The following is a 144,179-nucleotide window of genomic DNA, read 5'->3' on the forward strand; positions in this document are numbered from 1 at the left end:
ATGTCCTGGTGACTTTCAACTTTAAGTACAGCCAGCTTATCTAATATCTCCTCTTTATCGATTTTTAGCCCATTCAGTATCTCAGCTACCTCCTCTTTCACCATGACTTGGGCAGCATCTTCTTTCTTTGTAAAGACAGATGCAAAGTTCTCATTTAGTACCTCAGCCATGTACTCTGGCTCAATGCGTAAATCCCCTTTTAGGTCCCTTATTCGCCTCACTTCTCCTTTCACCACCCTTTTACTATTTATGTGCCTATAGAAGACTTTTAGATTCCCTTTTACGTTATTAGAATTAGAATTAGAATATTACAGCGCAGTACAGGCCCTTCGGCCCTCGATGTTGCGCCGATCATCTGACCTACACTATTCCATTTACATCCATATGTCTATCCAATGACCACTTAAATGCCCTTAAAGTTGGCGAGTCTACTACTGTTGCAGGCAGGGCGTTCCACGCCCCTACTACTCTCTGCGTAAAGAAACTACCTCTGACATCTGTCCTATATCTTTCACCCCTCAACTTAAAGCTATGTCCCCTCGTGTTTGCCATCCTCATCCGAGGAAAAAGACTCTCACTATCCACCCTATCTAACCCTCTGATTATCTTGTATGTCTCTATTAAGTCACCTCTCCTCCTCCTTCTCTCTAACGAAAACAACCCCAAGTCCCTCAGCCTTTCCTCGTAAGACCTTCCTTCCATACCAGGCAACATCCTAGTAAATCTCCTCTGCACCCTTTCCAAAGCTTCGACATCCTTCCTATAATGCGGTGACCAGAACTGCACGCAATACTCCAGGTGCGGCCTCACCAGAGTTTTGTACAGCTGCATCATGACCCCGTGGCTCTGAAACTCGATCCCCCTACTAATAAAGGCTAACACACCATATGCCTTCTTAACAGCCCTATTAACCTGGGTAGCAACTTTCAGGGATTTATGTACCTGGATACCAAGATCTCTCTGCTCATCTACACTACCAAGAATCTTCCCATTAGCCCAGTACTCTGCATTGCTGTTACTCCTTCCAAAGTGAATCACCTCACACTTCTCCGCATTAAACTCCATTTGCCATCTCTCAGCCCAGCTCTGCAGCCTATCTATGTCCCTCTGTACCCTACAACACCCTTCGACACTATCCACAACTCCACCGACCTTCGTGTCATCCGCAAATTTACTAACCCACCCTTCTACACCCTCATCCAGGTCGTTTATAAAAATGACAAACAGCAGTGGCCCCAAAACAGAACCTTGCGGTACACCACTAGTAACTAAACTCCAGGATGAACATTTGCCATCAACCACCACCTGCGAGTCTCTTCTCATACTCTCTCTTTGCTTCTCTTATTTGTATTTTTCGCCTCCGAACCTTCTATATTCAGCCTGATTCTCAATTGTATTATCTACCTGACATCTGTCATATGCACCCTTTTCTGCTTCAACTTCTTCTCTATCTCTTTCATCATCTACAGAACCCTACCTTTCCTCCTCGTGGGAATGTACCTTGACTGTACCCGAACTATCTCCTCTTTAAAAGCAGCGCATTGTTCAGTAACAGTATTCCCTTTCAATCTTTGATGTTGAATATAAACATGGCTCTACCTGTGTTTAAATGGGATTATGATTTATCTCTTTTTACGAATTCATATCCAAATATGAAGGGGGGGGGGAATCTTTTCTACTCTTACTGGTGGAGGAGATTGACAATGGTGTCATGAACAAAATCAAATTAACAAGGGTAGCCCCTTTTTTGAAAGTATACCAACAATAAACACCAAATGATAATTTTGAAGAAAGGAAACTTAATCAAATTGAATCATCATAATTTCTGTGCTGATAATGCACTCCAGTCCCTGCAGAAACTTTCCTTCCGGGCAATGGTTGCTGCCCGGTCAGTTCCGGCTGAGACACAGACAATCGCGTAAAACAGCCAGGGTCTGAGGGGAGCGTTTTAAATGTAGGACCTGGGGGGCAAGATGGCTGGTAGGGCAGAGCTGGCTGTTCATTTATTTATTTATTTAACTGCAGCAATTATTTCCACAAACTTGCACTTTGAACGCGCTCGTCTTAGTTTTTGTTTCCAGAGCTATTTGCGTAAATATATAATTGTAAATATGAAAAAGTTAAAAGCTTTTTTTTTCAAAAAAAAAGTTCGTTTCGTCCAAACGCTGACATTTTTCGGTAGTTTGCGTGCGGTTTTTGTTCTAAAATTTTCAGTTGTTTCAGGTTCGGTTTTTTTTTTATTGTTTTTTTCACCTCATTTTTCTTTTGCTGCAGATTTGTCGCTGGTGCAAGAGGAGCTGCAGGAGGATCTGGACGGATGTGAGTGGGGTGGGGGGGCCTCCGGCTGACTTCCCTCTTCTCAATCCCCTCACTCACTCGGGCTTTTCTCTGTCCCTTTTCCAGTTGGATTTTGTGGCGGAGCCCGGGTGGGTCCAGGCCAGAGCGGAAATTAACCCCCCCCCGAGAATTAGTAGTGGGGGCTCCTTCCCTCGGCCTCAGAGGGAGTGGTGGGAACAATGCAGTCCTTTAAAATATATTCCTAGTGTTTCATTGTACTGCTTTGAGGGGGTGTTGTTGACAGAAGAAACGGAGGGGAGTCCGAGTTAGACTTGTGGTTGGAGCGGAAATGAAGCTGAGAAATTGGAAGGGAAAAAAGGCATTTTTTAAATGGAAATGTGAAGAGCGGTTGTTTTTATTTTTGGGTGGGAGGGGGGTCTTAAAAGTAGAGGGAAACGTTTTATTAAGGAGAGGTGAGGATATCAAGGGCGTTTTGCGTCCCGATCGGGAACATCTTTCATGAAATTACGTGCTGTCAGTTTGTCTGCCAAAGCGCCAGTTGAAAATGTTTGGCGAGTATTATCGTTTCACAAGCTTTGGACAGCAGTTCAGTTGGAGTCGAGTGACGTTGTGATATGTGATGAAAGCATCCAAGTATTTGCCAAACCAATGCAGTCCAGTTGATTTTTTTTTTCTCCCATTTTTTCGAAGGTGTTTTCTCCACGCTGGGTTATGATTTGTGCGTACGGGCGCCCTCCAGTACCTAGTCCAAGTGGCCATTTTTCATGTGTAACTTGGATGGTGAGTGGCAGTAGGCTGTTCAACTGTATCACAGCTGAGTCTGATAGTATCTTCATCTGATATCCAAATGTTAGTATTTCCAATATCAATCGGGCACAGGCATCCTGTCTGAATTGTTGCCACCCAGGGAAGACCAATTGTAGCAGCTCTCCTGCTGCTTGTGTGACTTAACAGTAAAGATCTAGAATGTCAAGGACTGTTATGATTGGGATTTTAACAAGTTTTACAGAAACAATGCAGGGGAAAAGGCAGTTTGAGCTCTTTTAAGTATAGACTGTCAAAAATATTTGTCAATTGTGGCAGCAAAGTTTGTAGCCCTCTTAAAACTGCAAATAATATTTCAAATGGAAACAGAATATTTTAAAGTGAATATTAAATATTTTCATTTTTAATTTGAATGAGATGGTACAGTTGAACATGACATCTGAAGCATAAAGTGCACTACTTGTGTGCATTAGCCACTTAATTCTGTGTTCCTTTCCAATTGTGCAGTTGGCATCTGGTTTTGACTGCCTTTTAGAGCTTTTTTGTTTAGGCTTAATGTCTGAATGAGTAAGATGTGTGTTTATACTTGTGTTAAATTTTTTATGCACTTGTTCTAGGTATTAGGTAGACTTCTTCCAAAACATGCATTTTGTATTTATTTTCATTGGTGTTGTGATCTCTGCATCTGTGGTGGCTGATGCAATATGTGCACAAGCTTTGTGTGTATGCATACCCAATGGCGTCGCTTAATGCTGTCCATAGAGCAGCGGAACACAGATTTGCATCTGATTTCCTGATGTCCTCTAGGCCGCTTGAGAGAAGCACTGAGTAAATTGAGGTACTTCCTCGGTGGCTTGGAAAACGAGGGTGCAGTTAACTCAGTCCTGTTTTACACACCATACGATGAAGTGGCATTGACAGAAGCCTAAAATAGCTGACCTATCGATCCTTGTTGAGAAATATGGGGAAGGGAGGGAGAAGCGCTCAGATAACAGAATTTCTAAGAATTGTTTTCTATCTTTTAATTTGAAATACTTGCAGAAATAATAAATGACTTTTCAAGATTATTGACTTTGGAAGTTTGCTATAACTTGCGATTCAATGGTATAATTGTTAGGGAAGTCGTAACCCCTTTAGGTGGATGAGGGAAGAAGCAAGGAAAATTGGCTCTTGTTTTATCGCATGTATGCCTTGCAGAACTATTTCAGGGAATCGTTCTGTTACCTTATCTGTAGCTCCTGGTGTGGCAACTGACCCCTATGTGTTCCGTTGTAGTTTCTATGTCACCAGATCCAGATGCAAGCAGTTTTTCACATGAGCACTAGAAAGTGCAAGTGTTAGCAGCTTTTGGCAGATTGCTTGGAAGGGTAACTTACCAGTCAGCAAGAGCAAAAGCACTTTGCCACTTTTATGGCTATCTCTGACAGATGGTCTACCTTGTCAGTTGTGTAGACCAGTGCCATCTTTCTCAGTTGTACTCTTTCTCCATCTATGCGAGTGCCATTTTGTTGCTGACTGCAAAGCAGCAAAGTAAACAGGGTATTTAATAGAGTATCATAGATACTTCATAGACTTCAGCATTTGGAGGTTTTTCATCACAAGGACCAATACTTGGGTTTCCTATTATAAATTCAAACATCCTTGCTATGGGAGCTGTTTGTATCAGTTCAAGTTGAGATATATAAATAATAACTGATGCAAGCTGTGCAGAGTGTATAAATGTTTTTGAACATTGGTGGGAGAAGAAGGACTTTAAATCACTTGTGGTAGTATAATTGGAAATCGCTATTCCAAACCACACATGGTCCTGGTCAAGTAACTTGAAATATTTTTGGCTGATTTAGTTAGCAACTCTGTAGCAAAACTGTATATAGTTTTAAAAAAATCTTTTGTATTTTACAATACAGTTGAAAAGAGTTAGCGCTTTGGATTATATCGGCTTCCTTTATTCATTTTTGATTGCATTTTATTTGCCGTACAATCCTACAGTTAGCTGGGTGGTAATAAGGATACATTTCAAGTAACAAAAGATAATTGAAAAAGTTGTAACACCTATCATGTGGATTTCTGTAGTCTGGTTTTCTTTGCTCACTTGGATGTGTCAATCCTATTCATCTTTGCATCAGTATTTACTAAGGAGGAAGGTGCTGTGCAGGTCATGGTGAAAGAGGAGGTAATTCAGGCACTTGAAGGGTTTACAGTTGATGAGGAGACATTAGATAGGCTAGCTGTACTTAAAGTTGATAAGGCACCGGGACCGGATGAGATGCATCCATGGATACTGAGGGAAGTGAGCATGAAACTTGCGGAGGCACTGGCCTTAAGTTTCCAATCTTGCTTAGTTTTAGGGGTGGTGCCAGAGGACTGGAGAATTGTAAATGTTACACTCTTGTTCAAAAAAACAGGTGTCAAGATAAGTCCAACAACTTCAGGTCAGTTTAACCTTGGTGGTGAGGAAGCTTCTCGAAACGATAATTCTGGACAAAACTAATCATCACTTGGGCAAATGCTGATCAATTGGGGAAAGCCGGGAACGATTTGTGAAGGAAAAATTGTGTTTAATTTGCTGGAGTTTTTTGGTGAGGTAACAGAGGAGGTTGATGGGTCAGGGTAATGTTGTGGTGGTGTATGTGGACTTAAAGCATTTGATAAAGTACCATACAACAGACTTATGAGCAAAGTTATAGCTCGTGTAATAAAAGGAACAGTAACAACATGGATGCGAAATCAGCTGACAGGAAACAGAGTAGTGGTTAATGGATGTTTTTTGGATTGGAGGAAGGTTTGTAGTGGAGTTCCCTAGGGGTCAGTGTTGGGACCCTTGCAGTTCCTGATATATATTAATGACATAGACATTGGTGTGCAGGGCACAATTTCAAAATTTGGAGATGATAAACTTGGAAACATTTGAACTGTGAGGAGGGTAGAGTAGAACTTCAGAAGGATGTGAACAGTTGGTGGAATGGGCGGACAAGTGGCAGATGAATTTTAATGCAGAGAAGTGTGAAGTGATTTCATTTTGGTCGGAAAACGCGGAGAGACAATATAAAATAAAGGGTGCAATTCTAAAATGGGTGCAGGAGCAGAGGGACCTGGGTGTATATGTGCATCGATCATTGAAGGTGGCATGACAGGTTGAGCGAATGGTTAATGGAGCATACAGCATCCTAGGCTTTATTAATAGAGGTATAGAGTCCTGAAGCAAGGGAGTTATGTTAAACTTGTATAGAACACTGGTTCAGCCTCAACTGAAGTTATGTCCAGTTCTGGTTGTCATGCTTTAGGAAAGATATGAAAGAATTAGAGAGAGTGCAGAAAAGATTTACAAGAATGGTTCCAAGGAAGAGGAACTTCAGTTACGTGGATAGATTGGAGAAGTTGGGTCTGTTCTCCTTGGACAAGAGAAGGTTGAGAGGAGATTTGATAGAGGAGTTCAAAATCATGAGGGGTCTGGACAGAATAGAGAGAGAGAAACTGTTCCCATTGATGGAAGGATTGAGACCAAGAGGGCACAAATTTAAAGTAATTGGCAAAAGAAGCAATGGTGACATGAAAATTTTTTTAAAGCAGCGAGTGGTTAGGATCTGGAATGCACTACCTGAGAGTATGGTGGGGACGGGTTCAGTCGAGGGAATTGGGTTGTTATCTGAAAAGGAAGAATTTGCAGGGCTATGGGGAGAAGATAGGGGAGTGACACCCGGTAAATTGCATTTTTGGAGAGCCAGCGCAGACACGCCGGGCTGAATGGCTCTCTTCTGTGCTGTAGCGATTCTGTGCTACATTAATGTCTGTTCTAGTGTAAAGACCCAATCTAATGCAAGTGGACTGTGGCAACTAATGGGGAGAAAAGAAACTGCCAGAAGAGGTGACCTGAAACTGAAAAGTGGAACTGGACAACCTGTAAATCTTCACAAGGCAGGAACTGTAAATAGAAATTTGCAATCTAATAAAAATAAATACATTTTTGTATCTGAAGAAGAGGGGCAAAGAGTCCATAAGAAAAGATTAATGGTGACATAAATGGGAACGCTAAAGTCTACTCTATATAAATAGAGTAAAAGGGTAGTCACTGAAAGGATGGGACTGGTCAGGTACCAAAAAGGCAATTATTCTTATTGCAGAGGGCATGGCTGAAGTACTAAATGCATATGTTGTATAAGTCTTCACAAAGATGATGGTGCTGCCAATTTCATATTCAAGGAGGAATGGTAGAGAAATTGGATAGGATCAAAACAAAGAGGAGGTACTTTAAAATGTTGGCAGTGCTTAAAGTGGAAACGTCACCTCGTCAGGTTGGAATGTATCCTGGGTTTCTGAGGGCAGTAGGATTGCAGATAGTGGAGGCTTTTTCAGTAGTCTTTCAATATGGGAGTGATGCTAGAGTACTGGAGGGTGGCAAATGTTATACCCCTGTTCAAAAAAAAAAAGGAGCGAGGGATAAACCCAGTAACTGCAGGCCAGTCATCCCATGCCTATATTGCTGGTGGAGCAAGTTCTGGAGACAATATCTGGGACAAAATTTGCTTTTACTTGCAAGAAAATTGATAAATAAATAACAGCCACCATGGATTGCTTGTGACAAATTATGTCTGGCAAATGTGATTGAAGTCTTCGATGAGTTAGTGGAGAGAATTGCTGAAAGTAGTGCAGTTCATGTTGTGTATGTGGATTTTCAAAAGGTATTTGATGAAGTGCCATAAAGTACACTTGTTAGCAAAATTGAAGTCTATGTGATTTAAAGAGGCAGTGGCAACATGGATACAAAATAGTGTACTTTGTCCCCAAGGAGTTGTGATTAGGACCACTGCTCTTAGATATTTTTATTTCTGCTCTGCACTTGGGTGTAGGGTGCATAATTTTTAAAGATTGCAGATGACCTAAAACTTGAGGAGTATAGTCGCAGACCTCAGAATGACAGATTGGTGAAATGGGCAGACACATGGCAGATTAAAGTTAATGCAGGGAAGTGTGAAGTGATGCATTTTGGATTGAAAAATGAGGCGAGGCAATAGGAAATACATGGCACAGTTTTGAAAGAGTTGCAGGAACAGACACACCTGAGGGTTTTGCATTTCACTATTGTTCTAACTTCCGTGTTGTTTCAGTCGCTGTGAGGCAACTATGGAGTGACCTCTCCATGGCGCATGCCTGGGCAAATTTATGGAGGTTGAGAGTTGCCCAGTCGTCAAAACCCCCCTCTCGGCCTTTCTGGTGGGGTCCAAAGGAGTGCAGGGCACGACGTTTGGCACCAGTATGGCTGCAGGAACTGCCGGAAACATGCCAAAGGTGACACATGACCGCCTACGGGGTTCCGCTCCGGATTTTCTGTTAGGGTTTACTCCCTTAGCCTTGGTCTCTCCCGAGACGCCCACAAGGCAGTGGGGTTGTTGGGGCCCCTACACAGGTGTAGGATGGTGCCGGTGGGAGGAGGGGATGCAAGGGGGAGGGGTAGAGGGAGGGGGTGGGGGGGGGTGCAGGGGAAGGGGGTGCGGGGTGAAGATGGTGCGGGGGGGGGCGGGCTGGGACGGGGTTGTGAGGGGGTGAGCTGAGAGGGTGGAGCAGGGAAGGGGACGGGGGTGGGGGGGGGGGTGGAAGGGGGGTAAAGGGGGGGGGGAGGGGGGGTGGAATCTGGTGCAGGTAATAAGCCATTTCCTCAGTGCCCACCATCGACGTCCGGAAAGCTCATCTACGTCCTTCGGGAGGTGAAGCATCATTTGGCAGACTTAGAGGTGGTTACATTTGCTAAGGGTTTTTTTTTTTTGCAGTGGTTTAAATAAAGGCATGCAGCATTGCCGACAGTGCGCTGCAGATGCTCTCCGAGCCATCTCCCGCGGGCGCTTTGAAGTTGCGGCCGGGGGGGCCGCTCGTGGATGTTTTGGGTGTTCGGGGCACCTTTTCACAGGACTTCTCTCGGGTCCCGCAGCTCCTTCTTCACCTCAATGGACTTACCGCATGCCGTGGCTGCAGACACTCTGGACTGTGAAGACAGCAGGATCGGAGATTAAAGTATCGGCAGCTGTTCTCGTCAGTTTCATCCGGATCAATTTCATTGAGAAAACAAAGAGCAGGTGTGGCTGGGGGAGGGCAGTGGGCCCAGGTAACATACACTAAACTAAATGTTAACTTTTAGATAGGGCTAAAATGAACTGATTTAAAGAGCCAGGGGAATTTAAACAGTTTAAGAGGGCAGATTGGGGGAGAAAACGTTAGGGATGGGAGCAGATGGCCATGGTGTGAAACAGGGCTGTGTTCTCGCACCCACACTTTTTGGGATTTTCTTCTCCCTGCTGCTTTCACATGCGTTCAAATCCTCTGAAGAAGGAATTTTCCTCCACACAAGATCAGGGGGCAGGTTGTTCAACCTTGCCCGTCTAAGAGCGAAGTCCAAAGTACGGAAAGTCCTCATCAGAGAACTCCTCTTTGCTGACGATGCTGCTTTAACATCTCACACTGAAGAATGCCTGCAGAGTCTCATCGACAGGTTTGCGTCTGCCTGCAATGAATTTGGCCTAACCATCAGCCTCAAGAAAATGAACATCATGGGGCAGGATGTCAGAAATGCTCCATCCATCAATATTGGCGACCACGCTCTGGAAGTGGTTCAAGAGTTCACCTACCTAGGCTCAACTATCACCAGTAACCTGTCTCTAGATGCAGAAATCAACAAGCGCATGGGTAAGGCTTCCACTGCTATGTTCAGACTGGCCAAGAGAGTGTGGGAAAATGGCGCACTGACACGGAACACAAAAGTCCGAGTGTATCAGGCCTGTGTCCTCAGTACCTTGCTCTACGGCAGCGAGGCCTGGACAACGTATGCCAGCCAAGAGCGACGTCTCAATTCATTCCATCTTCGCTGCCTTCGGAGAATACTTGGCATCAGGTGGCAGGACTATATCTCCAACACAGAAGTCCTTGAAGCGGCCAACATCCCCAGCTTATACACACTACTGAGTCAGCGGCGCTTGAGATGGCTTGGCCATGTGAGCCGCATGGAAGATGGCAGGATCCCCAAAGACACATTGTACAGCGAGCTCGCCACTGGTATCAGACCCACCGGCCGTCCATGTCTCCGTTATAAAGACGTCTGCAAACGCGACATGAAATCGTGTGACATTGATCACAAGTCGTGGGAGTCAGTTGCCAGCATTCGCCAGAGCTGGCGGGCAGCCATAAAGACAGGGCTAAATTGTGGCGAGTCGAAGAGACTTAGTAGTTGGCAGGAAAAAAGACAGAGGCGCAAGGGGAGAGCCAACTGTGCAACAGCCCCAACAAACAAATTTCTCTGCAGCACCTGTGGAAGAGCCTGTCACTCCAGAATTGGCCTTTATAGCCACTCCAGGCGCTGCTTCACAAACCACTGACCACCTCCAGGCGCGTATCCATTGTCTCTCGAGATAAGGAGGCCCAAAAGAAAGAAAGAAAGAATTGTTCTAAATGTTTTGGATGAAGATATAGAGCCCTGTATCTTGAGTTGGCTGACAATACCATGTTGGGTGGCACAGTAAATAGTGTTATTAAACAGAAAGTTGCAAAGGAATAGATTAAGGGATAGATTGAGTGAGTGGGCAAATCTGTAGCAGATAGCATTCGATGTGGGAAGGTGTGAGATCATGTACATTGAATCCAAGAAAGACTGTTTAGAGTATCTTTATAAATGATTAGCTAAAAACTGGATGAGCTGAGAGTTTTAGGGGCCTGAATACAGGAATCGCTAAAAAGTGAATGGGCAGGTACAAACAATAACTTATAAGGCTAATGGAATGTTTGCCTTTATCTGAAGTGGCTGGGACACAAAGGATGTGGAAGTTATGTTTCAGTTATAGGGAGCGCTAGTTAGATCCCATCTGGAGAACTGTATTCAGCACTGGGCACAGTGCTGCAGGAAAGATATATTGACCTTGGGAGGTGGTGCAGTGCAAATTTATTTTGCATGAGGGCAGGTTGCATAGACTAGGTATTGACATGAGTGTAGAAGATTAAGGATGGTATAATTGTGTTTCAGATAATTGAAGGATTAGATAGAGAGAAACCATTTCTTCTGGTGGGTGAGTCCAGAACGAGGGGCTTAATTTTAAAATTCAAGGGTGATGTTAGAAAGCACTTCTTTACACAAATGGTGGTGAAATCTGGAACTCTTTCCCCTCAAAAAGACTAGGTTAATTGAAAATTTCAAGAATGAGCTTGATAGATTTTTGTTAGGCAAGTGTATTAAGCCAAGTTATGGCAGGTAGATGGAGTTAAGATACTGATCAGCCGTGATATAAGTGAATGGCGAACAGGCTCAAGTTGCAAAATGCCATACTTGTTTCTATGTTCCTTTTGAAGGTGACAGAACAAGTTGATAAAGTTCTTTTTAAAAAAAAAAAATCTTGCAATCATTATTAGAGGCATACAGTGCAAAAGCAAAGAATTTATGCTAAACCTTTATAAATCAAAGCTTAATACTCAGCAGGAGTATTGTATCCAATTCTGGGCACTGCACTTCAGGGTGCAGAGGAGATTTTCTGCAATGTTGCCACAGCTTAGAGTTTGCAAGGAGAGAGGGAATGGGTGACTGCCAGGCAGTCAAAAAGAATCAGGCAGGTAGTGCACAAGACTCCTGAGTGCATTCCACTCTCCAACAGGTATTCAGTTCTGAATACTGAGGTAAGTAATGCTTTACCTGGGGAGTGCAGCCAGAGCCAAGTACATGGCACCACGGGTGGCTCAGCAACACAGGGCGGAGTACAGGGAAGACTGGAAGAGCCATAGTGATAGGCATTTCATTAGTTAGGGGAACAGACAGGCATTTCTGTGGCCGCAGACATGAATCCAGGATGGTGTGTTGCCTCCCTGGTGCCAGGGTCAAGGATGTCACTGAGCGGCTGCAGAGAATCCTGAAGGGTTCGGGTGAACAGCCAGCAGTCGTGGTCCACATCGGAACCAACGACATAGGTAGAAAGATGGATGTGGTCCTGCAGTCAGAATTTAGGGAGCTAGGTAAGAAATTAGCAAGCAGGACCTCAAAAGTAGTCATCTTCAGATTACTCCCAGAGCCACGCGCAAGTGAGTATAGAAATAGAGGGATAAGACAGATAAATGCATGGCTGGAAAGATGGTGCAGGAGGGAGAACTTTAGATTCCTGTGACATTGGGACTAACTGGAGGAGATGGGACCTGTACAGGCCGCACTGGTTGCACCTTAACAGAGCCGGGACTGAGTTCCTTGTGGGACGTTTTGCAAGTGCTGTTGAGGAGGCTTTAAACTAGTTTGGCAGGGGGGGTGGGGGGGACCTGAGGGTAGACTCGGTTGGGACAAAATCAGAAATGAAAATGGAAGGCAGAAAATTAATGGATGAGTCTGGAAGACAGGAAACTAAGGTTAGAAAAAGAGAGTTTGGCAGTGCTCAAGGGTATCTATTTAAATGCAAGGAGTATAGCAAATAAAGCAGATGAGCTGAGGGCACAGATAGACACGTGGCAGTATGATATCATAGCTATTCCAGAAACATGGCTGAAGGAGGGACAAGAAAGGCAGCTCAACCAACGTTCTTGGTTACAGGATTTTCAGACGCGATAGGGAGAGGGGTAAGAAAGGAGGGGGAGTGGCAATTTTGGTCAAAGAAACAATTACAGCTGTGTAGAGGGATGATGTGTTGGAAGGTTCATCAAATGAGGACATTTGGATCGAACTAAGGAACAAAAAAAGGGCAATCACACTGCTGGGAGTGTACTGTAGACCCCCAAACAGTCAAAGGGAGATAGAAGAGCAGATATGTAGGCAAATCTCAGAAGTGCAAGAACAATAGGGCAGTAATAGAGGATTTTAACTACCCCAATATTAACTGGGATAGTTGTAGTGTGAAAGGAATTGAGGGAGCAGAATTCTTGAGGTGCATTCAGGAGAACCTTTTTGGCCAGTATGTCACAAGTCCAACAAGAGAGGGCGCAGTTTTAGACTTCGCTTTAGGAAATGAAGCTGGGCAAGCATTCTGGTGTTAGTGATCATAATTCAGTCAGTTTTAACATAATTATGGAAAAGGACAGAGATACAGGAGTTAGAGTTCTCAATTGGGGCAAGGCCAATTTTACTAAACTGAGGAGTGATTTAGCAAAAGTGGACTGGAAACGGCTACTTGAATGTAAATCAGTGTCAGAGCAGTGGGAGACATTCAAAGGGGAGTTTCAGGGGGTTTAGAGTAAACATGTTCCCACAAAGAAAAAGGGTGAAACAGCCATATCTAGAGCCCCATAGATGTCAAGGAGCTTACAGGGTAAGAGAAGGCAGAAAAGGAAAGCTTCTGTCTGACACCGAGAACTCAGTACTACAGAAAGCTGAGAGGAATCAAAAAGGAAATTAGGAAAGCAAAGAGAGGGCATGAAAGAATATTGGCAAGCAAAATCAAGGTGAACCCAAAGATGTTTTATCAATACATTTAAGAGCAAGAGGATAACTGAAGAGAGTAGGGCCCATAAAAGACGAAAAAGGTAACCCATTCATAGGGGCGGAAGATGTTGGTTTTGTTAATGAATACTTTGCGTGTCTTCACAAAAGATGGGGATGACGCAGATATTGCAGTTAAGGAAGAGGGATGTGAAGTATTGGATGTGATAAACATGGAGAGAGGACGTATTAACGGGATTGGCATCCTTGAAGGTTGATAAATCACCAGGGCCGGATGAAATATTTCCTTGGCTGTTAAAAGAAACAAGAGAGGAAATAGCGGAAGGTCTGACCATCACTTACCAGTCCTTGCTGGATACAGGTGTGGTGCCAGAGGGTTGGAGAACTGCTAACGTTGTACCTCTGTTTAAAAAGTGAGCGAGGGATAGACTGAATAATTACGGGCCAGTCAATCTAACCTTAGTGGGCAAATTATTGGAATCTATTCTGAGACAGGATGAATGGAACAAGTGGCCTCTTTTTGTGCCTTAAACTTTCTATGATTCTTTTGAATAAGGGACTTCAGTTGTGTGGAGAGACTCGAGAAGCTGTGCTTGTTGCCCTTATAGTGGAGAAAGTTAAAGGGTGATGTATTCAAGATGTAGGGGTTTTAATAATGTTACAGCCAGGTGAGGAGGGGGTCTCGGGTTCCCCTTTCGCGCCTTCTCTTGTTTGACAGCAACATGTAGTGGTAATGTTACTGGACTAGTAACCCAGATACCCAGGCTACTGCTCTGGGGACATGAGTTCGAATCCCATCGAGGCAGATGGTGAAATTTGAAATCAATTGATCAGGGAATTAAAAAGCTAGTCTAATGGTGACCATGGAACCATTGTTGATTGTTGTAAAAACTCATCTGGTTCACCAATGTCCGTTGGGGAGGAAATCTGCCGTCCTTACCTGGTCTGGCCTGCAGATGACTCCAGACCCGTGGCAATGTGGTTGACTCTTAAAAATGCCCTCTGAAATGGTCTAGCAAGCCACTTAGTTCAAGGGCAATTCAGGTTGGGTAACAAATGCTGGCCTGGCCAGCGACGCGCACATCCCACAAAACGAATTTTTTTAAAAACACAGTTTATCCTTTTTTGACACGATGGCTGAGCTTACTACCTTTGAGCATTTGCTGCTGTTCCTCCAACGTGATTGCAAAAGAACCAATCAAGTTTTCTTGAGTTTAAACAAGAAAGGGGTAAGTTTATTACACTTAACACTCTATTTAAAATAGTAAAAATACGCTACACATTCACGCCCACGTTCACACGAGAGTCTCTCCCTCTCTCGCACACACATATACACACACGCACACACAAATAGATGAGAGGAAAATAGATTTGGTGGTTGAATTAAAGTCTGAATAAATGGAATTTAAATACGGTACGTGAGTCCAGTAGTCCTTAGCTGAAATTGTAGTCTTGAAGTTCTTGCCAGGCCATGTGCTTTGCTCAGGGCTCCTGAAGGCAGAAGATGGGGGGGGGGGGTTGAATCTCCTCCCCTGGTTGCTGGCTGTAGCAGTTTTTAGCCTTGCTGGGGTGGGAGTGCAGTTTCCCAGTTGCAGCCGGATCTTTTCTTGATATTTGTTGCTGGAGTTTCAGTTGCTGCCTGTCTGCTGTCTGTGTTACAAAGCTTACAGTTTCTTCAGAATGCGTAGGCAGTCACATGGCTCCAGTTTAATCTGGTGTTTCAAATTGAAATGGCCAATTTGGCTGCCAGTTCTATAAAAGTTAACTTGTAGGATTTTTCCATTGAAAGCCTAATGTAAGGTTCCAACTGATGAAATTAATATTTCCCATTTGGCATAAAGGGTTTTCATGACAATAGAGAAACTGTTTCTATTGTCAAGCTGGTCAGTAACCAGCAAACACAAATTTAAGATCAATGGCAAAAGAACCAGAGGGGAGATTAATTTTTTTTAATGCTGCGAGTTATGATCTGGAATGCACTGCTTGAGGGCTGCAGAAGCAGATTCAATGGTAACTTTTAAAAGAGAATTGGGTTTATACTTGATATGGGAAATTGTTCATGATTATGGGGGGGAAATGGGGAGTGAGACTACTTTGGGATAGCTCTTTCAAGGAACCAGCACAGGCATAATGGGCTGAATGGTCTGTGCTGTTATGACTCGAAGTGTCTCAAGTAGCTATGTCTTGAAACAAATTCTCTGATTTATTCAGTAACACCCTACAAGGTTCCTGTTTAAATGATCAGAACGTTTAACTCCTCCCTCTTGTGTACTTCCAACATGGTATGATATTTTGAGAGTTGTAGGAAAGCATCTACCTTGGCTTGTTAGCTTGGCTGTGCAGTGGTAAGCCTGCTATTTTATGTAAGTTTCAAGTCAGTTTGCCACTTATTTTTTTGCTAGCTTTATTCTTCATTTGGGCTACCAGTTGAATTAAGTATTCTTTCTCAGAAGGATAGAGGCAACAATATGTAGATCTAACTAGTAATATAAACAACATGTGGAAAGGAAGATCAAATTGAGTAAAATATTTCCAAGTAATCTGCTTGGCACTTAGGCCTTGGTGATTGTATCTTTCAATGACGCAGCTGTGCATGCCAGGAAGGTCTCAAGTTCAGTCTTTGGCATAGGCAGACTTTGGTCATCTTATCTGGGTCTGCAGTTGGTCTCAATGCCTCTGGATTAAAGAGAAAAGCAGTAAGCCAGGGTTCCTACTCCTGACTGCCATCCAGAAATTCTTTTTGCAGGTGCTTTGTTAAATGCAGAGTCAGGCCAAGCTTTAATATCCACTCTTCTCTCAGCCACAGTTAAACAGTGTGCTAATATGGCCACTTGAATGAGAAACTAGAGATATCATGCTCTTAGAACTGTACCCATGCAACTTAAATTTTGTAGCGCTGTTTATGAAAAAGGTGATATCTGAACACCTCAGAGGAATGGGAGGCTAGAAAATACACAGCTTGGGGAAAAGCTGCATTTGCAGCCAAACTTCAAGCTGCAAAGAAACAATGGGACAGAGCTCACTTTGTTAATTTAAACATCTTTCAGTGATAGGCAAGGTTTCTGATATTAAATTTAATGTTTAGTTGACTCATTATGGAGTAAATTCAAGAGGATTTTCTCAAGCAGCATTAGTCAGCCAAGAAGATGAAGAGTGATATTTAATTTAGCTGAGTAAAGAACAGAAATAGTGATCTGGTAATAAGCATATATCTTGGGACTAGTGACTTGTGTTTAAATTATTGTGCTAGTAAATCAAGAATGGTACAGAAGGTGCCCTTTTATAAATGCATTGTGTGAGGGTAGTAGGCAACAAGGATATGATGGAAAAAGATTGCAATGCTGGAGTTTTTGGAAGACTAGAGAAGGGAAGGTGCTTACATATGTTAGTATAAGAACGTTGTTAAAAGGAATAAACTTGTATTGGGAATGGTAGTGTAGTAATGCTAGTAATCCAGAGGCCTGGGCTAATAATCTGGAGACATGAATTCAGATCCCACCATGGCAATTAAATAAATCCTGGCTTAAAAAGCTAGTCTTAGTAATGGAGACCATGCAACTCGCAGATTGTTGAAAAACCCATCTGGTTCACTAATGTCCTTTAGAGAAGGAAATCTGGTGTCTTTACCTGATTTTGGCCTGCATGTGATTGACTGACTCCTAACTGCTCTCTGAAATGGCCTAGCAAGCTACTTAATTGCCAAGAAGGTGGCTCACCACCATGTTTTCAAGGGCAATATCCCATGAATGGGGGAAAAAAAGGTATTGAAGGAAATGGACGAGAAAATTGAAAATCTTTAGTTCCTTGGCTCTTGTCAATTTTTGTCTGATTTTGCTCCTGTGAAGCATTTAGTCATTTTCCTACATTTAAAGGCCCTAAATAAATGCAAGCTGTGGCAACATCCCAACTTGCTGGATAATGCCAAGGGATTGGGAGATAGTAAATGCACAGTATTCCAAAAACGCAGCAAAGGACAAATCAAGAAACTACAGGTCAATGAATTTAATGTAGTTTAAGAATTGCTAGAATCCATAATCGAGGATAAAGTTAGCATTTTTTATGATGGGTCACAATTGTCTAACCGATTGAAGTTCTTAAAGGAATTTTAAGTGGCATTGATTTTCCCTACATTCTGACAGATGAGGTTCCACTTCAGAATCTTGAAATTACAAAATTAGCCCTTAAATCTGTTTGTTCCAGTGTTAATCCTGTAATGCCTTTGTGACTTGCCATTTAGACTATCTAATTGGAACAGTTTCAAGGTATTCCAAATTCAGACTCAAACAATTTCAGTGCTGTAGTATTTGGTACAACATCAAAGTATGGAGACAGGAGTAGTGCTGCATTTGTCTTTTTTTGTTCATTTCAAAGGGTTTCTTTTAAGATTTCACCCTTGATAATTTTTCTCCTTCCTCCCTGAAGGCTCCGTGCATTCCATGGCTGAGAGCTTTGCTTCTAGGCCTATTACTGTGCTGTTCTCACTCTGGTCATGGCATTTAACAAGTATCTGAATGAAGAGAGGTAGCAGCAGTTGAATTCTGTTATGTATCCAGCTGATACTGATTATAGTCCCTCTGGATCAATATTGAGACTGGTCCCAAGTGCTCATTGCTCTGTGGAGCTCGTTACAGATGCACATGTAAACTGTCAAGAGCAGCTCCCTGGTTCAAGGGTACATATGATTGTAGGCATGGAATAATTTGAACTATATGGCCAACAGTGTGTTCAGATAGTCTATGTATGTACTTCATACATGGGGCATTTGTGGTGAGTGACTTTGTTATTGCTCAAATCTGCCCAGAAACTGATAGTTTTGCTGCCAGTTGGATTTTTATGCCAACTTGTAGTTGGAGAGCTATATGTGATAAGTGTGATTCTGGGAAGTGTAGAAATTTGTAATGTCTGTCATGGGTTGTTATATTATACGAAATGGCTTGATATAAATATATATCAATATTCTGTGTGCGCCATCCTCCACACACTCTCTTATTTCCATTTTTTTTTTCTTCTACTCGTGTCTCCTAAATTTCTTGGACCAGATTTCCAACCAGCTTGCTCTGGTGGCAGAGTGGGTCTGAAGCCTGCGAAGATGAAGACCCTATCTCAAATTGTGAGGACAGAGTTATTGGCATAGCCAGAGTGGCCATTAGGTGGAAGGGTGCTTCAGTTGCATCTGCCCTCTAAAGCTCGAGTGCCTATGATCTGCTGTGCCCGTGGTGACCCAAGGCCCTTTCTCGGCCAAAGACAAAAGGCAGTTTAGAATTTCTTCAGCTGTTAAAGGAACCAGTTCCTTGAGTAACATAGATAATACCTTCCGAGAATCGATTATCTTTGAGAGACAGCTGGTGGCTTTCCTTGTGCTTCATCAGAACTCTCATCAGCTCTTCAGATGTAATGGATGGAATTCCTATTGCAGCCTGACTACTTGCCAGATGTGCCCATCAATGTCTGGGGGAGTGGATTGGAAGATTTGCTCCTACCTCCAACTGCAATTTCGTGTAAGGGTGAAAACAGACCAAAATACTGGCAGAACCAACTTCCTATTTTCTGGTCCCTCTAGCCACTGTGAGGGAGACTAGCCCAGCTATCATTATTGGGTAGTAATCAGGCGAAGGAACCATGGCTGATTTTACTCTGGGCACGGGTCAATTTAGCACTCCAAACCAGGCCAGCCGAGAGCTGATTTTTTTCCCAGACCAGGGATTAATTCTAATATCTTCCTTCTAAATGGTTCGGCAGGTTACTGGATAAACCTGCCGAACCTTTGGGCCTACAATATTCTGTGTCACCCAAACAGATATGGAGGAGGAGTGTTCCCTTTTAAATTACCTGTCTAATTCTGATACTTGGGAAATGATTTTTAAAAAATGAAGTGATTTACTGCGTTCAAGTATAGTCCTGTTGTTGTCTCTTTCCACCCAAGGTCGCTTAGAGACTATTAAATGAACATAATAGCAATGTGGCTCCACTTTACTGTGAGTTGTGATTTTGCAGTGGAATGTTTGGAAGAAAGTCTGTTGAATATTAGTGTGCAGTTGGCTTAATGAAGTCTTCAGTACATGAAACATATATTTCAACCAGCTCAGTTACAATGTTTATCAAAGCTACTTTGTGATGGAAGCAAATACTATTTTGCACCCTATAGTGCCTTCAGTTCCTGTATCAGCCCTGAACAAGGAGGATATTTGTGATTTTATAATACAGTGCATCAATTTTCCTGTTGTGTCAGCGCTATATATAAGGAGTCATTCAGATTTATAGTTCAATCAGGTTGCAATTACAATTAACATTTCTAATGTCTCTGCCAGTTGGTGTGGATGACTACAGCTCAGAGTCTGATGTCCTTATTATACCTTCAGCCTTGGATTTTGTCTCTCAAGACGAGATGCTAACACCGTTGGGCCGACTGGATAAGTACATTGCTAGTGAGAACACGTTTAACAGGTATGATGTGGAGAAGTACACTTATGCAGATAATCCCTGTGAAATAAATATTTATCTCTTCTATCTTAAACTTCTAAAGATTAAAGTTTCTGTTTGAATAGTAAGCGTATTTCATAACCAGAATTTGATATACATTGGATGGAATATAGAATCAACTTATAAAATCAAACTGGACAATATTAGATTTATCTTTTTTTTTTGTTTTTAGGAAGTACAGCCACAAACGTAATGTGACTTGATCAGTTCACGGTTAATAAAATTATAAAACAGTATATTCGCAAGTCACCTGTAAACTACACTGTCTTGTACCATATCAATGAAATTTATGATATACTCTTTGTTGCGAACTGGAAACTAAACTTTTTTTCTTCATTGTTAACATGTTTATCATGTATGTAACTGGGGTGGTACTGAGTCATAAACCAGGCAAGTTTAGGTTTGATTTTTCATCTGTGCTGCGTTAGCTGAACTTGATTAACACAGTAGTCGAACACTGCAAATGGCCTTGTCTTGAGATTAGGGAAGAGCAATCGCTAACTCCTGATCCCTGATGAATAGTGTAAATTTGCAGGCATAGAGCCCCGATTTTGATGCCTACCTTTGTCCAGTAACCTAAATCTCACTGTGGTGGCTGTCATTGCCAGTTGAACCTTACTCCAACATGAATTACTGCATTTGGGAGGGGGGACAGAGAAAAGATAAAATTGATGGAGAAAAGTTGATCGTGGCTAATTTCTGTAAATTTATTTTGACTGAAATTTTCTAGCACCTCGTAATATGCAAAACAAGAATTGTAAATGGTTTTTTTTCTTGCATTTACTCCTCAAAGTGTCCCATGTCACAACACTTTTCTGGCCAAGAGGTTGGATTAGGAACTAGCTCATAAGTCTGTACAAGCGCTACTCTCAATAGCTGTGGGAGATGTGTGAGAATACAGACGGAGTTTACCTTACTCCCTGGCCTAATTCTGAGTTGCTAACATGCTATTTGGTGAATCTGTCATTGAGGCTGTTTTCTTTCCACTCAACTCCAGATAACTTTGCATGCCAATGCTTTATAATGGGTAGGAAGAGCTAGCTGAATAAATAAAAGTTTACTATTGGTAAGCTGAGCAGTTTTGGCTAGCTAAACAGAGTAACTCTAAACATATTGAGCTAGTTGTAAGTGAAGGGGAGGGAACAGAGACAGTGTGTGGGCCTTCACACTTGCCAACCTGCACCTGACTTCTCTGGGTTTGGGTCATGTGCCTCTGGGGAGGTGTGTGTGCGCATTACCATCAGGAGAATAGAAACTTGATTTGCATAATCTTTTGGTAGATTAGTTGGGCAAGTCTTGAATGTGGCAATGGGTAACTTCCCATATAAGGGTCAGCTGACCTGGATCAAAAATATGGGGAATCAGTGTTATAAACCCATGCTCGACTGGCATAGAATACTAGTCTCATTGCTGCATGAATATCCAGTTTTTTTTTTAAGGTTCCTGTGCATTTCTGAAATGATACTTGAAATGTTCAAATGCATTATCGTGTGTTTAAAAAAAGATAAGAAGTCTTGACAGTCGTATGGGGCGGTGCAGTGGTTAGCACCGCAGCCTCACAGCTCCAGCGACCCGGGTTTGGTTCTGGGTACTGCCTGTGCGGAGTTTGCAAGTTCTCCCTGTGACTGCATGGGTTTCCGCCGGGTGCTCCGGTTTCCTCCCACAGCCAAAGACTTGCAGGTTGATAGGTAAATTGGCCATTGTAAATTGCCCCTAGTGTAGGTAGGTGGTAGGTAGGTGTAGGTAGGCAGGTGGGGATGTGGTAGGGAATATGTGATTAATGTAGGATTAGTATAAATGGGTGGTTGTTGGTCAGCACAGACACGGTGGGTCGAAGGGCCTGTTTCAGTGCTGTATCTCTCTGACACTCTAATATTACAGAAACCAATACAAAAACTGGTAAGGAATATGTAATGACTATCCTTTGTGACTATCCTGGCATGGGATTTGTTGTACAGAAACAATTCTGGGTGTGTCAGTTCCTGCTACTCTAGAATCTGCAGTGTTTACATTGAGAAGCAAATTCTGAGACAAAAACAAATAGCCGTTTATCCTTGTTTAAATGTCAGAACTGCAACTGTTAATTTTCTGCCTGTGAACTTTCCACAGTATTGGAAGATCCAGACAGATTTGCAAGGGGGTAAGCACTTATTCTGTCCATGCCAAAAATAGAAGTGCTATGTGGTATCCAGCACCTCAGCCAGCTGGTGAGGAAATACACTTTGAGGTGCTCCTTCATGCTACCAAATTGCAATGCACAATCTGATTAGAGTAGCAGTGTTGTCACATAAATGCAGCAGAAGCAGCACATATGGGTGCAGATTGTGTGCTACTCTTTCCCAAATGTGGCTATGTAAAATAAATTCTGTGCTTGTGAGGAAGGAAACAGCAATGATTGTTTCATTCATGATCAGTTGAGTCTGTAATTGTCCAAATTGGCAATGGTGTATATGGGCGTAGTACTAAGTAAGATTAAGGGAAGGTATTGTCTATGAAGTATACTTCAAACTAAAGACTTTTAGATCTGAGTATGAAGTGGCTGACAAGTTATTTTGTGAAATCTTACTAGATTAGAGGAGGAGGTGGTGGTGTCGTGGTAATGTCACTGGACTAGTAATCCAGAGGCCCTCAGTAATGGTCTGGGGACATGGGTTTGAATCCCACCATGGCAAATGGTGAAATTTTAATTCAATTAATAAAAAAACTCAAATTAAAAGCTAATCTAATGGTGACCATGAAACCATTGTCAATTGTTGTTAAAACCCATCTGGTTCACTAACGTCCTTTAGAGAAGGAAATCTGCCACCCTTACCTTGTCTGGCCTACATGTGATTCCAGACCCACAGCAATGTGGTTGACTGTTCACCTTCTGAAATGGCCTAGCAAGCCACTCAGTTCAAGGGCACTTCGGAATGGGCAATAAATGCTGGCCTTGCCAGCGACGCCCACATCCCACAAATGCTTTCCTTCATCGGACGGGGTATTGAGTACAAGAGTTGGCAGGTCATGTTACAGTTGTATTGGACTTTGGTTCGGCCACATTTGGAATACTGCGTGCAGTTCTGGTCGCCGCATTACCAAAAGGATGTGGATGCTTTGGAGAGGGTGCATAGGAGGTTCACCAGGATGTTGCCTGGTATGGAGGGCGCTAGCTATGAAGAGAGGTTGAGTAGATTAGGATTATTTTCATTAGAAAGACGGAGGTTGAGGGGGGACCTGATTGAGGTGTACAAAATCATGAGGGGCATCGACAGGGTGGATAGCAAGAAGCTTTTTCCCAGAGTGGGGGATTCAATTACTAGGGGTCACGAGTTCAAAGTGAAAGGGGAAAAGTTTAGGGGGGATATGCGTGCAAAGTTCTTTACGCAGAGGGTGGTGGGTGCCTGGAACGCGTTGCCTGCGGAGGTGGTAGACGCGGGCACGATAGCATCTTTTAAGATGTATCTAGACAGATACATGAATGGGCAGGAAGCAAAGAGATACAGACCTTTAGAAAATAGGCGTCATGTTTAGATAGAGGATCTGGATCGGCGCAGGCTTGGAGGGTCGAAGGGCCTGTTCCTGTGCTGTAATTTTCTTTGTTCTTATTTGAGTTTTAAAAAATTGGTTACATTTTGAAATGTAATACATTTCTGTAATTAAACTGGACTTTTATTTTGAGTACAAATAGGGAAATGGGGCTATGTGCGTTTTGTACATCTTTTCAGTTGGATTTCAAGTTCGAAAAATACTATGCTGAAGATGGAGTTTGAATTTTGTGGAACACAGATTTAGTAAGCGGTTTTGTTGATTTCTGTAAAGGCATTCCAGTTAATTCCACATTCAGTTACAGTGTGAGGAATAAGTAGTGTATAGAGAAGAAAGAGTTTGGTATTGGTTTCTAATTTTTTTCACGAGTGCTTGATAAATTTATATTCTCAAGGATTTACAATGTCTTATTTGTCAACTTAGCTGAAAAATAAGTGTTGCACACTTAATGTTTTAATGAGGCCAACTTTTCATAAGCTATGGGTTTTGGGATCTCCTTGTTATCTTTTGGATGGTAATTGTGTACCAAGGTCTAATAAGACAAGACGAAACAAATGCAATCCTCAGTTGACTAAACGAGACAGTACAAAGTGAAATAAGTAAGGATAGCAAATTCTCAACTGGATCTTTACTTCTCTGTTTTCTATATTTTTTAAATAAAGGAAGTTATAAAAAGAAAGCATAGCTGCAGAAGCCAGACAGCAGAATTTGAGCACATAATCAAGGCTGACTCTCTTTTGCATCCTTATTGGCAGTACGGTATTTTGATTAACCAAGGCCCTGTGTGCCTGTTCAGGTGGACAAAAAATATCCCATGAGCCTCTAATGAAGAGCAGGGAATTCTGGTGTTCTGAACAACATTCCCAATTGTCATGATCAAAATTGGTCTTTCATCTTAAAGGTATGTGAGCTTGGTTTATGTCTTGAATCTGTGATTCAACTGAAGGGTAGATAAACTCTCAAAAATGGTGGAGGCTAGAGAGGACCACTTGCTCAGACACTTTAGTTTTAACCTTCACTTGACAGTAGAACAGCCTACCAGAATGAGTAGTTAACTCTGTGTTGAAACTGTTTTTTAAAATGAACTTGATCAATACCTGTTGGTAAAGTATTAGAGGGATTATTGGATCTAAGAACATAAATTTAATTCACATTGAGCATCAAAAGTCAAGATCTTGATTGGCAAGAGGAGAGATAGGAGGGAGAAAGAGTCCCCAGTTGAACTAGTCCTGCATGGAAAAAGTGGACTTGATGACTTCAATGAAATTTTCTCATTCCAAGGTTTATCAGGCTTTCTCGTTGCAGTCCACTTTGCGTACAGCCATAATCTTGCTTGGCTTAAATTAAGGTAATTTCTGACTACTGTCTTGCAGCCTTTGGTTTGACTGCTGTCGCATTTTATGTTTTAGAAACATGGCTATCCCTGAATATGGGTATTCTTGCTTTTTGTGAATTCTGGCTCTTGGGAAGTGCAATTTCACCAAACTGTCCTGGCACATTTTCCCTGATGAGTCCACATGGCTTGAGTCATCTGAACCAGAATTCACATGAATGATTAATTAAATGTCCAGGCTAACCTTTAATGTAAAGCATTTGTTAGAAAAGTGCTTCCATTTTTTGTTAAATATTTTTTTGAGGATTCCTATTTAAATGTTGGAAATGGATTTGATTTTGGAAGGCTGAAGATTTCATAGATGCTGGACTTTGTTTTGTTGTTGACAGTTCATTGAAAGGACAGTGAGATGTTGTTTGAAAACGACCTTTACTGGATGTCACCTGCATTGTGCTCAATAAACAACAGAAACCTTGATGACCTGGAGAAGATGTTTACAGTGAAGTAACATGTCTGACTTGCTGTTCGGTTTCGTTCAATTAAGGTGTGGACAGTGTTTGAAAAGCAGTTGAATTATCAGCCTGCTGAGGAAAAAACACCCAGTTCATCTTTCTTGCACCTCTGAGACCCTGAAATGTCCAGGATGTCAGCTGCTCTTTTTGCCTGCCTTTGGAAAAAACCCTTCATATTCACAGTGATAACCGAAATCCCTGATGCCACATTTCTTCTCAGAAGCTGGAAAAAATCTGACAGACTAATTCTCAATGCCACCTGAAAAGAACTGCTCCAGAAAAGATCCCAGTGACCCGCCTACCTTTACTCAGATGCTAGACCAAAAGGGACAACTTTGCATATCTTTTTTTTCTGCAAGAATTCACAAGTATTTGGCCAAAGTATTTTTTTTGTTACAGAGCTCTATAGAGAGAATTTTTTTATTTTTTTCAGTTTGTGTGCGAGGGATTTAAAAAAGGAACTTTCATATTTCAATCTGTGTTAATGCTTTGCTTCATTGTTGAATAACTCTTGTTTTATAATAAACTGATGATTTTGTTAATGAAAACTGGTTGGTGTATTTTGTTCTGGGATAAAGCATAGAGTATATGATTGACTGAATCGGTAACTGGGTAAACATTTTTAAAATATATGTTGTGACCTGTGTAGAAGTGGAACTAGAAAAGACAGTGCACTTCTCCCACCTCGATTGTAACACGTACCAATTCAGATACTGTCTGAATCGTAAGCTCTTTCAAAACTTTCATCTTTGAAATTTAACCCATTGAGAGCTCAATTTAAATTATTAGTAACATTTTGAATATATATTAGACGAAGATCCCCGTGTGTCAGCGTAGTTATAAATCCCAGCATGTAACAGTGGCAAGGCCATGGTATCGTTTTAAATTTAATTTGTTGAAGATGGGGGTGCTGATGTAGGTTAGTGAGGACAGGATGATGGACAAATAGGACCTGGTAGGGGATAGGCTATAGGCAGCAAAGTTTTTGACAAGGTGGATGATGGAAAGCCAGTAACAAAAACATTGGAGTAATGAAGTCTGGAGGCAAAAATGTGTAGTGAATGTCGGGGCAAAATTTGGCAATGTTGTAGAAGTAAGAGAATATGGGTGCAACACTGGCCTCGGCCCAACCTAATGCAGTAGTTGTTAACAGTATGGTTTAGTTTGCGATTGTGACCTGGTGAGTGAGTGTAAAATCTGTGGCAGGCACTGTACGCGTTTTGGCTGAATTGGGGCAAGTTGCCAAGAGTCATAGGTAAATATCAAAGAAGGAGGTCAAAGATAGACCTTTTGGATGCTCTGGGGTTAATACCGTGCGGAGGGAAACACAGCCACTCCTGAAGTTGCTCTGGCTATGTTCAGACAGGTAAAAATGAAACCATGCAAGGGCAATCTTAGAGCGAAATGATGAAGGGAAGGTATTGGAGGAGATAGGACATATGCAGGGGTGGGTGGTGGGAGAGGAAAGGGCAGGAAGGGTGAAGACCAAACTTTGGTTGGGGGATGGTGGAGGAGCGAGATTTACAGTAGTGAATCATGGGAGAGATGGAGACAGCTGGGATTTAGTGACTCATTGAATGATAGAATGCAAGGTTGATGATGTGAGGCAGTTGGTGTGGATGGAGGGCAGTTTTAAAGGGAGGTGGATGGTGCCAAGGGAAAGGGCGACAGTTGCACGCATGGTCTTAATTGTTACAACCAGGTGAGGAAGAGGTCTACAGCCTTCACCTGGTCTCAACGTAACTGGGTTTTATTTGAAGTGTTTTTAGCTCCCCCTTGGTGAATCCTTGTTCACTGCTTTCCAATTATAAGGCAAAGAAACCAGCACAAACAGGCTTTCTTGGGTTTAAAGAAGAAAAGTTGAAATTTATTAAACTTAACCTGGAATTCAGTTGATGCAGGATGCGCCCACGCGAGCATGCAAATAGAGACAGAAAAGAACAGAAGAAAAATAAAGTGGGAAAGTTTGAGGCAATATCTGAAGAGTTGTTATGGTTCTTCGAACTCACTGTAGAGTCCTTGATTGTAGGTAGATCTTGCTTTTTGTTGTGGCCCAGAATTATTCTTAAACCTTATTTGCTGTAGGAGACTTTTCTCTCTTGGGGCTCCTGTGTCTTCAGATTCAGAGGCTTGCGAGAAAGAGATGAGAGAGATCTTCTCAGTTCAGGAGCAAAAACAGACTTTCTGCCCAAACTTTGTACAAATTCAAAAAACTCAAGTTCCCCAGCAGGTTAGTCATGTGACTAGCTGGTTTCATCATGTCTGTTTGTGTTCAGCCATCTTAGCAGTCAGCTTGCAATGCGAGCTCTCCCACTTTCAACTTCTGGTGATCAAAAGTCCATTGTGGGTTGAATGTGTCAGGGAATGGTCCTTTGTCCTTTCCAAGCACTGTCTCTTAATTTGCAAATGTCTTTCCAGCCAAGATCTGGCAATTTTTTTAAAAGCAAGTCCTTTCTTCACTTCAACAACAGTTTGAAATTTAATGTCAATGTTGCAAAATTAATATGCCTCATGTTTGGCAGGTGGGGGCCTGCATGACCCAATCTTGGTACCAGAAATATATAGATGAAGCTGCCAAGAAGGAAACCAAAGACATCTTCCTACGGCATGACAGGACCGTGCTGGTTGCTGATCCTTGTCATTGTGAGGCTAAGAAATTTTTGTGACATGTAACTCCAAAAAAGAAATAGTTGTGGTAGTTTTGGCTGAGGAGCGTGGAGTATGGTACTGCTTGACATGGCCAAATCCGATCTGGTGTTGGCAGGCTAGACCAGTTATACAAGTCTGCTCATGTTAACATGCCCTCCGGTTTGAAGGGTTAAGATTGGTGGATAGATGGTTGTGAAGCAGTGATAGTTTTACTGTCAACAAAGGGATGAAAGATAGCAGTGAGGGACAAGTCTCTAATCTGTCTGTGTCCTGGAGAGTAGCAAACCAGAGTTGAGTGGTTGTGGAGTGCAATTGTAAATTGCTTGAGGGAAGGTCACTGATGAAAGTAGTGGGTTAGTGTATAGGAAATGAAGGGGGTTAAAAGGACAAGGATGTGGCCTTGTGCATAACTGTAGGCTTTGTACAATTTTGATATTGACTTGCTTTCACTTCAAATGAATAGTATTTTGGGGCAGTATTTTAGGAATTTGTTAGTGGGGTCCACTTGCTATTACTTCACGCAAGTGTGAGTTACTAATATCGACACACTTCTAGCAACCTATATAACATCTGAAAGACGGTGTCAGCTCCCTTTGCCTTTGAGTTGCTATGTTTGCAGAATTTTTTTAATGTGAGAAGTGAAGTATGTCAACAAATGCAGGAGCAGTATAGAATAGATATCTCGATCATGGTATGAAAGTATGCTAAGCTGCAAAAATCTGATGGTTTTTGCAGACCCTCTAAGATCTTCTAATCTCAATTTGAAAACTGTTAGTCACAGCTGTACATCTACAACACCAATTAATAAGTACAAAATATTGCTATAATTCTATAAGATACACCGAATAAAAGAGTTGTTTTATATAGTGTCTTTGACTTCAGGGCGTCCCAAAGCTTTTCACAGCCATTGAAGTACTTTTGAAGTGTAGTCACTGTTGTAATGTTGGAAACGTGGCAGTCACTTTTCACACTGCAAAGCCCCAAAACAGCAGTGTGACCAAGACCAGATGATCTGTTTGTGATGCTGGTCGTTGGATAAATATTGGCCAGGACACCAGGGAAAACTCCACTGCTCCTCTTGAAAATAGTGTCTTGGGATATTTTACGTCCTGCATTCAAGTGGCAGCCTAGATTTTTGAGCTCCAGTTTCTGGAGTGGGTCTTGAACCCACAACTTTTTGACTCAGCAAGTGTGCTACCACTGAGTCACAGCTGACACACTCATTTATTTATTTCTGAAACAGATTCTCTGCAGCTTTGCTTGCTGCTCCCTTTTTTTTTGAAACATTAAAAATATTGCTGCTACTGCAGGCTATTTTGGGTTTTCTAATTAGTTCTGGCATATATTGGCACTGCAATGGATTCAGCAGATCTAATGTAATGTCTTACATGGTTCGCTGAACCAGCACTGCACCGTACTTAAATTTTCTATAACAAATTTTGCAACTTTACTTGTTCTGGCAAGTAAATTTCCCCAGTGAGTAGTAATTAAACAATTTGAGTTTTTATTAAATGGAAATTCTTTATGAATATTGCTGATAAAGGTAGGCATTCGGGGGCTCAAATTGCTGATCTGTAGGTTTCCTCATATAAACAATATCGGGTACACGTTCCTGTACTTATTTGAGAAACTTTAACTCCAGTTTTGGGGAGCGCAGCATGCCTGACTTAAGTGACAGCTACTTTGTGTCCTGGGTCCCAAAGAGTAGCTCATTCACACATCAAGAAAGTCCATAGTTCAAATCTTATCTGTGCCAAGTTAGATGATTTCAACCAGAACTGTGATTGGATGTCCGAATCCTGTTGGAAGTGGGCAACTCATGAGCAGTATTGGGCTCAGCTGTAATGTCCAGTACAGTTGCCTGTGTAATAGCTATTTGGGTGAGGTGCGGAGAGTAACTGACTTTGGAACTATACCCTAGCAAGGAGTCATAACACCTGAAGGTGGAAAACTTGTAATGGGGAGAAAAATAAGTAGAAAATAGAGTTTTCCATAGTTTAATGTTGAGCAGTCATTCAATAAAGCACAAGTCGTTTTACTTTTTTTTTCTTCATCTGGTGCGAAAGTAAAACAGGAAGGGTGGCTCAACCGTGGTTTACATAAGAAATTGGGGATAGTATTAGATCCAAGGAGGAGAAATATAAAATGGCCAGAACAAGCAGCAAACCTGAGGGTTGGGAGCAGTTCAGAATTCAGCAAAAGAGGACAAAGGGATTGATTAAGACGGGGAAAATAAAGTATGAGAGTAAGCTTGCGGAGAACATAAAAACTGACTGTAAAAGCTCCTATAGATATGTGAAGAGAAAAAGATTAGTGAAGACAAATGTGGGTCCCTTACAGACAGAAACGGGGGAATTTATAATGGGGAACAAAGAAATGGCAGACCAATTAAATGCATACTTTGGTTCTGTCTTCACAAAGGAGGACACAAATTACCTCCCAGCAATGTTGGGGAACATAGGGTCCAGTGAGAAGGAGGAACTGTATGAAATCAGTATTAGGGAAATGGTGTTGGGGAAATTGATGGGATTGAAGGCTGACAAATCCCCCGGGCCTGATAATTTACATCCCAGAGTAATTAAGGAAGTGGCCCAAGAAATAGTAGATGCATTGCTGGTCATTTTTCAAAATTCTATAGACTTTGGAGCAGTTCCAACGGATTGGAGGGTAGCTAATGTAACCCCACTAATTTCAAAAAGGAGGTAGAGAGAAAACGGGGAATTATAGACCGGTTAGCCTGACATCAGTAGTGGGGAAAATGCTAGTGTCCATTATAAAAGGTGTAATAGCAGAGCACTTGGAAAACAATGACCGGATCGGACAAAGTCAACATGGATTTACGAAAGGGAAATCATGCTTGACAAATTTACTGGAACTTTTGAGGATGTAACTAGTAGAATAGATAAGGGGGAACCAGTGGATGTGGTGTATCTGGACTTTCAGAATGCTTTCGATAAGGTCCCACATAAGAGATTAGCGTGCAAAATTAAAGCACATGGGATTGGTGGTAAGGTACTGACGTGGATAGAGAACTGGTTGGCAGACAGGAAACAGAGTAGGAATAAACAGATCTTTTTCCGAGTGGCAGGTACTAGTGGGGTACCGCAGGGATCACTGCTTGGACTCCAGCCATTCACAATATATATTAATGATATAGATGAGGGAATTAAATGTAATATATCCAGGTTTGCAGATGATACAAAGCTGGGTGGGAGCTGTGAGGAGGATGCAGAGAAGGTCTAGTGTGATTGGGACAGGTTGAATGAGTGGGCAGATACATGGCAGATGCAGTATAATGTGGATAAATGTGAGGTTATCCACTTTGGTGGCAAAAATAGAAAGGCAGATTATTATCTGAATGGCAATAGATTGGAAAAGGGGGAGGTGCAGCGAGACCTGGGTGTCCTTGTGCACCAGTCGCTGAAAGTAAGCATGTAGGTGCAGCAGACAGTTAAGAAGGCAAATGGTATGTTGGCCTTCATAGCAAGAGGATTCGAGTACAGGAACAAGGATGTCTTGCTGCAATTATACAAGGTCTTGGTGAGACCACAACTGGAGTATTGTGTGCAGTTTAGGTCTCTTTATCTGAGGAAGGATGTTCACACTATGGAGGGAGTGCAGCGAAGGTTCACCAGAGTGATTCCTGGGATGGCAGGACTGACGTATGAAGAGAGATTGGGTCGATTAGGCTTGTATTCGCTGGCGTTTAGAAGAATGTGGGGGATCTCATAGAAACCTACAAAATTCTCACAGCACTGGATAGACTAGATGCAGGAATGATGTTCACAATGGCGGAGGAGTCCAGGACCAGGGGTCACAGTCTAAGGATAAAGGGGTAAGCCATTTAGGACGGAGATGATGAGGGATTTCTTCAGCCAGAGAATGATGAACCTGTGGAATTCTCGACCACAGAAAGTATTTGAGGCCAAGTCATTAAATATATTCAAGAAAGAGTTAGGTATAGTTCTTGGGATCAAGGGGTACAGGGAGAAAGCGGGAACAGGTTACTGAGTTTGGATGATCAGCCATGATCGTATTGAATGGTGGTGCAGGCTCGAAGGGCCAAATGGCCTACTCCTCCTCTTTTTCTATGTTCTGTTTCTATGTTTCAATTCCAATCTCACCGTCCACCTCCTTGGTGTCTGTGTGTGTCATGTAACTTCACTGGCTATGAGGACGTTGCAAATCTGCATTTAGGTTTCTGTTAATGCCATTTTGTTGCCAGCAAAGAAGCGAGAGAGCTTCCTGCGTGTGTTTTTGAAAACTTCATGGAATAGCACCCAATTGTTGCTCTAGTTTTCCCTGCCCAAGTACTCAGTGTGGGGGGTGGGAGGCTGTGAGCCCTTTCCTACCACTCAATGGCACAACATGTTGACTGAGTGCTGTGACTTGCTTGTGATGAAATAATTTTTGCTGTATGCACTTCACCCACCAGCTCAATACAGGTTGGTGTTCTTTAATGTTGCCAGGGTTCTATCTAGAGTTAGTTATGTCACCAGTGAAATATTCCATTTAACTCCAGATTTTTAGACAGCTGAATTAAATTTTCAATTTTAATACAGTATATCACAATATTTGATTCTGTCTTAAGGCATCAAAACTAAATGCTGGTCTGTTGCCATTGTGTGGATTAGTTGGGTATTGCTTTCATTTGCTAAAAGGAGAAAATGAATATTGAAGACAAGTGATGACTTTGGTTAATATGCACAGTGTTGTAGGCCATTTGGCCCATTGTGTTTATGCCAACTCTTTAAAAAGAGTTAGCCAATCTGTCCCACTGCCTTTTGAAAATTGTTTAGATTTTTTAGTTTCAGATTGTAGTGGAGGTTTTTGGAGGTACCAAATCTGATTTTTTTGCTCCAGTAGCTTTGGAAACTAATACCCTGAAGTGATATGGGAAGAAGTCTGTTTGCCCCTAAGCCAGGGATTGTTGCTGGCCACAGACTTTTCTCTTTCTTCCCCTTCCCCCCACTAATTGTGACCTTTTCTCCCCCAAAGTTGATTTGTGCTGGCAACCGTCGTCCTCAATCAAGTGACCATTCTTCCCATGTTAGCAAAGATGGTGAGTGTTGGCAAACCGATCAACCACTGCCTGCAGCCACCACCCTGGATGCAACACGTACAGTGCAAAAAACCAACCTTGGTCCTTTCTAGCTTAATCCTACATGAAGTTAGCTACTGAACTAGTGGGAGAGCTTGGATCTTGCAGACGTAAGAAAGGGGAAGTAAAGATTTTACAAAAGGCAACAAGATTATAATGGGAAAGAATGAAACGCGTGTCATGTCCCCTTTACAGTGCAGCCACTGATGCCAGCTGTTTTGGTAGCAATTCCATAAAGTAAATGAAGATGTGCTGCTGCCTTATGAGGGGTCATAACCCACACAAAGTTGTATCCACCAGTGCCCCTGTCAACCAATAGAAATGCTATTGCATGAGAGAGGAGGGGGTACCATTTTTCTGGAGGTCAGTGAGCTAAATGCTCCGCTTCCCATACAGCCAGACAGTGTGAGTCCTTCTGGAAAAGATGTTACTTGAAAATGAAGTTGCAAAGCACAAATTTTTAAACCAAGTGCTTAGTTTGCTTGTTGCTCCAGTGCAATATAAAAAGGCCAATTTCACACTGGTACCTTTTGTGCAGTGCAAAGAATGCATCAGTGGGGTGCTGAAAGCTTCTGCCAATGCTGCTGTCTGTCTAATCACTAGTAAGTCTGAGTATATGACCTGTGTTGAACCTCAGATTGACCTAATTATTTCGTCCTTCTAAAGGAGAGTGCCACTGCACCTCAAATCAAAGTTTGATACATTCATTAAGTGGTACAAAACTACTACTTTTTCCATCACGCTCTGCTTTTGGTTAATCAAAACTAATTTTTTCCTCTGGGGAAGGGAAGAGAAAATATGCAGTGGTTGAAGTAAGTTCTTTTCAGCATTTAGATGCATTTTGACTTTTGCATTTTTTTTCTTTAACAGACAAATGGTAGCACGAGGTTTGCTAGATACGCTGCGGGCAGTCAGCGACGATGAAAAAGACTGCCTTGCAGTTCTCGAGAGAATAAGTAAACTAGCAGAAGATCCAGGTAACAAAAAAAATTGTCACGGCTCTACATGTTTTGCATTCAGTAATGTTGTGTGAAGTATTTGAAAATACAGGAATGGAGGTATTGATCCTAACCTGATCTGACTGTTTGTTTGTGTCTTCTGACTTGCCCTAATTGTCTCCTGGGCATATTCCACATTTTTTTTGTTACAGTTCTGACATTGCATCTCAACTCCTGCTTGTGCTGTCTAAAATCCCAGTATATGCAGATACTTGCCCCTTTCAATCAAAACATAAAAATCAGAATTGGAGAAAGTGTTGTTGTCTTTAAGTTTTTTTTGCTGGTGGTTTAGTCTACTGCCTAACAATGGAAATTTTTTCCCCTTCCTTTGTGGTTTAAACCAGGGTTTTACTGTTAAGTCAGTTTCCCTTTGCTTAATCTACTTATCCCTGCTTGCTCTTGGTTTGGGTCTCGTAGAGTTCTATAATGGGAAAGAACAATACTGAACTGCTGGAAGAACTTGGAGTGCTCTTAGTGACTTGAATAGAGGTGAATGAGCAAAAGACAAGGAACTGGGATGGTGAGGCTTGTTGCCCCACATCCCCAATAACAAATGAAGGGAAAAGTACGCCTATAGATTGGTGTCCGACAAATTTATCTCGGTCATTTTATTTCCCTTGCTTTATATGTAGCGCTTGTTAAAATTGGGAGAGAAGGTGTAATAGCATTTGTTATTTGAGCCAGTTTATTCTGATTTGACTGCATATTTAACTAAAAGACCTTCCTTTTGGTTTTGCAGCATAACAGTTTGCACTGTTTCTGGGAGAAATAGTTGAGACATTTCGTTTATAAAGGAGCAAAAGATTGCAATTTACTCCATGATATAATTGCAGGATGTTTTTGATTATATTTATTGAGCAGCAATGCAGAATAGTTAATTTGCTGTAGCCGAAATGGTGGGAGAATATCACTCACTTGTGATGCCCAAGGAAGCAGAGGGATGGAGTAAATTCTGTATTAATATCCTTGAAGGTCATATGATCTATAGTCTCTCAATTATAGTGAGCACTGTGTCCTTGGAGAGGAAGACTTCCAAATATTTAATTTGGTAACTGCTTTATTGACGTTTGTTTATCATTTCAATGTGTATTTGCAGTCTTGAAATGGCATGAGAAATTCTGACTAAAATGTAGTTGCTATCCTACATTTATATTTCACAGGAGTGAAAAAAGCATTAAAATTTGTATGCAGGTTGATCTTTGGTCTTAGACAGTGGCAACTAGAGTTAAGGATGTTATTCGGAAATGCAGTTGTCAGTCCAACAAGACATTTTTGACTATCCATTGTAGTGTCCTCCTATTCCATTTAGAGTGCGATAGCATACTGTAAAGATAGTGTCCAGCAACAAATCGCAAGTACTCTTATCAGCCAGAGTTTGCTTTTGGAATTGTATTGTGTGCTTACCACTCCAAGTTACTGCACATGATTGCTGATGGTATTCTTGCCAGGTAACCAGCACTCAACAATTTTCGGTGTCACTACGTGCTTTGTATAAACTTATTTGAAGAGTAGATTTGGATAGTCAAATAACAGAAGGATGTTATCTGGATTTGCTAGGTATGCAAATTTGTTTCAACCTATAGGACTGTAGCTCGGATAACTTTATTACCGTGCCAATACAATAGTTGTGTATAATTGGAAAAAAATCTCCAAGTATGCCAATGAATAAATGTGAGCCAGGAGAGTTATTTTAAAATCTATATGATAAGCAGGAGCACTTTCTCTTAGCAAAATAACTTGAACAGCTTGGAAGTATTAAGAGCAGTAGCTCCAAGAGCTGCTTGATTTATGTGAATGAGTAATTAATATGTTCAGCCTGTTAAATAAACAAGCCTCATTTGGGTTGTGCAACTTGTGCTATGATTCCCTTGTATTGTAGAAATTTGATCAATAAAACTGTAAGCACATTGTAATGGTACCAGTTACATAACTTTTTTAGATTTATTAAATCAGATGACCAGTTAATCCTTCATTTTAGGGTAAAATGAAATTAAACTTGTAACACAGCTAGAGTTGCTTGTCGCTATTTTGGTGTAGTCTCAACTACACTGTCAGAATCAAGACTTTGTTAAAAAGTTAACCAATAATCAAATATAAATTCAAATGTGAAAAAACCCAAAGGTGGTGAATGTGCGGATAATAACTTCCATCATATCAATTTTTTGCAACTTAAATACTTTTATGGAGTGTGTGATGCAATGTAGGCCATGGAAATGACTAAGTGCAGTTAGGTGCTCTTTTCTAGGCAGTTAAAAATCACTAGTTCCTCTGCAGCAGACTATCCAAAATGATGGAAAATGGCTACCATGTACAGCAAAATAAGTTTCAATAGTTTTCTTGTTTGTTGCTAGTTACATAAAGCAGGCAATTTTCCTTACAGAACCAACAGTCCGTGCGGAGTTGATGGAACAGGTGCCTCATATTGCCATATTCTGCCAAGAGAATAGGCCTTCTATTCCTTACGCTTTCTCCAAATACTTGTTGCCCTTTATGGTTAGATGCCTTGCAGACCCCAACAACCAGGTATGTTTCTTTTTTTTCCTTTAAAGGAGGCTGTCCTTTAGATTGGTTTTAGTTGCAAATATTCAATTGGATGTTTTCCATTTGATTTGTAAACTGTGGAGAATGCATATTTTGAGAACTTTTTTGGTTTCTCTGAAATGTAGGCTTGTTGGAACTTAACCCTTTACCTGGTCCTAATGACTTGTTTACAAGTTTCTATAAAGCAGTGTAATAAGCTGAATTAAGTCCCTCAATTAAACAGATGTACATTTTCTCTTTGTACTTCCCCACTGACCCCAACTCTCCTCCAAGGCCCGAACTTGTGCTGAGATACAGTTTTATGACTGCCAGCAGCCAGTCAATATGTCTCACCTGCGACCTATTTTTTCTAAAGTGAGCCTTACAGCCTATTTATTTCTTGAGGGCATCACGACTAAGCCTTGTCCTGTTGTCATTATTTTTCTCTCACTCTCTCCCCCTTGCTCTAAGCAGTTTTCATTCAATATTTTTGTTTTAATATTATATGGCTGTTTGTTGAGGCAGAATTTGCATTGTGGTCCCCATAAGTAAATTGGCACTAAACATATGATTTTTGGTTGTTCTTACAATAATAGTGCACAGTACTTAGAGATGTTGAGTTTCTGGGTAAATGTGAAGTTCTTCCTGCTAACTAGGACTGAAGATCCTGGTTGGAAACTATGTTCAGTAGATTTGATGAGTGAATAGTTGAACTCTGCAGAGCAGGAAAATCTAAGATTTAGGTCCCCATCTCTGAGCTTGCTGATGTTAGCTGAGGCAGCAGGCACTGCTGTCGATAGCAGAGTCTCTGGGTTAGGGAGGGGGAAATGGGGCAGGTTACTTGTTTCATTTTGGTATCCAGTGACTCCTATAAGTTTGACCATGTTGACGCCAGTTGAAGATAAGATCAGGCTTTGTGTGACATCTCCTGCAGACGAATAGTCTTCTGAGCCTTAAATTGTTTTCAGTAATGACCTTGGAGAAGGAGATAAGAACTATATAACTTCAACTCAGCCATAGCTCGTAACAGGAAAAAATAGACAACATACTGGAGGTCTAAATAATGAAATATTTAAAAAATCCACCAACCAAAGTAATCAAAGAAAAATGGTTAAACACTGCTTTAGATTCCTTCATGTGTTCAGTTTTTATTTGAATCTCTAATTTCCACACAATCTGTGAATTCTCTCGATGCATTGATGGATGAATTCATTTTACAATTGACTGTTTGCTATTTAATGTTCTACTAATCTAGTAAATTGGATGAGTATTTCTTAGCTTGATGAAGGAATAGTTGGAGTTGAATTTCCACTGAATGTAGTAATTGTGTTATGGCATTATGAAATCCCTCACGCACAGTTCAAAAATGTTAATGACACAACAGAAATGCAATTTTATTGAAAAGCATTAATTGAAGTTACTTTCCACTGTCAAATCAATCAATTGATAAAATGTTGTAATGCGTATATTCTATATTTTAAGTTGATTGGTTACAGTCTACTTCACGCCTTCAATTACTATTTTTAGGTGCGGAAGACGAGCCAGGCAGCTTTACTGGTGGTGTTAGAACAAGAGATAATAGAAAGATATGATGTGGAAACTAAGGTATGTCCAGTTCTACTGGATCTGACTGCTCCTGAAAGCAATGACGATCTGAAAACAGAAGTTGTAGCAGTAAGTGAAATGCATATTTTCAAGTTTAAATTTAGTCGTGCAATTACTAATGAGAAGATCGGTCACATTGAATAAGATCTGGGCACAGTTCAGGCTAAAGGATGGCAACTGAAATTTTATGTGCAATGTATATTCAGAAATGTGCACATCATGGAATTGTGTTCATTTAGGAAAAGGTGTTAGAGATGAAGTAAATGTGTGTGTACTTATAATTTACACCTCAAATTAATAAGGTTCACAACATTGAATGTCAGATTTTTTAAGCCTACAATAAGTAAACACATGCTGAACAGCAGTACTTAGGAAAAAACCTTGAATTTTAGCCAGAGAGGTCAAGCATATTAACAGTTCTCAGCTCAGTTGATCAGACCATAGTTGATTTTTACGTTATCTGTTCCAATGTCTATTTATACCTTTTTCTCATTCCCTCCTTCGTGACAATATGCATGTTTCTTCTTGAGTATCATTCAACGCTATTTATGTTCTGTCCTTGCAGCCATAAATGTGTGCCACCTTTACTTGCTTGACATTCCCTAACTTTCCAGCTGTGGTTTTTTTCAGGCAGAAAAGTGCAGAATAAGTAAGGCTTCAAGGCCCCCCTTTCTAATAAAGAAAGAAAGCTTTTCTGCCTAGCCTGTAATGTTCTGGACCCTTTCTTAACTATCACCCCTAGTAACGTTTTTCATTTAGCAATTTGAGATGAGCAACAAATGCTGACCTTGCCAACAACGCCTATATCCCATGAATGAATAAAAAAATTTAAACAGGTGTTTACAACCTTAGAATGATTGTATATTTCTCATTATTTTATGATCTTAAAATTTAAGCATCATACATCTCTACTTTATCATATCAGTGGTTTCAGTGTTGGTATTCTACCAAGTGAAACTTCTAATAATGTCATTCTATTCCGAACATCTGCTTCTGGAAAAGGTGATTAGTTCCCTGCTGCTGAACTTGCTACTAACTTATTGAAATTCTTTGCTATATGTACTGGAATGTCTTTTAATAGGTTTATTGTCAAAGCTGACCGTTGCTTCAAGTTAAGTCTTAATTCAACAGTTCTTGAGAGAGGGCCATGAAGGCTCCAGCATTGGTGGGCAGTTTTTGTGGGCCAGGAGGTATGTTAATGCTCCTCTTAATTCCACAAACATAGTTTACAACCTTTTCCCCCTTTTTTCCAGCAGTCTGCAAATGTCCCTTTTTACGGATTGCTGACAGACTGCTAAACACCAAGTACCAATGGGCAAAGCTTGTGCTGTGTAAGCTGCTTCAGAGACCTGTTGATGTTTTGGAACCCCATTTTGAAAAGCTAATGAGGCTCCCGTCCATTTCCGGTGCTGCTTGGGCCGTCTCTTTCAAGACCCACCACCAAAATGATTGAGACGTGGATATCAGCAGGAAAAGTGCAGCAAGTGTTGTGCAGTACTGTTTTTTTTGATTGCATTGCCACTTCATACCTGGCCAGTGGAGGGAATGGAAGTTAACCCCAGTGTGCCTAAACTGGGTTCCCCCACCTGTTAAGATAAGGATGAATTGGAGGTAGTTCAGAAGATCAAAAATATTTTCAAAGGTTTCAAGTTATAAAGTTTTCTAAGGAATCGGGGCAGCACAGTGGCGCAGTGGTTAGCGCCGCGGCCTCAGAGCTCCAGCGACCCGGTTTCAGTTCTGGGTACTGCCTGTGCGGAGTTTGCAAGTTCTCCCTGTGACCGTGTGGGTTTCCGCCAGGTGCACCGGTTTCCTCCCACAGCCAAAGATTTGCAGGTTGATGGGTAAATTGACCATTGTAAATTGCCTCTCGTGTAGGTAGGTGGTGGGGATGTGGTAGGGAATGTGGGATTAATGTAGGATTAGTATAAATGGGTGGTTATTGGTCGGCACAGACTTGGTGGGCCGAAGGGCCTGTTTCAGTGCTGTATCTCTCTGACTCTAATTACAGAATTAAAATTATTGAATTGAGAAGGTTAAGAGGGGATATGCTTTAAATGTAGAAAGACATGAATAGAACAGAGCTGAACAGGTTACTTATATAAAATGGTGACTCGAACTGGAGGATACAAGTGTAATATTGCACCTATCGAGCAAGGATAGAATTTTTGACCATGCACCAGCATCAGGTATGTAGAATAGACAGTGGTTATTTCTGCATTGGTACCTTTTTACAGGGAAAGCTGAAAGGCAGCTTCCTGATTGCCTTACCCACTAGACTAATAACTGATGCAGCATTAAAACATACTGATCAGGTATTCCACTTCCTTTCGTTGAGTTAGCTGTTTGTGAATAAGAAGAATTAGCCCTACATTTCGTCCCTGCCTTTGATTAAAAGGAAAATCAGCCACGTTTTCCGATCCAGTGAGGCTTATGAAAACTATGAATGTATGAACATTGGACGTGAATAGGTTTGAGCTCATCTTAATTCCTACCATGGTAGAATAGGTTGCTGTCACAGTGCTTAGGCACAACATGAAGAATGACCACTGCTTGGATGAGATTCCAGCGAACCACCTGCACCCACTGAATTATACTCCAGTATTAATTTTAAGACGACGAAAAGCTTTCTAGGACATGGAAAGACACTAACTCTCTGATGCCTTGGAATTTTTATATGTTAGATATAAGGTTTTCCTAATGCCAATCAATTTATCTTGGAGTCATAGAGATATACAGCACAGAACCAGCCCATCTTGTCTGTGCCAGCCATACAGCACCCAACTATTCTAATCCCATATTCCTGCACTTGGCCTGTAGTCCTGTATGCTATGCTGTTTCAAGTGCTCATCTAAATATTTCTTAAATGTTGTGAGGGTTCCTGCCTCCACCACCTCTTCAGGCAGTATATTCCAGATTCCAACCACCCTCTGGGTGAACAAATGTTTCATCAAATCTCCCCTAAACCTCCTGCCCCTTATCCTAAATCTATGCCTCCTGGTTCTTGACCCCTCCGCTAAGGGAAAAAGTTTCCTCCTATCAATGCTGCTCATAATCTTGTACAGCTCAATCATGTCCCCCCTTAGCCTTCTCTGTTCCAAGGAAAACACCCCTAGCCTTTTCAGTCTCTCTTCATAGCTGAAATGCTCCAGCCCAGGCAACATCCTGGTGAATCTCCTCTGCACCATCTCCAGTGCAATCGCATTCTTCCTATAGTGTACTCCAGCCGTCGCCTAACTAGCATTTTATATAGCTCCATCGTAACCTCCCTGCTCTTATATTCTATGCCTCAGCTAATAAAGGCATGTATCCCATATGCCTTCCTAACCATCTTATCCACCTGTGCTACTGCCTTCAGTGATCTATGGGCAAGTACACCAAGGTCCTTCTGACTGTCTGTATTTCCAAGGGCCCTACCATCCATTGTGTATTCCCTTGCCTTGTTAGTCCTCCCAAAATGCATTACCTCACGCTTTTCAGGATTAAATTCTCTTTGCCACTGTTCCGCCCATCTTACCAGCCCATCTATATCTCCCTGTAATCTAAGGATTTCATCCTCACTATTTACAACACCACCAATTTTCGTGTCATCTGCGAACTTACTGATCATACCTCCTATATTCACGTCTAAATCATTAATGTACACTACAAATAGCAAGGGTCCCAGCACCGATCCCTGTGGTACACCACTGGTCACAGGCTTCCAGTCGCAAAAACAGCCCTCGACCATTACCCTCTGCCTCCTGCCACTAAGCCAATTTTGCATCCAATTTGCCAAATTGCCCTGGATCCCATGGGCTCTTACCTTCTTAACCATGCAAGACCTTATCAAAAGCCTTATTGAAATCCATGTGTACTACATCTACTGCTTTACCCTCATCGGCCCATCTAGTCACCTCAAAAAATTCAATCAAGTTAGTTAGACATGATCTCCCCCTGACAAAGCCATGCTGACTATCCCCGATTAATCCCTGCCTCTCCAAATGGAGATTAATCCTGTCCCTCAGAATTTTTTCCAATATTTTCCCAACCACTGATGTTAGACTCACCGGCCTGTAATTACCTGGTTTATCCCTTCTTGAATAATGGTACCACATTCGCTGTCTTCCAGTCCTCTGGTACCTCTCCTGTGGCTAGAGAGGATTTAAAAATTTGTGTCAGAACCCCTGCTATCTCCTCTCTTGTCTCACATAACAGCCTGGTATGGTGGATGCATGTTATTTTAAGGATGAAGAGGACCAGATAAATACTTCAAATTAATCTCGGAGATTTTAACTAGTTTTTCTTCAAGCCGGTAAAGGTGTGGGGATAGAGTGCTCATAGATTTTTGATGATATATGTTTCTAAATAGTTTATGAATAGTTTTGTCTGTAAATAGATTATGAATAGTTCTAAGTTTTTATCACAGCAATTGAATGTGTCCCCAAAATGAATGAAATGCCTATTTCACAGAAATTAGGAAAATGTGCTGCAGTAATTGATTTTTGGTTTAGTTTACTTTTTTGCTTTTGCCTCGATTGTAGATCATGTGTAAAATGGCTCCCATGGTGGGAAAGACTATCACAGAAAAATATATACTGCACCGATTCTGTGAGATGTGCTGTGATTGCCGGATGTTCCACGTTCGCAAGGTTAGTTTTTGTAATTATCGCTTATTGGTTTTTCCTCCATCCCTTTTTGGATTTTAATTTGTAGCAAGCATGAATTTTTTCTTTCAGGTGTGTGCTGCCAATATTGGAGATATATCCAGTGTTGTTGGTCGTGAGGCCACTGAAGAATTGCTGGTAAGTATGCATAAAATAGTAATCAGTACTTCATAGCAAATCTTGTCTTTGGCCTTTGAGGACAGCAAAGAGGGAAAAAATCCTTGTTAAAAGTTTTAATTATACATTTGTTATGTTGCCATGACATTGTTCTGAATAAGTAACATGGTTAATAGTGTTGCTAAACTTTTCGAATACTGTACAGCAGGTGATCTTTCCCCATAAATTGAAAAAGCAGGGAAGTTATGCTGAATCTTTATAAAGCTCTGGTTCGGCTCCAACTGGAGTATTGCATCCAGTTCTGGTCACCACACTTCAGGAAACATGTGAGGTTCCTTGGGAGGGTGCTGAGGAGATTTTCCAAATGATTCCTGGTGTGGGGGATTTCAGTCACAAGGGTAGGGTGGAAAAACTGGGGTTGTTCTCCTTAGAACCAAGGAGATTGAGGGGAGATTTAAATGAAGTGTATTATGACAGGCTTCGATAGGTTGGACGGAGAAAAGCTGTTCCCATTAACTAATGGTACAAAGACTAGGGTACACAGATTGAAGGTTTTGGGCAACAGATGCAGGGGGACTAGGAGGAAGAACTTTTTTACGCAGCAAGTCGTAAAGATCTGAAACTCGCTGCCCACAAGGGTGGCAGAAGTGGAGACAATCAATGACTTCAAAAGGAAATTGGATGGCCACTTGAAAGAAATAGACTTGCAGGGCCACGGGGATTGAGCAGGGGAGTGGGGCTGACTGGAAAGCTCTGTGAAGAGCTGGCATGGACTTGATGGGCCAAATGGCTGCCTTCTGTGTTGTATATGACTGAGTGATTACATCAGAACTTGGGTTAATGAAAAAAGTGAACATGTGTATATGTGTGCATTTAATAATTATTTTGTTTTCTGGAATTGGGATATAATCGCAAGACTTCATTGTATGTCAACATTGTGTTGAATTAAAGAAACCACATCAAAACCTAAGACTGTCACACTCCAGGCGGGTGCATGACTATTCTTATTGGTCTGTTGACATTTATTCCTTTTGTAACTCTTGAGGATTTCTTTGCTAGCTGGCAATAAAGCTATATTTTTCAACAAATAGAACTAAGTAGGTCGTAGTGTTTTTTTCCTATTATTTGTTTCCTATTTCCTTCTTTTCCTCTGTTTCCCTAGAAGGCTTATCCTGAGGTAAGGTTCGACAGGTGCGGCAGCTTTCTGGTAATTCACCAAGAATCATTCTTAATGTATGAACCTTGACAGTGAGTGTCAGCAGGCTATTTGACCATGCATGGTGGTGGGGTGGGAGGGAGTTATTCAGTCTGATCCTTTCACAACTTGTTCACTTTCTGGGGGTGGTCACTGGATAGAAATCACTGTAGGGACCCTTCCCACCTCAGTGTAGAGGTACTGAGTCCAATTGTACTCCAGCCACTGCACACACAGATCAGAAAACTCAGGACAGACCAGGGTTTGAGTCATGAATCACTTTAATGTATGAAGCTCAGTAACACAGCAGCTAGTGCATTTACTCACTCAATTGTCAGTGAAATTCATGATTTGCGTTTCACGAATTGCTTTCAGTTCTTCTGGGAAATAGGTGTTAACATAAAGTAATGTTGAATTTTGAAGCAACAAAAAGTGAAATGTAATAAAATGTGGAATTATATTTGAATTATTTTCAATGTACTTCTCAAATGTTCAGTTTTTTTCATTTTATATTTTGGTTACTGAGGATCCCATAATTAAAATATAAATGGAAAAAAAATCACCTGACACTGCATTGAAATGAATTTTCAATCTTGTGACTGTTTTGAGCATCGCAGCTTTTGTTCTGATACCCATTTTGTGAAGTGCAGTGGGACATTTTTGCTACATTAAATGCAAGTTCTTGAAATTTTATTGACCGCTTGGAATAAAATTTTAAAATATAGTAAGTTTATTTTGAATTAGTATGTTCTGTGTCTATATTTGTTTGTTGCAAAGGCCCAAAAATCACTGTTTGAAATGAATGCTTTCATGCAGCTGTAGCTCTACTTGTATTGACATTCTTTGAATATCACTGTTGGTGTATTTTTTTAGAAAAAAAATCTCCAGTCTAAAATGAAGTGTCAAATATAATTGAAAATCCCATTTCCTTGGATTTTCCTGTGTAGTTACCCAGGTTCTTCCAGCTCTGCTCTGATAATGTATGGGGAGTGCGGAAAGCATGTGCCGAATGCTTTATGGGCATTTCTTGTGCAACCTCTCAGGAAATTCGGAGAACAAAACTATCTTCGATCTTCATTAATCTGATCAGCGACCCTTCACGATGGGTGAGGCGCAATGTCTTTTCTGCATGTTCAGAATCTTTAGTTGATAAGCAATGAAATGTGTTTGTATTGTTGCCAGAATTCTCTAGTGATCTTCCCATACATGTGGTTCATGAACTCCATCCATGGCTGTTTCTTTCTGTCTGCAGGGCCATGTCTGAACTTGTAATAGGCACCAAAAAAAAATTATTTTGCTTCCCAACGGGTACCAGACCTTCAGTTTTTATGAACTGTCAAATACCAAGGGCAAAAATTCCAGACATCTTAATAGCTGCATGAAACTTTTACTCCCCTACTCAATCCAAGTATCACCCATCATGGTTGTACTGTTCTCTCGCGTCTGGATTCTGCAACTCTTGCTTTATCACAGTTCCACTTCCTTCCTGGATTTATCTGTCTCCTCAGACCTCCAGCTTTTTGAGGTACTTTGTCCTTTCCAGTTCATTGCTCTGGTCTCTGTCTCCAATATTCCACCTATGCGTAAACAGGTTAAATTTGCTGGGCATAATCCTTCGCCTGTGCAATTGCTATCGGAAATCCAAGTAATCTAGTTCATTTCGTGTGATGTTTCGCAGTGGCTGAAAGAGTGGGACTGTGCAAGAAGATGCCAGTTGTTAGGTAGAATTGGGGTTGGCAGAATTTCAATCACAGGACAAAATGTAATCAAATTTATGTGGAGCAGAGGCAGAGAACAAACCAAGAACGGATGTAATGTTTTTGAAGAATGTGACATGTAAGGATAGTAGGTTCCCAAGATATACTCCAGTGTGTAGTATCATAGCAAATGGATTGCTATCATTAAAAATTTAGGAGCAAATTAATCTTTTAAGATGTACTTTGTTTTTACAGCTGTGTAGAGTCAGTTGACTCAAAAGATTGGTGACGGCAGCTACTTCCATCAGATAAATATACCAATTTGATTTATTAAAAAAAACCTTCAAGTGTCCTCTTGCTCGATTTCTGTTTCAGCAAATCGCTGAATAAATAGCTTATTTGAGCTTGCATAATGTGTGACACCTGGTGTTCTTTTTGATATTTTTCTGCTACAAATTTAATGTGCTACTTAACATTGAATATTTGACAAAATTATGTAGATTTGTATGTTGTCTTATTTTTACGAAGCTTAATTCTGATGTCTCTATGTAGATTTTTATTGCTCTAGCCATAGTCCTAAAGGACCATAGGCATCTCTCCCCATTAGAGAGAGACAGTTGGTGATGTATAACTTGAGGGTTACTACACCTCGAGTGTGGGGCAAGACGAGGAAGCAGGCTTCCATGAACTCACTCTGTCGGCATGGAGAAAATCTCCTCCCATAACATTGAACAGTTATGTACAGAATATGGGGTCACTTAGTCGTCTTTGTTTTTATTTTGCTGTTTCTGTGGGGTTTTTTCTTCTTGGCTTTTTCTCTTGAGTTTCATCTGTAATATTCTTTGCTTTAGTTTGGGTCGGTTGGTGAGGAAAGGAGCCACCAATTGCTGCAGGTTATATGGAAAATGCAGCCCTCGGCTCCCTTTCCACCGCGCCCCCCCCCCCCCTCCAATCACTCATGTTTTCTTGCCCCACTCCCATTATGTTCCCATTTCAAGCCTTTCCTACCATCCCTTGTACCCGTTACAACCCCGGTCTCTTCCCCTTCAAGCTATCTGCTAAGCCCATGTATGTTTCTGCCTCACATGGGTTATCATCCACTTCCACCAAAGGAGGGTGGAGAGGGGCCTGAAGCCGCCTTGCCCTTGATCTTTCTCTGTCTTCTGCTCCTTTCCTATTCTTTTCCTTTACGTTTTGTTTGCTGTTTAAAACCTCCAGTTGAGATTTGGAAGCAATCAAATTAGAATGAACAAAGTCTCTCCCTTGTCTCCATGACTCCTTTTGAAAGAACTATTATTGTGAACAGTCTTCCATGCTCCCAAATCCCACCATCCAAAACTCCACTCCATTACCCAAGGTTCCAAGGATTAATGCTTGAGATTCTACACAAACTGTTTCCACAATGCAAGATCACCAATTCTATTAATCTCTGCCCCAACATTGCGCCCCCCCTCCAGCCTTTCCCACTGTTAGTACATTTGTTTTGCCTATATAGTGATGCATTACTTTGACAAATATTTGGTGAAATTGCATGTACATTATACCTTCAGCTCCCATATGGCTTTCTTTAGTACTCCCTTGCTCCCTATGGTTACACAATCGTTGTAGAATTTGTTTTTAAAGTTTCAACTGAGTAAGTATTAAGAATGATGCAATCAGTATTTAAGATTCTACTAACATTCAGAAACTTTTGAACTTGGCTGTTACTTAGATGAAAACTGCTTTGACGCACATTAACTATTCTACACTTGGTTATGCCAGCATCCACATTCAGCACATCATCATCCACCATTTTCTACAACCTCCAGCATGATATCACCACCAAACGCATCTTTCCTCCCCTTTTCAGTACCGAACAGGCCATTCCTTCCTGGTCCATTCCTCAATCACTCCCTTCCTCTTCCCATGCCTGTGCAAGAGATGCAACCCTGCCCTTTTCCTTCTCCTTCTCCCCTTGTCTCTTTCCAGCCTCCAGGGTTCACCCAAACACTTGTTGCAGATGAAACAACAATTTACTTCTATTTCAATTTATTATACTCTATTCAGTGTTGTACTGTGCTCAGTGCTCACAATATGGTCTCATCAACAATGGGGAGACCGAACTTAGATTGGGTAACTGGAAATGTTCCTTCAAACGTGACCCTTGAGGTCTTGGTCACCTGTCATTTTAATTCTCCACCCACTCACACTGACGTCTCTGTCCTCAGTCAAGTACACTGTTCCATTGAAGCTCAGTGTAAACCTGAATAGCGCTTCATGGTCGGCGCAGACTCGGTGGGCCGAAGGGCCTGTTTCAGTGCTGTATCTCTAAACTAAACTAAACTTCATCTTTTGAGTAGGCACTTTACAGCCTTCTGAGCTCAATATTGAGTTCAGTAATTTCAGATCATAACCACTGCCCCCATTTTTCCAACAACTCCTGTTGGTAATGATTCTATTTCCATTTACACCACCTCTAGACCCATTTGTTTGTTGTCCCATTGCCATCTCCTTTTGCCTTGCACCATCATCCCTTTAGTCATTTAATCTCCCCTGCCTTTCACCCTATCACAGATCTTCCCTTCTGTTGTCCCTCTCCTCCCCTTTCACTGCCTTTATAGTTGATTAAAAGCTGTTACATCTCTAACTTTTTTCCAGTTCTCATGAAAGGTCATTGACCTAAAACATTCACTCTACTTCACTCTTTACAGATGCTGCCTAATCTACTGAGTATTTCTAGCATTTTCTGTCTTTATTCTTGGTTACTTGAGTTAGTTTACTTTCCACTTGGAAGAACTACTGCAGATGGTGGTGGGAAACCTGAGTAGCATTTTAACATTGAAGTGCTCTATTTGCAGGTTCGTCAAGCTGCCTTCCAGTCATTAGGGCCTTTTATCTCAACCTTTGCTAGCTCGTCTGCTGCCGGTCATTACTTCAAAGAGGAAGATGTGCTTTCCTCCAAGAATGTATTCGAGAGCAAAGGGACAGAAAACAACAACAGGTGCGCTCCATAGTCAGTGTTTGATTAGTACTTGTATACTTACATTAGTATGAACACTGAATATATCCTGTGCTGATATTTGGGCTTCGTCATAAAGCAAGAGTATAGTAATCATTACAGCTGCCATGTTGTCTTTATGTATCCCGATGTCCACAAAGTATGTTCAGTGAAGTAACTTTCTCATGCTGATAGTTTTATAATGTCAAAACCATCAGATGTTATGTAATTCTTGACATGCAAATTCCTCTATAATTGCACATGATTTTGTTAAGTTGTCCTATACTGAATATTAATATTGTGTAGTATATGCATATTAATCAGCATTGACACATTTCCCAAGTATTAGAACATACTTCACCACTAATGCCTGAAGAAATCTGGGAAATCATGTCCAAGTGGCAGATCCAATTTTATTGTACAAGAGCTGCATTGGTAAAATTGTGGATATGATTTTACAAGGAATACCCTTGGATAAGACCATTGTGGAGTATTAAAAAATAACTTTGTTGCTTTATGAGTCTTCATGATGTCCCGAACGTTTTTACAATTACTGGATTACTTTTGAAATACAGTCAGTAATATGTAAACTAAACAGCCAGTTTTCTGCACAGCAGGGTCCTACAAAAAGTGAATAACCAAAAGAGTTTGTTTGAACAATGTGCTATACTTTTGAACAGTACATTGAAACTTTTTCATGCATCTGAGCAGACAAATGGTGCTTCAAGTTACCAATGTCTCCTCTAAAAGACAGCATCTCCAACACTGCAGCACTCCCTCAATACTCCACTTAAAAACAACTTGCATGTTTAGGAAGGTGTGATCGTCAAAACTGGACGGTTACCGAAAGAGTTGTTAGGAAGAGTGTCCAAAAGCTTGGTCAAAGGGGGAATTTTGATGAGTTTCAGGGGGAAGAAGATTGAGAGAGGAAATTCAAGTGTCTGGCCTCAGCAACTGAAGGCACAATTGCTAATGGTGGGATGAAAGTAGGAGAATTCACAGAAGCTTTGAAAAAGGGGAGGGAAGTTGTAGGGCTGTGGAAGCTTATGGGGGTGGGAGGGCAGTGTGGCCATGAATGGATTTAAATAAGAGCATGGGACAACTGGGAGCCAGTGATAATCAGTAATGGATGAGTGCAGGAAAGAAGATTGGCAGCTTGCAGAACAATATTAGATGAGCTAAAGTTATAGGGTGGAGGGCGAAAAACCAGCCAGAATAGCTTTGGAATAGTCAAATCTGGAGGTAATGGTCACTGGTGAGGTTATTTGCAGAGGATGGACTGTTTATGAAGCTGAGACCTGAACCTGACGATTGGTGCTATGTGAATGTGGCCTTTATGGTCAGCATGGTACATGGAACAAAGCCAAAACAAGAAAAGCCCACATCACTCCATGATCACTCCCTGTGCTAGTGGATAGTTGTAGAGACTCTAGCGCAGAATTGTGTAGTGTTGTCAAGGTGCGTACAGTGATGTACCCACCCATTTCAAGCTGCAACTTTGTACAAACGGAATATCTCACGATTAAATAAGTCAGTGTGCATTGTCATTGATTAGTTGAATAAAAGTTTACGCTCGTATTTCCTTGCTCGGAGTTCTTGATCTAAACCGTATTGTCTTTGGTGTAGGAGGAAAAACAAATGGATAAAATTTCCTAGTTTTTAGAAATTTGGTCTCTTGAGCAAGAATAGTGCATTGCTTCAAAAACCTAAATGTACTGAAAATGAATATCAACTTAGATAGTTATCTACATTATACATTCTACAAGAAACAAAGTGGTAAACGCATATTTCCTGACTCTATTTCAAATAACATGTTTAAATCCCAGGTTAATTCCAAATTTAATTTTATTTCAAATTTTATACGCTAGCCATTCCTATTAATCTCTGAGCAGCCAGCATTATTGGAAGGTTGACTTGTAAATCCGTAGGTGTATTTTTACAGAGGATAACTTTTGGATTATGTAATGCTTTCAAACTGGCCATAAAGCTAAAATTTCTAGAGTTTGCCGTGTTCAGTTTTTTTTTAAAGGATTTAAGCTATGAACCAACACTATTCTTGGATTTTGGTGGTTGTTCATGAAATAAAGTACCTGTTATCTATCTTAGTGCAAAATGTGTGACAGAAGCCGAAAAACTTGCAGATGGAGCTGTGGAACGTGCTGAAACAGAACAAGAAACTTCAGGCTTTAGCTGTTGTCCTGTGGAATCAGTAAATGCAGCCACTGAATTCTCCCCAAAAGATGAACGAAACTGTGACAACGAATGTAGAAGCGATGTCAGTCATACCCAGGCAACATCATTGCAGCCACAGTCTGATTCTTATGTATGTACTAAATCTGGATCATCTGAAGCAAGCGGAGTTTTCAGTGAAAGTCAGTTGCCAAATTCAGACAGCACAAATTCCATCCCGTCCTCACAAGAATCTGGGCACAGTTCAGAAAAGACTGCCTTTCCAGACAACATGTACAACTCATTCCATTACTGGAGGACTCCTATCCCTACAATAGATCTTGATTTGGAACTGGAGCTGCTACAATGTTCAAAGAAGCAAGAAAGCAAAGATCCAACACAGAAAGAAGCAGTATCAGGCTGTCCAAGCTTTAGCACAGCTACGAGAAAAGAACTGGAAGAGATGCTGGAAAACTTGGAACCGCACATAGATGACCCGGATGTAAAAGGTACAATAGCATGCTAAACATCAGTCCTTTCAAACCTCCCATACTTTACCAATTTATGTGGTGTATGTAAAATTATAGTTGAAGTTATGTTCAAATTAAAATTTATGAGCCAGTTTGCTGCAGTTCAAAATCCAGTTGGCAATTGAAGTTTACAATTGAATATGATAGAAATGTTTGAAAAAAAATTAGCATGCAACTAAAGGAGTTTAACAAAAACAAAACATCTCTCTCTCCCCACCTCAAACAATCCCACCACCGTTAAATATCTGATGTCCCCTTTGTTGGCTGATTTATTTTTTTGAGCCATAGTTACCTAATAGATCTTGACCTAATAGATTTGCTCTTCTTTATAGAAGTGGTGTTTATATTATGAAAATTTGCAGTTCAGCTGTGATCATTTATTAGTATATTAAAGTTTGTTTTTTTTTGTTTAGCTTAACGCTTGGCTTCTCGCCCACCTCCTGCTGTGACCATATTGTCACGAAACAACTGACCACCCAATTTCCATTCCTGGCTCCTTTGTTAGCTAAAATCAACAGTTCTTGCTGCTCGGGTTCTGTCATCCTCTACTTCATAGGAAACGGTAGCATAGTGGTAATGTTACTGGACCCGTAATCCAGAGGCATGGATCAATGCTTTGGTGTCATATTTCACTTTGAGATGAGCTTCTGACTACATATCCGCACCATCACCTAAGGTTACTTATTTGCACTACCTAACATCGCCTGACTGTGTCCCTGCCTCAGCACATCTGCTGAAGCCTTCATCCATGTCTTTATTACCTCTAGACTTGGCTATTCCGGTGCAGCACTGGCCAGCCTTCCTAATTCTGACCTTGGTAAACTAGAAGTCTGCTGCCCATATCCTTACTCTCACCAGGTCCTGTTCACCCATCAGCCTTGTGCTCGCTCGCCTACGTTTGGCTCCTGGTTAAGCGACACCTCAATGTTAAAATTTTCATCCTTGTTGCCACCTCCCCCCCCCCCCCCCCCACCATCACCATGGCTCGACCTTACCTACCTCTCTGATTTCTTCCAGCCCCACAACCCTCTGAAGTTAATTCTAGTTTCTTGAGCATCCTCGATTTTTAGTTGTTTCATCACTAGCGACCATGCCTTCAGCTGCCAGGGCCCAAAGCTTTTATTTCCTCCTGAAACCTCTCCGCCTCGCTACCTTTCTTTTCTTTAAGGCGCTCCTTAAAACCTCTTTGACCAAGCTTTTTATCGTCCCTTATATCTCTTGTGGCTCTGTCAAATTTTGTTTAATAACAGAAGGCAGCAAACTATAGGACAGTTAGTTTAACATCTGTCAGTGGGAACATGCTAGAATCCATTATTAAGGAAGTAGCAGTAGGACTTGTAGAAAATCATAATCTAATCTGGCAGAGTCAACATGGCTTTGTGAAAGGGAAATAGTGTTTGTCAAATTTATTAAGAGTTCTTTGAAGATGTAACAAGCAGGAGGATAAAGAGGAACCAGTAGATGTAGTGTATTTGGATTTCCAAAAGTCATTTGTTAAGGTGCCACATAAAAGGTTACTACAAAAGATAAGAACTCATTGTGTTGGGGCTAATATATCAGCAAGGTTAGAGGATTAGCTAACTAACAGGAAACAGTCAGAATAAGTGGGGCATTTTCAGGTTGGCAAACTGTAACTAGTGGAATGCCACAGGGATCATTACTGGGCCCTCAACTATTTGTAATCTAGAATGACTTGGACGAAGGGACCAAGTGTATTGTAGCCAAATTTGTGGTCAATACCAAGATAGGTAGGAAAGCAAGTTGTGAGGAGGATACAAAAAGTCTGCGAAGGGATATATAGATTAAGAGAGGGCAAAAATTGGGCAGAAGAGTAAAATGTGGGAAAATGTGAGTTTGTCCACTTTGGCAGCAAGAATGGAAAAGCAAAATATTATTTACATGGAGAGAGACTGCAGCATACTGTGGTACAGAGGGATCTTTGTATATGAATCACAAGTTAGTATGCAGGTACAGCAAGTGATTAGGAAGGCAAATAGAATGTTGGCATTTATTGCAAGGGGGATGAAATATAAAAGTAGGGAGGTCTTACTACAACTGTACTGGGCATTGGTGAGACTGCACCTAGAGTACAGTGTACAGTTTTGGTCTCCTTACTTGAGGGATATACTTCCATTGGAAGCAGTTCAGAGAAGGTTCACTCGGCTCATTCCTGAAATCAAGGGGTTGTCTTATGAGTAAAGGTTGAGCAAGCTGGGCCTATACTCATTGGAGTTTAGAAGAATGAGAGGTGATCTTGTTGAAACATACAAGATTTTGAGGGGGCTTGACAAGGTAGATGCTGAGAGGATGGGCTGAATTTTCTGGGACCCCAGAGACGGGCCAGGAGATGGAGGGTGTACATAGAATTGCAGCAGGGGACGGAGGGCCTATTGCACCGCAACTTTGTAGGAGATGGGATTGGCAGAAGACGGCCTTCCTTCCCAGAGGCCTATAGAGGCCTAGTAACAGCCGCTTAAGGGTCTCTTTTCCCCTGCTGCCACTGGCGGGGCGCTGGGGGGACCTGCGCCACACGGGTAGATCATCCAGTAAAAAGAGGCGACCTCCCTGCTGGCTTGAGTTATGGGGGTGGGTGGGGGGCATGTAGGTTCTCTTCCATGGGTAATCTGTGGCCCACAGAGGGCTCCCGCCAGCAAAAACCCACCTCCCTAACACCACTCCTACTGTACTGAAGGCCATTTCCCTGCCTGTCCCCACCCCCCCCCCCCCCCCCCCAAAATCACTGGAGCCTGCCTGACTGGCCCTGGCGACCCTGCCTCACAACTCAAGTCTGGGTCTCCAATGTGCTGAGCTCCTGACCCTTTGATTAGCCAGCAGCTCTTGGAGACAGGGGATGTCTTTGGAATCGCACCAGTCGGGGGGAGTGGGGGGGCACACTCCAAAGGGCCAAGGCAGGATTCCCGGCACTGGGAACCCTGCCGGAGCCACAATGTTCAGTCCAATGCTTCCCTTCGTGGGGAATCTACAACGAGGGGACACGGTTTCAAAATAAGGTGTGTCCCTTTAAGACGGAAGTGAAGAGGAATTTCTTCTTTGAGTGTCGTTAATCTTTGGAATTCTCTTCCCCAGAGAGCAGTGGAGGGTGGGTCATTGAATGTAATCAACGCTGAGTCGACAGATTTTTGATCTACTAAGGAGTAAAGGGTTATGAGGGCAGGTAGGAAAGTGTAGTTAAGATCAGCAGTGATCTTATTAATTGGCAGAGGAGGCTCGAGGGGCCGAATGGCCGATTCCTGATGCAATTTATGATCTTGTGTAATAACGCTCCTGTGAAGAGCTTGAGACATTTTAGTATGTTAATGGTGCTATAGAAATACAAATTATTGTTCTCCACATGATGAAAATGATTTGAAAATTATGTTTAAGCATTTGAAAATTGAGCATGACTGGCCCTCTTTTTTTTTAGTTTTACTCTGTATTTTTTATTTGTATTTCTTTTTACTTTAGTTTGTTTCATCATTACACTTTTTTTTTTAACCCTGTGCCTGCCCACTTTAATTTTGATGTTTTTGCTTGTGGCTAGGGCTTTCATTATTCTGTCATTTAACACCCTCTCTGTACTAATGCTTTGTATTTAACCACACCATTAACACTCTGTCTTTGCCCCATGACCTCCTTGTCAGTTATTCTGTGACCCTCTGTCCTATCAACGCCTTCCCATTTGCTCTCTTGCCCTTCCCCCACTTTATTTGCTTCAAACCTATCACATTTCTAACCTTTGCCTGTTCTGACGAAAGGTCACTGACCTGAAATGTTAACTTTGATTCTCCCTCCACAGATGCTGCCAGACTTGCTGAGTATTTCCAGCACTTTTTTGGTTTTATATTGAAAATTATTTTTGTTGGCTAGAGTACACAAACTGACATTTAATGGAAGTCGAGCACTTTTTAAAAACAAAACTGATTCTGATACTTTTTAAGCTAAATTTTGTATGGAAATCTTTTCAGTCATGAGTGTCTGACTGCAATATTTGCCACTATATAAATCTGTGATAGGTTTAACAGTTAGGTGATCATTGAAATTTGCAGCATGGAAGGAGGCCATTCGGCCCATCCTGTCTGCACTGGCCAACAATCCAACCTAATCCCACTTTCCAGCCCTTGGTCCATAGCCTTGTAGGTTATAGCACTTCAGGTCCATCGCCAAGTATTTTTTTAAATGTTATGAGGGTTTCTGCCTCCACCGCCCTTTCAGTGAGTTCAGAATCCCCACCATTCTCTGGGTGTAAAACTTTACTCTTGAACTCCCTCGAAACCTCTGACCTTTTACCTTAAATCTATGCCTCCTAGTTATGGATCCCTCAAGTAAGGGAGTAGGGCCTTCCTATCCTCTCTATATCTAGACTCTTCATAATTTTGTACACTTCAATTAGGTCTCCGCTCAGCCTCCTCTGTTCCAAAGAAAACAACATAGAACAGTACAGCACAGTACAGGCCCTTCGGCCCACGATGTTGTGCCAACCCTTTAACCTACTCTAAGATCAAACTACCTACATACCCTTCATTCTACTATCATCCATGTACCTATCCAAGAGTCGCTTAAATGTCCCTAATGTATCTGCTTCTACTACCACCGCTGGCAGCGCATTCCACGCACCCACCACTCTCTGTGTAAAGAACCTACCTCTGACATCTCCCCAAAACCTTCCTCCAATCACCTTAAAATTATGCCCCCTGATGATGGCCCTTTCCGCCCTGGGAAAAAGTCTCTGGCTATCCACTCTATCTATGCCTCTCATCATCTTGTACACCTCTGTCAAGTCACCTCTCATCCTTCTTCGCTCCAATGAGAAAAGCCCTAGCTCCCTCAACCTTTCTTCATAAGACATGTCCTCCAGTCCAGGCAGCATCCTGGTAAATCTCCTCTGCACCCTCTCTAAAGCTTCCACATCCTTCCTATAATGAGGCGACCAGAACTGAACACAATATTCCAAGTGTGGTCTAACCAGGGCTTTATGGAGCTGCAGCATAACCTCGCGGCTCTTAAACTCAATCCCCCTGTTAATGAAAGCCAACGCCCCATACGCCTTCTTAACAACCCTATTAACTTGGGTGGCAACTTTGAGGGATCTATGGACGTGGACCCCAAGATCCCTCTGTTTCTCCACACTGCCAAGAATCCTGTCTTGAAGCCTGTATTCCGCATTCAAATTCGACCTTCCAAAATGAATCACTTCACACTTTTCCAGGTTGAACTCCATCTGCCACTTCTCAGCCCAGCTCTGCATCTTGTCAATGTCCAGTTGCAACCTACAACAGCTTTCCACACTATCCACAACTCCAGCAACCTTTGTGGCATCGGCAAACTTACTAACCCAGCCTTCCACTTCCTCATCCAAGTCATTTGTAAAAATCACAAAGAGCAGAGGTCCCAGAACAGATCGCTGCGGAACACCACTGGTCATCGAGCTCCAGGTTGAATACTTTCCATCTACTGCCACCCTCTGTCTTCTATGGGCCAGCCAATTCTGTATCCAGATAGGCAGATTTCCCATGCCTCCTTACTTTCTGAATGAGCCTACCAGGGGGAACCTTATCAAACGCCTTGCTAAAATCCATATACACCACATCCACTGCTGTTCCTTCATCAATGTGATTTGTCACATCATCAAAGAATTCAATAAGTCTTGTGAGGCATGACCTCAACCCTAGCCTATCCAATCTTTCCTCATAACTAAAATTCTCCAGTCTAGGCAACATCCTCGTAAATCTCCTCGGTACTCTGTCTCGTGCAATCACATCTTTCCTATAGCACAGTGAACAGAACTGCATGCAGTACTCCAGCTTGTAGCCTAACTATTGTTTTATGCAATTCGGGCATAACCTCCCAGCGCTTACAAGCACATAGGAAATAGGAGCAGGAGTAGACCAAAAGGCCTGTCGAGCCTGCTTCGCCATTCAGTTTGATCATGGCTGATCATTATGCCTCGGCTAATAAAGGCAAGTGTCTTGACCACCTTACCTACCTGTCCTGCCACCTTCAGGGATCTGTGAGGCTTTTACATTTGTGGCCAGACTGCCATGTGGAACTTTATGAAAAGCCTTGCTAAAACTCATAGTCTACATCAAACGCGCTCCCCTTGTCTATCTCCTCAAACTCAATCATGTTACTCAGATGCGACCTTCCTGTAACCCATCTGTGGTGACTGTCTTTGATTAATCTGTGCATTTCTTAATAAAATTTTAACTCATCCCTCAATTTTTTTCCAATAATTTTCTGACCACCGAGGTTAGGCTGACTGGCCTGCAAGTACTTGGTCTATCCCTTTCTTTCCTTTTAAACAATGGTACAAAATTAGCTGTCCTCCAGTCCTCTGACAGCACACCTGTTGCCAGAGAGGATTGGAAAATGATGGTCAGAGCCTTTGCTATGTTTTCTTTTGCTTCCCTTAACAGCCAAGGATACATTTAGTCTGTGTCTCGGGATTTATCCACCTTCAAAGATGTAAACCCCTTAATACTTCCTCTCTCTCTCTGTTAATTTCATATAATATTTCACACTGCACGTCTGTGATTGCAATGTCTGTTTAATCCCTCTCTTTTGTGAAAACAGATGCAAAGTATTAAGAACCATACCAAAGTCCTCTGCCTCCACACACAGGTTACCCTTATGGTCCCTAATAGGCCCTATTCTTCAGCTGTTCTCTCGCTATTTACATATTTATAAAAAAAATTCTTTGGTTTTCCTTGATTTTATAGTCATATAGTCATTTACGACACAGAAGGAGGCCATTCGGCCTGTCTTGACTTGTCAGTATTTTTTTCATGCCCTTTGCTTGCCTAATTTCATTTTTAATTTCACCCCAACACTTTTTGTACTCCTGCAGGTTTTCTTTTTTTTTATTCGTTTGTGGGATGTGGGCATCGCTGGCTAGACCAGCATTTATTGCCTATCTCTAATTGCTCTTTAGCAGGTGGTGGTGAGCTGCCTTCTTGAACCACTGCAGTCTTTGAGGTGTAGGTACACTGACAGTGCTGTTAGGAAAGGAGTTCCAAGATTTTGCCCCAGCAACATTGCAGGAATGGCGATCTGGTTCCAAGTCAGGATGGTGTGTGGCTTGGAGGGGAAATTGGTGGTGGTCCCATGCATTTGCTGCCCTTGTCCTTCAAGGTGGTAGAGGTTGCAGTTTTGGAAGGTGCTGTCGTAGGAGCCTTGGTGAGTTGCTGCAATGCATCTTGCAGATGGTGTACACTGCTGCCACTGTGCATGGTGGTGAAGGGAGTGAATGTTGAAGGTGGTGGATGGGGTGCTAATCAAGTGGACTGCTTTGTCTTGGATGGTGTCAAGCTTCTTAAATGTTGGAGCTGCACCCATCAGACAAGTGGAGAGTATTCCATCTCAATCCTGACTTGTGCTTTGTAGATGGTGGAACGGCTTTGGGGAGTCAGGAGGTGAGATACTCACCACAGAATTCCCAGCCTCTGACCTGCTCATATAGCCACAGTTTTTATGTGGCTGGTCCAGTTCAGTTTCTGGTCAATGGTAACCCCCCCCAGGATGTTGATAGTGGGGGATTCAGTGATGGTAGTGCCATTGAACGTCAAGGGAGATGGTCAGATTCCCTCTTGTTAAAGATGATTTTTGCCTGGCATCTGTGTAGAATGTAGTATAGAGCCCTCGGTATCTGTCATGTTTCCCTTTTTGTCTTTATCTTTTTTTAAGCGCCTTGACATTCGGAGGGCTTGGATTTGTTAGTCCCACCCTTTTTCTTCAAGGGAACATCACTTCCTTGAATGCCTCCCACTGATCTGGCACTAATTTACCATCAAGTGGCTGTTTCCAGTCCAAGTTGGCTAAATCACAGCTTAGTTAAAATTAGCTTTTTCCCAATTGAAAACTTTCATTCCTGGTCCATCTTTATCCTTTTCCATAACTACCCTAACTCTAAATGAGTTATGATTACCACCACCAAAGTGCTCCCCAACTGATGCCCCTTCCACCTGCCCAGCTTCATTCCCTTCAACTCACTCCAGAACTGGCCTGTCTATTGCTTGGCTTACTACTTATTGGCTAAAAACATTCTCCTAAATGCACTTTAAGAATGCTGCTCCCTCTGTGCCTTTCACATTAATTCGATCCCTGTTAATAGTTTGATTAAAATCCCCCACTATTACTGGCCTATTGTTTTTGCACTTCTGGGAGGCTTGCTTCCATATTTGCTCCTCTTGTTGCCTTTGATTGCTGTGAGTGCATTCTACACCCCCAATGTGATTACTCCTTTTTGCTCTACATTTCAACCCATATGGCCGTATTTGATGGTCCTTCTAACCTATCGTCCCTTCTCAAAGCTCTGTGTCAAAGGGAACTGCTATTGGATTATGAAAGTTCAATTTAAAAGCCTAGCAGAGTTGTATAAATATGCAACCTAATTCCAGCAATCTGGGTGTTTGTTCAAGACAGGTTTGATGAATCTTGTAAATAGTACTAATACAACTCGGTTAAAACCATAAAGCAGTAAATTCTACTATTGTTTCCACCTTAGAATAACATCACTTTATCCACACTGAAATTTCTCCAGTTTGGAAGGAATACGTTTTGCTGTGACTCAAGTTGATTGAAAATACAAGCTTAGGATATGAAACACATGTTATGTGAATCAGATTTTGATTCAGGTTAAGCTCGATCCATCTCATCTAGAGAGTCAGTTCGTCAACTTCAGTCCTAAATTTTGTGGAAAAAGAAACTGATGCAGTCTACCAATGGTCCATAACAGCAGTCACTCACTACACTGCAAGCAAATAAGAGATGAAAAAGTGCATTAAAGATGTAGTCAGATAATCCATTGGTAAACCAAGTAACTGTTAATGGCAAATAGTATTCCGAGGGCTGCAATTACAATTTACATTTCTTGTGTGTGGTTCTGTTCTTGCAGCGAAGGTTTACCAGACTGATTCCTGGGATGGCAGGACTGACGTATGAGAAGAGATTGAGTTGGTTAGGATTATATTTGCTGGAGTTCAGAAGAGTGAGGGGGGAATCTCATAGAAACCTATAAAATTCTAACAGGACTTGACAGGGTAGTTGCAGGAAGGATGTTCCCGATGGTGGGGGAGTCCAGAACCAGGGAATATAGTCTAAGGATACGGGGTAAACCTTTCAGGACTGAGATGAGGAGAAATTACTTCACCCAGAGTGGTGAACCTGTAAAACACGCTACCACAGAAAGTAGTTGAGGCCAAAACATTGTATGTTTTCAGGAAGGAGTTAGATATAGCTCTTGGGTCTAAAGGGATGAAAGGGTATGGGGCAAAAGCGGGAACAGGTTACTGAGTTGGATGATCAGCCATGATCATAATGAATGGCGGAGCAGTCTTGAAGGGCTGAATGGCCTACTCCTGCTTTCTGTGTTTCAAAAGACTGTCGAGGACTATTCAATTTTAAAATGTAGAAAATAGAACTTGCATGGCTTGTATGAACAATAAAGGAGGCTATTAAGAAAAAAGCTTTTGTGTGCTGTCAGACACACTGGAAGTGCGATGATACAACAATCATGGACGAACTCTGAATAGTTATGAAAAAGGGATTTTGTCTTTAAAAAATGAACCTTCTATTTTAAAAAGTGAACAGTGGTCCAAAATGGCTGCCGAAGAAAAATGGATTGACCTTTTGTGTTTTCAACCTGACTTCCAAAGACAAAGGACAAATCCTCAAAGCCAAAATGTGTTAATGAAATCCATCTTACACCTATGCTAAAAACATTCCAGAATTGAATATCATCTTCTGAAACGAAAGTGGGGTGAAGTAGCCACATCCTGGGCCATTGTGCAGTCGCCATGGAGAAGACCGGAGAATGTCTCTCACCAGGAGGTGAGAGGTGAACCTAAGAAATAGGAACAGGAGTAGGCCATTCAGCCTTTTGAGCCCACTCCACCATTCAATGAGATCCTGGCTGATCATCTACTTCAACACCGTTTTCCTGCGCTACCCCCGTAACCCTTGATGATTCTAGTATGCAGAAATCTGTCGACCTCAGTCTTTAGCATAATCAATGACTGAGCCTCCACAGCCCTGTGGGGGCAGAGATTTCCAAAGATCCACCACCCTCAGTGAAGAAGTTGCTCTTCATCTAAGTCCTAAATGGCCTGCACCTTATTCTGAGGTTGTGTCCCTTGGTTCTGGACTCCCCAGCCAAGGTAAACATCCACCCTGTTGAGCCCTGTAAGAATTTTATATGTTAGAATTAGATCACGTCTCATTCTTTTGAACTCCAGAGAAATAAAGGCCCATAGGACAGTCCCTCCAGCCCAGGAATTAGTTTGGTGAACCTTGGTTGCACGTCCTCTGTGGCAAGTATATTTTCCATTGGGTAAGGAGACCAAGACTGCACACAATACTTCAGGTGGCATCTCACCAAGGCTCTATATAATTACAGTAAGACATGTTTACTCCTAAACTCAAATCCTTTTGGAACAACGACCAACATACCATTTACCTTCTTAATTACTTGCTGTACCTGTATGTTAGCTTTCAATGACACCAGGACACCCAAGTCCCTTTGAAGTTCAACACTTGCATTTAAGCAATACTCTCTCTCTCTGTTTTTTCTACCACAGTGGATAACCTCTCATTTCTCCACATTGTATTCCATCTGCCAAATTTTTGCTTCTCGCTTAGGCTCTCCAAATCCCCTTGAAGGGTTTTTGCATCCTCCTCACTACTCACACTTCCACCTAGTTTTGTATCATCTGCAAACTTGGAAAGATTACATTTAAGTCCCACATCCAAATCATTGTGAATAACTGGGGCTCGAGCACTGATCCTTGTGGTACCCCATCAGTCACAGCCCGCCAATCCAAAAATGACACATTTATTCCTACTCCTTTCTTCTGTCCATTAACCAGTTGTCAATCCTGCCAGAATATCTCTTCCCCCACCCCCGCAAAATCCCATTTGCTCTAATTTTATTTACCAACCTCTTGTGTAGGACCTTTATCAGTAACTTTCTGAAAATGTAAATATACCACATCTGCTAGTTCCCCCGATCTGTTCTGCTAGTTACGTCCTCAAAAAAATGCAACAGGTTTGTTAAACATGATTTCCCTTTCATAAATCCATGTTGACCCTGCTCAATCCTACTATTTTCTAAGTGTTCTGTTGTAGATTCTAGCATTTTCCCTGAGACTGATGTGAGGCTAACAGGTCTGTAGTTCCCTATTTTCTCTCTCTCTCCTTTCTTAAATAGTGGGGTTACATTTGCCGCCTTCCAATCTGCAGGGACCATTCCAGAGTCTCTGGAATTTTGAAAGATGATCATCAATGCATCTTCTATCTCAATCCCACCTCTTTAAACACCCTGGGATGCAGATCATCAGGTCCAGGGGCTTTTTTTAAAATTTCGTTCCTGGGATGTGGGTGTTGCTGGCTAGGCTAGCATTTATTGCACATCCCTAATTGCCCTTCAGAAGGTGGTGGTGAGCTGCCACTTTGAACTGCTGCAGTCCATGTGGGGTAGGTGCACCTCCAGTGCTGTTATGAAGGGAGTTCCAGGATTTTGACCTAGTGAAGGAACGGTGATATAGTTCCAAGTCAGAATGGTGTGTGAGTTGGAGGGGAACTTGCAGGTGGTGATGTTCCCATGCATCTGCTGTCCTTGCCCTTCTAAGTAGCAGAAGTCATAGTCATCGTCATAGAGATACAGCACTGAAACAGGCCCTTTGGCCCACTGAAACAGGTCATGGGTTTGGAAGGTGCTGTCTAAGGAGCCTTGGTGCATTGCTGCAGTGCATCTCGTAGATGGTACACAATGTTGCCACTGTGCGTCGGTGGTGGAGGAAGTGAAAGTTTGTGGGTGGGGTGCCGATCAAGCGGGGCTGCTTTGTCCTGTCGAGCTTCATGAGTGTTGGTGCTGCACCCATCCAGGCAAGTGGAGAGTATTCCATCACACTCCTGACTTGTGCCTTGGAGATGGTGGACAGACTTTGTGGAGTCAGGAGGTGAGTTACTCACTGCAAGATCCCTAGCCTCTGACCTGCTCTTGTAGCCACGGTATTTATGTGGCTACTCCAGTTCAGTTTCTGGTCAATGGTAACCTCTAGGATGTTGATAGTGGGGGAATTAGTGATCTTAATGCCATTGAATGTCAAGGGGAGATGTTTAGATTCTTTCTTGTTGGAGATGGTCATTGCCTGCCACTTGTGTGGTGTGAATGTTACTTGCCATTTTTCAGCCCAAGCCTGGATATTGTCCAGGTCTTGTTGTATTTCTACACGGACTGCTTCAGCATCTGAGAAGTCATGAATGATGCTGAACATTGTGCTATGATCAGCGAACATCCCCACCTTATGTTGGAGGGAAGGTCATTGATGAAGCAGCTGAAGGTGGTTGGGCCTAGGACACTACCCTGAGGAACTCCTGCAGTGATGTCCTGGAACTGAGATAATTGACCTCCAACAACCACAGCCATTTTCCTTTGTGCTAGGTACGCCTCCAACCAGCAGAGAGTTTTCCCCTGATTCCCATTGACTGTAGTTTTGCTAGGGCTCCTTGATGCGATACTCGGTCAAATGCTGCCTTGACGTCAAGGGCAGTCACTCTCGCCTCACCTCTTGAGTTCAGCTGTTTTGTCCATGTTTGAACAAAGGCTGTAATGAGGTCAGGAGCTGAGTGGCCCTGGCGGAACCCAAACTGAATGTCAGTGAGCAGGTTATTGCTAAGCAAGTACAGCTCGATCGCACTGTTGACGACACCTTCCATCACTTGACTGATGATTGAGAGTAGATTGATGGGGCGGTAATTCGCTGGGTTGGACTTGAAATGCTTTTTGTGTACAGAACATAGCTGGTCTGTTTTCCACATTGCAGGGTAGATACAAGTGTAGCTGTACTGGAACTGCTTGGCTAGAGGCGCGGCAAGTTCTGGAACACAGGTCTTCAGTACTATTGCCGAAATGTTGTCAGGGCCCGTCGCCTTTGCAGTATCCAGTGCCTTCAGTCATTTCTTGATATCACGTGGAGTGAAATGAATTGGCTGAAGTCTGACATCTGCAATGCTGGAGATTTCAGGAGGACTCCAAGATGGATCATCCACTCGACGCATCTGGCGGAAGATTGTTGCAAATGCTTCAGCCTTATCTTTTGCACTGATGTGCTGCACACCCCCCCCTATCATTGAGGATAGGGATATTTGTGGAGCCACCTCTACCACTTAGTTGTTTAATTGTCCACCACCATTCACAACTGGATGTGGCAGGACTGCAAAGCTTAGATCTGATCCATTGGTTGTGGGATCGCTTACCTCCGTCTATCGCATGCTGCTTACGCTGTTTGGCACGCAAGATCATACTTCATCAGGTTGACATCGCATTTTTAGGTATGCCTGGTGCTGCTCCTGGCATGTCCTCCTGCACTCTTCGTTGAACCGGGGTTGGTCCCCCGGCTTGATGGTAATGGTAGCGTGGGGGATATGCTGGGCCATGAGGTTACAAATTATGGTTGAGTACAATTCTGCTGCATCTGATGGCCCACAGCGCCTCATGGATGCCCAGTTTAGCATGGTGGTAGTGCCACACAACATGGTGGAGAGTGTCCTCAATGTGAAGACGGGACTTGGTCTCCACAATGACTGTGCTTTGGTCCCTCCTACCAATACTGTCATGGGCAGATGCATCTGGCAGGCAGGTTGGTGAGGATGAGGTCAAGTATGTTTTTCCCTCTTGGTTCCCTCACCACCTGCCGCATACCCAGACTAGCAGCTATGTCCTTTAGGACTGGGCCAGCTCTGTCAGTAGTGATGCTACCGAGCCACTCTTGGTGATGGACATCGAAGTCTCCCACCCAGAGTACTTTCTGCGCCCTTGCCACCCTCAATGCTTCCTCCAAGTGCTGTTCAACATGGAGTAGTGATTCATCAGCTGGGGTGGGGGGCAGTCAGTGGTAATCAGCAGGAGGTTTCCTTTGTCATGTTTGATCTGATGCCATGAGATTTCATGGTATCTGGAGTTGATGTTGATGACACCCAGGGCAACTCCCTCCCGACTGTATTTCACTGTGCCGCCACCTCTGCTGGGTCTGTCCTGCTGCTATCGGGTATGATTCGGTGAGTATGACTATGTCAGGTTGTTGCTTGAATTGTCTGTGGGACAACTCTCCCAACTTTGGGACAAGCCCCCAGCTGTTAGTAAGGAGGACTTTGCAGGATCGACAGGGCTGGGTTTGCCTTTGCTGTTTCCGGTGTCTAGGTCAATGCCGGGTGATCCGTCCAGTTTCATTCCTTACTGACTTTGTAGCAGTTAGATGCAACTGCGTGGCTTGCTAGGCCATTTCAGAGGGCATTTAAGAGTCAGCCACATTGCTCTGGGTCTGGAGTCACGTGTAGGCCAGACCAGGTAAGGACAGCAGATTTCCTTCCCGAAAGGGCATTAGTGAACAATCGCCAATGGTTTCTTGGCCATCAGTAGACTAGCTTTTTAATTCCAGACTTATAATTGAATTCCAATTCCACCTTCTGCTTAGGTGGGATTCGAACCATTTCCCCAGAGCAATACCCTGGGTTTCTGGGTTACTAGTCCAGTGACCATGGCCTCCCTTCCTAACAGCACTGTTAGTGTAACCACACCCCAAGGACTGCAGTGATTAAAGAAGGAAGCTCACCACCACCTTCTCAAACGCAATTCGGTATGGACAGTAAATGCTGGCCAAGCCAGCGACTCCTGCATCCCGTGAGCGAATTAAAAAAAGAGGTCCCCAACCCTGGCACTGGCCAGGCAACACAGCTGTCTCTTGCTCTCGGCTGTGGAGAAAAGTGTCTATCCGCCTTGACTATACTGTCCCCTACTACCACAACATTCCTTTTAACTCCACCTCCCCCCCCCCCCCCCCCCCCTCCCCACCCCCCAGTTAAACAGCTTCCTATACCATGGCGCTATGGTCAGTCTGCTCATCCACACTAAAGCCCTCACTCGTGGCTATACAAGCTGCAAGCACCTCGAACTTGTTGCTCAATTGCAAGGGCTGAGGCTGCTTCGTTCCCATCTTTGTGATCCCCTTACCTGCCTGACTCAGTCATACCCTCCCGTCCCTGAACACTGACCAAATCAGACAGCCTTATTCTGAGAGGTGTGACTGACTTATGGAACAAAGTGTCCAGGGAACTTTCCTCCTCCCTGACGCATCGCAATGTCTGCAGCTTGGCCTCCAGCTCATCATCTGAGTCAAAGCTCCTCAAGCTGCAGACACTGCAGATGTGGTTGTCATGGATTGCCGTGGCATCCAGGAGCTCCCACATGCTGCAGCTGTGCCGCATTACGTGTTAATTAACACATCTTTATTTTAATCTAATTTGTTTTTCTTAATTTGTTGTTCTCCTCTTCACCTAACTCCCTTCACGCTCGGTGCACTCGAGCAATATTCTGTGCCGGCAGGCAGCACTCCGAGACCCCTGAATTTATACTCTGGAAAAACAATGATGAGTCAGTTTTGCTGGAGCTCAGAAACCAGTTTAAGCTAACTACCTAATTAACTAGCTGCAGCTACAATGAGCTTGTATATCCCTGTTTAAAACAAGAAGAAACTTAACTTGCCTCATAACTTACAGTAATTTTAGTCAATTGCTAAATATAAGCAAAAAAGTAGACTTGATCGAGATAAGCCTCAAAATCCTGTCACTCACCAAACTCTCCTCTTCACACTCTGAATTCAAGCAGCACTCAGTGCAGACGCAGTTTCTCTTTTTTAAAAGAGAGAGAGAGAGCCTGACCTAGAAGGTGAAGCTACTTGTAACAGCTTGAGTTCCAGCCAAGCCAAGAAGCACAGTGCCCAGCTGAAAAAAAAATCCGACATCTACAGTAGACAGCAGTCAGAGCTAGAAGTAACCCACCACCTTCAACAGAATCTTCAATCAGGAGAGAAATCTTCAATCATATCAGGCTTTCATCCATCTGGAACTTGATTCTCAAGAGAATTCAACAGATTTATCGTAACCATTCCCCCCCCACTAAAAACCACCTTCTTTCCCTTCACTATCTGTTTCTTTTTGTGCGTGTATGTGAATGAGTGAGTGGATGTGGTTGCAACAATTTTGGAATAAGGCATATTGATCAATAAAAAAATTGACTTTTTTAAAACTTGAGAGAAAACCTTTGTCTGGTTATTTGAAAAATAAAGCGCCAAGGGGCTAAACGCTAATACAAATACCCTTGCTGCTGTCAGGTGGGGAGTTAAACTGGGGGAAACACCCATGTCACACCACGTGGCCATAATAGCGCACTTAGTTTATTGGCTTTGCTATGAATTCTGATCTGTATGAAGGCTTACAGTGATGGTAATTAAATGAAATATTAAGTCTTTTGCTTCAGTTGCAAGACTGTAATCCAATATTTAACTCAAAAAGCCATTGGAAAAGATAACTGATGAATATAGCACCTGATAGACTTGATTAACTCGAACACTGTCAGGAATCTGAGACTGGTCGCTTAACATTCCAGTTATGACAGGTTTGCCTGTTCATGATGGATAGAGGATGACAATGAGGGTCATGTTACATGGATTTTAAAAATGCATTTCAACGGTGCTGCACAAGCGACTGTTAGCTAAAAGGTACAGATAGACTTGTGAGTATGCACAACCCTAAATTAGAAGCCAAGAAAGAGAATATGCATCTATATTATGTCTCCTCAAGTCCTCAGGGTAACTGGAGTGCTTCACAACCATTAGAATTTCAGTCACTGTTACATAGTCAACTATGGCTACGAATTGTGCACAGCGTGGTCCCACAAATGGCAAGTGAAATGCATGACTAATTATTTTATTACATTGGTGTTGTCTAAGTTAGGAATGTTGGCCAGGATTCTGGGGTTATCATAGAATGAAACAGCATAAAATGAGGCCATTCTGCCCATTGTGCCTGTGCAGTCTCTCCCTGCTCCTTTTGGTGCTTTTGTGCCCATCTGATGAAGTAAGCAGGGCATCAATTAACATATCTTGCAAACAAACATTCAGTGCCTCAGTACTGCACTGAAGATGTAAAGCATTCTGGTGAAAGAAGAATATTCAAATTCAGATTGAGAGTTGAACCAATTCAGTGGACCATGCAGTTCAAGAAAGCAAAGTGTGTGATAGCATACTTCGAGCATGAGAATTGCATTTCATTGTGCAAGTTAAATGGAAACCTCTGCGGAGATGAATGAGCAGTGATTATGGATCCAGGTGCAGAACTCATGAATATCAAACAGGTACAGAAATCGGTTTTTTAAAAAAAAATGCTAAAAGGCTGTTGCGTTTTAGTATATTTTAGAATAGTATGACCAGAAAGAATATCGCAGTTAATGCAAAGAGCTGGCAAAGCAGCATTTGGAATGTTCAGTTGAGAGTAATTCACGAGACTAATGCCAGGGATGATGGGACTGAGTTATGATAAATTGGGAGCAGTTGAATTATATTCCCTTGAGTTGAGAAGGTTAAGGGGTGATTTGATTCAAGTGGTTAATGAAGCGATATGTGGGGGTAGATTAGGAACAGTAAGGGAATTCAGAACAAGGGGACGTCATCTTTGATTTTGAGCTAATGGCAAATCCAGGGAAAACTTTTGTTCGAAGAGTGGAATTATGTGGAAGGCAGTGCCTTAAAGCCATAGATGCAAAGCCCCCTGAAGTGTTTAAAAGTGAGATAGGTACTCAACTGAGCTCATTTACAAGCAGAGACACAAATGAGAGTATGCTGAACCTTGTGCTTGTATGCGCAGTGTTCAGTTTCATAATTTTATTGGCACGAGGAAAGTTTGCCTTTTTAAGTTGTATAATTTGTTGTATAAAAAGGTGTTTATTGAACTATGTACTAATGATTAGATTGTAAGGCTGTACGTGAGCTTTGACATTTGTCCTATGCTTTCAAAATGTGGTGCCCCTAGCCAAGCAGTTCCAAGTCAGTTACAACACTGGTATGTATCTGAAAATGGGGAAAACAGCCCAGGTATTTCCTGCCCACAAAAGTGGAGCAAATCCAACCCGGCCAGCTACTGCTCTATCAGCCAATTCCTGATCAGCAATGTAATGTTAGAAGTCATCACCAAGTTAAGAGTGTAATGCAGTCCTTGCTTGGATGAGCCAGCTATAACACCCAAGAAGCTGGACCTTCTTTACTTCCCAAACAGTGACCTCCACCACCTAGAAGGACATGGTTAGCATATGTGCGCTCACATCACCACCACCAATTCACACGCCATCCATATACGTACATGTATTGCTATTGCTTCAACATCGCTCTGCCAAAATCCTGCAAACCCCAAACAGTCTTGTTGGAGATTCTTTACCACATGAACTGCAGCAGTTCAAGAAATCAGCCAACCAGCATCTTGGGCAATCCAGAGATGGGCAGCACCTCGGAAATAAAACAAAACAAGCTTGGGCTTTTTGTGGAATGTCACTCAATACTACACAATGTTTGAATTTTTGCAGCTGAGGTTCCTCTTTCAGCAGCTTCCAATTATATAGTGCAGTGCCTTCTGTTTTTTTTTTGAAAGCACAACTCTAGGTGCTTCACTGAAATATGGAAAGAGGATACTAAGCCAGAAAGGAGCGGTGACTAAATGCTTGAATGAAGAATTGGGTTTTGAGACTTCTTGAGAGAATTGTATCTTTTATGGGAGGGAAGGAGGCAGAGAGGTTTAAGGTGGCAGCTACAGAGAGTATGACTCAGCCGTCTGAGGTCTGTGCCATCATTGATGGGCTGATAGGGAGAGGGGTTGCATAAAACGCCTGAGTCAGAGAATTAATGGGTGTGACAAGAACCAAGTGTGATTAAAAGATTTGAAACTAGAGCTCTTGGGGAAAGCTAATGTAAAGCAGCAAGGACTGGGATGATGGATGAGCTGGAAAGTGCAGAGTTGGATGTATGTAGCATAGTTTGGAACAAGTTAGAGTTTATTAAGGGTACAGGATGGGTGCTAGTAAGTTGAACGTTTGAATAGCTGAGCCTTTTGCTGATAAAGCCATGTTTAAGGGTTTTTTGTGGAGGTCAAACTAAGTGTTCTTTGTGGTGCATGTATATAGAGATTCAAGTTCAGCTGAAGATCAGAACTGAATATCAAGCTGGTGAATCTTGTGTTTGAGCTGGAGTGTGTGGCTGAGTTATGAAGGTGGTCGATTGTGGAATCGTGCTTTGTGATTTCAGATTGGATATTAAAAAAATGTTGACACCAGTTTCACTGTTCACCACCTAGCAGCTTGTTACAGAGCCGTGCTTTGGGAGTAAGTTACCTGCTTGCATTTAATATTTCACAGGAGCAGTAATAGGCCGTTCTCCCCTCAAACCTATTCCACCATTCAGTTAGATCATGGCTGATCTGTATCTGAGCTCCATCTTGCCTGGCTTGGTTCCATAACCTTAATACCCCCGCCTAACAAAAATAGATCCATCAACAATATCTTTTAAATTATGGTTCACAAATATTTACCTGTAAATATAATAATTATGAAGTTAACGCAAGAATTGACTTAAATTGCGCATATACATCTTTCTAAAGTTTTTGTAAACATGAATCTTTAAGTCTCAGAATTATTTAGAGTGTGAAAGTGAACTCTATTGTTTGGTCCAACAGCACAAGTGGATGTTCTAACTGCTGCCCTCAGAGCTTCCACTCTTGACTTTGAGGAAGAACCATCTGTGGAACCGCTGTGTAACCGAACAGAGTCGCAAGCAGATCCTATAAAAGTTGACCCTATAAATGTTGACCAAGACGATGTGCCTTTAACTGCTGAAATTTCAGCTGCTGTTGAGGTAGGATTGCCATCATGGACTTCAAGAATTATGTGCTTCCTCAGTGATTTAACAATGCTATTGGCTAAATCTACCAGTTGACCGAAGCTGAATTAGTATTTGTGTGAGACAGTTTTAATCAACATTAAAGTTTAATAATTTGTTTTTAAACTAGCGTTAAATCTGATACTGCTTAGGAACATGTAGCAAACAAATTAACAGGTAATCACAAGAAAGACATTCTATGAACTTTGATACAGAAGCAACCTGCTGTCCCTCCTGAAACCCATTTCACCTGTTTATCAGTCTGAAAAACTTCCTGGTGTTCGTAATAACAGGATGCAAATACACAGCAGATCCCTCAGCATCTGAAAAGAAGGGGGAAAGTTTTGGGTTCCAATCCTTTGCCCGACTGAAAGATGTGTTGTAGGGCTGTTGCTAGGGCTTTAAACTAAATTGTGGGGGTGAGGGTTCATTTGCATGGAAAAACAGGAAGTTAAAGGAGAAGGTAGGAGTACAGGTTAGTGGTGAGGTTGATACCAAACTGCAAGAAGTATACTGGTTAAACCAAAAGAGAGAAATAATAAACAGGCGAATAAAGCATCAGTGCTGAGGGACAGATTAGGGGGTATAGCCCAAATAAGAGTTCTATATACAAATGCACGGAGTGTAAGGAATAAACTAGATGAGCTACAGGCGCAAATTCAAATGGAAGATTATGATGTGGTGGCCATTGCGGAGACGTGGCTGCAGGATGGTCGGGACTGGGAACTAAATATACCTGGTTATAAAGTTTACAGGAGGGACAGGGAAAATGGCCGAGGGGGTGGAGTAGCTTTACTGATTAGAAATAATATCACCTCATTGGTGAGGGAGAATATAATGAGGGGAAAGTATCCAGTGGAGACCTTATGGGTGGAATTGAGGAACAGAAAAGGATCTAAAACTGTAATAGGTGTTGTGTATAGACCCCCTGGTAGCAGTTCTGAGGTGTTAGATTGTATAACTGCACAAATTAGGCAAGTGTGTAACAAAGGCAGAGGAGTATTACTGGGGGATTTCAACTTGCACACAGATTGGGAGAGGCAGACGAGCACCTATCAGAAAGGTAGTGAATTTCTGGGATGTGTCCGGGATAGTTTCCTACAGCAATATGTCCTAGATGTAACAAGGGGACAGGCAATATTAGATTAAGTTATGACTAATGAGCCAAATTTAATTAGTAGCCTAACTGTGCGTGAGCAGTTACCAAATAGTGATCACAACATGATCGAATTCAAGGTAGCATTTGAAAGTGAAAAGCACGAATCGGCAACTAGAATTTTAGACTTGGGTAAGGCTGACTTTACCAGGGTGAGACAGACTGTCCACGGTAAACTGGGTCAAACAACTGAAGAACAGTGGAGAATATTTAAAGAAACATTTAACGAAATACAGAGCAAGTATATACCTCCGAGAGGAAAAAGCTCCACTTCATAGAAAAAACAGCCATGGACAACTGAAGAGATTAGGGATAGCATAATACAAAAATGCGAAACGCAGCACAGATCTGGCCGAATGGGATCGATACAAAGACCAGCAAAGGGTCACAATGCAGCTTATAAGAGCTACTAAAAGAGATTATGAAAGGGAACTTGCAAGGGACATCAAAATCAATAAGACGAAATTTTATAGTTGCATAAAGGGAAAGCGGGTGGTCAAGAGCAATGTAGGCCCACTAAAAGCTGGAAATGGAGATATTGTCATTGATAATGGGGAAATGGCAGACATATTGAACAATTACTTTGCCTCAGTATTTACAGTTGAAAAAGGAGGATAACTTGCCGGAAGTCCCAAAAAAATTAATAGCCAATCGGGACAGGGACTTAATACAAATAACGTAAGTAAAACATCAGTAATAAGGAAATTAATGGAACTCCCCAGGACCTGACGGTTTCCATCCGAGGGTGTTAAAGGAAGTAGGGAGCACGTTGTAGATGCCCTAACTATAGTCTTTCAGCGTTCCCTAGATTCTGGGGTGGTCCCTCTGGATTGGAAAGTTGCACATGTCACTCCACTTTTTAAGAAAGTTGCAAGGGGAACCAAGGAAATTAGACCAATTAGCCTGACATCTGTGGTGGGCATTTTGCTGGAGTCTATAATCAAGGATAGGGTGACCGAACACCTGGAAAAATTTCAGTTAATCAGGGACAGCCAGCATGGATTCATGACAGGAAGGTCATGCCTGACAAATCTCATTGAATTTTTTGGAGGTGACTAAGGTAGTGGACAGGGAAGTATCCATGGATGTTATTTGTATGGACTTGCAGAAGGCATTTGATAAAGTCCCACATAAGAGACTGTTAACTAAGGTAGAAGCCCATGGAGTTGAGGCCAAGTTACTGACATGGTTCGGAAGTTGGTTGAATGATAGGTGACAGAAAGTGGGGATAATGGGTAAGTACTCCGATTGGCAGGATGTGACTAGTGGTGTCCCGCAGGGATCTGTGTTGGGGCCTCAATTATTCACATTATTCATTAACGACTTGGATGATGGCATAGTAAGTTATATATCCAAATTTGCTGATGATACAAAGTTAGGCGGCATTGTAGATCGTCTAGATGATAGCATAAAGTGGCAAAGAGATATTGACAGACTAGGTGAGTGGGCAAAACTGTGGCAGATGGATTTCAATGCCGGCAAGTGTGAGATTAACCATTTTGGGCCAAAAAAGGATAGAGCAGGGTACTTTCTAAATGGGAAGAGGTTAAGTACAGTGGATGTCCAAAGAGACTTGGGGGTTCAGGTGCATAGATCTTTAAAATGCCACGAGCAAGTGCAGAAAATAATCAAATGGAATGCTAGCCTTTATATCGAGAGGATTGTAGTATAAAGACACAGGGGTTTTGCTGCAGCTGTACAAAACCCTGGTTAGACCCCACTTGGAGTACTGAGAGTAGTTCTGGGCACCACACCTGAGGAAGGATATATTGGCCTTGGAGGGAGTGCAACGTAGGTTTACAAGAATGATACCTGGACGACAGGGGTTAAGTTACGAGGAGAGATTACACAAATTAGGCCTGTTTTAGCTAGAATTTAGAAGGTTAAGGGGTGATCTGATTGAAGTCTGCAAGATATTAACAGGAAAAGACAGGCTAGATAAAGTTAAACTATTTCCACTGGTTGGAGATTCTAAAACTAGGTGGCGTAGTCTAATAATTAGGACCAGACTGTTCAGGAGAGATGTTAGGAAGCACTTCTTCACGCAAAGGGTGATAGAGGTTTGGAACTCTCTCTCACAAACAGCAGTTGAAGCTAGAACAGTTGTTAATTTTAAATCTGAGATAGATAGGGTTTTGTTAAGCACAATATTAAGGCATATGGGCCAAAGGCAGGTATATGGAGTTAGGCCGCGGATCAGCCATGATCTCATTGAATAGCGGGACAGGTTTGAGGGGCTGAATGGCCTACTCCTGTTCCTATCTTCCTATGTTCCTATGAGTGCTGACATGGTGCTTGCAGCCAGAATAACAACCCATCCTTCCACTGACACTGATGGACTTGCTATGTATTTCCAACATTTGCTATTTATTTGAAATTTCTAATGTTTGTTGGCTTGTTCTCATTTGCCATCAATCCCAAATTTGCCATTCACTTGTTACATTCTGTATCCCCTTGTCCTAACATTGCAAGCTAACCAAGTATTCTATATTTTTTTTATTCTGTTTACTGTTTCTTATATATGCGATTTCTTCTTAAAAATCCTTTTCAAGAAGATTTCTCCAGTCATTCCTCATAAAATGAGCCCTTTGATGCTAAGCCAGCCACCTTTGAGCAAATTCCAGGGCTTGAATGTTTTCCTTGTGTGTACCAAAACTGGATGCAGCACTCAAGTCTGTGCAGAGCACTATGAAATTTTAGTGTGCCTTACTCTGCCTAAAGTTTTGGATATTTAGTTCAGAATTTGTTTTGGTTGCTGCAAAGCAGTAACTGAATATGTTAAGTGCCAAGTCTAGTGTATTTGCACCATTTTTATGACAGATGTGCCCATTTTTCTTTGTGTCCAGTAGCTTGCTCTTTGATTTTCACTTGAAAACTAAGAAGGAGCCTGGTTGAGAAACTAATTAAGAGTATCGCTTTTTTATCATATCACAATTCAGTGCTGTGTTGTGGTCTAAGCTTGTCAAAACAGTGATTTCTACCCTCGTATGTACAATTTTTGGATGAAACTGCTGCACTGGAAGTTGGATATGTTCTACAACTTGTAGTAAACTGATCCTGTGACCAAAAAAAAATGTTCAGAATAAAGATGCAGTGATTATTTTTTGTAGTCTGTTTTCTTTTTCTTGCTCTACACCTCCCCGTTTAAAAAAAAAAATTAGGTGTTTTATAAGACTGATAGCAATTTGAATGCTTGAATCGTCATGAGTTTTGTAAGTTTAGACATGGTTATTAAGGCCTCTTCATCAGACTTGTTTCCCTGTATTTGCAGGAAGACTGTGTAAGTGATGCAGTGTACAGTAACAACCAAACACAGAATGCATCTCCCTTTTCAGCAATGGTACCAGATGACCGGGTGTTCACTTATTTTGAGACGGTGAGGTTATGAAAGATAGTTGTAAGTGCGGAGTGATTTGTGAAAACCTTGAAGTGTGTGTTTAAAGAAACAAAGGGGTCTTTAAATAAGTGCCACATTGATGACTCGATGGTCGAGAATAGTGCTAGAGTTCAATTTACCCAAGTTAATGAGTTAAGCACTGCCCTTTCTTAACACCTAATACAGCACCTTGCTAACTAAAAACTGTATTTTGTTGATGTGAGAAAGACTTGTCTTCAGCCAGAGGGGCATCACTTAAAAGTCTGCAAGTGGTGGTCCCATGTATATGACATGTGACAGATGGAGTATAATGGAAATGTGAGGTTGTTTGTTTTTAGAACAAACAAAAGAACAAAGAAATTTACAGCACAGGAACAGGCCCTTCGGCCCTCCAAGCCTGCTCCGATCCAGATCCTCTATCTAAACATGTCGCCTATTTTCTTAGGGTCTGTATCTCTTTGCTTCCTGCCCATTCATGTATCTGTCCAGATACATCTTAAAAGACACTATCATGCCTGCGTCTACCACCTCCGCTGGCAACGCGTTCCAGGCACCCACCACCCTCTGCGTAAAGAACTTTCCACGCATATCCCCTCTAAACTTTTCCCCTCGCACTTTGAACTCGTGACCCCTAGTAATCGAATCCCCCACTCTGGGGGAAAAAGCTTCTTGCTATCCACCCTGTCTATACCTCTCATGATTTTGTACACCTCAATCAGGTCCCCCCTCAACCTCCGTCTTTCTAATGAAAATAATCCTAATCTGCTCAACCTCTCTTCATAGCTGCCGCCCTCCATACCAGGCAACATCCTGGTGAACCTCCTCTGCACCCTCTCCAAAGCATCTACATCCTTTTGGTAATGTGGCGACCAGAACTGCACGCAGTATTCCAAATGTGGCCGAACCAAAGTCTTATACAACTGTAACATGACCTGCCAATCCTTGTACTCAATACCCCGTCCGATGAAGGAAAGCATGCCGTATGCCGCCTTGACCACTCTATTGACCTGCGTTGCCACCTTCAGGGAACAATGGACCTGAACACCCAAATCTCTCTGCACATCAATTTTCCCCAGGACTTTTCCATTTACTGTATAATTCACTCTTGAATTGGATCTTCCAAAATGCATCACCTCGCATTTGCCCTGATTGAACTCCATCTGCCATTTTTCTGCCCAACTCTCCAATCTATTTATATTCTGCTGTATTCTCTGACAGTCCCCTTCACTATCTGCTACTCCACCAATCTTAGTGTCGTCTGCAAATTTGCTAATCAGTCCACCTATACTTTCCTCCAAATCATTTATGTATATCACAGACAACAGTGGTCCCAGCACGGATCCCTGTGGAACACCACTGGTCACACGTCTCCATTTTGAGAAACTCCCTTCCACTGCTACTCTGTCTCCTATTGCCCAGCCAGTTCTTTATCCATCTAGCTAGTACACCCTGGACCCCATGCGACTTTACTTTCTCCATCAGCCTACCATGGGGAACCTTATCAAACGCCTTACTGAAGACCATGTATATAACATCTACAGCCCTTCCCTCATCAATCAACTTTGTCACTTCCTCAAAGAATTCTATTAAGTTGGTAAGACATGATCTTCCCTGCACAAAACCATGTTGCCTATCACTGATAAGCCCATTTTCTTCCAAATGGGAATAGATCCTATCCCTCAGTATCTTCTCCAGCAGCTTCCCTACCACTGACGTCAGGCTCACCGGTCTATAATTACCTGGATTATCCCTGTTACCCTTCTTAAACAAGGGGACAACATTAGCAATTCTCCAGTCCTCCGGGACCTCACCCGTGTTTAAGGATGCTGCAAAGATATCTGTTAAGGCCCCAGCTATTTCTTCTCTCGCTTCCCACAGTAACCTGGGATAGATCCCATCCGGACCTGGGGACTTGTCCACCTTAATGCCTTTTAGAATACCCAACACTTCCTCACTCCTTTATGCCAACTTGACCTAGAGTAATCAAACATCTGTCCCTCTCCTCGGTGAATACCGAGGCAAAGTACTCGTTTAGAATCTCGCCCATTTTCTCTGACTCCACGCATAACTTTCCTCCTTTGTCCTTGAGTGGGCCCATCCTTTCTCTAGTTACCCTCTTGCTCCTTATATATGAATAAAAGGCTTTGGGATTTTCCTTAACCCTGTTTGCTAAAGATATTTCATGACCCCTTTTCGCCCTCTTAATTCCTCGTTTCAGATTGGTCCTACATTCCCGATATTCTTTCAAAGCTATTAATTGTTGCTGTTCAAGGAATTTGGGTATCCAAATAGTCATTTGGTAGTCCTGAACTTGAGTATTGCTGAAAACAGAGACGTTTTGTCGAAGCTTTTCGAATTGCACTCATCAGGGTGATTTGCAAGAATACCAATTTAAGGGAAACAACAAATTATACCATGAGAAGAGTGTGCTGAGTGGTTGGCAAGTGGACTCTGATAGAGGCGTTGCCATGGAGAATGCACTTGTTTATGGTGATTGACAATTAACTGCCAAGCTTTGTTTGAAATTTAAACCAGGCAGCTTGACTCTGGTCAAGGCATTACCCTGAGGAATGAAACAGCGAATGGCTTTCACTTGTTTAGCTGAAACAGGTGCAATGTGTGTACTTGTTTTTTCTGTCTGCAAAGAACAGGGCCCTGTGTATTCATACATGTAGCTTCCAGTACGTGCAAATGCACCACACTGCGAGCCCTATGGACAATCTTAAGTTGGTTGTCGGGGTAATTCTTCACACATTGCGGTTTATGAAGCATATGTTGTTCAATTGCAGAATCGCATCTAATGTTGGACACTGTTTTGAGTTTTGCTAGCACTTGGCTGGTTGGGTACGGTCTGTACCTTGCCCGTTGCGAACAGTAGAAGGGACATGTTGTTTCATACTATCGGCCCGTCTTGAGATGTATCGCCTATATACCTGGCATTGAAATTCATATATCGCATTACTCATTTATGTGATAGGCTGAACATCTTTTTGACTTGATAGCATCCTGTGAGTGGCGAACACCACACGTGTTGCTACTGCATCACAGCAGCACAAAATAGTGAGCTTCACCTTTTGTTCAAATTTTTGCGATACATTACCCTTCCAGGGTAATCTGAGGTAGATTGGGCACCTTTCAGGGCTGAAAATAACAGCCTTAGGTCTGTTCATAAGTTTGCACGTTATAAAGCGAGAGATGATCTGATCAGGGTAGCCATTGTCATGCAGACTGTACGTTCCAAAGACTGGCGGTTCTTATCAAACAACACGTCCCTTCCGCTGTTCGCAACGTGCTTGCAAAACTCAACAGTGTCCAACATTACATGTGATTTCACGATTGGACATTATTTGCTAAACAATCCTCAGGATGCTAAGAATTACACTGACAACCAATTTATGATAGGCTTGCAGTGTGGCACCTTTGCACATGGAAGCTACGTATATTAATACACAGGGCCCGTTCTTTGCAGACAGAACATGTACACGCATTGCGCCTGTTTCAGCTAAACAAAATAAGTGACAGCCATTCGCTGGTTCATGCCTCGGGGCAGTCAAGCTGCCTGTTTTAAATTTCAAACAAAGCTTGGCAGTTAACTGTCAGTCACCATAAACTGGTGCATTCTCCATGGCAACCTCTGTACTTGCCACTTGCCACAAGTCCACTTGCCAACCAATCAGCACTCCCTCATCATACAGTATAGATTTGTTGCTTCCTTTACATTGGTATTCTAGTGAATTTTACTGATGAGTGCAAGACGAAAAGCTTTGACAAAATGTATGTTTTCAGCAATACTCAAATTTGGGTATCCTTGTACATGAAACACAGTTAACATGCAATCAATTAGGAAGGCAAATGGTATGTTGGACTTTATTGCAAGGGGGTTGGAGAACAAGAATAAGGAAGTCTTGCTGCAGTTGTACATGGCTTTGATGAGATCATGCCTGGAGTACCATGTACTGTACCTAAAGAAGCCTTAGAGGGGTTGCAACAAAGGTTCACTAGATTGATTTCTTGAATGAGAGCATGGTCCTATGAGGCAAAATTGAGTAGAATAGGTCTGTTCTCTCTGAAGTTAAGAAGAATGAGAGGGGATGTTATTGAAATGTAGAAAATTCTGCAGAGGGCTTGATGGGGTTGATTCTAGGAATGGGAAACAAAGTACTGTATTAAATTTATAGATAACAAGTTAAACTAATAAAATTTCAATCGGGCTAAGTATAAGAAGTGAATTAATAGTATTAGCACAGAGCAGGTCTAGAGGCATCAATTAGTATTAGTTTAGACAAGGTACTAACAAGATTTTAAAGGAGGGAATTGAGATTTTTTTAGATCATGGCTGGGGACCTGGCACCTGTCGCTTGGAATTCCTGCATCATGTGGGAACTTAATCCATTTTATGTGTCTTGAGGGATCATGTATGTAGGAAGTCTTTTCAGCTGCTTGAGCTCAAGCTCACTATTTCCGAGCTTGAGAGGCAGCTGGAGTCACTACAGAACTTCAGGGAGAATGAGTCACCTCACTGGCAGTGGGAGTTCAGGATGGCAGATGGGTGTCCCATCAGAAGGAGTAGGAAGAGACGGGAGGTGCAGGAGTCTTCGAGCCACTGTCAAACAGGTACTCCGCTTTGGAGACTTTGAGAGTGACAACACCTTGACGTGAAGTCCAGACCATAGCACTAGTGGGCAAGAGACTGCACATAAGGGAACAGCAAAGAGTAGAAATGCACACATTAGAGGAGATTCCATAGTTAGTGGGACAGACTGGCATTTCTGTAACCACATGGTGCGTTGCATCCCTGGTGCCAGGGTAAAGGACATCACTGAAGGGGTGCAGAAGATTTTGCTAGAGGAAGGGAGTGAGATACAAGTTGTGGTACACATAGATGCCAACGACAGAGAAGGAGAGCAGGTATTCAGATCCTCCAGTCAGCTTTTCAAGAGCGCGGGAGGAAGTTAAGAAGTAGGACCTTGCAGGTAATAATCTCTGGATTACTCCCAATGCCACGTGCTAGCGAGAGTAGAAATAGGAAGATAAGGATCAATGTGTGGCTTGAAGCATGGTGCAGGAGGGAGGGCTTCAGATTTTTGGGACATTGGGACCAATTCTGGGGTAAGAGGCATCTATTCAAAAGAGGCTGGTTACACCACAACAGAACTGAGACCAATGTCCTCACGTGGAGGTTCACTAGTGTGGTTGGGGAGGGTTTAAACTAAATTGGCAGGGGGATGGATTCCAGCATATAGAAATAAAGAGGAATAAGGTGCATAAAGGAGAGTGTTGGATAGTACAACAGAAGGACGATGTACTATATGCGATATGAGGCGGCTAAGAAGGACTGCAAGGAAAACAGACAGATTTAGAATGCACGTATGTAAATGCACAAAGTATAGTGAATAAGATTAGTGGGCTGTAAATACAAATTGCCGTGTCGGAATATGATGTGGCAATAACGGAAACGTGGCTCAAAAGTAGTGAGGACTGGGCACTTAACATTCAAGAATACAAGGTGTTCAGAAAAGTTAAGAAAGGAAAAAAAGGGAGATGGGTGGCAGTTCTGATTAGGGAAGACGTAATGTTGGAAAGAGAGGATGTCCTTGAGGCAAGGACAGATCCATTTAGTTAAACTTGAGAAGCAAAAAGGGTATGATCACTTTACTGGAAGTATTCTCTATAGGCCTCTAACTAGTGAGATTGAGGAGCAAATCTGCAGGAAAATCACGAAAATGTGCAAGAGCTATGGAGTGGTGAAATAGGGGGAGTGTTAGAGTAAAGGGTAAGGAGGGGGAGGAAATTCTGATATGTATTCAGGAGAGCTCCTTTGACCAGAATGTTCTCGATCCACCTTGGAACAAGGCATTGCTGGATCTGGTGAAACAAGTGGACCTAGTGTCTCTGGAGGAGCACTTGTGTAAGAGTGATCATCGAATCCTAAGGTTTAGGTTAGTAATGGAGAAGAGCAAGGAACAATCTGAAGTAGAACTGCTGAATTGGAGGAAGGCTAAATTCAGTGGGATGAGAGGGGATCTAGGCCAAGTAAAATGGGACCAAAGATTGACAAGAAAAACTGTAACGGGACAACAGGTGATCTTTAAGGAGGACATGTTTCACGTACAGGCTAGGTATATTCCAACAAGTACAAAAGATAAGGGAAACAAAGCCAGGGCTCCTTGGATGATGAGTGAGATGGAGAATATGTTGAAATGGAAACAAGTATGCATGATATGAAGTGAACTTTTCAAGCGAGGACCAGGCCAAATATAATATAAATTGAGAGGGGAAGTGAAGCAGAAAATAAGACTAGCAAAGAGAGAATATGAATAGAATGGCAGTCAACATAAAAGGGAACCCAAAAATCATGTACGCCATGTGAATAATAAGAGGTGGGGTGGGGCCTATTTGAGACAAACAGGGTGATATATGTTTCGAAGTGCAAGTCAAAGCTAGAATGCTGAATCAAGTTTGTATCAAGTTTACGAAGGAAGAGGATGCTGACAAAATATCTGTAGAAGCAGAGATGGTAGAGGTCATGGATTGAAAATTAAAAGGATGGATGTACTGGAAAGGCTGGCTAGGCATGGAATGTTTAAGTCACCTGTTCCAGGTGGCTTGCACCCTAGATAGCTAAAAGAATTGGGAGTGGAGATAGCAGCAGGGCTTGCCATAATATTCCAATCTTCCCTGGATTCAGGGTAGGTGCCAGAGGATTCAAGAGTGGCAAAAACAGGCTGGTTGGTTTAAAATCAGTGGTGGGTTAAGCTTTTAGACACAATAAACAGGAAAAATCAACTGGCACTTGGAGAGGTTTGAGTTAATTAAGGAGAGCTGGCAAGAATTTGTAAAGGGCAGATGGTGCTTGACTAATTTAACTGAATTTTTTGATTAAGTAACAGAGAAGGTTGATGAAGCGAAAGCAATGGATGTTGTCTATACAGATTTTAAGAATGTGTTTGATGAATGACTGCATAAAAGGCTGGTTAACATAATTGAGGCTCATGGAATAGGAGAGTCCTATTGTCAGCTTGGAGTCGTGGTAAATGGTTGTTTTTCAGACTGGAAGATGGTTGAAAGTGGTGTTCCCCAAGAGTCAGGGCTGGCACCACTGCTTTTTGATACATGTAAATGACTGATATTGGAATACAGAGTACATTTCAAAATTTGCCGATGATACTGAACTTGGAGGTACGGCAGACAGTGAGGATGATACCAGTTGACTGCAAGAGGGCGTAGACTAGTAGGATGGGCAGTCATGTGGCAGAAGAAATTTAAGTGTTAAGTGATGCATTTTGGCAGAAGGGATAGGGAGAGGCAATATAGACTTCAGTGGCACAGTTCTGAAGAGTGATACACGGTTCATATGCATGGTTCTTTGAAGGTGGCAGGACAGACTGATAGAATAGTTAGCACAGCAGCCCTCATAACTAGAGGTATTTAATACAAAAGCAGGGAAGTTATGCTGAAGATTTTATCAAGCTCTGGCTCGACCCCAACTGGAGTATTGCTTCCAGTTCTGGTTGTCACACTTTGGGAAGGATGTGAGGGAACTTGAGAGAGTGCAGAGGAGATTTTCCAGAATGGTTCCAGGGATGAGGGATTTTACTTGCAATGTTAGGTTGGAGAAGCTGAAGTTCTCTTTCGAGCAAAGGAAATTGAGGGAAGATTCAATAGAGGTGTACAAGATTATGACAGGTTTAGATAAGTTAGAGAAAGAAAGAAGCTGATAATACAAGGCTAAGGGGGCACAGATCTAAGGTTTTGGACAAGAGATGCAGTGAGGATACGAGGAAGAACTTGTTTACGCAGCAAGTGATAGTGACCTGGAACTCATTGCCTATGAGGGTGTGGAAGCGGAGACCATGAATGGTTTCAAAAGGAAATTGGATGGGCATTTGAGGGAAATAAACTTGCAGGGCTGTGGGGATAGAGGTCATTATCACTTGCTGCATAAACAAGTTCTTCCTCAGATCCTCACTGCATCTCTTGTCCAAAACCTTAAATCTGTGTCCCCTCATCCTTGTACTATCAGTTTCTTTCTTTCTCTACCATATCTAAACCTGTCATAATCTGTGTGGATTGAGTTGGGGGATGGGACTGGTTGGATTGTTCTACAGAGAGCCAGCATGGCCTGCTTAGGTGCCTTCATGAGTTTATTCTTCTCTGCGGAGAAGCTGTTCCTTTGGCTGCATCTAGGGGCATTATCTCAGGATAAGGGGGGTAGCCATTTAGTTCTTTTTTATTCATTCATGGGATGTGGGCATCACTGGCCAGGCCAGCATTTATTGCCCATCCCTAATTGCCCTTGAGAAGGTGGTGGTGAGCTGCCTTTTTGAACTGCTGCAGTCCGTCAGGTAGGTACACCCACAGTGCTTAGGAAGGGAGTTCCAGGATTTTGACCCAGCGACAGTGAAGGAACGGCGATTATAGTTCCAAGTCAGGATGGTGTGTGACTTGGACGGGAACTTGCAGGTGGTGGTGTTCCCATGCATCTGCTGCTCTTGTCCTTCGAGGTGGTAGAGGTCACGGGTTTGGAAGGTGCTGTCTTAGGAGCCTTGATGCATTGCTGCAGTGCATCTTGTAGATGGTACACACTGCTGCCACTGTGCGTCGGTGGTGGAGGGAGTGAATGTTTGTGGATGGTGTGCCAATCAAGCGGACTGCTTTGTCCTGGATGGTGTCGAGCTTCTTGAGTGTTGTTGGAGCTGCACCCATCCAGGCAAGTGGAGAGTATTCCATCACACTCCTGACTTGTGCCTTGTAGATGGTGGACAGGCTTTGGGGAGTCAGGAGGTGAGTTACTCGCTGCAGGATTCCTAGCCTCTGACCTCTTCTAGCCACGGTATTTATATGGCTACTCCAGTTCAGTTTCTGGTCAATGGTAGCCCCAAGGATGTTGATAGTGGGGGATTCAGCGATGGTAATGCCTTTGAATGTCAAGGGGAGATGTTTAGATTCTCTCTTGTTGGAGATGGTCATTGCCCGGCACTTGTGTGGCGCGAATGTTACTTGCCACTTATCAGCCCAAGCCTGGATATTGTCCAGGTCTTGCTGCATTTCTACACGGACTGCTTCAGTATCCGAGGAGTCAGGAATGGTGCTAAACGTTGCGCAATCATCAGCGAACATCCCCACTTCTGACTTTATGATTGAAGGAAGGTCATTGATGAAGCAGCTGAAGATGGTTGGGCCTGGGACACTACCCTGAGGAACTCCTGCAGTGATGTCCTGGAGCTCAGATGATTGACCTCCAACAACCACAACCATCTTCCTTTGCGCTAGCTATGACTCCAACCAGCAGAGGGTTTTCCCCTTGATTCCCATTGACTCCAGTTTTGCTAGGGCTCCTTGATGCCATACTCTGTCAAATGCTACCTTGATATCTCACCTCACCTCTTGAGTTCAGCTCTTTTCTCCATGTTTGAACCAAGGCTGTAGTGAGGTCAGGAGCTGAGTGGCCCTGGCAGAACCCAAACTGAGTGTCACTGAGCAGGTTATTGCTAAGCAAGTGCTGCTTGATGGCACTGTTGATGACACCTTCCATCACTTTACTGATGATTGAGAGTAGGCTGATGGGGCGGTAATTGGCCGGGTTGGACTTGTCCTGCTTTTTGTGTACAGGACATACCTGGGCAATTTTCCACATTGCCGGGTAGATGCCAGTGTTGTAGCTGTACTGGAACAACTTGGGTAAGGGTGTGGCAAGTTCTGGAGCACAGGTCTTCAGTACTATTGCCGGAATATTGTCAGGGCCCATAGCTTTTGCAGTATCCAGTGCCTTCAGTCGTTCCTTGATATCACGCGGAGTGAATCGAATTGGCTGAAGTCTGGCATCTGTAATGCTGGGGACTTCAGGAGGGGCCCGAGATGGATCATCAATTCGGCACTTCTGGCGGAAGATTGTTGCATATCTGCTTTATCTTCTGCCTTATCTTTCACACTGATGAGCTGGGCTCCCCCATCATTGAGGATGGGGGTATTTGTGGAGCCACCTCCTCCAGTTAGTTGTTTAATTGTCCACCACCATTCACGACTGGATGTGGCAGGACTGCAGAGCTTAGATCTGATCCATTGGTTATGGGATCGCTTAGCTCTGTCTATTGCATGCTGCTTATGCAGTTTGGCATGCAAGTAGTCCTGGGTTGTAGCTTCACCAGGTTGACACCTCATTTTGAGGTATGCCTGGTGCTGCTCCTGGAATGCCCTCCTGCACTCTTCATTGAACCAGGGTTGGTCTGCTGGCTTGATGGTAATGGTAGAGTGTGGGATATGTCGGGCCATGAGGTTGCAGATTGTGGTTGAGTACAATTCTGCTGCTGCTGATGGCCTACAGCGCCTCATGGATGCCCAGTTTTGCATTGCAGATCTGTTCGAAATCTATCCCATTTAGCACGGTGATAATGCCACACAACACGATGGATGGTATCCTCAACGTGAAGGCGGGACTTCGTCTCCACAAGGACTGTGCAGTGGTCACTCCTACCAATACAGCCATGGACAGAAGCATCTGCGGCAGGCAGATTGTTGAGGACAAGGTCGAGTATGTTTTTCCCTCGTGTTGGTTCCCCACCACCTGCCGCAGACCCAGTCTAGCAGCTATGTCCTTTAGTACTCTGCCAGCTCGGTCAGTAGTGGTGCTACCGAGCCACTCTTGATGGACATTGAAGTCCCCCACCCAGAGTACATTTTGTGCCCTTGCCACCCTCCGTGCTTCCTCCAAGTGGTGTTCAGCATGGAGGAGTACGGAGTCATCAGCTGAGGTAGGGCGGTAGGTGGTAATCAATAGGAGGTTACTTTGTCCATGTTTGACCTGATGCCGTGAGACTTCATATAGTCCGGAGTCGATGTTGAGGACTCCCAGGGCAACTCCCTCCCTACTGTAGACCACTGTCCCACCACCTCTGCTGGGTCTGTCCTGCCGGTGGGACAGGACATACCCAGGGATAGTGGTTGCAGTGTCTGGGACATTATCTGTAAGGTATGATTCGGTGAGTATGACTATGTCAGGCTGTTGCTTGACTGGTCTGTGGGACAGCTCTCCCAACTTTGGCACAAGCCCCCAGATGTTAGTAAGGAGGACTTTGCAAGGTCGACAGGGCTGGGTTTGCTGTTGTCGTTTCTGGTGCCTAGTACTGAGATGAAGAGTAATTTCTTTACTCAGATGGTTGTGAATCTTTGGAATTCTCTTCCTCCTTCCCACTGTGGTTGCCTAGTCATGGAGTATATTCAAGACTGAGGTAGATTTTTGGGTTCTAAGGGAATCAAGAAATTTGGCAATTGGGTGGGAAAATGGAGTTCATGTCGAAGATCAGCCGTGATCTTACAGAATGGCAGCTCTTTCTTATGTTCTTGGGGATGAAATTGGGCTGAACCTGCAGCACGCAGTAGTAATGTTGGACCATTGAGTTGTCGACCATTCTTACATCAAGTGCTGTTGCAATGAATGCAAAGTGGGGTGGAAGGTAATGAAGAAACCTTTTTTTTTAATAGTTATCCTTTTTAATGTTTACAGCTTTCACTTTTTAAATGCACTTTATTGAAAGTTTAAATTTGTTAAAGCTTGTAATTTAAGCTCAATAAAATGCAACGGTTTTGCATTCTAATACAATGTATGCGGATCGCATCTGATAAACAATACCCCTTACCCACTGTTTTAAAAAGGGGCAAAATGTAGCCATCTTGTTGTAAAATGCTTGCTTGTAACCTTTATGTAACTTTTACATTCTGATTTTGTGGAACTTTGAATCACTCCTCACTTCTTAGGTAAACGGGTAACTCAGGTCCTACTGAGAGCAAGGAATGGGTATACCTCTGATTTGAGTGGTTATATAAAACAAATTTAAAACTAAACTGCTTGATTTAGCACTTGCAGACTTTTGTAACACAGCCTTGTGTTAACCTTTGTGCTTATGTACACAGCATGTTGAATTCAGTTTCAAGTCAGACTTGTTTCATTCAGTGTTGCTTCCATCAACAGAACCTGGAAGGGAGGCTTCAGTTTATCCAAGATAATTCATGTCGGAGGCAAAGCAGTTTTGAAGACAATAAAAAATCTAAAATTCAGGTAATTAAAAGCAACAGGTTTACCAATTTCTTACAGTAATGCTGAAGGAGATACTAAATTATTAAAATTATTTTCATTAATTTTTCATCTAGTTTGGCATACAATATTCAGTATTCAAAGGTCGCACCTTCTTGCCACCTTAGGAGGTATATCACAACAACCTGTGCAGATGCAACTTGCTCAGCAGCTGTTGCAAAGATATGTAGAAGTTACAACATGATTGGGCCAAATGGCCTGTTTCTATGTTCAATTTTACGTTGGGCCAGCCCAAGTATTCTTGCGCTCTCTCTCTCTCTCTCTCTCTCTCTCTCTCTCTCTCTCTCTCTCTCTCTCTCTCTCTCGCTGTCTCTCTCTCTCTCGCTGTCTCTCTCTCTCTCGCTCTCTCTCTCTCTCTCTCTCTCTCTGTCTCTCTCTCTCTCGCTGTCTCTCTCTCTCTCGCTGTCTCTCTCTCTCTCGCTGTCTCTCTCTCTCTCGCTGTCTCTCTCTCTCTCGCTGTCTCTCTCTCTCTCGCTGTCTCTCTCTCTCTCTCGCTGTCTCTCTCTCTCTCGCTGTCTCTCTCTCTCTCTCTCTCTCTCTCTCTCTCTCTCTCTCTCTCTCGCTGTCTCTCTCTCGCTGTCTCTCTCTCGCTGTCTCTCTCTCGCTGTCTCTCTCTCGCTGTCTCTCTCTCGCTGTCTCTCTCTCGCTGTCTCTCTCTCGCTGTCTCTCTCTCGCTGTCTCTCTCTCGCTGTCTCTCTCTCGCTGTCTCTCTCTCGCTGTCTCTCTCTCGCTGTCTCTCTCTCGCTGTCTCTCTCTCGCTGTCTCTCTCTCGCTGTCTCTCTCTCGCTGTCTCTCTCTGTCGCTGTCTCTCTCTGTGTCTCTCTCTCTGTCTCTCTCTCTCTCTGTCTCTCTCTCTCTCTGTCTCTCTCTCTGTCTCTCTCTCTGTCTCTCTCTCTGTCTCTCTCTCTGTCTCACACACACATGCATCTGGCAATTTTTATTAGTTAAAGACAGAACATGCTATATTTCTGTGGTCGTATACATAACGCTCACTTATGTAAATATATATGTGCATCTGTTGGACAATTCCGAAGAAATGTTGGGTGCTTGCTTTAAATTTATATCTAAAATTATTGCCATGTCATTCCTTGTGTGTCATGTGCTACCACACCAATAGGTGACAATGTTACACTATGTATACTTCATTCTCACTAATGTAAATAGCTCCAGCTCTCATCAGTAGAAGCTAAGGTAGACTTGCATGATTGTAAACATCAAGAATATTACTGACCCTGTTCAAATCTGTTGTCTCCAAACTGAGCTATATTTTTTCCTGTGATGCTCTTTACCTGTGCCAAGCTGTTACATTGTACACTGTCCTTCAAACTAGTCTGTTTTGGAGCTTAACCTCCATGAGGACAAACAGTTTGAATCACATTTTCCTACCATGTCGCCATTGTGTTGAATCCCTTTTCCTTCATACAACCATTCATTCTAATGTTTAGTGAGTTTCAGTCTCAACCATCAACCTTTGAAACAATATTAAATGCAAAAAGAGTTGCTTGGCTGTGGCATTCACTTCTATGACCCCCTCAACTATTGAAAACCATCTGCTTCTCTCTACCCATCCTTTTCTAATTTAAATAATTCTGTTGCATCGCACAGTAACCTATTCGATCTAAAAAGCGCATATTTTCCAGGCCACCTTAATACCAGGCAGCATCTTGGTGTATCTGCATTAACCCTCTCTAAAGCCTCAATATTCTTCCAAGAGTATGGAGTCCATTATTGCACAGTACTCTGAATGTCCTTTTAATGTTTTGCATTTATTTCCATTACCTTTATTTTTGCAGCCTCAATGACCTGAAGCACTACCTTTTACAAGAACACAAGAAATAGGAGCAGGAGTAGACCATATGGTCCATCAAGCCTGCTCCACCATTCAATACAATCATGGCTGATCTTCAGCTTCAATTCCACTTTCCTGCCCACTCACCATATCCCTTGATTCCCTGAGAGACCAAAATTCTATCTATCTCGGCCTTAAATGTATTCAATGGTGGAGCAGCCACAACTCTCTGGGGTAGAGAATTCCAAAGATTCACAACCCTTTGAATGAAGTAATTTCTCCATCTCAGTCCTCCATGTTCGTCCCCTTATCCTGAGACTGTGCCCCTGTGTTTTAGATACTGTGACCAGCAGAAACGATCTCTGTGTCTAAGCTATCCAGCCCATTCAGAATCTTGTATGTTTCAATGAGATCGCTTCTCATTCTTCTAAACTCCAGAGAATATAGGCCCAATTTACTCAGCCTCTCATCTTAGGACAACCCCCTCATCCCAGGGACCAATTTAGCAAATCTTCACTGCACCGCCTGCAGTGCAAGTATATCCTTCCTTAAATGTGGCGACCAAAACTGCACATAGCACTCCATATGTGGTCTCGCCAAAACTCTGTACAATTGTAGTAATACTTCCTTATTCCTGTACTCTTAAACCCTTTGCAATAAAGGCCAACATACCAATTCCTTTCTGTACCTGCACGCTAACAACCATAGAACAATTGCAGCCCATCTTGTCTGTGCCGGCCAAAAAAACTAGCTGCCTAGTCTAATTCCACCTTCTAGTACCTGGTCCATAGCCTTGCCTGTTACAGCACCTCAAGTGCGGGTGCATGTACATGCACCTTTGGTGGGCGTTTCTGCCTCCACCACCATTCTTGGCAGTGAATTCCAGACACCCACCACCCTCTGGGTGAAAAAGTTTTTCCTCATGTCCCCTCTAATCCTTCTACCAATCACCTTAAATCCATGCCCCCTGGTAATTGATCTCCCCTTGGGGAAACTGGTCCTTCCTGTCTATCTAGGCCCCTCATAATTTTGTACACCTCAATTAAGTCCCCCCTCAGCCTCCTCTGTTCTAAGGAAAACAACCCTAGCCTATCCAATCTTTCTTCATAGCTGCAACTTTCAAGCCCTGGCAACATTCTTATAAATCTCCTCTGCACTCTCTCCAGAGCAGCTATGTCCTTTCTATAATGTGGCAAACAGAACTGCACACAATACTCCAACTGTGGCCTAACCAGCGTTTTATACAGTTTCAGCATTCCATTCCCCTGCGGTCATCTCCCTCCAAAACAAGTATACCATTTTGTTGAGGGAGATGGCTCACCAGGGGAAGGCAGCAGTAGCCAGGTTCATGGCACCGTGGCTGGCTCTGCTGTTCGGAAGGGCGGGAAAAAGAGTGGAAGGGCTATAGTCATCGGGGATTCGATTGTAAGGGGAGTAGATAGGCGGTTCTGTGGTCGAAAACGAGACTCCCGAATGGTATGTTGCCTCCCAGGTGCATGGGTCAGGGATGTCTCAGATCGGCTGCAGAACATTCTGAAGGGGGAGGGTGAACAGCCAGTTGTCATTGTGCACATAGGCACCAATGATATAGGTAAAAAAACGGGATGAGGTCCTACAAGCAGAATTTAGGGAGTTAGGAGCCAAGTTAAAAAGTAGGACCTCAGAGGTAGTAATCTCAGGATTGCTACCAGTGCCACGTGATAGTCAGAGTAGAAATGAAAGAATAGTCAGGATGAATGCGTGGCTTGAGAGATGGTGCAGGAAGGAGGGGTTCAGATTTTTGGGACATTGGGACCGGTTATGGGGGAGGTGGGACTATTACAAATTGGACGGTCTACACCTGGGCCGGACTGGAACCAATGTCCTTGGGAGTGCTTTTGCTAACGCTGTTGGGGAGGGTTTAAACTAATGTGGCAGGGGGATGGGAACCAAATGAGGAGGTCCGTGGACAGTAAGGAGGTAGTAACTAAAGCCTGTAAGGAACTAGATAATAAAGTCAGCGTGACTAAGGGGAAGAGTAGGCAGGGAGCAGATGATGAACGCAAAGGGACTGGTGGTCTGAGGTGCATTTGTTTTAATGCAAGAAGTGTAGTAGGTAAGGCAGATGAACTTAGGGCTTGGATTAGTACCTGGGAGCATGTTATTGCTATTACTGAGACTTGGTTGAGGGAAGGGCATGATTGGCAACTAAATATCCCAGAATATCGATGCTTCAGGCGGGATAGAGAGGGAGGTAAAAGGGGTGGAGGAGTTGCATTACTGGTCAAAGAGGATATCACAGCTGTGCTGAAGGAGGGCACTATGGAGGACTCGAGCAGTGAGGCAATATGGGCAGAACTCAGAAATAGGAAGGGTGCGGTAACAATGTTGGGGCTGTACTACAGTCCTCCCAACAGCGAGCGTGAGATAGAGGTACAAATATGTAAACAGATTATGGAAAGATGTAGGAGCAACAGGGTGGTGGTGATAGGAGATTTTAATTTTCCCAACATTGACTGGGATTCACGTAGTGTTAGAGGTCTAGATGGAGCAGAATTTGTCAGGAGCATCCAGGAGGGTTTTCTAGAGCAGTATGTAAATAGTCCAACTCGGGAAGGAGCCATACTGGACCTGGTGTTGGGGAATGAGCCCGGCCAGGTGGTTGAAGTTTCAGTAGGGGACTACTTTGGGAATAGTGATCACAATTCCGTAAGCTTTAAAATACTCATGGATAAAGACGAGAGTGGTCCTAAAGGAAGAGTGCTAAATTGGGGGAAGGCCAACCATACCAAAATTCGGCAGGAGCTGGGGAATGTAGATTGGGAGCAGCTGTTTGAAGGTAAATCCACATGTGATATGTGGGAGGCTTTTAAAGAGAGGTTGATTAGCGTGCAGGAGAGACATGTTCCTGTGAAAATGAGGGATAGAAATGGCAAGATTAGGGAACCATGGATGACAGGTGAAACTGTGAGACTAGCTAAGAGGAAAAAGGAAGCATACATAAGGTCCAGGTGGCTGAAGAAAGACGAAGCTTTGAAAGAATATCGGGAATGTAGGATCAATCTGAAACGAGGAATTAAGAGGGCTAAAAGGGGTCATGAAATATCTTTAGCAAACAGGGTTAAGGAAAATCCCAAAGCCTTTTATTCATATATAAGAAGCAAGAGGGTAACTAGAGAAAGGATTGGCCCACTCAAGGACAAAGGAGGAAAGTTATGCGTGGAGTCAGAGAAAACGGGTGAGATTCTAAACGAGAACTTTGCATCGGTATTCACCGAGGAGAGGGACATGAAGGATGTTGAGGTTAGGAACAGATGTTTGATTACTCTAGGTCAAGTTGGCATAAGGAGGGAGGAAGTGTTGGGTATTCTAAAAGGCATTAAGGTGGACAAGTCCCCAGGTCCGGATGGGATCTATCCCAGGTTACTGTGGGAAGCGAGAGAGGAAATAACTGGGGCCTTAACAGATATCTTTGCAGCATCCTTAAACACGGGTGAGGTCCTGGAGGACTGGAGAATTGCTCATGTTGTCCCCTTGTTTAAGAAGGGTAGCAGGGATAATCCAGGTAATTATAGACCGGTGAGCCTGACGTCAGTGGTAGGGAAGCTGCTGGAGAAGATACTGAGGGATAGGATCTATTCCCATTTGGAAGAAAATGGGCTTATCAGTGATGGGCAACATGGTTTTGTGCAGGGAAGATCATGTCTTACCAACTTAATAGAATTCTTTGAGGAAGTGACAAAGTTGATTGATGAGGGAAGGGCTGTAGATGTCATATACATGGACTTTAGTAAGGTGTTTGATAAGGTTCCCCATGGTAGATTGATGGAGAAAGGGAAGTCGCATGGGGTCCAAGGTGTACTAGCTAGATGGATAAAGAACTGGCTGGGCAACAGGAGAGAGAGAGTAGCAGTGGAAGGGAGTTTCTCAAAATGGAGACGTGTGACCAGTGGTGTTCCACAGGGATCCGTGCTGGGACCACTGTTGTCTGTGATATACATAAATGATTTGGAGGAAAGTATAGGTGGTCTGATTAGCAAGTTTGCAGACGACACTAAGATTGGTGGAGTAGCAGATAGTGAAGGGGACAGCAGAATATAAATAGATTGGAGAGTTGGGCAGAAAAATGGCAGATGGAGTTCAATCAGGGCAAATGCGAGGTGATGCATTTTGGAAGATCCAATTCAAGAGTGAACTATACAGTAAATGGAAAAGTCCTGGGGAATGTTGATGTACAGAGAGATTTGGGTGTTCAGGTCCATTGTTCCCTGAAGGTGGCAACGCAGGTCAATAGAGTGGTCAAGAAGGCATACGGCATGCTTTCCTTCATCGGATGGGGTATTGAGTACAAGAGTTGGCAGGTCATGTTACAATTGTATAGGACTTTGGTTCGGCCACATTTGGAATACTGCGTGCAGTTCTGGTCGCCACATTACCAAAAGGATGTGGATGCTTTGGAGAGGGTGCAGAGGAGGTTCACCAGGATGTTGCCTGGTATGGAGGGCGCTAGCTATGAAGAGAGGTTGAGTAGATTAGGATTATTTTCATTAGAAAGACGGAGGTTGAGGGGGGACCTGATTGAGGTGTACAAACTCATGAGGGGCATCGACAGGGTGGATAGCAAGAAGCTTTTTCCCCAGAGTGGGGGATTCAATTACTAGGGGTCACGAGTTCAAAGTGAAAGGGGAAAAGTTTAGGGGGGATATGCGTGGAAAGTTCTTTACACAGAGGGTTGTGGGTACCTGGAACGCGTTGCCAGCGGAGGTGGTAGACGCGGGCACGATAGCGTCTTTTAAGATGTATCTAGACAGATACATGAATGGGCAGGAAGCAAAGAGATACAGACCTTTAGAAAATAGGCGTCATGTTTAGATGGAGGATCTGGATCGGCCTGTTCCTGTGTTGTAATTTTCTTTGTTCTTTGTACATCCCTGCTTTTGTATTCTATACCTCGGCCAATAAAAGAAAGCCGCCTTCTCCACTTTATCTACCTGTCCTGCCACCTTTTAGGGACCTGTGCACATGCACTCCAAGGTCTCTCACTTCTTCAACCCCTCTCTGTCCTCCCATTTATTGTGTATTCCCTTGCTTTATTCGCCCTTCCCAAGTGCATTACCTCACACTTCTATGGATTGAATTCCATTTGTCACTTTCCCACCCACTCCGCCAAACCATTGATATCATTCTGGAGTCTACAGCTATCCTCTTCACTATCAACTACATGACCAATTTTTGTGTCATCAGCAAATATCCCAATCTTGCCTCCCACATTTATATACCACAAACATCAAGGGACCAAACACTGGGCCCTGTGGAACGCCACTGGAAACAGCATTTCATTCACAAAAACATCCGTCGACTACCAACCTTTGCTTCCTGGCACTGAGCCAATTTTGGATCCAACCTGCAACGTTCCCCTCTATCCCATGGGCTTTCATCTTACTGACCAGTCTGCCATGTGGGACCTGGTCAAATGCCTTGCTAAAATCCGTGTAGACCACATCTCCTGCACTACCCTCATCAATCCTCCGTTTTGCTTCATCAAAGAATTCAATCAAATTAGTAAGACATGACCTTCCCTTATCAAATCCATGCTGACTATCCCTGATCAGTCGGTGCCTTTCTAAGTGGCAGTTTATCCTGTTCCTCAGAATTGATTCTAATAATTTACCCACCACCGAGGTCAGACTGACTAGCCTACAATTATTTAGCCTATCCCTCGCACCCTTTTTAAACAACGGTATAACGTTTGCAAACCTCCAATCTTGCACCTCGCCTGTATCCAGTGAGGATTTGAAGAAGATCTTCAGTGCATCTGCGGTTTCCTCCCTGGCTTCCTTTAACAACCTGGGATGAAATCCATCCAGCCCTGGCGATTTATCCACTTTCAAGGATGTCCGACCCTCTAGTACTTCCCCCCTCATTATGCTAATCGTATCTAATATTTCACACTCCTCTTTTACTATGTCTGCATCATCCCTCTGCTTTGTGAAGACTTTCTGCATTCCTTTGTACAAACTCACTCAAGTCTCTTTGAACATCAACACTTCAAGTTTCACACTTTTTAAAAAAAAAAATCTGCTTTCCTATCTATTTTAATATCCTGTGAACCCATAGTCCTAAATGTCTCCACTCTTCCACAGCATTGAGCCAATTCCACTCAGTCTCATTGCTGCTGTTGCTTTTTCAACCAAAATGCAAGAAAGATGCTTGTGGTTGTTGGGGACCAATCACCTCAGTCCCAGGACATCACTGCAGGTGTTCCTCAAGGCAGGGTCCTAGGCCCAACCATCATCAGCAACTTCGTCAATGACCTTCCCTGCATTATAAGGATATATTTGCTGATAACTGCATAGTGCTCAGTTCCATTTGCATCCTCAGATTCTGAATTCCGTACCCACGTGCAGTAAGGCCTGGGCAACGTTCACGCTTGGGCTGATAAATGCCAAGTAACATTCATGCCACACAAGTGCCAGGCATTCATCACCTCGAACAAGAGAGAATCTAACCATCTCCCCTTGATATTCAATGGCATTACGATTGTTGAATCCCCCACCATCATCTTGGGGATCACCATTGACCAGAAACTTAACTGGACTTAATGAAATACTGTGGCTACAAGAGCAGGTCAGAGGCCAGGTATTGTGCAGCGAATAAATCACCTGCTGACCCTTGAGCCTTTCCACCACCTATAAGGCACAAATCAGGAATGTGATAAAATACTCTGCACTTGCCTGAATGAGTGCAGCTCCAACAACTCAATGACCCCATCCAAGACACAGCAGGCTGCTTGAGTGGCACTCCATCTACCACCTTAAACATTGACTCCCTCCACCACTGGTGCACCCTTGCTGCAGTGTGTACCATCTGCAAGATGCACTGCAGCAACTCATCAAGCCTCCTTCGACAGCACCCTCCAAGCCCACAACTTCTACTGCCGAGAAGGTCACCACCACCTGTCATTCTTCTCCAAATCACACATCGTCCCAACTTGGAAATATATTGCTCTTCTTTCACTGTTAAAATTGTGAAACTGCTTGCTTAGCAGCACTGTGGGTATACTTAGGCCGCACATACTTTTTTAATTGTCCAAGAATGAGGGTTACCGCCCCATTCTCTAGGGCAGTTAGGGATGGGCAATAAATGCTGGACTTGATGAGGGTGCTCTCATCCTATGAATGAATGAAAAGAAAGTAATTAAGCCTCCTATTCTGTTATCTTCTGCGCACTTCTACATCACTTTCTCTAGACCTATGTCCAAATTATTAATCATAAACAGAAGTGCCCCCAAAATTGAACCCTGTAGGATACCACTACCTGCTTTCAAACACTCTTTATAAACAGCCATTAACTCCTACTGTTTTCTCCCTTCTAACCAATTTTATTCCAGTTTGCCATTCTCCCCCAATTACATAGACAATCATCAGATTCATAAGGAAACGTGTATTGACAGCTATGCCAATTCAGTGCCATTTTGCTTATTTCTAAACTCTTAACAAAACAATTAACTACAAAAGCCCACATTTCTCCTCTGACTCCTTTTTGAGAGAGGCAGAAATGTCACCTTCAGTGGTTTATTTCTTCATTGTTTCAATTGTACAGTGTGATGCACATTGCTGCATCACTCGTAATTTAGTGTTTTGGATCACTGCCTGTCTGTCAGATTTTATGCCTTCCTGATAGTAATGTGCGCATCTCTTTCTATGCAACTTCCCTGACACAATTTATAATCGCCAAATAATTATGGATGAGAGGCTATTTGGGCCATCGTTCATCCAGAAATTAGTCCGGTTATTGGTGTGATATGGCTTGTGAGGACACACAGATCTTTTATTCACTTTTCTCCCCTCATCTCCAGAAAGCATTTATCGTAAGTTGAAGGTCCACAGGTAGTGAGTCTTGTCTTGTCCAAGTGACAATTCTTAATATGAGTCAGCAGGCTTTTTGACCATGAAGGCATCACATCTGAAACCAGTCTTGGTCTTGCCTAAGATGCACGCTTCCCAGCCGCATTACTGGTTAGTAGTTTGGGTGTTGGAATCTTAGCTGATTTTTTTTTTTCTCTGCCCCCCCCCCCACTCCACACCTGACCCTGCGGAACTGGGGGGAAGCTGAGAACAACAGCATTTTCTTTATTGATGCCCTGACCGAAATTAACCAACTCATCATAGACTAAGGATTGAATGTTTTGGATCAGCATGTCTGTTTGCCATACTGTGTGGTGCATTTACACACTTAGCCATTAATGGAGCAGTCATGAAGACCATCAATACAAAATTCATACAGCATACCTCAGACTACATTAACAGACTCTCATCTGTGATAGGAGTACCAGAGTAATTTACGTGCATGTTGTGGCACAAGTGCAGTTTAATTATCTATGTGCTTCTTGCTACTATTAAAGATAATTCTAATGAAGGAAGAAAATATTTTTAAAGAAATTGTGCTAGCTATAGATTCTAATTTCTAATTCACACTTTTCTTTGGAAAACTCTTAACTCTGGGCTTCACTGTTGGCTCTGCAAGTTGACTGAGTAACTCAGCCATACAGACCAGTGAGGTCTCAGATTCAGGCGCTGGTCTGTGCTGAGTTAGATGACTTCCGGTGGGGTAGAAATAGAGACGTTACAATCAATCTAAGTCCCTGGATAAGGGAGTGAAAAATCAGCAATTGCTGTCAGCAATCCTTGCTGTAAGTGTACGTGACCACTTGGGTGAGGTTGTAAAGGGAGCTCATAGACCCAGCAAAACAATTAATGTTTTCAAGAAGAAAGGAAAGAAATTGGCAGGGTAAAAAAAAAAAACGTTTTTCAATTCTTTGAACAGGCCCTTGTTAATGAGAATATTCTTTGGAGTAAAGCCCTATTGTGTTTTGTTGTTGGGCTTCATTTATTGGTTTAAAAAGTCTGACATTGCACGAGTGTTTATTGAAAAATAATGTCTCGCCTCCATCCAGCACTGGACATTACTTCTACAAAATTGGGCATGTTTCTGATCCTGACAAATTTTTACATCTGCAAGAAGTGATGAATCACCTATTTTAGTCATTTGAACATGCTCAGCACCTTTCAAAAGGTATGTTAGGAATTATGAACAAATTGGGTGGTAAGCTGTGAAACATCCTATTTTTTGAATAGTAACTGCTCAAGTTTTTTTTTATTCGAACTGAAAATTTTCCACTGTGTACACACATGCGTTTATTTAAAGTTAGTATTCATTTTTCAGCAAGCATGCAAAAAGCAAGGTAGAATAATGTCCATACACTAAAATAATACAGAAGTAGTGTTTTTGTTTTTTTTCTTGTAATTCTTTATCTCCATGTTCTTCTCTTCCCTGCTCCTAGCATTTTGCCAGTGCCCTGGTGGAGGTGGTTGCAGGAACATCCCAGCATGATTTGCCTCCTTAATTTATCTCTCCAGGCAGGGTGGCAGTGGGAGGCTGTCAGAATGTGTTGTGTGCGGCCTTGTGGTTCATGTGACAGTTTGACTGAAAGCCCTGGATAGAAATCAGAGACATAGTGGAATCATTTTAAGCATGTGCTCAATTCCTGCTGAATAACTATTTATAAATAGCAAATACTGGATTTAATGCTTGCCTTGGTCTTCTAGCACTCTAGTCATTTTGAGAAAATTAATTTTGTTTATGAAGGTAACTTTCATTCAATACATTGCCATGACTACCCAAACTACATACGCTGTCAAATAAAACCATTATCCAGAACAACTAGCTGGGCGTATCCAAGATCGAAAGGAACATGAATGCCAATCAACAAGTCAAACCCCTCAAATTTGAAATTTGTCTTTCTGTAGTGGTGCTTCGCAATACTGCCTTGCTTCTGTAATTGTATCTGTAAACATGAGCTGTTTTATTTGTTCAGCAGGGAAGTAGTCCAGTCATAGTGTTTCAAATGTTCTGAAAGTAGTCCACGAACAGTTCTTATGCGCATTAAAAAAAAATCCTGTGTTGTTTCCTGGAAGTAACAGAGGGATGTGTCATATCCACTCCAAGGTTTTTTTTTGAGGTAGATAGCCATGGAGTGGGTACAGTAAATAATTCACTGCATCCCTTTTGAAATTTGAATTTTATTACAAATTAAAGTTAGATTTCTTTCCCCACAGATGTTTCAACTAATCCTTCAGAAAACTTTTTAATTTTCTGAAGTTTTTTTTGGTGGATCATGAAGGCCCTGGGTTTTACTTCTAGACTGCTGAGTTAGTCAGTGTTCTTGGCTTGGGTTGGATAGTGATTAGGGAACAGTACTGTCAATACTTCGTGTGGGAAGTGTACATGTTTACACATTCTGGAAGATGAGATCAAGTTTGGCTGTCATGCCACTATAGTCAAATAGCCCACTAATGCTCACCATCTGACTTCATGTATAAAGCTTGGTCAACTAGGTCAAGTACTAGGCAGCTAATGGGAGCTGAACATGGGTATGAGTAACTGCTTTCAGGAAAGGAATGTTAAAGGGAGATTTGTGAGGGTAGGGATAGGGTGAATGTGGAAATGTAGTATAAATTGTGAATGTATACATAACTGTTTGCAGCTTCATTGCACTTTGATATTGTATTATAAAATCTAAAGATTTTTGATTTAATTTTTTCTCTTGCTTAATATTTTCAGGATGTTGTCCCTCAAGCATTGCTGGATCAATACCTTTCAATGACCGATCCTTCACGTGCCCAGACTGTTGATACAGAGATAGCAAAGCACTGTGCTTACAGTCTCCCTGGTGTGGCATTCACGTTGGGCAGGCAAAACTGGCACTGTCTGAAAAATACATACGAAACATTAGCCTCAGATATGCAGGTACTCAGTGTAATTATACATTTCTGAAAATAGCTAGATATGCTTATACATTGACAGCTGTTTTTATACAGATAAAAGCTTGTCATCAAAATTTTCTTTTCATCTCATCTAGCTTGACAGTAACAGGATAACCCTGGGCATTTGATGTGGACATTTATAACTTTAGGGCATTGCAAATGGCCTCGGTGCCTGGGGATGTGAAAATGATTGGACATTGGGTCAGAGAAGAATTAGGTTTGGCTATGATATCCTCCACAGTCCAGTGCCCAGCTGATGCTCACACATGAAGTCTAAAGTGGAGAAGTATCAGAAGGCTGCAACTGTTTTTGGAACCATATTCTAACACATATCCCCTTTAAGAGTATTCAGTTATGTCATATTAAATAAATTGAAAATGATGTTCAACAATAGCTGTGAGTATGAGGTTTTTAAATTTAAACTGAAACTTGGGCATTTTTTGCGTTGTGTTTTGGATTTAGGATCTATTGTAACATTAAGGAAAATATTTAATTTTGGATTGGGTGGCGCAGTGAGTTAGACACTCGCTTTTCATTTCTGGGGCCTGGGTTTGAATACAAAGTCAAATTGGTGGGCTGAAGTCTCCCCTCTGCTGGCTTTGTATATAAAAATAATTCAGTCTGTCTGAATTTGGATTTTATATACGAACTAGGAGCAGGAGTAGGCTATTTGGCCCCTTCAAGCCTGCACCACCATTTAATAAGATCATGGCTGATCAACCCTGATCTCCTTGAATGGCAGAGCGGGCTCGAAGGGCTGAATGGCCTACTCCCTATTTCTTATGTTCTTGTGATTGTGGTCTCAACTCCATTTTCCTACCTATTCCTGATGCCCTTTAATTCCATTGTTGGTCAAGAATTTATCTACCTCTGCCTTAAAAATATTTAATGACCCTCAGAAAAAAAATTTCTCCTCATCACTGTCTTAAATGGACAACCCCTTATTTTTGAACTGTGCCCCCTAGTTCTCGTCTCTTCGACGAGGGAAAACATCCTTTCAGCATCCACCCTGTCAAGTCCCCTCAGGATCTTGTGTCTCAATAAGATCACCCCTCATTCTTCTAAACTTCAATGGATGCAGACTCAACCTATCCAACCATTCTTCATAAGATAACCCTCTCCGCCGCCACCACCACCCCCCCACCCCCCCCCCCCCCCCCTCCCCGGCCTATCCCAGGTATCTGGTGTATGTGAACCTTCAGCCTAAAATTTTGGCAGTAAATTGAAAAGTAAAGATATAGGAAGTGTTGGAAAACTCAAAAATGTATAACAGTGCAGTTTTAAATCTCTGCCCTAATGTAATACTTTAGCCTGAGTAAAAATTGATCTGTGTATAGCTCAGTGTGGTGATAACTTGTGAAATAAGTATAATGTGAAATACTTGATGCTAATACCAGGTAGGAAGTTGAAATAGAGTTTCGATCTCTGTCGCTGATATCTTTCACAGTGAATGAAAACAAAATTCATTGCTAATGTTGAAACAATTAAACCATTGATTTAAGTGCAGAAAATGTAAGCATTTACTTTTCAAACATCCAAATTGATCAATTTATTGAGGGAACCCAAATGCAGAAATGTTGGTTAATGTTTAGTACTGTTAATGTCTGTTTACTTTGCTTTAGGCTATTAGGAAGGCAAATATTGGCCTTTATTGCAAGGGGATTGGAGTACAGGAATAAAGGAGTCTTAGTAAAATTGTACAGGGCTTTGGTGAGACAGCACCTGGAATACTGTGTGCAGTTTTGGTGTCCACATTTAAGAAGGATATACTTGCACTGGAGGCAGTGCAGCAAAGATTTACTAAATTGGTTCCAAAATTGGGGGTTGTCCTATGATGTGAGGCTGAGTAAATTAGACCTATTCTCTGGAGTTTAGAAGAATGAGAGGCGATCCTCATTAAGACATACAAGATTCTGAAAGGGCTTGATGGGGTAGAAGCTGCGATTGTTCCCACTGGTCAGGGAATCTAGAACACGGGAACACAGTCTCAGGGTAAGGGGCCAATCATTCAGGACTGAGATGAGAAATTACTTCACTCAAAGGGTTGTGAATCTTTTGGAATTCTCTGCCCCAGAAGGTTGTGGATTCTCCATCGTTGAATATATTTAAGACTGGGATAGATGGATCTTTGGTCTTGCAGGAAATCGAGGGATATGGGGAGCGGGCAGGAAAGTGGAATTGAAGCCCAAGATCAGCCATGATCGTATTGAATGACGGAGCAAGCTCAATGTGGTCTACGTCTGCTCCTACTTGTGTTTAAGTTTTCCTGCTTTACTTTTTTCTAGTGGAAAGTTCGAAGGACTCTTGCCTTCTCTATTCATGAGCTGGCAGTCATTCTCGGAGACCAGCTGACTGCAGCAGATCTGGTTCCTGTTTTTAATGGTTTTTTAAAAGATCTTGATGAAGTACGGATAGGAGTCCTGAAACACTTATATGACTTCTTGAAGGTAATTTCTGAATTGGAGTGATTGTAACTCCTGTGAGTTAAGAGATTACAAAGAGCAAGGTTCTAGCACTCTGGCCTTATACTTCTGGGACTTGGATTCAATTACAGCCTATATGGAAGGATGGAAGTCTTCTCTTTATAGCTGCAGGGATCCTTCCTGAAATTAGTTTGTACAGTGTCTTCCTTATAGGTACAAGACTACAGTACAAAATTGATCATAATTTGATACTAAATTGATAATTTCAGCCGGAGAGACCAGAAAAGGAGCTCAGTGAATTTAACAAGTAAGTAGTTGAGTAATAAAGACTGGGAAGGTCACAGGTTTGATCCTTGGTCTGCTGAATTAGAGATCTTGACCTGTGGTGGCAGTACGGACATTGCAGTTTGCCTGTTTAAAGAAGCGATTATCAACCACGGTTCCTGCTCCTGATCTCTGTGTAGCCACCCCTGTTTATATTGCACATATATGTACAGCGAGTGGTCACAAAATAGCGTTGCTTACTATGTCAAGCAGCCTCCCAACACTCATTGAGAAAGCCCATACATCGATGGCCAGTTGTCCAGAGTTATCAGAGTTCCTAATGCTCTCAGAACTGTACCCCGAGCAAGGAACCAATCCTTCCAAAAGGGAGAACTTGGGGAGAAAACTGGCCATGGGTGAAAAAGAAGCCATAAGGACTGAAGTGTAGGATGTGAAAAACTTGGAACTTCCGAAGTACAGGATGTTGTTCTGTCTGACATTGAGTCAATGCTGGATTGGAGTATCTTAAATGGAGCTTTATTCCAAATTTGGCACATGTTCTACCTGACCTGGAAGTGTTCGCCATGGACACTGGGTCACCAAGGTGAAAAAGTGTTCCACTCTCAGTGCAATGATTGCACAAAGCTCACTAAATTTAACTATGACACAGATGTGGTTGTGAACATTGATACTTGACAAATTCTGCTCTGAAAGTTAATTCTGAAAGCTTGACTATATAAATATGGCTTAATATAGTTTGTAGTAGTCACATTTATGCCAGTTGCCTTGTTGATCCTGTATACTCTCAATGCAGATCATCCTTTTTAAAACTGTTTGCCTTCAGATCATGTTTTTATTTGTTCCACAGTTGCTTCAATCAGAAAAGAGAAGGGAGTACCTCTCTCAACTCCAAGAATTTATGGTAACAGATAACAGCAGGAATTGGCGTTTCAGAGCTGAGCTTTCCGAGTATGTGCTTGAACCCAGCAAATATTTGAACATTCAATAGCTTTGTCCAAGACCTAAATTTTCCTTTATTGTTGACTTGAGTGGACTGATTTTTAAAAAAAAATATCAAAAGCTTTCCCATGTAGCTAATTAATTCATCTCTCAAGTTATTCCGGAATTTACGTGAACAAACTCACAACAGCCTTATTTTCCTTTACTACTCAGTTAAAATAGCAACTCAATTGCTTGATCCTTAAAGACACTTGAAGTAACAATGCCATTTTTTGGTCATGTAAGTTAATGATGGGAACTGTTGCCCAGAGTTTGCACTGAAAGCAACCTCTGGGCAATGCAGTACCCGCTTCAATTGTGGACTGATGGTTCTCCAAGTTAAATCTAGTATGAGATTTACAGCAGACTGTTTACACAAGCTGGATCTGTGTGGTGGACAGAAAATTATAATTTTTAACTTTGTCCATTAGTGAGTAACACAGGATGATTTGGAGTGTACGTTGCTGCAAATTTACAGCTGTAGTATAAATCCTCAAGATTACAGCACTGAAGGAATTTGGCCAGTCATGCTGGTGCTAGTTCTTCAACAGGAGCAAATGCATGGGAACACCACGACCTGCAAGTTCCCCTCCAAGTCACACACCATCCTGACTTGGAACCACATCGCCGTTCCTTTACTGTCACTGGGTCAAAATCCTGGAACTCCCTTCCTAACAGCACTGTGGGTGTACCTACCCCACATGGACTGCAGCGGTTCAAGAAGGGAGCTCACCACCTTCTCAACGGCAATTGGGGATGGGCAATAAATGCTGGCCTGGCCAGCGACGACCACATCCCGTGAATGAATAAAAAGAGTTATCTGTATTAATCCAATTCCCTTGCTTTTTTTCATCACCTTTTTATATTGTCTTTTTCACATACTTATTACGTTCCCTTGTAAAGGAATTCTAGTTTTAATACCCTCCTGTAGTAGAACATTCAATGTTCTAATAAAACTCTGAAATAAATTCTAATTTCCCCTTTATTCTGCTACTTAGAATCCCAAGTTTACACCCCCTTATTTTCAATTTGCCAACTGATGGGAAACAGTCTTTCACTATTTACTCCTGCCAAACCTTTTCACAGTTTTGACAAGTTGGATTGCCCTTGACTTTTATTTTCTGTTTGAGTTGGGAGAGAAACTATTCTGAAATCTCTCTTTCATAATTATAACTTTCAAACCTATACAATTCTACTGAATTTTCACTGTACCTCTCTCTCCCCTCTCCCCACCCCCCCCCTCTCTCTGTCTCTCTCTCCCCCTCAATCTATCGCTTTTGTACCACTCATTTTTTTTTTGTTCATGGGATTTCGGTGTCGCTGGCTAGGACAGCATTTATTGCCCATACCTAATTGCCCTTGAGAAGGTGGTGGTGAGCCACCTTCTTAGTTTAGTTTAGAGATACAGCACTGAAACAGGCCTTTCGGCCCACCGAGTCTGTGCTGACCATCAACCACCCATTTATGCTAATCCTACATTAATCCCATATTCTCTACCATATCCCCACCATTCTGCTACCACCTACGTACACTAGGGGAAATTTACAATGGGCAATTTACCTATCAACCTGCAAGTCTTTGGCTGTGGGAGGAAACCGGAGCACCCGGCGGAAACCCACGCGGTCACAGGGAGTACTTGCAAACTCCACACAGGCAGTACCCAGAACTGAACCCGGGTCGCTGGAGCTGTGAGGCTGCAGTGCTCGCTGCTGTGCCGCCCCAACTACTTGAACCACTGCAGTCCATGTTGGGTAGGTACACCCACAGTGCTGTTTGGGAGGAAGTTCCAGGATTTTGATCCAGCGACAGTGAAGTAACGGCAATATAGTTCCAAATTAGGATGGTGTATGGTTTGGGAGGGATCTTTCAGGTGGTGGTGTTCCCATGCATCTGCTGCCTTTGTCCTAGGTGGTAGAGGTCATGGGTTTGGAAGGTGCTGTTGAAGAAGCCTTGGTGCGTCGCTGCAGTGCATCTTGCAGGTGGTACACGCTACTGCCACTGTGCATTGGTGGTGAATGGGGTGCCAATCAAGCAGGCATGCTTTGTCCTGGATGGTGTGGAGCTTCTTGAGTGTTGTTGGAGCTGCACCCATCCAGGCAAGTGGAGAGTATTCCATCACAGTCCTAACTTGTGCCTTGTACATGGTGGACAGGGTTTGCGGAGTCAGCCGGTGAGTTACTCGCTGCAGGATTCCTAGCCTCTGACCTGCTCTTGTAGCCATGGTATTTATATGGCTACTTCAGTTCAGTTCAGTTTCTGGACGTTGGTAACCCCCGTAATGTTAGCGGGGGATTCAGCAGTCGTAATGCCATTGAATGTCCAGGCTGACATTTTATGACACGTTACTGCTGACATTCATTTTCTTCTTAATTAAAAGCAAAATACTGCAGATGCTGGAAATCTGAAATAAAAACAAGAAATGCTGGTAATACTCAGCAGGTTTGGCAGCATATTTGGAGAGAGAAGCAGAGTTAACGCTTCAGTTCAGTGACCCTTCATCGGAACTGGCAGAGCCAGAAATGTAATAGGTTTTAAGCAAGTAAAGCAGGGGTGGGGCAAGAGGTAACAAAAGAGGTGTTGATAGGGCAAGGTCACAGAGAATAACTGACCAGAAGGTCATGGAGCAAAGGCAAACGGTATGTTAATGGTGTGCTGAAAGACAAAGCGTTAGTATAGAGAGGATGTTAATTGACAGAAAACTGAACCCGTGCACAAACATGAAAAAAACAGTGGGTAGGCACAGTAGAAACAAACTAAGATTAAATAAACACATTAAAAAAATGAAAAAGAAAAAATAACTAAATAAAAGTAAAAAGGGGGCCCGTAATGCTCTGAAATTATTGAACTCTCTGTTCAGTCTGGCAGGCTGTAGTGTGCCTAATTGGTAAATGAGGTGCTGTTCCTCGAGCTTGCATTGATGTTCACTGGAATGGTGCAGCAATCCCAGGGCGGAGATGTGGGCATGAGAGCAGGGGGGAGTGTTGAAATGGCCAGTAACCGGAAGCTCGGTGTCTTGCTTTCGGACTGAGCGGAGGTGTTCCGCAAAGCGGTCACCTAGTCTGCGTTTCGTCTCTCCAATGTCGATGAGACCACATTGTGAGCAGTAAATACAGCATACTACATTGAAAGAAGTACAAGTAAATCGCTGCTTCACCTGAAAGGAATGTTTGGGGCCTTGGATAGTGAGAGAGGAGGTAAATGGGCAGGTATTACATCTCCTGCGATTGCAGGGGAAGGTGCTGTGGGAAGGGGATGAGGTCGTGGGGGTAATGGAGGAGTGGACCAGGGTGTCACGGAGGGAACGATCCCTTTGGAATGCGGAGGGGAGGGAAAGATGCGTTTGGTAGTGGCATCACGCTGGAGGTTCTTTGCTCTTCTCTTTTCACCCTCTTTCACACCCCCACCCCCCCACTATATTAGCATGCAGTTGAATAAGTGTTTTGCACAAATAGTGTAGATTTTGACTCTTTCCAATTCTTTTCATTTTAGACAATTGATTTTGCTACTGGAGCTATACAGCCCTAAAGATGTGTATGACTACCTACGACCCATATCACTCAGCCTCTGTGCCGATAAGGTTTCTTCGGTCCGATGGATTGCCTACCGATTGGTAAGCTTTACAAATACTGATGAAAATAACTGAGGATCTCCTTGGCAATGCTCTGAGCAAATGCACTTTCTAGTGTGCACAAATCTTGGAAGGCACTAGGTTTGATTCCTGGTCTCTGCTGAGTGCAGTGATTTCACGTTGGAGGGGGGGTTCAAGTGCTAACATTAAACCAAGGCAGAATCTGCCCCAACAATTGGAGCACGTTGTTTAGACTTCTACTTGAGGTGTGGCCACCTGAGTGATACTGTAGAGCAGCCAGCACCAGTGGAACCACATTCTAAGTATGGGAAAAAGAAAGGACTTGCAGTTATATATTGCCTTGTCATGACATCAGATGTTGCAGTGTGCTTCCCTTGAAATTAATCACTTTTGGAGTTTTGTCACTTATGTGTTGCCCAGCTGTGTTAACATTTGTCACACGTTGGTAAGGTTTTAGTGTCAAGGCTGCATGCATTTAAATCGTACTTCATGCTAGTCTAAGCAGCGTATGATCTGGTGGCTTTTTAGATGCCTAATAAAAGCAAAATCTCAGAGAAATGAAAACTTCATCTCTGCAGTAAATTTCTTTATTCAGAGGGTTGTGAATCTTTGGAATTCTGTACCCCAGATGGCCATGGAAGCTCAGTCATTGAGTATATTTAAAGTAGGGATTGACAGATTTCTAAATACAAATGACATAAAAGGGATATGAGGATAGTGTGGGAAAAAGGCATTGAATTGGATGATCAGCCATGATCATATTGAATGGTGGGGCAAGCTCGATGGGCTGAATGGCCTACTCCTGTTTCTATGTTCCTATCTCTTTCGTATGTCGCTGTCAGGGTGGGGTTACTTCCTCACTCTGCTGCCTCTGTGACCACCTCCTCCTTTAGTGTGTTTGCAAACTCAGAGCCTTGGAATGGGTTTGCTTTATGAACCACTGTTTTCTTGCTGGTAAGGTAATGATAATTGACAGTACCTGTGGTCTTTGCAGGTTGGTGAGATGATTAGAAAATTCTATGCCACTTCAACTCCCGCATTAGCAGTGGACCTTATTCACGAGCTTGTTGATAAGTTCTGCCATTGTACCAAGTGGTCAGGTCGTCAGGCCTTCGTCTTTGTCTGCCAGGTAAGAGACTCCAGAAGCGACCTACATAGTAGTGTTACTACAAACTGAACCTCACCTTAATCGCCTGCTATTTATCTTGTCTGTGTATGGGCCATGCAATGCAGCCTACATGGAATTGTTTATAATTGCATTAGAAGTGTGGAATTGAGATTTTGCCCTTATATTCGTAGCATTTTATAGTGTAGAAGGAGGCTATTCATTTTATTGTGTTGTCATGTAGACCCCACCTGCCAAGAATGCAGCCTATTAATTTTAATCATATGAACATTGATTTTAAACTGTTGCTGGAGTGAAGAAAGGACTTGTTTTAAAAATAAATCACCAGACACTGGAAAAACATTTGCATATTAACAGACAGTGCTTGGAGAGGCAAAGAACTATTCCCTGGTCCACTTAACCCAAAATGGGCTCACCAGACATTGAACGTGAGGATGCGCACATTCTGGGATGACTGCTAAGATGGCAGCATCCACAAACAAAAGTGGTCAAACCAGCTAGTCACATGACTAACCTGCTGGGCAACCTTGGTTTTATTGAATTGTGCCACAGAGAAAGGCAGAGGCTGTTGAAACTGAAGCTGGAGCAAGGAAGCCGCTCTCACTTGCTCTCACTTTCTCCCATGCCACCGGACCCACGGAAGACATGTAAACCTAGAGCGAAAAGACTCCGACCTCGAAACAAGTTGAAGCGTGCTCTGGGCATGTATTGCAAGTCTGACCGGCAACTAAAGACTTCACAGCAAACTCAAAGGACAGTAAAATAGAAACCCATCTATTGCTTCAAACTTTTCCCCTTTATTCTTTTCTACTTTTCTGCCTCTATCTGCGTGTGTGTTTATCGCATATGCATGCTAGTGTGGTCGCATCGCATATTTGTAGTCGGTAACCGGATTAGAGTTTAAGATTAATAAACTTCTACCTTCCTTCTTTAAAATCTAAGAAAATCTGTCTGAATTGATTTAATTGTCTTACAATTGGAAAGCGGTGAACAAGGATTCACTAAGGAGAAGCTAAAACATGGTGTTTTTTAAAAATTAAACCCTGTTACGGTTAAACCAGGAAAAGGCTGAGAGGGAACCCCAAGACCCTCCCCTCCTGGTCGTAACAGTGTCTATGCCAACACTCTGACACTGCTATCCAACTAGTATTGTGGGCTTGCATAAAGTCGGTCACAAACGTGAACAGAGTGTTGCTATAAAGATTTTCTAAAATCCTCCTGTCACTGAAACCTGGGCGTACCATTTTCCAGATACACGGAGTTTTCTGTAACTTGCATACTGAACCACTGCGAGTATCTCTAAGAGGGATAAATGCCTCCAAGTGCTGTTGAAAAATTAAAATTCAGTGCTATTTCCTTTAGAACTGGAAAGCTTTCAGCTGTAAATGTCAGGTTTGCTTTGTGCACATAACAATTGCATATTAAAGGACCCATTTTTCTACATATCTTCTTAAATGCAGGCTGTAATTGAAGATGATTATATCCCTATAGAGCAGTTTACTGAGCACTTGATGCCACACTTACTACAGTTAGCATCTGATCCTGTTCCAAACGTCAGAGTGTTACTGGCAAAAACTTTGAGACAAACCCTACTTGAAAAAGGTGAGGTCTTTTGCTGCCTGTTTCTATGCCTGTGCCATTGGTATTCTCAATAGTTGCATTTATGTTTTTAAATGGAAAGTTTTATTTATAGTGCATGAGCTAGTTAGAAGCATGTGAGGTTTGCCTTAGCATCCTGAGGGATTAATTTGTTTTTGCATTTTGATGAGTAACCATTTCTCCTAGCTTTCAGCCTCATTTTCTACTTTTGTCAAATGTTGTCCCCTCCTCTTGCTTCCACTCCCAAAAAATAATTTAGATAAATAAATCAATCTCCGTAAACATTGAACTTTACATGGAACATCACTGTTAATCAAAAGGAAGGCAGGATATAGATTTCCAATAATTCATATTGATGCATGTCTCATTCACAACAAGAAGGGACAACTATGAATAGATATTTTTTGTAAGCATTTGGTGTTCTAAATTTTAAAAGGAGGCACTCATATTTTTAAAAAAAAAATTTCAAAGACCACTGTGTTGGTCCGGCATGTTGGTGTTCATGGTGCATGTTTTTCATTAGTTTGCAGCCCTGAGCTGAGACGTGGTGGTTTGGGGATTGGGCGGGAAAGAATTAGGAAGGTACAGTGAAGGCTATCCTACCAAACCAGTGCATCTCCTTACTTTCTTGCAGAGTATTTTGTGAACTCGGGCAGCTCTCACCATGAAGTCATAGAGCAAATTGCTGTGGCACTGCAGGCTGATCGAGACCGGGATGTCCGATACTTTGCCAGCATATACCCCAGTAGCACAAAGCTTGGTGATGATGCCATGAGCACTGCTTCTTCGACTTATTAAAATGGGCTGACGTTCTTTGCACCATTGGATTGATCAAACTTTGAGTCACTAATGAGTGCTTTAAATGTGTATCAGCTGGAATGTACTGGGTGAGTGTTACAGAATACGGTGAGATATCTGTTCTCTAGACTGAATGATGGGGTTTTACGAATGTGGTGACCTGCCTAGTGGCCCTTGATTACACTGAGATTCAGGTAGACTACTAGTCATGGTGGCCGTGACTCTTATTTTTCATATTTTGACCACTGAAAAATTCTCAGAGGATCTTACCACCGAAGCCTTAAACTCCTGTATTCTTAAACTACAAACTTGAACACCTGGAGCCGCCTTAATGGAGGAGGGATTATCCATTTCAAACCTAATCATTCCTTCCAGAAAAAGTTATATGAATGTTATTGACGATTCTTGTTTATAAGCAACAAGTAACTGCATTTGCAAAGAATAAGAACTGGTAAAGTTAACATGTATTTCTTAATACTCCACAAGAAGTTTCATGTGCTGATTCTGAAAAGTTCTTTTTCATCTGTGCTAGTTATGTAAAGGGGTTTTTACCTGAATGGATTAGTTATACCTCATTTAGTTTGAACACAGACAGTGGAGTTGCTTTGTGTCCTTAAAGCTACCCCATTCATACTACAGCAAATTTCAGTCCAGCAGATATGGGAAAAATGGCTGCCACTGTTTTGCTTTGACTCCCTTTAGCCAACTCATTCATCCTTTCTAGTGGGTTTTGTTCTACCTACCTTGGATATTGCACAGGAATTGACTGAAATATGGAAGAAAAAGGACAAGATTACATGCATACATACAAAATGCTCATGCTTTTCAGTTTTTTTGTTTTACAAATTCCTCATTACTGTACAGAAGCGATAATCTGTGCAATGGGTAGTGGTAGCTGTTTTTATAGGTGTGCAGATCCTGCCAAATTGATCTAGAATTTATACCTCAGACTGAGATGGATCTGACTAAATTCAGATGTATGAAATTTTGCACTATTTGGTGTGCAAATCAAGTGTTGCATCTATCTAATTTTACATGTCTGACTCCCTTTGTAAATCTCACAAGGCACCTTTTTGTGTTTCTCATTCACTCTACATATAAGCAGGATTATCCACCAACTTGTTTGGAGAGGGGCAAAGAGACAGAAGGAAGGCCAGATAATCACTATGGGACAACTGTCCTTCAAAGATCTTTGCCATGTGAGGCCATTTTGATTACCTGACTTTCTACTGCTAATAAAATCCTGTTCTAACAATCCCATCATCTTGTTCAAACTGATGATTTTTGTGCCTTAGTGGCAGCCTATGAGGTCTGTCTCAGTTGATTTAGTTCTTTGGCCTCTGGTCAATGTCAGCTCAGTTTTAAGGCCTGCAATGAATGGCTTCCAGTAACTATCAAACATGGTACCTGTCTTCCATCATTGCAAGTCTTATCAAAGTTTCAGGCCAGATGTAAATTTAACATAATGAAACCATCCTATTCATTGAAAGGTTATCCAGGCTGCAAGATGTAAATGGAGTGATAGATTCTTGTCAGTCCAGGAAAAGAGACCATTGGTTAAACAAGTTTCTGAAGAGAGATTTTGGCAAATTGTGCAGTGGATTTTGTCATAATGAACTACTCCTTGAAGTGCGTCTTGAATTCTACTTGTACAGTGGCCACCTCATGAACTATCATGTGGTGGGTTCTCGAGTGTCTACCTGAAGAATTGACATGTTTTTTGCCCCCACTTCCAAACCCCACCCCTGAAGAATTATTGTTCTTGGCTGAAAGTGTAATGTGGTAAGTGAATTGACATGGTTGTTTCCCAGATCGGCTTCCAGTTGCAAGTCTTCAGAGTCCCACCACCAATACTGGCACTAGTGTATTTCTGCGTTTGGAGGTTGAATGTAAAAGACAAATGATCTATGACCTATGGTCTCCTTTTATTCTTTGAAAGAAGTTCAATTTCCACATATAAATCATTTTCCCACTCAGCCTGCCCAGTCTCTCTTCTTGAACCTCATGTTGATGAAGCTGCTTGTTTTTTGTTTATGCTTTATGGGTCTAGCCACATTTTAGTTTATGAAGGTTTGTAGCGTCCTTGGACAAACAGATCTCATTCCAGGCAATAGTTCTCCACATCTGACACAATAGGGAGCGTTCACCTGATTAGCTCCAAACCATTAACAGTCGTATTTGATTTCATTGACTCCTTCTGTCTCCTCATTCCCTGCCCCATCAAACCTTCCCACCACTGAGATAAAATGAGACGATTCATTCCACATGTGGATTTTGGACATTTTTCAGAAATTGAGGTGTTGCCTATGGCAGGTAAGCTAATATTACATGCTGCAAAGTGTGAAATGGTCAGATTTCTGAGAGTGTTTAAATGTGTGCAGTGGGAACTCAAGGGCTCAGGCTCAGCACTAACACTACAAAGTAGTCAAATGATTTAAAGTACAGCACATTTCTGAGTTTGTTATGCAGAATTCTGCTGTGTACTTATGTCTGTTTCATGCTGGTCATGTCCTGCGGAGTATGTTTGAATTGGATTAGCACACAAGCTTTAAGTCTGAAAATTCAGGTATTTTAACTTTTTATCATGATCGGCTGAATGCTGCACCTTTTTTATATGTACATATTTGTGAGCACTCGAGTGCCTGTTGTTGATCATGTCATAAAAAGCAGTTGTGATCCAAGTTGTTCTGTACTTGTCCAAATAAAAATAAATATGCAACTGTATTACTTTCTGTATAGAGCTTACTGCTATTAAAGTTTTACATATGTGATTTTAATTCTTTTCCAGGCATTAGAAGTGAGTGAATGCAAACCAACTGGGATTTAGTATCATATCTGGCAACTCTGCTGAACTGCAAAATTAATGCATCTTGGTCAGTGACCACTGTTGAGGCTCCAGCTCCTGATTGTGAAACCGTTGCTGAGTTTGAACATTCAGTTTCTTAATTCTGGCTTGGCTTTGACATTGACATCAACAGCAATTTGCAATTATTTAACACTTATTTAATGTATAAGACACTCCAATGAGCATAATTTGACAAAAATTTTGGCACCAAGCCAAAGGAGATGGCATCAGGGCAGGTGACCAAACACTTGTTTGGTTTTAAGCAGCCTGAGAGATGGGAGAGGCGAAGAGATTTAGGAAGGGAATTTTATAGCTTGAATCTTAGATAGCTGAATGTACAGCTGGCAATAGTGGGGCAAAGGAATTGGAGGGTTGTAGTACTGCAGGGGGGGTTAGAGACATAGCAAGGGGCAAGACCATTTGAACACCAAGGATGAGAATTTTGACATTAAGGTGTTGCTGGACTGGGAGCCAGTGTATGTTGGAGAGTACATGGGTTGAATGGGACTTACTGCAAGTTTAGATTGAGTTTGGGGAGGGTAGAAGCTGGGAGGCCAGGAGAGCACCGAAGTACTAATACTTCTTTAAATCATTTTGTTTTTTAGTGTGCCTGGGAATGTAGAAACTTTACAAGTTGTTTTGATTTCATATTCGTCCAGGCCAAGGTTCTGGACTTGATTCCATTAGCAACCTAAGATCTGAACCATGCACCAGCTTGTACATGTTTAGAACCTGCTAAGTGCATCTCCTGAGGCTAGTGGTTTCCCATGCTATTTAAGCCATGTTCTCTTGAAAACCTGGCAACAGTAAGCCTGCACGTTTAGCTTAAGGTTTAAACGGAAGTGTATTCTTCAGTAACTACTACATACTAGCGTGCAAAGTGGGCCTGGGCGATATTGATTCCAAGGTATCTAAGTCAACACCATAGGCAGATAGTTACAGAAGTAGAAATGAGCACACTTGAGTAAATTAAATAGTTACTGCCATAGTTTTGGCCTGGGTTCTGTAAATTTTTGATTAGGTTATTTCTTCTATGTTAAGGAAGACTGAGTTCTATGCCACTTTGTACTGAATTTTTTAAAAGGATAAATCTTTCTGCAAAGAAAGTGAAGACGCTGGATTCTAGTTAGGGTGGAATATCAGAATGTTGGTTCATTCGAGGTTGGGGTCAAGGTGTGTTGGGCATGTTATTTGCACTGTCCCTAAGTCAGGTGATGCCACTGGATGTGAAGAGAGCTATTGTTCAGCACTGTGCTATGACCAAGACGGGAGGAGGTACTGTTAATTTAGTTCCATTTCTGCACAGGTCACAACGTATATTTACATTTTCTCACTCACTGCAACAGTCAATCAGATACACTTTTTTTTCCCCCAAAATAAAGCACACCAACCAGGTTTCTTTAATAAACACAAAATTAGTCATTTAGTAGTACAGAACTTTAATATTGCTGAAAATAGAGACATGTTGAAGCTTTTTCGTCTTGCACTCATCAGGACAATTGCAAGAATAACCAATGTAAGGGAAAACAGCACTTGTACTGCATGAGAAGAAAGTACTGATTGGTAGAGGTGTTGCCATGGCGAATGCACCAGTTTACGGTGACAGTATTAATATATGTAACTTCCAGTATGTGCAAATGCACCACACTGCGAGCCCTACTGGCAATCTTAAGTTGGTTGTCAGCATAATTCTTAGCACACTGTGGATATTTTCTAAATATACATACTGGACGCTACACATATTAATACACAGGGCCCTGTTCTTTGCAGACAAAGAATATGTGCAAACATTGCGCCTGTTTCAGCTGAACAAAATAAGTGACAGCCATTTGTTGGTTCATTCCTCAGGGCAATGTCTTGACCAATCAGAGTTAAGCTACCTGGTTTAAATTTTAAACAAATCTTGGCAGTTAACTGTCAGTCAAAGTAAGCTGGTGCATTTGCCATGGCAATGCCTCTACCAATCAGTACTCTCTTATGCAGTATACTTTGTTTTCCCTTACATTGGTTATTGCGATTGTCCTGATGAGTGCAAGACGAAAAGCTTTGACAACATGTCTCTATTTTCAGCAGTAAACACAATTATCAGTTTATTATAAACCAAATCTCAACCAATAATAAAGTAAAACATACACACAAATTGAAATATTAAAGCCCCATATTTATCCTTGCCTTCATGCGTGTACAAACACACAACCAGTTAACTGGAAAAAAAATAAAAGGGAATTTTATTTACAGCTGTTATAAAGAAAAAGAAGAAATTTAAAAAAAACAATTAGGCTGAAAAGAAGGTATGGAAGGAAGTTCTTTCTTTTGGTGAGGTGTCCCAAAGATGAATAGGCAGCCATCAATGGGATCTTCCTAGAAAAGTTCTTTCTAGGCACTGTTGATCAGTTTTGGGTAGGCTTCCAAGCGATGCGGCTAATGAAGGTCTCAGTCAAGTTGCAGCAACAGAAGGCTCCAAATAAATCTCTCAGCAGGGAGGCAGCAAGAAGGGTTTCAGTTGCACACATTTGCCATGTAAGTTCTTTAATCGTGTAGGCTTTCTTTAAATACATGAGGAAATAGGAATCTCTTGATGCAGGACTTTTCAAGAGAAAGAGGTGAGCTGTCATCTCCTGGCAAGTCAGGAAGCAAATTTCTGTTTCAGGCCAAACAACAACTGGCTTTTTTAACCGTTCAAAATGAAACTAAAACTTGTCCTGCGACATCTATAAATCTTGGCTTGTCACCTCTCTTCAAACATTTCTCCGGCCAAAACAACCCCTGCTGGGTTCTTTGAAAACAGGTGCCTTCCAGTAACTCTTTACTCTCAGGTCAAACCTTCTGGTGACCATTTTTAAAAAAAATACAAGTTCAGCTTCATCAAGATTCCAGATGAATCAATGTCCATAACATATTTTTAAAAAGAAATGGAAGTAATCTCATAACTGACTCAATTTGATATGGATGGCAATCTGACCATCATGTCACTCTCCAAAAAATAAAGTGCATAACAGTAGTTTATTTGATTGAGATTTCTTCCCTTCAGGTTATACCAGTGACCAATGAGCTCCTCCAAAATTTAAAAATAAAATCTGAGGTGCATTTACTTAAATACCAAATCTATTTCTGGTATCGAGAAAATATGGAAGTAATACAGCACAACAAGCGGCCATTGACGCTATTGTATCTGGCCGACCTTTTCCTGGAGCAATTGGAAGTTTAATTCTATTTTTCCTGCTCTGCTCTTATTGATGTATCTTGTTCTCCACCATCAATTGACCCTACCCAATGTAATAATGGTAACCTTTGGTTTAGTTGTAGAGTTATACAGTACAGAAACAGGACCATCGTGCCCGTGCCAGCCATCAAGCACCTATCTATTCTAATCCCACTTTCCAGCACTTGGCCCATAGCCTTGTATGCTATGGCATTTCAAGTGCACATCTAAATACTTCTTAAATGTTGTAGGGTTCCTGCCTCTACCACCCCTTCAGGCAGTGTGTTCCAGATTCCAACCACTCTCTGGGTGAAATTTTTTTTCCCTCAAATCCCCTGTAAACCTCCTGCCCCTTACTTTAAATCTATGCCCCCTGGTTATTGACAGCTCCACTAAGGGAATAAGTTTCTTCCTATCTACCCTATCTATTCCCCTCATAGTTTTGTATACTTCAATCAGGTCCCCCCCTCAGCCTTCTCTGCTCTAAGGAAAACAACCCTAATTGTTTTAAAGATTTTACATAAGTAGTCTTGCTTCTTTGTAAATCAGAGATGACGGAAGTCAAAAGAGCCTGCAGGGAATGTTTAAACAGCTGATACTTTATGATGCATGTTACATAAGAACAGAAGTAGGTCACTCTGCTCTTCAAGCCTGTTCTGCCATTCAATTAGCTAGATTATGGTTGATCTGTACTCCCACTCCATTTATCTCCCCCACCCCTTCCAGATCCATGTGCCTTGATGACCTTAATGACCAAAAAGCTATAGATGTCAGTGTTCAAAATTTCAATTGACCCAAAATTCATAATCTTCAAAACTCTCAATTTTCTGGGGAAGAGTGTTCCAGAAATCTACTAAACTTTGTTTTCGGGTGGGGAGAATGCTTCCTGATTTCATCCCTTATTAGCCTAGCTCTAATCCTAGATTCCCCCAACAGAGCAAATAGTTTCTCTCTCTCTACTCTCATCGCATCCCTTTACCATTTTCAACACCTCAATTAGCATGTTTCTGGATGTGGTCACTCTGCGACTTAATGATGTGCAGGCAGAGAGGGAATAGTGACTGCCAGGCAGTCGAGGAGGACCAGGCAGGTAGTGCAGGAGTTCCCTGAGTGCCTCTTGAACACCAACTGGTATTGAGTTCTGAATACTGGCGAGAATGGTTCATCTGGGGAGTACCACCACAGCTCACCTGTATGGGGACGGGGCCACGGTACAGGCAGGCGGAGGAATGGGAAAGCAATAGTTATAGGGAATTATGTAGAGGAACAGACAGGTGTTTCTGCAGCTGCAGATGTGAATTCAGAATGAAATGTTGCTTCCCTGGTGTCAGGATCAAAGGTGTCACTGAGCGAAAATGGAGCAATTGGGGGATGAGGGGCAAGGTAAACAGCCAGCGGTTGTGGTGCATATTGGTGCCAATGATGTAGGTAGAAAGAAGGATGAGGTTCTGCAGGCAGATTTTAGGGAGCTAGGAAGGGGAACGGCAAGCAGGGCCTCAAAGGTAGTCTCCGGATTGCTCCTGTTGCCACGTGCTACTGGGTATAGAAACAGGAAGATAGAACAGATAAATTCATGGGTGGAGCGATGGTGCAGGAGCGAGGGCTATAGATTCATGGGACATCGGGACCAGGTCTGGGGGAGGTGGGACCTGCACCTCAACAGGACTGGGGCCAATGTCCATGCAGAGCAGTTTGCTAGTGCTGTTGGGGAAGTTTATACTAATTTGGCAGGGGGGTGGGAACCAGGGTGCATATAACATTAGAAAGGAGAAACAAGGTGCACATGGACAGATAGCACTAGAGTAAGAAATAGTAAAGAATTAGGTGTGGTCAGTAAGAGGGACTGCAATAAGATATAAATTTTGAGTGCTCGAGAGAAGAGAATGTCCTAGAGGGATCATGGACAGAATCTATTCTGTAAGCTAAGAATCAATAGAGGTACCATTACAATACTGGGTGTATTCTATAGACCACCAACTGGTGGGAAAGATAGAGGAGCAGATATGCAAGAACATTTATAGAGAGGTGCAAAATTTAGAATAGTTACAATGGGGGATTTAATTATCCTGATGGTGGCTGGAATAGTAACAGTGTAAAGGACAGAGAGGGACAGGAGTTTCTGATGTGTGTTCTGGGAGAATGAGGTGGGTCAAGTGGACCAACTGTCAGTAAGGGGACATTCAGGGGACAGTGATCATGGCATCATAAGGTTTAGGTTAGCTATGGAAAAGAAGAAGGACCAATCCGGTGTAAAAATAATTAATCAGGGAATGTAGGTCTGGCCCGAGTAAATTGGAATCAAACATTGGCAGGCAAAACTGTTACTCAACAATGGGCTGCCTTTAAAGAGGAGAGAGTTTAGGTACAGTCAGGATGCATTTCCATGAGGGGGAAAGTTAGGGCAAACAGATCCAGAGCTCCCTGGATGATAGCAGAAAAAGGGTGCACAGGACAGTTGTTAGGTGGATAATACAACTGAGAACCAGGCTGAATATAGAAGGTTCAGAGGGGAAGTGAAAACACAAATAAGAGAAGCAAGGAGAGGGTATGAAAAGAGACTGGCAGCTAATAAAAAAGGGAATCTAAAAGTCTTCTATAGCGATATAAATAGTAAAAGGAGGAGTGGGGCTGATTGGGGACCTAAAAGGGGATTTACACACGGAGGCAGGTGTCACATCTCAGGCGGAAATGAATCATGCTTTAACAAAAATTTAAAAGTGTTTTATTCAAGACTCCTGTAGAGTTCTGTTCTCACTACAGCAGCATAAGCTTAGCTGACCTAACAACCACCTCCAGGTCAGGTGTTTTCACAGACTCTCAAAATCATTACAGTGCAGAAGGAGGCCATTTGGCCCATCGTGTCTGCAGTGGCTCTCTGAAAGAGCAATTCCCTCCGTTCCATTCCTCCCCTTTTCCCTGTAACCCTGCACATTCTTCCTTTTCATAAAACTGTCTAATTCCCTTTTGAATGCTTCTATTGAACCTGCCTCCACCACATTCTCAGGCAGCGCATTCCAGACCTTAACCACTCGCTGCATGAAAAAGTTTTTTCCTCATGTCACTTTTGATTCTCTTACCAAATACTTTAAATCTGTGCCCTCTCATTCTCAATCCTTTCAGGAGTGGAAACAGTTTCTCTCTTATCTACTCGGTCAAGATCTCATAATTTTTAATACCTCAATCAAATCACCTTTCGGCCTTTTCTTCAAGGAAAATGGTCCTAACTTCTCCAATCTATCTTCATAACTGAAATTCCTCATCTCTGGCATGATTCAGCTTCCTTCTCTGAAGATCTGTCTGTTTGTCCTTCAACAGGCTCCATGATGTCTTGGTCAATCAGATCCTTGATCTTTGCCTCAACTTTCTCTCTCAGACCAAAAGGTGTTCTACGTACAGTTCGAGGTACAGGCTTCATGCTTGTCAATTGTTAATCTTACTTGGCATTTGTGCAACTTCCCAGTTCCTGCAAACACTGGTCCAAACTCTTCTTGAAGCTCCACATTGGATTGAAAGTGAATTCTATGAAATCCTATGTATAGCACCCCAAAGGCTTGGGCAGTTTCTCTACTTAGAAAAGGCACCCCATCCTCCTCAATCACTATGAATTCTGCCTCCATAGTCTGATCTCCAGCTCTTACGCTTGTTGTGAAGCATCTAACAGTTTGAAGTGGGGTTTTCGCAGTGTAAGGATAAAGCTTTCTGATACACTTTCACAATGTGCACTTGATTCTCTTTGTTCTTCAGTTTCTCCCACCTTGCTCGGCTGATGACATTACTGTCACTGCCTGAATCTACAATAATCACTTCAACACCCCCAATAATCACTGGAACTTTCTCATAGTTGCCTCCATTGACTGAAAACATGTATCATGATTGCTATTCGTGTCCTTAACATAGAAACATAGAAAATAGGAGAAGGAGTAGGCCATTTGGCCCTTCAAGCCTGCTCCGCCATTCATTATGATCATGGCTGATCATTCAACTCAGTAGCCTGTTCCCGCATTTGCCCCATACCCTTTGATCCCTTTAGACCCAAGAGCTATATTAAACTCCTTTTTGAAAACATGCAATGTTTTGGCCTCAGCTGGTTTCTGTGGTAGCGAATTCCACAGGCTTACCACTCTCTGGGTGAAGAAATTTCTCCTCATCTCAGTCCTGAAAGGTTTACCCCGTATCCTTAGACTATGACCCCTGGTTCTGGACTCCCCCACCATCGGGAATATCCTTCCTGCATCTACCCTGTCAAGTCCTATTAGAATCTTTATCCCCCCTCACTCTTCTGAACTCCAGCGAATATAATCCTAACCGACTCAATCTCTCCTCATATGACAGTCCCGCCATCCCAGGAATCAGTCTGGTAAACCTTTGCTGCACTCCCACTATAACAAGAACATCCTTCCTCAGATAAGGAGACCAAAACTGCACACAATATTCCAGGTATGGCCTTACCAAGGCCCTGTATAATTGCAGCAAGACATTCCTGCTTCTGTACTCGAGTCCTCTCGCTATGAAGGCCAACATACCATTTGCCTTTTTTGCTGCCTGTTGCACCTGCATGCTTACCTTCAGCGACTGGTGTATGAGAACACCCAGGTCTCGCTGCATAGTCCCCTCTCTCAGTTTATAGCCGTTCAGATGATAATCCGCCTTCCTGTTTTTGCTACCAAAGTGGATAACCTCATATTTATCCACATTATACTGCATCTGCCATGTAATTGCCCACTCACTCAACCTGTCCAAATCACCCTGAAGCCTCTCTGCATTCTCACAACTCACCCTCCCACCCAGTTTTGTGTCATCTGCAAATTTGGAGATATTACAGTTAGTTCCTTCATCTAAATCATTAATGTATATTGTGAATAGCTGGGGTCCTAGCACCGATTTCTGCAGTACCCCACTAGTCATTGCCTGCCATTCGGAAAAAGACCCGTTTATCCCTACTCTTTGTTTCCTGTCTGCCAACCAATTTTCTATCCATCGCAATACACTACCCCCAATCCCATGCACTTTAATTTTACATGCTAATCTCTTATGTGGGATTTTGTCGAATGCCTTCTAAAAGTCCAAATAAACCACATCCACTGGCTCCCCCTCATCAACTCTACTAGTTACATCCTCGAAGAATTCTAGTAGATTTGTCAAGCATGATTTCCCTTTCGTAAATCCATGCTGACTCTGTGATTCTACCACTGTTCTCTAAGTGCTCTGCTATAAAATCTTTGATAATGGACTCTAGAATTTTCCCCACTACCGACGTCAGGCTGACTGGTCTATAATTCCCTGCTTTCTCTCTACCTCCCTTTTTAAATAGTGGGGTTACATTAGCTACCCTCCAATCTGTAGGAACTGTTCCAGAGTCTATAGAATCTTGGAAGATGACCACCAATGCATCCACTATTTCTAGGACCACTTCCTTAAGTACTCTGGGTTGCAGACCATCAGGCCCTGGGGATTTATCGGCCTTCAATCCCATCAATTTCCCCAACACCATTTCTCTACTAATACTGATTTCCTTCAATTCCTTTCTCTCACTAAACCCTGTGTTCCCCAACATTTCTGGTATGATATTTGTGTTCTCCTTTGTGAAGACAGAACCAAAGTATGCATTTCGTTGGTCAGCCATTTCTTTATTTTCCATAATAAATTCCCCTGTTTCTGACTGTAAGGGACCTACATTTGTCTTCACCAATCTTTTTCTCTTCACCTACCTATAGAAACTTTTACAGCCACATTTTATGTTTCCCGCAAGCTTACTCTCGTACTCTATTTTCCCCTTCTTAATCAATCCCTTGGTCCTCCTTTGCTAAATTCTAAACTGCTCCCAATCCTCAGGTCTGTTGTTTTTCCTAGCAAATTTATATGCCTCTTCCTTGGATCTAGTGTTATCTCTAATTTCCCTTGTAAGCCATGGTTTGGCTACCTTTCCCGTTATACTTTTGTGCCAGACAGGGATAAACGATTGTTGCAGTTCATCCATGTGCTCTTTAAATGTTTGCCATTGCTTATCCACCGTCATCCCTTTAAGTAGCGTTTCCCAATCCGTCATGGCCAACTCACGCCTCATACCTTCGTAGTTTCCTTTACTAAGATTCAGGACCCTTGTCTCAGAATCAACTACATCACGCTCCATCTTGATGAAAAATTCTATCATATTATGGTCCCCAAGGGGTCTCACACCACTAGATTGTCAATTATTCCTCTCTCATTACACAATACCCAGTCTAGGATGGCCTGTTTTCTAGTTGGTTCCTCAACGTATTGGCCCAGAAAACCATCCCGTATACGCTCCAAGAATTCCTCCTCTACTGTATTGTGACTAATTTGATTTGCCCAATCTATATGCAGATTAAAATCACCCATAATTACAGATGTTCCTTTATCGCATGCTTCTCTAATTTCCTGTTTAATGCCAACCCAACATCACCACTACGGTTTGGGGGTCTATATACAGCCCCCACTAACATTTTTTTCCCCTTAGTGTTTCTCAGCTCTACCCATACAGATTCCACATCATCAGAGCTAATATCTTTCCTCACTATTGCGTTAATTTCCACTTTAACCAGTATTGCAACTCCACCGCCTTTTGCTTTTTCTCTGTCCTTCCTAAATACTGAATATCCCTGGATGTTCATTTCCCATCCCTGGTCACCTTGCAGCCATGTCTCCATAATCCCGACTATATCATACCCGTTTACATCTATTTGCAAGATTAATTTATCCACTTTATTGCCAATTCTCCGCGCGTTAAGGCACAAAGCCTTAAGGCTTGTCTTTTTAACGTTACTTGTCCCCTTCCCAATATTTTTCACTGTGTCCCTGTTTGATTCTGGCCCTTGATTTCTCTGCCTATCACTTTTCTTATTCCCCTTACTGTCTTTTGTTCTTGTCTTTGATCCCCCCTCCTCTGAATCCTTGCAAGGGTTCCCAGCCCCCTGCCATTTTAGTTTAAATCCTCCCCAACCACTCTAGCAAATACTCCCCCTAGGACATCAGTCCCGGTCCGGCCCAGGTGTAACCCGTCCAGTTTGTAGTGGTTCCACCTCCCGCAGAACCGGTCTCAATGTCCCAGGAATCTAAAACCCTGCCACTCACACCATCTCTTCAGCCACGTTCATCCGATATATCCTGCTATTTCTACTCTGACTAGCACGTGGCACTGGTAGTAATTCTGAGATCACTATCTTTTGAGGTCCTATTTTTCAACTTTTTTTAGGAGCTCATTTTTTTTTACCTATGTCGTTTGTACCAATGTGTACTACGACCACTGGCTGTTCACCATCCCCCTTCAGAATGTCCAGTAACAGCTCTGAGACATCCTTGACCCTAGCACCAGGGAGGCAACATACCATCCTGGAGCCTCTTTTGCGGCCACAGAAATGCCTATCTATTCCCCTTACAATTGAATCCCCTATAACTATTGCATTCCCACACTTTTTACTTCTCCCCTGTGCAGCAGAGCCAGCCGTCGTGCAACGAATTGGGCTGTTGCTGCTTTCCCCTGAGAGACCATTCCCCCCAACAGTATCCAAAGCAGTATATCGGTTTTGCAGGGGAATAGCCACAGGTGAGTCCTGCACTGCCTGCCTAGTCCTCTTGCTCTGCCTGGTGGTCATCCATTCCCCTCCTGCCTGTGGGGTCTGAGCCTGCAGTGTGACCACCTCTCTGTACATGCTATCCACGATACTCTCCGCCTCGTGGATGCTCCACAGTGTCCCCAGTTGCCGCTCCAGCTCCGAAACCCGGGCTTCCAGGAGCTGCAGCTGGAGACACTTCCTGCACACATGCTGGTCCTGGCCACTGGAATTGTTCCCGATTTCCGACATGGAGCACGAGGAGCACACCACGGCTTTGTGCTCCCCTGCCATGACTTACCCTTTAAATTAAATTAAACCTTCTGGAAGATCTTCATGTCCATTAATATCAGTTACTGTAGGTCCCTGGTCCTCGTTACTACAGAACTCCCTAAAAAAAAACACTACTCACTATATTTTAAATAAATTTTAAACTTTTCTTACCTGAGATACTTACCCAGCTATTTGGAGCTATTCCCTAACAGCAGTGACTCACCAACCAATCACCTTGCAGATCTCCTGTGATGTCACTGTTGGCTTTTCTTTTCAAAACTCCGGCGTGCTGGAAGAGGTCCGACTGCTCTCCGCTCTGCTCCCGGAAGCTAGAGACCGGGCCTTGATCCTCGGGCTTGATTTATAGGCTCCGCTCTCAGCGTTCTCCCCACAGGTCCGCTCCTCTCCGCTCCCAGAAGCTTACTCATTGCATCTTCCTCAACTTGTCTCACAGTATTACTACTTCCATCTCTCGTTCCTTTACATAGTTTGCCAGCCTTCCCACTCTCTCCAGCTTTGTTTCTGCACTTCTTGGCAAAATGGTCTCTGCCCTCACATTTTCAGCATATCTTTCCCTTGTCAGGGCAGCAATCATCTCTTCCTTGTTCCCCCAAGTTGCCACATCTGAACCACTCTCAGTCTTTTGCTGTTTGCATGTACCTTGATTCCGTTGTGTCACTCGATTAAGCTCAGATTTTGTCGTGCTGAGGGCAGAAATGGGACTAAGTTTCAGGCTGTGAACTTGTCCAGCCACTACTTGCCATGCAGCTGCTATCTTCATCCAACGTTATTCACCTCCTCTCTCCAGCAGCCTGCATCTCAACTTATCTGACTTGTAATGTTGCACCACCTGATCCATTATCTGGTTATTCAAATCCATCACAACTTAATTGCATCCATCTGACGCCTACCTCAAACAAGTCACAAATTGGGTGACTGTTTCCCAATCTTTCTGTCTCATTTGACAAAAAACATGCCTTTGGAATATGGTCCTTCAAAGTGTTCATTGCACATTCATAATCCGCCTTTTGTCCCGTGTCAGCCAACATTTTGAAAGTCTCCCTCACCGACACACCCGCATTGGACAGTAATAAGGCCCGTCGCTCTGCTGTCTGCACCTCTGCCACCCCATCCAAAAACAAATCGTGACTGTCAGCATACGCTCCAACCTCCTCCATTCCACACTGACAGAACTGGCATCACCCATCAAATGAAATGACTCAATTTTCAGGACTGAAGACATATCAGCTCCAGCAAATGCCATGACACAATCCTAAATATCTCTGGATTTGCCTCTATTGTTTCTCTTTATATTCTCGTTGCCAATGTCACATCTCAGGCTGAAATAAATCACACTGCTGTAACTTTAACAGAGATTTGACAAGCGTTTTATTAAAGACTTCTGTAGAGTTCTGTTCACTGTTCTCACTACAGCAGTATAAGCTGTTCTGACCGCACAATAACCCTCAGGTCAGGTGTTTCCCCAAACCACAAAGCTACTTTTAGTTTCCCTTCCAAGTACCATACCTTCTCTCATACTCAAGTCCACACATACAATCATGACAGCAGGAGCATGACTGAGGTACTAAATGAGTAATGTGCATCTGTCTTTACCAAGGAAGATGCTGCCCATGTCATAATGAAAGAGGAGGTAGTTGAGACAATGGTTGGACTAAAAATTGATTAAGAGGAGGTATTAGATAGGCTGGCTGTACTTAAAATTGATACTCAGGCAGCGTATACCAGATCTTAATCACTCGTTGCGTAAAAATGTTTTTCCTCATGTCACCATTGCTTTTTTTGCCAATCACTTCAAATCAGTGCCCTCTGGTTCTTGACTCTTCCACCAATGAGAACAGGTTCTATCTCCTCTGTCCTCATGATTTTGAACAGCTTTATCAAATCTCCTCTCAACCTTTTCTTTGTGGCGATTAGCCCCAGTTTCACCTATCTATCCACATAACTCTGGCACCGGTATGGCTGCAGGAACTGCCGGAAACATGCCAAAGGTGACACATGACCACTTTAGGGGGGGTCCGCTCCGGATTTTCTGTTACGGTTTACTCCCTTAGCCTTGTTCTCTCCCGAGACACCCACAAGGCAGTACTCTGCACTCCTTTGGACCCCACTAGGAAGGCCGAGGGGGGTTTTGACGCTTGGGCAACTCACAATCTCCATACATCCTCCCAGGCATGCGCCATGGAGAGGTCACTCCATAGTCGCCTCACAGCGACCAAATCAACACGGAAGGCAGCAGTTACAGATTATACGTCCAGCTGAATTGGCGTAGAGATTGGGCGCCACAGGTTGCCTTTGTCGGTGGGAGAGGTCATCACATCTCACTGGACAGCTACCACCCGCCTCAAAACGGGCAGCCCCCGGTTAGTAAGGTTCTGTCCCGCCCCAGTCCACCTGCTGCATTCGATGCTTGGAGCTCAGGGTCATTGCCCGACAAGTGGATTAGAACATAGAACATTACAGCGCAGTACAGGCCCTTCAGCCCTTGATGTTGCGCCGATTGTAACACCGCACCAAACAGCACAACCAAAAAAGTTTTCGTTTTGCGAGCTGGAACATCAGAACTATGTGTCCTGGAAGATCTTACACAAATTAACGACTCGTGGAAGGCCGCCATCATTAACAACGAGCTCAGTAGACTCAATGTGGACATTGCAGCACTTCAGGAGACATGCCTCCCTGCGAGCGGATCTCTAAGCGAGCAAGACTACACCTTCTACTGGCAGGGTAGGGATCCTGAAGAACCAAGACAGCATGGCGTGGGCTTTGTCATTAGAAACTCTTTGCTCAGCATGACAGAGCCACCTTCAAATGGCTCGGAACGCATACTGTCCATCCAACTGCTCACCGCCTCTGGTCCAGTACACCTACTCAGCATCTATGCACCAACACTCTGCTCCCCACCTGAAGTTAAAGACCAGTTCTACGAGGAACTCCATAATATCATTAGTAGTATTCCTAATACCGAACATTTGTTCCTGCTGGGGGACTTTAACGCCAGGGTTGTGGCCGACCATGACTCATGGCCCTCCTGCCTTGGGCGCTATGGCATTGGAAGGATGAATGAGAATGGACAGAGACTGCTGGAGTTGTGTACCTATCACTGAGACTTGGTTGAGGGAAGGGCATGATTGGCAACTAAATATCCCAGGATATCGATGCTTCAGGTGGGATAGAGAGGGAGGTAAAAGGGGTGGAGGAGTTGCATTACTGGTCAAAGAGGATATCACAGCTGTGCTGAAGGAGGGCACTATGGAGGACTCGAGCAGTGAGGCAATATGGACAGAACTCAGAAATAGGAAGGGTGCGGTAACAATGTTGGGGCTGTACTACAGGCCTCCCAACAGCGAGCGTGAGATAGAGGTACAAATATGTAAACAGATTATGGAAAGATGTAGGAGCAACAGGGTGGTGGTGATAGGAGATTTTAATTTTCCCAACATTGACTGGGATTCACTTAGTGTTAGAGGTCTAGATGGAGCAGAATTTGTAAGGAGCATCCAGGAGGGTTTTCTAGAGCAGTATGTAAATAGTCCAACTCGGGAAGGGGCCATACTGGACCTGGTGTTGGGGAATGAGCCCGGCCAGGTGGTTGAAGTTTCAGTAGGGGACTACTTTGGGAATAGTGATCACAATTCCATAAGTTTTAGAGTACTCATGGACAAAGACGAGAGTGGTCCTAAAGGAAGAGTGCTAAATTGGGGGAAGGCCAACTATACCAAAATTCGGCAGGAGCTGGGGAATGTAGATTGGGAGCAGCTGTTTGAAGGTAAATCCACATGTGATATGTGGGAGGCTTTTAAAGAGAGGTTGATTAGCGTGCAGGAGAGACATGTTCCTGTGAAAATGAAGGATAGAAATGGCAAGATTAGGGAACCATGGATGACAGGTGAAATTGTGAGACTATCTAAGAGGAAAAAGGAAGCATACATAAGGTCTAGGCGGCTGATGAAAGACGAAGCTTTGAAAGAATATCGGAAATGTAGGACCAATCTGAAACGAGGAATTAAGAGGGCTAAAAGGGGTCATGAAATATCTTTAGCAAACAGGGTTAAAGAAAATCCCAAAGCCTTTTATTCATATATAAGGAGAAAGAGGGTAACTAGAGAAAGGATTGGCCCACTAAAGGACAAAGGAGGAATGTTATGCTTGGACTCAGAGAAAATGGGTGAGATTCTAAACGAGTACTTTGCATCGGTATTCACCGAGGAGAGGGACATGACGGATGTTGAGGTTAGGAACAGATGTTTGATTACACTAGGTCAAGTCGGCATAAGGAGGGAGGAAGTGTTGGGTATTCTAAAGGGCATTAAGGTGGACAAGTCCCCAGGTCCGGATGGGATCTATCCCAGGTTGCTGAGGGAAGCGAGAGAGGAAATAGCTGGGGCCTTAACAGATATCTTTGCAGCATCCTTAAACACGGGTGAGGTCCCGGAGGACTGGAGAATTGCTAATGTTGTCCCCTTGTTTAAGAAGGGTAGCAGGGATAATCCAGATAATTATAGACCGGTGAGCCTGACGTCAGTGGTAGGGAAGCTGCTGGAGAAGATACTGAGGGATAGGATCTATTCCCATTTGGAAGAAAATGGGCTTATCAGTGATAGGCAACATGGTTTTGTGCAGGGAAGGTCATGTCTTACCAACTTAATAGAATTCTTTGAGGAAGTGACAAAGTTGATTGATGAGGGAAGGGCTGTCGATGTCATATACATGGACTTCAGTAAGGCGTTTGATAAGGTTCCCATGGCAGGCTGATGGAGAAAGTGAAGGCGCATGGGGTCCAAGGTGTACTAGCTAGATGGATAAAGAACTGGCTGGGCAACAGGAGACAGAGAGTAGCAGTGGAAGGGAGTTTCTCAAAATGGAGACGTGTGACCAGTGGTGTTCCACAGGGATCCGTGCTGGGACCACTGTTGTTTGTGATATACATTAATGATTTGGAGGAAAGTACAGGTGGACTGATTAGCAAGTTTGCAGACGACACTAAGATTGGTGGAGTAGCAGATAGTGAAGGGGACTGTCAGAGAATACAGCAGAATATAGATAAATTGGAGAGTTGGGCAGAGAAATGGCAGATGGAGTTCAATCCGGGCAAATGCGAGGTGATGCATTTTGGAAGATCCAATTCAAGAGTGAACTATACAGTAAATGGAAAAGTCCTGGGGAAAATTGATGTCCAGAGAGATTTGGGTGTTCAGGTCCACTGTTCCCTGAAGGTGGCAACGCAGGTAAATAGAGTGGTCAAGAAGGCATACGGCATGCTTTCCTTCATCGGACGGGGCATTGAGTACAAGAGTTGGCAGGTCATGTTACAGTTGTATAGGACTTTGGTTCGGCCACATTTGGAATACTGCGTGCAGTTCTGGTCGCCACATTACCAAAAGGATGTGGATGCTTTGGAGAGGGTGCAGAGGAGGTTCACCAGGATGTTGCCTGGTATGGAGGGCGCTAGCTATGAAGAGAGGTTGAGTAGATTAGGATTATTTTCATTAGAAAGACGGAGGTTGAGGGGGGACCTGATTGAGGTGTACAAAATCATGAGAGGTATAGACAGGGTGGATAGCAAGAGGCTTTTTCCCAGAGTGGGGGATTCAATTACTAGAGGACACGAGTTCAAAGTGAAAGGGGAAAAGTTTAGGGGGGATATGCGTGGAAAGTTCTTTACGCAGAGGGTGGTGGGTGCCTGGAACGCGTTGCCAGCGGAGGTGGTAGATGCGGGCACGATGGTGTCTTTTAAGATGTATCTAGACAGATACATGAATGGGCAGGAAGAAAAGAGATACAGAACCTTAGAAAATAGGCGACATGTTTAGAGAGAGGATCTGGATCGGCGCAGGCTTGGAGGACCGAAGGGCCTGTTCCTGTGCTGTAATTATCTTTGTTCTTTGTTCTTTGTTCTTTATCACCAACTCATTCATTCATACTAAACCCTGTCACTTGGTTTCTTGGAGGCACCCAAGATCACATCGTTGGCACCAGCTGGTCCTTATCGTCACAAGGCGAGCCTCTATAAACAGTGTCCAAATCACAGGCAGCTTCCACAGTGCGGACTGCGACACCGACCACTCCCTGGTGTGCAGCAAAGTTAGACTCAAACCAAAGAAGCTACATCACTCCAAGCAGAAGCTACTGCATCAACAGTAGCAGAATTTTTTATCCACAGCTGTTACATAAGTTCCTAAATTCGCTTGAAAAAGCCCTTCAGAACAGTCCTACAAGGGATGCAGAGACCAAGTGGGCCCATATCAGAGATGCAATCTATGACTCAGCAATTACCACCTATGGCAAACGTGAGAACAAAGAACAGTACAGCACAGGAACAGGCCATTCGGCCCTCCAAACCTGTGCCGATCTTGATGCCTGTCTAAACTAAAACTTTCTGCATTTTCGGGGCCCATATCCCTCTATTCCCATCCTATTCATGTATTTGTCAAAAGATGCCTCCTAAACGTCGCTATCGGACCTGCTTCCACCACCACCCCCGGCAGCAAGTTCCAGGCACTCACCACCCTCTGTGTAAAAAAACTTGCCTCGTACATCCCCTCTAAACTTTGCCCCTCTCACCTTAAACCTATGTCCCATAGTAACTGACTCTTCCACACTGGGAAAAAGCTTCTGACTATCCACTCTGTCCATGCCACTCATAACTTTGTAAACCTCTATCATGTCGCCTCTCCACCTCCGTCGTTCCAGTGAAAACAATCCGAGTTTATCCAACCTCTCCTCATAGCTAATGCCCTCCAGACCAGGTAACATCCTGGTAAACCTCTTCTGTACCCTCTCCAAAGCCTCCACGTCCTTCTGGTAGTGTGGCGACCAGAATTGCACGCAATAATATTCTAAGTGTGGCCGAACTAAAGTTCTGTACAGCTGCAGCATGACTTGCCAATTTTTATACTCTATGCCCCGACCGATGAAAGCAAGCATGCCGTATGCCTTCTTGACTACCTTATCCACCTGCGTTGCCACTTTCAGTGACCTGTGGACCTGTGCGCCCAGATCGCTCTGCCTGTCAATACTCCTAAGGGTTCTGCCATTTACTGTATACTTCCCACCTGCATTAGCTCTTCCAAAATGCATTACCTCACATTTGTCCGGATTAAACTCCATCTGCCATTTCTCCGCCCAAGTCTCCAACTGATCTATATCCTGCTGTATCCTCTGACAATCCTCATCACTATCCGCAACTCCACCAACCTTTGTGTCGTCCGCAAACTTACTAATCAGACCAGCTACATTTTCCTCCAAATCATTTACATATACTACAAAGAGCAAAGGTCCCAGCACTGATCCCTGCGGAACACCACTAGTCACAGCCCTCCATTCAGAAAAGCACCCTTCCACTGTTACCCTCTGTCTTCTATGACAGAACCAGTTCTGTATCCATCTTGCCAGCTCACCTCTGATCCCGTGTGACTTCACCTTTTGCACCAGTCTGGCATGAGGGACCTTGTCAAAGGCTTTACTGAAGTCCATATAGATAACATCCACTGCCCTTCCTTCATCAATCATCTTTGTCACTTCCTCAAAAAACTCAATCAAATTAGTGAGACACGACCTCCCCTTCACAAAACCATGCTGCCTCTCGCTAATGAGTTTGTTTGTTTCCAAATGGAAGTAAATCCTGTCCCAAAGAATCCTCTCTAATAGTTTCCCTACCACTGATGCAAGGCTCACCAGCCTATAATTTCCTGGATTATCCTTGCTCCCCTTCTTAAACAAAGGAACAACATTGGCTATTCTCCAGTCCTCTGGGACCTCACCTGTAGCCAATAAGGATGCAAAGATTTCTGTTAAGGCCCGAGTAATTTCTTCCCTTGCCTCTGAGGTAGATCCCATCAGGCCCTAATGCTTTGCAAGACACCCAACACCTCCTCCTTTTTGATAATATGACTGAGACTATCTACACTCCCTTCCCTCGGCTCATCATCCACCAAGTCCTTCTCTTTGGTGAATACTGATGCAAAGTACTCATTTAGTACCTCGCCCATTTCCTCTGGCTCCACACATAGATACCCTTCTCTGTCCTTGAGCGGGCCAACCCTTTCCCTAGTTACCCTCTTGCTCTTTACATATGTATAAAAAGCCTTGGGATTATCCTTAATCTTGTTTGCCAATGACTTTTCATGACTCTTTTTAGCCCTCCTGACTCCTTTCTTAAGTTTCTTTCTACTGTCTTTATATTCCTCAAGTGCTTCATCTGTTCCTAGCCTTCCAGCCTTTATGAATGCTTCCTTTTTCTTTTTGACTAGGCTCACAATATCCCGCGTTATTCAAGGTTCCCGAAACTTGCCAAACTTATCCTTCTTCCTCACAGGAACATGCTGGTCCTGGATTCTATTCAACTGACATTTGAAAGACTCCCACATGTCAGATGTTGATTTACCCTCAAACAGCTGCCCCCAATCTAAATTCTTCAGTTCCTGCCTAATATTGTTATAATTAGCCTTCCCCCAATTTAGCACCTTCACTCGAGGACTACTCTTTTCATTATCCACAAGTACCTTAAAACTTATGGAATTATGGTCACTAATCCCAAAATGCTCCCCTACTGAAACTTCGACCACCTGGCCGGGCTCATTCCCCAATACCAGGTCCAGTACGGCCCCATCCCTAGTTGGACTATCTATATACTGTTTCAAGAAGCCCTGCTGGATGCTCCTTACAAATTCTGCCCCATCTAAGCCCCTAGCACTAAGTGAGTCCCAGTCAATATAAGGGAAGTTAAAATCACCCACCACGACAACCCTGTTACTTTTACATCTTTCCAAGATCTGTCTACATATCTGCTCCTCTACCTCCCGCTGGCTGTTGGGAGGCCTGTAGAAAACCCCCAACATCGTGACTGCACCCTTCCTATTCCTGGGCTCCACCCATATTGCCTCGCTGCACAACCCCTCAGAGGTGTTCCCCACAGTACAGCTGTGATATTCTCCTTAACAAGTAATGCAGAATGCAGACTGGTTTCAATCTCACTTTGAAGAGCTGGAACCTGTCATAGCTGCTAAGCGCACTGCACTGTTGAACTGCAAGAAAGCCCCCCGCGAGTTAACATCCGTAGCACTTAAAGTAGCCAGAAACACTGCTTGACTGCAGCGGTTCAAGAAGGCAGCTCACCACCACCTTCTCAAGGGCAATTAGGGATGGCCAATAAATGCTGGCCTAGCCAGCGACACTCACATCCCATGAATGAATTAAAAAAAACAAAGAACAGCCAGGCGCCGTGCAAATGACAACTGGTAATATTTATGTAGTCGTATTCAGCTGGCCTCCGACACCGAAAACATCAGAGGAATGTATGATGGCATTAAGAGAGCTTTTGGACCAACCATCAAGAAGATGGCCCTCCTCAAATCTAAATCTGGGGACACGCTCACTGACCAACGCAAGCAAATGGACCGCTGGGTGGAACACTACCTAGAACTGTACTCCAGGGCAAATGTTGTCACTGATACCGCCCTCAATGCAGCCCAGTCTCTGCCAGTCATGGATGAGCAGGGAAAGTCTTTGCTCAAGTCATTTCAAACAGACTCCAGAAGCTGGCTGAGCGTGTCTACCCTGAGGCACAGTGCGGCTTTCGAGCAGAGAGATCCACCATCGACATGCTGTTATCCCTTCGCCAGCTACAGAGAAATGCCGCGAACAACAGATGCTCCTCTACGTTGCTTTCATAGATCTCACCAAAGCCCTTGACCTCGTCAGCAGACGTCGTCTCTTCAGACTATTAGCAAAGATTGGATGTCCACCAAAGCTACTAAGTATCATCACCTCATTCCATGACAATATGAAAGGCACAATTCAGCATAGCGACGCCTCATCAGACCCCTTTCCTATCCTGAGTGGCGTGAAACAGGGCTGTGTTCTCGCACCTACACTGTTTGGGATCTTCTTCTCACTGCTGCTCTCACATGCGTTCAAGTCTTCAGAAGAAGGAATTTTCCTCCACACAAGATCAGATGGCAGGTTGTTCAACCTTGCCCGTCTTAGAGCGAAGACCAAAGTAAGGAAAATCCTCATCAAGGAACTCCTCTTTGCTGACGATGCTGCATTAACATCCCACACAGAAGAGTGTCTGCAGAGACTCATCGACAGGATTGCGGCTGCCTGCAACAAATTTGGCCTAACCATCAGCTTCAAGAAAACGAACATCATGGGACAGGACGTCAGAAATGCTCCATCCATCAGTTACGGCAACCACACTCTGGAAGTGGTTCAAGAGTTCACCCACCTCGGCTCAACTATCACCAGTAACCTGTCTCTTGATGCAGAAATCAACAAGCGCATGGGAAAGGCGTCCGCTGCTATGTCCAGACTGGCCAAGAGGGTGTGGAAAAATGGCGCACTGACACGGAACACAAAAGTCCGAGTGTATCAAGCCTGTGTCCTCAGTACCTCACGCTACGGCAGCGAGACCTGGACAACGTATGTCAGCCAAGAGTGACGTCTCAACTCATTCCATCTTCGCTGCCTCCGGAGAATCCTTGGCTTCAGGTGGCAGGACCATATCTCCAATGCAGAAGTCCTCGAGGCAGCCAACACCCCCAGCATATACACCCCACTGAGCCAGTGGCGCTTGAGATGATTTGGCCATGTGAGCCACATGGAAGATGGCAGGATCCCCTAGGACACATTGTACAGCGAGCTCATCATTGGTATCAGACCCACCGGCCGTCCATGTTTCTGCTTTAAAGACGTCTGCAAATGCGACATGAAGTCCTGTGACATTGACCACAAGTCATGGGAGTCAGTTGCCAGTGATCGCCAGAGCTGACAGACAGCCATAAAGTTTTTTGTTTAGTTTAGAGATACAGCACTGAAACAGGCCCTTCGGCCCACCGAGTCTGTGCCGACCATCAACCAGCCATTTATACTAATCCTACACTAATCCCATATTCCTACCACATCCCCACCTGTCCCTATATTTCCCTACCACCTACCTATACTGGGGGCAATTTATAATGGCCAATTTACCTACCAACCTGCAAGTCTTTTGGCTTGTGGGAGGAAACCGGAGCACCCGAAGAAAACCCACGCAGACACAGGGAGAACTTGCAAACTCCACACAGGCAGTACCCAGAATTGAACCCGGGTCGCTGGAGCTATGAGGCTGCAGTGCTAACCACTGTTGCCTGGTATGGAGGGCACTAGCTATGAAGAGAGGTTGAGCAGATTCGGATTATTTTCATTAGAAAGACGGAGGTTGAGGGGGGACCTGATTGAGGTGTACAAAATCATGAGGTATAGACAGGGTGGATAGCAAGAAGCTTTTTCCCCAGAGTGGGGGATTCAATTACTAGGGGTCACGAGTTCAAAGTGAGAGGGGAAAAGTTTAGGGGGTATATGCGTGGAAAGTTCTTTACGCAGAGGGTGGTGGGTGCCTGGAACGCATTGCCAGCGGAGGTGGTAGACACAGGCACGACAGCGTCTTTTAAGATGTATCTAGACAGATACATGAATGGGCAGGAAGCAAAGAGATACAGACCCTTAGAAAATCGGCGACATGTTTAGATAGAGGATCTGGATCGGCGCAGGCTTGGAGGGTCGAAGGGCCTGTTCTTGTGCTGTAATTTTCTTTGTTCTTTGTGCGCCACTGTGCCGGGGCTAAAGTGTAGCAAGTCAAAGAGACTTAGCAGTTGGCAGGAAAAAAGACAGAAGTGCAAGGCGAGAGCCAACTGTGCAACAGCCCCAACAATTAATTTTATCTGCAGCGCCTGTGGAACAGTCTGTCACTCTAGAATTGGCCTTGAGAGCCACTCCAGGCGCTGCTTCACAAACCACTGACCACCTCTCGGTGCTTACCCATTGTTTCTTGAGAAAAGGAGGCCAAAGAAGAAGAATCCACATAACTCCAATGCCTCACTTCCTTCCTAAAGTGTGGTGGCCAGAATTGGACACAATGCTCCAGTTGAGACCAACCCGGTGTTTTATAAAGGTTCACTGTACCTTCCTTGCTTTTGTACTCTATGCCTCTAGTCTCAACCTGCTCTTGTGTGGAACCTTATCAGTTGCATTCTGAAAGTCCATTTATAGGCAACATCCACAGACGTTTGTCCACCTGGGACCTCAAAAACTTCTGACTGGATTATTCAGACATACATTCGTCTGTTTCCTAATACAGATCCAGCCCCCATCTGCATTGCATCAGTAAATGGGATTCTTTTACATTCTTCAACCAAGTCAATGTTTACTCCACTAGGTGGCAGTGTTCCATAAGGCAGCTGCTCTGAAGCAGCAAGTTATCTAATTTATATTGTAGCTCTTTGAGCTTATGTTCTCTTTAATTTTTTGGATCATGTCCAAACTTCTGTTAATAACAATAGAGCCCTTATGCTGCCTTACTGCAGCATCTTTTAACATCTGTTATCCTCTGAATCTATTCCAAGGGTTCCAACTTATGTTCCGCCTTAAGAACAAAGTATACAACAGCCTGTCAATTTGCAACCAGTTCAGGTGCATTCCTATCCTACCTGTAACGCTGGAGAGCAACCTTCGTGCACTGCTTTCCCACTATTATTGTGACCCACAGAAAACAAAGGACAGGACGGATTCCTCAATTTACATAACAAAAGCTAGCTTCCTTATCCCTATAACCAAATTATGTGATGTCCTTGTGTCACATGCAGTGTCCAGTATCAGCTATTTGTGCATGTGTAGATGCTATGGATTTCAGATGTAGAAGTAGACGTACACAAAGAGGCTCTACTGCCACACATAAATGTAGGAAAATAGCATACTTGGGTTGCTATGCAACAGTCTGCAAATAATGTAAATGTTCCCACGATCATCTTGTGTTCTAAAGATCTTCTTGTAGATTTTATTTTGCTTTACAGTGAATATGGATAAATTAAAGATTTCAGAAAATCTTAACACATTCCTTTTTTTCTTAAATCTTTCCCTTCGGTGCCTTAGATTTTACATTGGTGCTTGAAATCAACTTCATCCCATCTGATCTTAAATTTGATCACTATCATCTCTCCCTGCTCTCTCTATGACCAAGACATGTCTTTTCTACTCTGCTGCTCCAGACCCTCGTTCATTACTGCTATCTATTCTACCTCCCTCTTCTCTTGCACTTTACCCACAATCCCCACCTCAACCCAACACTACTTCTCTGCTGCTATCGGAGGCTTGAGCCTGCTGCTACTCTCTGTGCCTCCCTTAGTATTATCTGAAACTCCCACCTGTCTTTGATTCCTTTTGAGCAGCAATTCCAACTGCCCATCCCCCTTGTCTTGCCAGTCAATACACCTGCTGCGGCCTCACCTTGCCAACTTTCTTCCCATTCCTCAGAGACTACCCAACCATAACCCCTAAGACTCTGCAGATTCCCTCACTGTTAGTTCATTCTGGAATAAGGCTCTTGCCATCCATATCTTTATTCTGGAAGATTGCTATGTTATCATTCCTTTCACTGAAACTTGATTCACAGTTAGGGTTACCTTGCCTCTTACTGAAGCCTCCTCACCTGGCCAAAGTATGTCCTCAGAGCAGGACCTCAAAAGCACTGACCCACTCAATTTTCTAATTTTATTTTGTTGGACCAGGATAAATGTCATCCTTACTGATCAGCAGGTGGTGCTGTGGCCCTCATCATCTCACACCTTGATCTTGCCTCTACCCCTTCAGTAGCTTCCCCTTTGATGCTCTTGTCCCCATTAAAACCTTTACTCTCTGCTGTCTGATTGATTACTCTTAGGTGTCCCCTCCTTCTGTGCTGTAAGTTTATGTGATTCTATGATTTGGACTGTAATGCAATTTAGCTCCTTGACTTTGCGGGCTTTATGTGGTTGGCCGCACAATCCTCCAAGGCTTCCCCTCTGTTGTCCAGCTCACTGGGTCTGCAATCTCCTCTGGTTTTACACTTGCCTATCCAATTGTATTAACAGCAAAGGACCAACAATATAGTTCCAAGTCAGGATGGTGTGTGGCTTAAAGGTGAACTTGCAGGTGGTGGTATTCCCATGCATCTGCTGCCCTTATCTTCTAGGTGATAGAGGTCATGGCTTGGAAGGTGTTGTCGAAGGAGCCTTGGTGAATTGCTGCAGTGCATCTTGTAGATGGTGCACGCTGCTGCCACTGCGCATCGATGATAGAGGGAGTGAAATTGGAAGGTGCTGGATGGGGTGCCAACCAAGCAGGCTGCTTTGCCCTGGATGGTGTCCAGCTTCTTCAGTATTGTTGGAGCTGCACTGATCCAGGCAAGTGGAGAGTATTCCATCACACTCCTGACTCCTGATGGTCAGGCTTTGGGGTGACAAGAGGTGAGTTACTCGCCACAGCATTCCTCGCCTCTGACCTGCTCTTGTCGCCACAGCATTTATTTGGCTGCTGCAGTTCAGTTTCTGGTCAATGGCAACACCCAGCTTGTTGATAGTGGGGGATACACTGATGGTAATGTCATTGAACATCAAGGGGAGATGGTTGGATCCTCCCTTGTTGGAGTTGGTCATTGCCTGGCAGTTGTGTGGCATGAATGTTTCTTGCCACTTATCAACCCAGGCCTGAATGTTGTCCAGGTCTTGCTGCATCTGGACACAGGCTGCTTCAGTATCTGAGGGTTGCAAATGGTACTGAACATTGCGCAATAAAACAAACATCCCCACTTCTGACCTTATGATGGAGGGGAGGTCATTGATGAAGTAGCTGAAGCTGGTTGGGCCTAGGCCACTGACCTGATGAACTCCTGCAGTGATGTCCTGGGACGGAGATAATTGGCCTCCGACAGCCACAACCATCTTCCTTTGTGCTCAGTATGACTCCAACCAACGGTGCGTTTTCCCAGATTCCCATTGACTCCAGTTTTGCTTGGGTTCCTTGATGCCGCACTTGGTTCGTGTCAAGGGCACTCTCACCTCACCTCTGGAGTTTAGCTCTTTTGGACGAAGGTTGCAACAAGGTCAGGAAATGAGTTACCCTGGCGAAACCCAAACTGAGCATCAATGAGCAGGTTATTTGCTAGCAAGTGCTGCTTGATAGCACTATCGACAACCCCTTCCATCACGTTGCTGATGATTGGGAGTAGACTGATTGGCCGGGTTGGATTTGTCCTGCTTTTTGTGTACAGGACATACCTGGGCAATTTTCCACATTGCCGGGTAGATACCAGCGTTGTAGCTGTACTGGAATAGCTTAGCTATGGGCGCAGCTAGCTTTGGAGCACAAGTCTTCAGTACTATTGCTGGAATGTTGTCAGGGTCCATAGCCTTTGCAATATCCAGTGCATTCAGCCATTCCTTTATCACGTGGATTGAATCGGATTGGCTGAAGACTGGCATCTGTGATGCTGCGAACCTCAGGAGGAGGCCGAGATGTATCATCGACACCGCACTTCTGGCTGAGGATGGATGCATATACTTCAGTCTTGCCTTTTGCACAGATGTGCTGGGCTTCCTCATCATTGAGGATGGGGATATTTATGGAACCTCCTCCTGCTGGTTGTTTAATAATCTATTACCATTTACAACTGGATGTGGCAGGACTGCAGAGCTTAGATCTGATCCATTGATTCTACGCTGTTTGGAATTCAAGTAGTCCTGGGTTGTAGCTTCACCGGGCTGACAACTCATTTTTAGATATGATTGGTGCTGCTCCTGGCTTGCCCTCCTGCACTCTTCATTGAACCAGGGTTGGTCCCCCAGCTTGATGGTTATGCTAGAATGGGGGATAGGCCAGTCCATGAGGTTGCAGATTGTGGTTGAATACAATTCTGATGCTGCTGATGTCCCACAGCACTTCATGGATGCCCCGATCTGTTCAAAATCTACCCTATTTAGCACAGTGGTAGTGCCACACAACACAATGGTGGGTATTCTCAAAGATGGGACTTCATCTCCACAAGGCCTGTGCACTGGTCACTCTTACCAATACTGTCATGGACAGATGCACCTGCGACAGGGAGATCGCTGAGGACGAGATCAAATATCTTTTCACTTGTGTTGGTTCCCTCACCACCTGCCACAAACCCAGTTTAGCAGGTATGTTCTTTAGAATTCAGCCGGCTCAGTCCGTAGTGGTGCTACCGAGCCACTCTTGGTAATGGATATTGAATTCCCCCACCCAGAATACATTCTGTGCCCTTGCTGCCTTCAGTGCTTCTTCCAATTGGTGTTCAACATGGATAAGCACGGATTCATCAACCGGGGCAGTTTCGCTGGGAGTCCTCAACATTGACTCCAGATCCCATGAAGTCTCATGGCATCAGGTCAAACCTGGGCAAGGAAATATCCTGATTACCACCCACTGTCCCCCAGCTGTAGACCAGTATCACCACCTCTGGTGGTATCTGGGACATAGTCATACTCACAAAATCATATCTTACAGACAATATCAGGCTGTTGCTAGACTATTCTGTGGGACCGATCTCCCAGTTTTGGTACAGGCCCCCAGATGTTAGTAAGGAAGTCTTTGCAGGGTCAACGGGGCTGGTTTGCCATTGTCATTTCCAGTGCCTAGGTCGATGTCAGGTGGTCATTCCTTTTCGACTTCGTAGCGGTTTGGTACATCGGAGTGGCTTGCTAAGCCATTTCAGATAGCATTTTAAGAGTCAACAATATTGCTGTGGGTCTGGAGTCACATGTAGGCCAGATCAGGCAAGGACAGCAGATTTCCTTCCCTAAAGGACATTAGTGAACCAGATGGGTTTTTACAATTGACAATCGTTTCATGGTCACCATTAGTGGTTAGCACCACAGCCTCACAGCTCCAGAGACCCGGGTTCAATTCTGGGTACTGCCTGTGCGGAGTTTGCAAGTTCTTCCTGTGACTGCGTGGGTTTTTGCCAGGTGCTCCAGTTTCCTCCCACAGCCAAAGACTTGCAGGTTGATAGGTAAATTGGCCATTGCAAATTGCCCCTAGTGTAGGGAGGTGGTAAGGAATATGGGATTACTGTAGGGCTAGTATAAATGGGTGGTTGTTGGTTGGCACAGACTCAGTGGGCCGAAGGGCCTGTTTCAGCGCTGTATCTCTAAATAAATAAATTCCAGATTTATTCATTGAATTAAAATTTCACCATCTGCCGTGGTGGGATTCGAACCCATGTCCCCAGAGCATTAGCCTGTGTGTCTGGATTACTAGCCCAGTGACACAACCATCGCCTTCACTCACATAGCTACACTGGCCAGTTTCAGGTTGAGCCAGCCTGTTAGTAACCTCAGCATCCTTCCAATCCCATAACCACTCTCTCACAAGGTCCACCTACTTCCACCTTTAACAGTGCCCGCACCTCTACTTCACCTCAGGTTTTCCGCTGCTGAAACTCACCCATGCATTTGTCACCTCTAGACTCAACTATTCTAAAGATATCCTGGCCAAGCTGCCATTCCCCCACCCTCTAAATGTCAGCTCATCCAAAACTCTACTGCCTATATCCACAACACAGCAAGTTCTGCTCATCCATCACTCCCAAGGTCAGACCTGCATTGGCTCCTGGTCCTTCCAATTTAAAATGGTCATCCTCAAGCTTAAATCCTTTGTAGGCCTTGTCTCTCTCTATCTATAGCATTTTCCAGCACTGCACCTGGAAGGCTATGAAGCAATGTTCCCTCTTAAGCTGCGCAGTAACCCGTTAGGTTATTGGGCGTGCACAGCAGTGCGGGAACATGTTTAAAGGGTCTTGCACTTGAAGAAATGGCCCATGCACTCCAAAAATAATTTAGAAGGTACGTTGCACTGAGGAGATTTAAACATGATTGTTGCTCCTCCAGCATTGTTTCCCCAATTGTCTTTAGCCAATCCTTCCTTAAACACCTCCACTTCCTTCTTTAAGGTTCTCCTTAAAACTCATCCTGGATTGGTAATCCCTTCTAATACTTTCATCCGATTGTAGCTCTAAAGTGCATTGTGAAGCTTTTTGGTGAAACTGCCTTCTAGATTTGAACCTGTGACTCCCTCAGTATCTCACCGGGTTGAACCCATACAGACCAGAGAAAGTTCCAGTTAGTATCAATGCCTTGGATTAAAGGGGAAAATGGGTCAGGATTCGCACTTCTGAATGATATCTGAGGGTCCCCATTACAATTACACGTGTTCATGTTGGGTGAGAACAGGTTTAAGTACTGTGTCCTCTATACAGGATGTATTGCAGAAAGTCACCAAGACCAGTTCTTCAGCATTTCTCAAAACGCGTGATTTCTACCACCTAGGACAGGGGCAGCAGATATCTGGGATCACCATCATCTCCAAGTCACACAGCATTCTGATCTGGTATTTATTGCCATTCCTTCATCGTCACTGGGTGAACCTTGGAACTCCCTACCCAACAGCATTTTGGAAGTACCTCCATCACGAGTGGGTCAAGAAGGCCCACCACTATCCAAGAGCAACTGGGGTGGGCAATAAATGCCAGTCGTGCCACCAAAACCTACATCCTAAAAATTATTAGCATTTTATCTTTTCACAAACTAATATAAATACAAAGACACAGAGATTGTTTCCACTGGTCAGGGAATCTAAAATACAGGAGCATAATCTCAGAATAAGGGGCCAATCATTTAGGACTGGGAAGAGGAGAAATTATTTCACTCAAAGAGTTGTGTATCTTTGGAGTTCTCTACCCCAGAGGGTTGTGGATGTTTCATCATTGAATTCATTTAAGACTGAGATAGACAGATTTTTGGTCTCCCAGGGAATCAAGGGATAGGGTGAGTGGGCGGGAAAGTGGAGTTGAAGCCCAAGATCAGCCATAATAGTACTGAATGGCGGAGTAGGCTCGATGGGCCATATGGTCTACTCCTGCCCCTACTTCTTGTGGTTTAGTGTTTACAGGAAAGAGAAAGGGTCAACCAATAGGATAACTGTGCTGTTAAAATCTGACCCTTGGGATATTGCTAACTTCAGATCTATGAAGAACAAATGAAGTAGAATGGCATTTTATTCAGCAGGTAACAAACTGATTACACACAGAATCTACTTTTTTGAAGGCAAATTCCCAGAGTTCTAATCACACATAGACTTACACTAGTTAAGTGACTAACCTGTCATGACATTTGCACCAGGCAGTTTCTGT

General features: G+C 43.0%; 2 protein-coding genes across 17 annotated transcripts in view; one reads left to right on the forward strand and one right to left on the reverse strand.

Annotated features, from left to right (window-relative positions):
• Positions 1-1,925: 1,925 nt before the first annotated feature.
• ppp4r1 (protein phosphatase 4, regulatory subunit 1) lies at positions 1,926-113,994 on the forward strand. Of its 8 annotated transcripts, none has more exons than XM_068031243.1 (22): positions 1,959-1,980; positions 2,275-2,319; positions 2,989-3,078; positions 19,756-19,891; positions 33,921-34,027; positions 36,429-36,571; positions 38,096-38,242; positions 42,694-42,801; positions 42,889-42,954; positions 45,076-45,234; positions 48,663-48,805; positions 50,909-51,480; positions 71,050-71,228; positions 75,680-75,784; positions 87,753-87,839; positions 100,267-100,452; positions 102,755-102,916; positions 104,025-104,125; positions 107,645-107,765; positions 108,739-108,873; positions 110,331-110,472; positions 111,104-113,994. In XM_068031243.1, the coding sequence occupies exons 3-22, from the start codon at positions 3,063-3,065 to the stop codon at positions 111,265-111,267; spliced, it is 2,979 nt and encodes a 992-aa protein (XP_067887344.1). In that variant the 5' UTR covers positions 1,959-1,980; positions 2,275-2,319; positions 2,989-3,062; the 3' UTR covers positions 111,268-113,994. The 8 variants fall into 8 exon arrangements, with proteins under 8 accessions (XP_067887343.1, XP_067887348.1, XP_067887344.1 ...); XM_068031246.1 differs by having other exon boundaries at positions 19,807-19,891; XM_068031242.1 differs by lacking the exon at positions 2,989-3,078 and having other exon boundaries at positions 1,926-1,980.
• Positions 113,995-144,026: 30,032 nt separating this feature from the next.
• The window catches only part of ralbp1 (ralA binding protein 1), a 113,217-nt gene continuing 113,064 nt past the window's right edge, over positions 144,027-144,179 (reverse strand). For all 9 annotated transcript variants that reach the window (XM_068031250.1, XM_068031256.1, XM_068031251.1 and 6 more), the window contains one exon: positions 144,027-144,179. This exon is cut by the window's right edge and continues 1,092 nt beyond it. The gene's annotated coding sequence lies outside the window, so the exon portion shown is untranslated.

Source organism: Heterodontus francisci, chromosome 5 (assembly GCF_036365525.1).
Source record: "Heterodontus francisci isolate sHetFra1 chromosome 5, sHetFra1.hap1, whole genome shotgun sequence".
NCBI classification, from domain to species: domain Eukaryota; kingdom Metazoa; phylum Chordata; class Chondrichthyes; order Heterodontiformes; family Heterodontidae; genus Heterodontus; species Heterodontus francisci.

Coding starts and splice junctions, on each gene's coding strand:
- ppp4r1 (XM_068031242.1), top strand. Junction 19,892..33,920: donor AGTGAGAACACGTTTAACAG/GTATGATGTGGA, acceptor TTTCTTTAACAG/ACAAATGGTAGCACGAGGTT. Junction 100,453..102,754: donor CATTAGCCTCAGATATGCAG/GTACTCAGTGTA, acceptor ACTTTTTTCTAG/TGGAAAGTTCGAAGGACTCT.